At 39.8% G+C, this 128255-nt stretch overlaps 2 protein-coding genes across 5 annotated transcripts; both read right to left on the bottom strand.

Annotated features, from left to right (window-relative positions):
• Positions 1-7742: 7742 nt before the first annotated feature.
• TCAIM (T cell activation inhibitor, mitochondrial) lies at positions 7743-43563 on the bottom strand. Of its 4 annotated transcripts, XM_069560798.1 has the most exons (13): positions 42767-43154; positions 41151-41239; positions 39204-39412; positions 34187-34259; positions 28810-28945; positions 26094-26247; positions 22143-22395; positions 17397-17519; positions 15964-16061; positions 15613-15704; positions 11881-12113; positions 11159-11290; positions 7743-7995 (listed from the first exon to the last, which is right to left on the bottom strand). In XM_069560798.1, the coding sequence occupies exons 4-13, from the start codon at positions 34213-34215 to the stop codon at positions 7755-7757; spliced, it is 1491 nt and encodes a 496-aa protein (XP_069416899.1). In that variant the 5' UTR covers positions 34216-34259; positions 39204-39412; positions 41151-41239; positions 42767-43154; the 3' UTR covers positions 7743-7754. The 4 variants fall into 4 exon arrangements, with proteins under 4 accessions (XP_069416899.1, XP_069416900.1, XP_069416897.1 ...); XM_069560799.1 differs by lacking the exon at positions 41151-41239 and having other exon boundaries at positions 42767-42877; XM_069560796.1 differs by lacking the exons at positions 39204-39412; positions 41151-41239; positions 42767-43154 and adding an exon at positions 43276-43563.
• A 1938-nt stretch (positions 43564-45501) lies between these two features.
• On the bottom strand, positions 45502-108439 carry TOPAZ1 (testis and ovary specific TOPAZ 1). The gene is given in 21 exon segments (XM_069560795.1): positions 45502-45801; positions 48769-48952; positions 51098-51301; positions 52960-53124; positions 60644-60809; positions 63860-63960; positions 64676-64850; positions 65983-66049; positions 69347-69462; positions 71842-71934; positions 72138-72289; positions 78584-78647; positions 81178-81303; positions 82033-82118; positions 83661-83803; positions 85684-85748; positions 92912-93039; positions 93743-93804; positions 104589-107025; positions 108237-108378; positions 108380-108439. Coding segments are annotated over 21 exon segments (4956 nt in total). The 3' UTR covers positions 45502-45581.
• Between the last annotated feature and the right edge of the window lie 19816 nt (positions 108440-128255).

Genomic DNA, 128255 nt, shown 5'->3' with positions numbered 1-128255 from the left:
AAAATTTAAAATTTGAAAAGATAATTAAGAAACATAAGAACCTAGAAAAGTCCCTGCGGTCCAGTAGTTAGGGCTCTGTGCTTTCATTGCTAGGCAGGAGTTCAATCCTTGGTCTGGGGATTAAGATTCCATAAGACCCACTGGTACTACCAAAAAAAAAAAAGGTCCTAGAATTCACTGGAGCCGCCAGGTAGGTCTATTCTTGGTCCTGGAAAGATTTCTGAGCATTCTGGATGACAGAGGGCTAGCACAGGTGGTTTATAGAAGCCCAGGGGCTGATGGTTCCCTTTGATGCTGTAGGTGGAGCCCTCCGTCCTCAGTATGGAAGACTGAGGACCCTACTGTGTTGTCTCCATTTTCTCCTTTGTAGCTATGTCAAAGAGTCAGTTTGGACACGGGAAGAAAACTCTAGATACATTTTTCTGGATAAACGAGGTAACTGGAGAAATCACCTACCCCCAGCAGAAGACAGACGCACCCGCAGCGTCACCAGCTCCTCTCCAGAAGCCAGGAGAGGGACCCAGATCTCAGCGCGGGGCCCTGCAGGGTGCTCCTCCCAGCACCCAAGGCGCGGCCGGCACACTTGCGCAGAAGGCCGCCCCTCCACCCCCTCCTAAAGCTGCACGGAAAGACGTTGGCTCTCGAAACTCCTTCCCAGCTCCGCCGCCCTATCTCCTGGCCAAAGATGGAGCCCTGAGCCCCTCGCCGTTCTCTGCAGTTCCTGTCACCATCTCGCCGCCAGGAGGCGCTGGGCCACCGTTCAGCCCGCTTGGGCCAGCCCTTCTGCCGCAAGCCTCTGCCTTTCCTCCCAGCCCTTCAGGCCCCTGGGGCTTCACCTGCAAGCTGAAAAACATCCTTACTGGGAATAACCGATTTTCCTTTTGAGCCTGAGCAAATACGCCTGACCACGCCCTCCAAGCACCTTGCTGAACCATTGTCGCCTGGCACCAGTACTCCTTCACGCCATAAAAGACTGGCCTGCCTACCCTAGAAGCACTAAGGACCCTTGGCAGAGTTCTTATAAGAATATGCCCAGTGCTTTCAAACCCCATATAAATTTAACTTAGATTTTGACACTTTTTTTTGTTGTTGTTGTTTAAGAACTTCCTTTACCTCTCAAGACATCTTGGTATTTTAACTCTGGGATTCAAGAATTTGATTCTACTGTCAGCTGCAGAGTAATATGCCTAGTTCCCAGCCAGAGCCTGAAGGATCCCCACCTTGGTTGAGATAGGAACAAGGCAGGCTGAGTGGGACTCGAAGGCCTGGTGTCTTTGGGCACAATCTAGGGCCACCGGGGCTTTGGGGCTGCATTAAGGACTAGCCTGGACTCTGATCAGAAAGGGGTTAGAACTGGATCTGGGCGGTGGGGGGCAGCCTGGGGCCAGGCAGACTTTGGGCAAAGAGCCTCCCCAGTTAGAATAGGGGCTGAGCGATGCTCTGGTGGGAAAGTGGGCAGCCTCTGGGCCCCCGCAGGAGTGGAGTGACTCCTGCCTACTGACGTGATCATGCTGGGCAGGAGGTGCTAAGTGGAGGCTCTGAAACACCTTGTCCCAGCCTGAGGACCCCAGGAAAGCCCAGTTCTCTGGGCTGGAGAAGAAAGGCCTGGGATCCAGCCTCCATCCTCTGGCCAATGACCTTCTGACACTGCCAGGACCCCACCTCTCTTGCCCTCAGTTTCCCTCCCTGCGTGATGTGGGAGTGAGCCAGCCTGTCTGCAGGTCTGCTCAACTGCACAGTCTGCGACTGTGTCCCCAGAAACCAGGACTGGGTGAGGCCCCCAGGACACAGAGGGCCTGAAGGTCAGGTCGCAGGTGGGGTCAGCTGGTCCCAAGGGCATGGCCGAGCGCGGCAAAGGGCAGGGGCCATGAGCTCCACAGGGTTGAGGGGAATGACCAGTGTACACTCTCCAGGATCCCTGATGGATGGCCTTGACAAAGACCTCATTGTCATGGTTAGGGGTGCTGGCCTTTCAGGCAGAGTTGTTGCGGCCAGGCCCCTAGTCCTGACTTTGCAGGAGCTCCTTAGCCTCACTCTATCTAGCCCCCGAGAGTCTCAGCAAGTGTCCCAGGGATGCCCAGAGAGGTTCAAGCTCAGCTTGGGACAGGGACCAGGGCTCTGTTTATACCAGCAGAGTCCCCAGGGGAACAGTGACTATTACTAATCCTGTGGACAAACCGCCCAGAGCCCTTGGAGCATAGCATGGCTTGGTCTTTTGCCTCATGACCTGGCAGGGCCTCTTCTGCTGACCGTGTTCATGTGACAAAAGCTTGGCAGAAGTTTCTTGTCCAGGTTGGTCTGCCTGTCCATAGGGTGTCTAATCTGGAAAGTTAGCCAGCAGTGAGTGTAACCATTATCCCCGCACCTCTTCAAGCAAGGGCCCTGCAGTTAACAAGACCATATCGTTCACGCAAGGTCTGCACCATAGGCTAGTGTGTGTGTGCGCACATGCGCACACACGTACGTTAGGGGGCATGAAATGGGGGGAGGAAAAACAGAGATCTGTGGGTGGAGCGGTTCCCTGGTGACCCAGTGGTTAGGACTCCACACTTCCACAGCAGGGGATGCAGGTTTGATCCCTGGTCAGGGAACTAAGATTCAGCAACATGACCAAAAAAAAAAAAAAAGTTCTGTGGGTGGTTTTCAAGTCGGAGTGGAGTGACGATCACAGAGCTGTGAAGGCAGGGGCTTCTAGTTTCTATTTCCTTGTTACAGCGATCTGCATTTCTACTGACAGCTTAATTCCTTCAGTATTTTTATGACCTCCTTTTTTATCTCCGGGCCTCCCGAGATCGGAGAGGTCCCTTTCATCATTTGGTCTTTCAGGGAGATTCTCTCGTTCTTTTAATCAGTTTAGTTTTTAGTTTCTTCTTTTTCCTTACTTCTTGTCTCTGTGAATTTAGAAATAACAGTTACCTATTCTGGTCTCGAAGGGCTGTTTTTATGTGGGCCCATCCCTGCGTAGCCTGTGTGAGTCTAATATTTTTGGTGTGAGCGCTGTTTCAGTATGTCTGCCTGTCGCATTTTTCCTCAGTGCGTGCTAGCCATTATCCCCCGGATAGGAGGTGTGGTTGTGGTTGGTGGTACAATGACCGGAGCCTACCCTGGATGTGGAGTGGGGCCTCCTTTTTGCTTTGTGGTTGTCACGGCCCTGTCCGGGAGCAGGGTCTGCTTCCTACTTTAGGACAGAAGAAGCCTCCAGGTCTGGTTCTAAGCTGTGGTGTGAGGGAGGTGGGGCTGGAATGTTCCTGCTGGGAGTGAGTGAGTCAGTCAGTCGCTCAGTCGTGTCTGACTCTTTGCGACCCCATCATGGACTATAGCCCGCCAGGCTCCTCCGGCCATGGAATTTCCCAGGCAAGAATACTGCAGTGGGTTGCCATTCCCTTCTCCACGGATCTATCTTCCTGACCCAGGGATCGAACCCCGGTCTCCTGCACTGCAGGCAGACTCTTTAACCGTCTGAGCCTGCTGAGAGAGGAGCTGCTGAATATTCCTCTGCAGGATGTGTCCCCTGGGAAGTGTCTCCACAGTGTCGCCATCATCCGTTGTGCGCGCTCACAAAGCACACTTGTTGGCACTGCCCTCAGCCCACCTCATTCGTGGAACTGCCCATTCTCACTCACGGGAACACTGACAGTTGGCCCAGGAGTTTCTCAGGCACTGCGGTTGCAAAACTGCAGGTGCAGTTGTGTTTGAGTCTGGCACCGGGCCTGCTGGAGTCAGACACCTGGACCCACTGTGGGAGCTACGGAATAAACCCGGACCCTGCTCGCCTCTGGGTGTGCACCCGCAAAGCCTGCTGCTGCTGGTGTGGGACCCGCCCCAGCCTGGGAGCACCAGGAATGCACTCAGATGTCCCACAGCCGCTGTGCCTACAAAGACAAACAGCCCCTGGGAACTGGCTCAGATTTCAGCCCCGCCTCCATGTGTGGGCAGCCTGCTGGCTCGAGTGCTCCCAGAGTGGCTGGCAGCAGAGCTGTGTCCCCTGAGCACACGGAGCGTGAGGCTGATATGGTGGGGACGCGCCCCTCTCTTCGCACGTGTGTGAACGAGTCCGTTCTATGGCGGACTCGAGCTCTGTCCTCTGCACCCCGAACTGTGGCCCAGACCACATTCTAGTGTCAGCAGGCTGCAAACCCCAGTCCTCTCCTCCAGTCTGTCTGCTGAAGCCGGAGTTTCTGCACCTCAGCCCCCATGTGCAACAGTAGATGTGTGACTTGGGTTGGGGAGTGCAGTGAGGTGGCCAGGACTGCCTGCTGGTCGCTCTCTCTGTCCTGCCTGCCACACGCTGGCTGTTTTACCCTCCTCTAAGCCTCTGAAACTCCTTCGCAGTCCCAACTGATCTCCCTGCCAGTGAAGGGGCTTCCCAGAATGAGGGAACCTTTCCTCTTCCGCAGCTTTCTCCTAGGGGTGCAAGTCCTTCCTGTCCTTTCTTCCCCCTTCGTCCATCCTACTTGCTCTTGGAGGGGCAGATAAAGTGAGTTCCCAGGGCCGCTGTCTACATGGATGGTGTCGTGTCTCTGTCACACCTTCTGACGCCTTCCTGCTGTTCGTCCTGCTCACCCGGAAACCCTGCCTTATGCCTGCTGACATCTGGTCTAGGCCAGTGCCTGAGGTGGTGACAGAAAGAAAAACTGACCTCCTGAAGACTGAGGGTGAAATCCAATGGCTCCTTCCCATGTGGCCACGCCCTGTGCTGAGCCAGTTTCCCCAGCATGAGCTGCTGTGGTGGACTTTGGGGCAGAGGTATACAGATGTTGCTTCCAGAACACTTGCAGCCACTGGTGGGACCCAGTTCATGGCCTGGCCCAGCTACAGCAGGGACAGTGGGGGCTGCCTGAGCAGTCTGGACTGAGGGGCAAGGCCAAGGCCACTGCCAGGTCACTCAGGAGGAGCAGAGGTGCACCACCTCTGCTGGTCCTCACAATGGTCGCCCAGGGCCAGGTAAAGTCAGCCTTGACCCCCCGCTGACCTGTGTGCACCATTGTGGCCAGGACTGACACGACTGACCCCAAGGCGCTCCACCCTCATAGGACCATCGCATTGCTGGATGTGTGGTGCTGACACACACACAATGCCTGGTGCTGACCTGGGGGTGGACGCTCCCAGAGCTGGGGGTGCTCCCGCCCGCGTGGACGCCTCACAGCCCTTGGGGTGCCTGGGTTCTAATCCCACATCCCCTGCCTGCTGCAGACAGAAGGGCCTGGCGCCAAACCTTCACCTTATAGTTTCCCTGTATGAAACATGTCAGCTTAGAGAAAATAGTCCCTCAAGTGCTCTGTAACAGGACAGGGTTTGGAGTGACCAGTAGAACCAGGTTGCAGTAGCTGGGATGTAGGCGGGGAAGAGGGTCCCCTGGTGTCAACTCAGGTCTGCTTTGGGCACTGGCAGCTCCACTTCCTCCTCCTCTTCCAACTGCTGAGGAGCAAGAGGCACCTGGGCTGGTGGCCAAGGACCGTCCAAGGGAGGGCTCTTTTCCAGGGTCAGACTCACTCAGGGTGAGGAAGAGCTCCAAGAACTTGCCCTGGGCCTCCTTTCACAGATGGGGAGACTGAGGCCAAGGGTTAGCAGTTTCCAAAGGGGAGCTGGCTCCTGAAGCAGCCATGGCTCCTCTTGCCCAACTGTCCATCCCTCAAGGCCCACAGCCCTCTCGTGACTCAGGGAGGCTGCCTGGAGGAGGAGGATTAGAAAGGAGGCGGGGCCTTGGGAGACCTGTCCTGTGGACAGTCATGCCTCTGGATGAACACTTCCCTGACGGGACAGCCTGGGCAGAGGGTGCACCCCTGGATGAACTCAGGGCTCAGGTTCCTATGGAGAGCTGAGGATTCAAGGTTAGAGGGGTCTGATCCTGTCCTAGCTTTCAGTGGTGGGAGAGAAAGTTTTTCCAGAACTTTTTTGTTAGATTGGGAGAGGAAGTCAAATAGGCATAAACAGGCAACGATGTTTTTGTAAATTCCTTTATGTTGAAATAGCTGTAAACCATTAATGAATGAGAAAGTGATGATCTGGTTAACGTATTATTTATTATGTAACAGTTCTGAGACAAAGTGCAATTCAAAACATATTACTGAGGATTCTGTATTAGTTGATCTTAGAAATGGCATAATCCAAACTTATTTTTCCAATTTTTTTTTTTTTGGGGGGCATGCAGTTTGTTAGATCTTAGCTCCCCAACCAGGGATCGAACCTGTGCCCTCAGTGGTAAAAGCACTGAGTCCTAACCACTGTTCCACCACTGAAGTCCCTCCAGTAAATCTTCCTGTGTAACCTCTGAAGAATGTTTCACTCCCATTATTTGGTTCTGGAAAACTTTCACAGGCAGCAACATTTTTACATTAGAAAAAAAAATATAAGTACAGTTGTTAGGCACAGGTTAAAAGGGGTGGTATGCACAAATTATACTAAATACAAATCAATACTTATTCACACACACATTTGTACTTTAACTGTTCAAATAATCAATTTTAGATAAATTTAAAACATGCTTCTAGAATTGATTTTAACATCTGCCTTTCTAATACTCTATGGAAAATTTCCTTTATTTCTGCAGCAGTAAGAGCCTCAAAAATGGGTGTTACAGACCTGGATTCACCTTGTCCTTTTGAGAAATAAGTGGAAGAGGTTTGGGATCTGGTATTGTCCTAAGGGAAATATCTGCAGAGGAGCCCTGTGTCTACAGAGCTTGGGGCTGGGTTATAGGTTCAGCGAAGTCCACACAACTGTGGACAGGAGGTGACTCGGGCATTTCAATCTGTGCTCCAATCACTGGAAGACCAGGGTAGAGAGGGGTGACAGATCCTGAGTGGTCTGAATCATTTCAAACTGGACCCTAATTGGTAGAACTCTTTGAGAAACAAGGATTTTTCTGGGGAGTGTCTGTCCATGAAAACAAATCAATCACCTTATTCAATGATTCAAAAAAAATTCACTGTCTCTTGGTTATAGGCTGCTGACAATTACAGTATCTTAACGGGTAGGAAAACTTTATTTTTAAGAAACTTTTTATTTTGTATTGGGGTATAGCCGATTAACAATGTTGTGATAGTTTCAGAGGAACAGAGAAGGGACTCAGTCATACATATATACATGTACCTATTGAAAACTTTAAATCCCCCGTCATTGGATGTGCTTTAACAAACTGTTGCAGATGGCTTATGATAACGTCAATATCGTATGTTCATTCAGTGACTTTTTCCAATCTACTCTGTCTTTAGGCAAAATTCGGTTCATGAATTTGTGCCACCCATGTCACCTGTTTTGGACTCAAGACAGCACATAATTGGCTACAAAGTATAGGTATGTGTACTGATACCATGTGATATAACCATAAAGTTGCATGTTGAATTGCTGCATGTGGAAATGAGTTCCAAGACTTCAGAGCTATACTGAATGAGACCTGTTTATACTTACCAGTGTTCACGCATATATATAAAAAAAGAATATATATATATATATATATATATATATATATATATCTTTCATGGAGGTAGAATCCTCCATTTTCATACCACTACAAATGTGTTCTAACATCTTTTCTGCCAATCAGATAAACACTATCTGGGGAGGAATAAGAAACCATTGGCAGGTAAAACCTTTTAAAAACAAGTTTCCTAATAGAAATTAATTTAAAAAGTCTACTTCCAAAGCAGCAATTAGAAACTCTGTTCCTGTAACATGTAAATAATACTGTTATATCAAGTTGTGGATTTTAAATAAGTTTCTTATCTCTTTAAAAAATAATATAGATTTCTGTGTTATTTAATGGCTTCTCCATTCTTCCAATTCCAAGGAATACAAAGGTCTCCATCCTGCATGACAGAGTAGAAATGTGAAACACAAAGGTGCATCCCTTGTAGGTAAGGCAGCGATTGTTCTAGAAGTCTCTTACAGCAATCCACCATCTGTATACTAGAAACGCTGGGCTCCTTGTAAAACTTTTCCAGAGAGAATTTCTTCGTGGAAGCCCGCATCAATTCATCTTCAATGACCTTCAACCTGTTATGTCAAAAACAAAACATAACGATTGCTACAAGCTATAACCAAATAAAACAACATAAAATGAACATTAAAAAGAACCCATTTTTTGTATATCGGGCTGTTAGTTTCTACTCTCAACACTGAAAATGGTTCTTCCATTTTTGTTTTTTTAAAATATTTACTTATTTGACTGCACTGGGTCTCAGCTGCGGCATGTGGGATCCTGTTCCCCAACCAGGGATCGAACCTGGGCCCCCTGCATTGAGGACACACAGTCTCAGCCAGTGGACCACCAGGGAATTCCCATTTCTTAAAAAAAATCTTTGGAGTATACTTGATTTACAACGTTATATTTGCAGGAGCTATAGGGCAACTAAACTGAGTCATACATACACTTATATCTACTCTTTTTTAGATTATTTCCCCATATAGCTTATGACAAAGAGTGTCGAGTATTGTGCTCTACATTAGGTCTTTGTTGATTATATAAATTATATATATCTTAATATATATCTTAATCCTAACCACCTAAATTACCCTCTCCCTTCAGTTCAGTTCAGTCACTCAGTTGTGTCCGACTCTTTACGACCCCATGAATCGCAGCACGCCAGGCCTCCCTGTCCATCACCAACTCCCAGAGTTCACTCAGACTCACGTCCATCGAGTCCGTGATGCCATCCAGCCATCTCATCCTCTGTCGTCCCCTTCTCCTCCTGCCCCCAACCCCTCCCAGCATCAGGGTCTTTTCCAATGAGTCAACTCTTCACATGAGGTGGCCAAAGTACTGGAGTTTCAGCTTTAGCATCATTCCTTCCAAAGAAATCGCAGGACTGATCTCTTTTAGGATGGACTGGTTGGATCTCCTTGCAGTCCAAGGGACTCTCAAGAGTCTTCTCCAACACCACAGTTCAAAAGCATCAATTCTTCAGTGCTCAGCTTTCTTCACAGTCCAACTCTCACATCCATACATGACCACAGGAAAAATCATAGCCGTGACTAGATGGATCTTTGTTGGCAAAGTAATGTCTCTGCTTTTGAATATGCTATCTAGGTCGGTCATAACTTTCCTTCCAAGGAGTAAGCGTCTTTTAATTTCATGGCTGCAATCACCATCTACAGTGATTTTGGAGCCCCCCAAAAATAAAGTCTGACACTGTTTCCACTGTTTCCCCATCTATTTCCCATGAAGTGATGGGACCAGATGCCATGATCTTAGTTTTCTGAATGTTGAGCTTTAAGCCAACTTTTTCACTCCCCTCTTTCACTTTCATCAAGAGGCTTTTTAGTTCCTCTTCACTTTCTGCCATAAGGGCGGTGTCATCTACATATCTGAGGTTATTGATATTTTTCCCAGCAATCTTGATTCCAGCTTGTGCTTCTTCCAGCCTAGAGTTTCTCATGATGTACTCTGCATATAAGTTAAATAAGCAAGGTGACAACATATAGCCTTGATGTACTCCTTTTCCTTTCCCCTTTTGCCATAACTTTATATTCTAGGTCTATGAGTCTGTTTTGTAAATTACTTTATTTGTATCAATTTTTAGATTCCAGCTGTAAGTGATAGCCTGTGATACTTGTCTTTGTCTCTCTGACTTACTTCACTTTCTCTGATCATCTCTAGGTCATCCATGTTGCTGCAGATGGCACTATTTCATTGTCTTTTATGCCTGAGTAATATTCCATTGCAACATGTACTACATATTTATCCATTCCCCTATCGATGGGACATTTTGGTGCCCTCCATGTTTCGGCTATTGTAAAGAGTGCTGCAATGAACGCTGGGGTGCATTCATTCCTTTTCAAAGGATGGTTTTCTCCGGATACACGGGTTTCTTCTGGGTGATTCCGGGAGTGGCACTGTTGGATCATATGCTAGCTCTAGTTTTACTTTTTAAAGAACCTCCATACTGTTCTCCACAGCGGCTGTTACCAGTTTCCATTCCCACCAATGGTGGGTGGAGGAGGTTTCCTTTTACTCCACATTCTCTCCAGCATTTGTGGTTTGTAGATTTTTTGATGATGGCCATTCTGACAGGTGCAAGGAGATACCCTGTAGTTTTGATTTGCTTTTCTCCAGCATTTTGCAATGTTCAGCATCTTTTCATGTACTTTTTTCTTAAACAGTTTAAGATTGGCTTCTTGAAAGTCTGCCCTGTTTTGACATCTCTTTCAACTACATATTGCAGGACATTTCTTGAAGGCAGGTGTCATTTACAGCCCTGCAGGCCTTGTGAATATTAAGTGTCCATCAGCACTGGTTGGAAGCTGTTGTTATGAGAAGTGGCCACACAGGCAGCAGCATTTTTTCATGCCCAATTCTGCTTCCTCGGGCAACCAGAGCCCTAGAAGTTGTGTTTCTAGGTTCTAAATTGGAGTGGAAAGTGCCTGAACCAACACGGAAGGGCTTGTGTCCCATTACTTTTTTTCCCTTACCTATCACTCTCCGAACAAATCTTAACCCCAGGAAATCGCTGATGCTGAGGCTGCTGTTGTGTGTAGGTGGAGCGACTCTAAGGAAGGAGCTTGGAAGTGGAAACCCTACCACCAGGCAACATGGAGACAGGGTGACTTTCCAAAACTCTTCCAGCACAGAGCCGTCCAGCATTTGTGGGCAACAGTAGGCTTGGTGTGGGTGGAGGAGGGCCAGCCTGGATCTGAAGAGTGAGGTTCCATGCACTAAGGACGAGGCCCTGCGGATCCAGGGAAAGGCTCATTTGCATTCCCATCCTCACACCTCCCTCAGCCAGGAACAGTCCACCCTTGGGACCCACGCCTGCTCAGGCCCATCGGACGTGACACCAGCGTAGCCCGTTAGGATAGAGGGGTCGAGGATAGGCAGTTGTATTTTTCCTTATCATGGAATTCGTATTTTCTACTGGAGCACAGTTTATTTACAATGTGTTTCTTTCATGTCACACCAGTTGACTCAGTTTTACATACACATACACCTTATTCTTTTTTGGGTTCTTTTCCCATATACGTTATTACTGAGTGTTGAGTAGACTTCCCAATGCTGAACAGTAGGTGTGTGTTAATGATCTATTTTATATGTATACTAATGTATACGGTAACTCCAGCCCCCTAATTTATCCCTCCACCCCACCTTTCTGAATACCTAAATATTTTTAAATATTAGACTAGATTAGAATGGTAAGACAGGAAGAGGGCCAAGAGTACTCACTCTTCTTTCCTCTTCATGTTCTCTCTTGCCTGTTGGGCTTTGGTGAGAATAAACCACTGGAGGTTTGCTGGATCACAAAGGACTGGGATGTTAAAATGCCCGAGTTCATGCAAGCTTGGGGCATATCTGTCACTGTAATAAAGTATACATAAAAGGAAGAATCAGCCATCTCTCCATCCCCTAAGTTCCACCCCTGAAGGAATGGTTTTATTAGTCTGATTAATGGAAAAGGAATTCATTAGGAAAATCTACCTTAAAGGTAGAGCAAAACTGCCATGAAGTTTTGCTGTCCCCAAAGAGAAACATTTTATCAGGATGACCATATCCTTCCTGTGGCCTTCCTCATCTGTAACATGGGGGCAGAAACCCACTCCATGGTGAGGTTCTGAGAGCTAAAGAGAGACAATGCATTTAAGTTCCAAGCACAGTGCCAGAAATGCACACTGCTGATTTCACATTAGTTTAATCCTATAGTTTTCCACAGGACTGACTTGCCCTGTAAGTGGCAATGTTATTTACAGAATGTTCAAGAAACTCAATCTTTCTAATCCTCTCACGTTGACTTTTCTCATGTGTAAAAACTGTTGCCAATGGAGGTAGTAACATTCCTTTTCCTTTCTTTAACTGCTAAGAATCGCATATGGAAATACAAAACAATTTCATGCAATACATATACAACTGGTGTGAGTGAATGAATGAAAGTAACAGTTTCAGATACTAACCTGTTAAGGATCATTTGTAAACCACGCAGACTTCGAGGGTGAAAAGGTATTCGACTTTTCAAGAGTCTATTATAGAACATGTCAAGAAGAGAGTAATATTCTTCAAGTGTCAACACTGGCTGTAATTCTTCAATATAAACAACTTGGATGCCACCGAGAAGATGGCTTATTTGGTCCTCCAAATGTGCCAGCCTCCTCTGCAGGTCAAAATAACTCGGTAATCTTTCAAAAAGCTACAGTATTTAAAAAAGGAAAAGGAAGGAATATTTAGTTTTGTTACTTTAAGAGTCCAAATTTAGGACTCCAATCAATGGTATGAGAAATTCTAACAAGAAAATTTTTTTCCTATAGGGAAAGTTCAAGTAAGTGATAAGAAAAAGACTATGGAATGCTGTAAATATTAATATTCAAAACAAACCACTGTAAATCTTAGGGACTTTTAGATAGGAACTGAAGGGATTGCAAAAGAAAAGAAATACGTTCCAAATAAAAGTAAGTCCTAAGTACTAATATGTAAATATTCAGGTAGAAATCTTAGTTTACACAAATTAAATGATATAATGAAGGTATAATGAAATAAAGTCTATGTATTTCAACTCCAAGTCTATTTCTTCAGAATTTTAGTTTAACTAAATTCACTTATGAAGCATCTGTAAGTGAATTAAAGCACTAAAATGGGCCCTTGGAGTGTAGAGATTAAGAGTTTGTGCCCCTGTTTGTCAGGGGCTCATGGTCAGGGTGCAGGGAAACAAAACAGGAATCAGAATTCAGCGTAACAAATGCCTCCTCAGGGTGAAGGGACTGGAGAGTCAAGCAAAGGTTCCTAAGACATCTGATGTGACCAATAAAAGATAAAGAGGATTTAGAGAAGGTCAGATGCATTGCTAATTACTGGAGAAATGCAAATCTTAACTATTACAATGAGGTATCACCTTACACCGGTCAGATGGCCACCACCAGAAAGTCTACAAATAACAAGTGCTGGAGAGGGTGTGCAGAAAAGGGAACCCTCCTACACAGTTGGTGGGAATGTAACTTGGTGCAGCCGCTATAGAAAACATCATGGAAATTCCTTCAAAAACTATAAAAAAGACACATGTACCCCAATGTTCATAGCAGCACTATTTACGACAGCCAAGATACAGAAACAACCTAAATGTCTCCTGACAGGTGCGTGGATAAAGAAGATGTGGTGTATATATACACACAATGGGTATTACTTGGCCACAGTCAAGAATGAAATAACGCCATCTGCAGCAACAAGGATGGAGCTAGAGATGATTATACTAAGCGAAGTAAGACAAAGACAAATACCACAAATACCATATGGTATCACTTATATATGGGATCAATAATATGATGGAAATAAACTTATTTATGAAGCAGAAACAGACCCTCAGACATAGAAGACAAACTTAAGAGTCTGTCTAAGGAAAAGGAGGTGGGGGAAGATAAATTAGCAGTTTGGGGTTAGTATGAAAAACTGCTATATAAAATATCAACAAGGTCCTACTGTTTAGCACAGGGAACTAAATTCAGTATCCTGTAATAAGCCATAATGAGAAAGAATAGGAAAAAGGATACATATATGTATATATGACTGGATCACTTTCCTGTATGCCAGAAATGAACACAATATTGAAAATCAACTGTACTTCAATTAAAAAGAAAGAGCAGAGAAGGTCAGTCGCATGTGGGAAAGTTTTAGGAGAAGAAAAAAGCATGCGCAAACTTGGAAGCATCATGAGGATCCCCTCGGCTGCACTTCCATAGCTGCCAACACCTCTGCTCCCCCCACTCCTGACCCCTGGCAACCACTGATCTGTTCTTTAATTTTATTGTTTGAAGAATGTTATATAAATGGAATCATACAGCATGTAATCGTGTGAGATTGACTTTTTTCATATCGCACAATGGCCCTGAGATCCACCCAAGATCTTGACTGTATCAGCAGTTCATTCCTTATTGCTGAATGACATTCTGCTGCGTGGATGCACTGCAGTTTGTGTTTGCTATCATAAACATTTATGCACAGTTTTTGTGTGAGCATACTTTTTCATTTCTCTAGTATAAATGCCTAAGAGGAAGAGGGTAGCTGCCAAACCACATGGTAAGCATGTGTTTATTAGTATTGTAAGAAACTGCCAGACTTGTTTCCAGAGTGCCCGGGCCATTTCACATTCTCAACAGGAATGGATGAGGGATCCTGTTTCTCTGTATCCCTGCCAGCATGTGGTGGTCACTGTTTTTCACTTTGGCCATTCTGACAGGTGTACAGTGGTATCTCACTGTAGTTTTAATTTGCATTTCTATATGGTGTTTTATGAGCTTATTTGTCATCTGTACGTCCTCTTCTGTGACGTGTGCGTTCATGTCTTCGGCCCATTTTCTAACTGAATTATTTTTTATTTATTTATTTTAATCTATTGAGTTTTGAGAGTTGTTTATATATTTAGATACAAAGGGTTAGGGTTAGGATTAGACTTGGTCAGATAGGTGGTTTGCAAATATCTTCTGTCAGATATTTGATATGAACAGATATTTCACAGAGGACATATGGATGGCAGATATGTACATGAAAAGATGCTCACTGCCATCCATCATTAGAGAAATGTAAAAACACACAATGAAATAAGACTACACACCTCTTAGAATGGCTAAAAATAAAAAGATGACCATAGCAGGGACTTCCCTGCTGGTCCAGGGCCTGGGGCTCTATGCTTCTAATGTAGGGACTTCCCCAGTGGTCCAGGGACCGGGACTCCATGCTTCTATTGTAGGGGGCGTGGGTTCGATCCCTGGTCAGAGAACTAAGATCCTATGTGCCATGCAGTGAGATTAAAATAAATAAATAAATTAATTAAAAGATCACCAAAGGAAGTATTGGCAGTTTCTTGAAAAGTTAAAATACCCTAACACATCTGGCCATTCCACTTTTAGGTATTTACCCAATAGAAAAGGAAATATATGTTCATTTAAACTCTGTAGATAAATGTTTATAGCAGCTTTATTTTTAAGTAGCCAAAAGCTGACATAACCCAGTAGCCATCAATAAATGAATGGAAAAACAAACTGATATATATCCACAGGACAGAATACTTTGGGGAAATAAAAAAAATTAATTCTTGATACATGCAATAGCATGAATGAATCTCAAAATAATTATGCCGACTGAAAGAAATCAGATCCTCCCCAACATACTCTGTGATTCTACTCAGATACAAGTCTAGAAATATGAACTAATCTCTAGTGACAGAGAGCAGACCAGTGGCTGCTTTGGGAGGGCGTGGTGGGATGGAGGAGGTGTTTACACAGGGGTATGCACATGATTTGGTGGGTGATGGATGTGCTCACTCTCCTGATTATGGGGACGGTTTCACAGGTTTTTACATACGTCATATCTCAGCAGATCATACCCACCAAACATGCACAGTCTATTGTGTCAATTATACATAGTATATCTGTTGAAAAGAAAACCAAAAACCCAACAGAATGCAGGCCTTTAGGCTGTGCTTTAGAAAAGACTGTAAAATTTTCCAAATAAAAATGGACTTAAAAAATCAGTTATCTAAGAATTTAAACTACTGATTATAAAGCATCTGCTCTGCACACAGCTGAAACTATGATTCAAAGTTTTTTTTCAGTTTGCTGACATATTAGCAGTTTTCTGAAACAAAAGTATGTTGAAGACAAATCTTTTTTTGTTTGTTTTGCTCTTAAGCTTTTTCTTACTTTTGTCCAGTGGTGATGGACATCCATTGTTCCTAGCATCACATGGCCCACTGCACTCATCCCGGACCGGTCTGTAAATATTATTGTACATCCTGATGATAAAACACAAACCCTTTGGTCACTGTCCAGAGAGGCTTTATTTTTTTAGCACTGTGCAAATAATTACATTTCATGTATCAATTCAGGAGTAAACTTGGTAGAAGTTATTGTTTCATTCAAAGGAATAGACTTAACAATTCAGCTGAGATCAAGCCACATCTACACAGACTTTCAACAGTTTTCCTCTAGAATATACAGATTTGTATAGCTGTTAAGGGATATGGATTTCGAAAGCGAATGGAAATTGTTTACCTTTTGCATTTTTAAGGGTTTCCAAGTTCTGCTGGGCTAAGCGGCCTAAACTGTGTAGCTGGCTGCAGCGGTGGGCGATGCCCCAGCTCCTCTGCCACCTGGTCCAACACAGCACACAGGCCCGTTATCACCCGTGTCCCCCCAGAGGGAGGCGCATACTCACCCCCACCTGCCTGACTTCTGTGAAAGCTCCAAGTGTAAACACTTTCCTTATAAATCTGAGTTATCTTCAACAATTATGATTTAAATAAAGAAGAACATTTAAGAACTCTGCGATTCTGCAAGCACAGGATAAAGGTGCTGTTACTATATCCAAACAGTCATTTGGTTCAATATAAGAAAACAGTCCTCATAATGAAGGCTGAAAGCAAAACAGGCTGCAGCAAAACGGTCATAGAAGTTTAAGCACCAGGCCAGATGACAATACCTCAGGGAGTCCCATGGATGAATCACACCACCCGCTCCTTAGGGCTGTAGCTGTTAAACCTATTTTATAATAAACTTCAGCAAATGATTTCTAAGTTTATGAAAACTTTTTAAAAAGTCATATGGTGATTATAGTTAATAATAATACTGTCATGCATTTTGAAAATTGCTTAAAGAGTAGATCTTAAAAGTTCTCATCACAAGAAAAAAATTTTCCTAGCTATGTATGATGACAGCTGTCAACTAGAATTATTGTGATCATTTTATAATGAATATGAATAATGAATTATTATATAAAACACTTGGAAGTAGTATAATGCTATATATCAACTATATCTCAATTTAAAAAATTTTAAAAAGTCATGCTATATAACACAGAAGCAAAGAATACAACATTTTTTTTTTCTTTCCCTTTCTCTTTTTTTTTCAGTTGTTCAGTCAGATGTGTCCAACTCTTTGCGACCCTATAGACTGTAGCCCGCCAGGCCCCTCTGTCCATGGAATTCTCCAGGCAAAAATACTGAAGTGGGTTGCCATGTCCTTCTCCAGGGGATGTGCCCTCCCCAGGGACTGAACCTGCACTTCCTGTGTCTCCTACATTGCAGGTGGATTCCTTATGTGCTGAGCCATCAGTGAAGCCCTCCTTTTCTCTTTTTAAACTCAAATACCAAACTTATATGTTGGAGAAATACTGATTTTTAAAATACATTATATGCATATATGCATATGGAAAAGTATATTTTTCTTATAAGCCCATTATGTTATTATGCTAAAAAAATTATTCTGCTAAAAATATCAGTATCTAAACCTTACTTCACCTTTTTAAATAAGAAATTCATAATGGTTTTCTTAGATAAACATTTGATTAGTTTCATAAAAAGATAATTGAAAATTTAGTGAATGGAATAATTAAAGATGCAAATATTTATTTAACTATTAGAAACCTTTACCAATAGGTAACACATGTTTATTTTAATCTATAAATCAGGTTTTCTCTTCTTCATTACCTGATATCTGACAGCTGCAACTGATGAGACAGTTCATCTTTTAAACGATCGAGTTCTTTTCTAAGTGGCAAACTATTTTTCAGCTTTTTAACAGCACTTTTCCCATTGTTATCTAACCAGGATCTAGAAAGAAAGAAAAAAAAAAAGAGATGTACACTTTGCAATACTAACTCTAATGCAAACATTTCTACTATTAAAAGATGTGTTCATTACCTTAAAGCAGCCCTAATGTTAAAGCGAGTTTCCCATCAAACCTTTACCAAGTTATAAGCACTCCTGCCAAGCCTACTTTTAGAGTAAACTCCTACTTCTAAAACAGGCTTCTTGGAGAACTGCCAGCACCTGTTAATCTTGTTTTAGTTATGACAACTTCCTTAGCCTAGCAAAAAAATTGAACTTTCATTACACCAAAGCTTGTTACTAGATTTCCAGAAATGGGATTATTTTTTAAAAATCTAAGATGCTTCAAGGACTTCTCTGGTGGTCCAGGGGTTAAGACTCCATGCTTCCAAAGCAGGGGGTGCAGGTTTGATCCCTTGATGGGAACCAAGATCCTGCATGTCCCACCCCCCTTGCCCCCAAAAGGCTGAATATTTAGGAATTCCCTGGTGATCCAGTGGTTAGGACTCTGTGCTTCTGCTGCAGGGGGGCATGGGTTTGATCCTGGGTTTAAGGATTAAGATACTGCATGCCCTGCAGTGTGGCCAAAAAATAAAGAATAATAATAATTTTAAAAAGCATTAAAAATAAGTTAAAAAAAATTAAACCTCCATTATGTTTATTGCACTTTTCAGAAGGCTCTCCTAGGCCTTCACTTATATCAGTCATCTCCATGTGAGGGCAGGGCTACCCCTTCTCCAACTAGAGCAAATGATGTGGTCGTGCAGCCAGACAGCGAAAAAGTCAACTCAGAAGACGTACCGAATGGTACTGGTGTCATTTAAAAGGCACTATTTCCTGATGAAGGAACTTGCAAAGGTGACTCTATGGATTCTAACTGGGTAGATCCAGCTTCTTCCTTGGTCTTCATCTTGTCTATTAGCACCGAGTTCTCTCTGCTCACTGCAAACCCTGCCCTCCCTGCCCCGCCCACCTTTCTGTCCAAAGGCTCCCACTGCTCAGACCTTACTAGTCACTGCCCACCTCCTCCTCCCAAGTGTGTCTGCTGGCCCCTTAGTTTCTTTCCACCCAACTAAGTGGCCGGCTCTACTCTCACATCTCCCCTCCTTGATCTTTCTCCCATAACTACATCATGGGCTCAGCAGAAAGATGTTCTCTTAAATTTGCATTTCTCAGTGAAATCTTAAAGTCTGCCTAGGGATTAGAGGGGGACAGCTTTCAGAACAGAGCTGAAGGCAGCTGACGTGGCCTTGTACAGAACAGCACGCTCCACCCGCTCCCCGCTCTCAGGCTGTCTCTCCCTCAGTGTTACAGTGGCCACAGCACAGGCATGCTGGCTCTGGCTCAGGGTCTCTTTCCCGAGGGAAATCTGCACAAACAAGGCCTTGGTCGTGCCTGGGAGTGCAGGAGTGGCCGTGGTAGAATAGCAAGCAGACTCCAGGGCCAGAGGAACATTTTGGGTGGAGGTGGAGTGGGCCTTGGGTACAGCTGAGAAAGAGAAAGCTCCAGGGAGTCTGGGGGAAGATGGTCTAAAGTGCCCCACCCTCAGGACATCTGACACCCCACTGGACACCTGTCAGTGACAGTCAGGTGTTATGATAATGGTGCAGAAAGGCTCATTTGTCCATCTCAAAAATGCCTGCCAAGTAAACCTTTTTAGGGTTCTTTTTAATAGTCACTTTAAAGGTTGTAGATGTTGTGATCTACAATATTTAAAAACTAATCAAGTTGAGGGAATTCCCTGGTGGTACAGTGGTTAGGACCCCACACAGGGCACGGGTTCGATCCCTAGTTGGGGAGCTAAGGTCCTGAAAGACATGTGGTGTGGCCGAAAAAAGAAAGTCAAGTTGAAACTCCCAGAACCAGTCAAATATTTATCCTGAAGGCCTAACAGTATAAGGAAGACACATCTAGCAAGGAGGAGAGAGAGAAGCAACTGGAAGAGAATATATGAGCTTCTATGAGGACAAAGCAAGAATGAATTACTTCTGCCTGGAAGGTTCTACAGAGCAGGTTAAGTGACCTGGAACCTGAGAGATGGATCAGGTTTTCCCAGGCAGATTAGTGAGAGGGAAGGGCATGCCCACCAGGCTAGCACACAGGGAAGTGTGAGATGAACCAGATCACACAATGCCTGGGGGTGGGGTGGGGCGTGGGATGAGACTGGAGGGGGATGTGCGTGTGTGGCAGAGAGAGATCCTAAAATGTCTTGCACACTGCGATAAGGAACTGGGACCTTGCACTCTTAAGTAAAGGTGTCTTACGTTTTTTTGGCCGCTGCAAAGATCTTAGTTCCTGGACAGAGGTGAACTCAGCCCCCTGCAGTGAAAGTGCAGAGTCCTCATCACTGGACCGCCAGGGAGTCCCTACATTCCACATTTTTTTTGATTCACTAATTGTGCGCAGTTGTTAATAATTCTTCCTACTCCCCTTTTAACAATATTGGTAAAGACTTGTCATTTCTGCATGGTGTGTGAGAAATAAGAAAAATAAAAATATCTTACTTTATGTCATGATTATTAGCTATTACAATTCTTCCATTTTCCCTCATTTATTAAGTAATACATATTAATTTACTTTAAATTAGGTAAGAAAAAGGATGATTTGTAGACAAATGAATTATCAAGCAAATACCATGTTTCCTTTTGGGACCAAATGTCTTAAAATGTGAACTGAAATAGAATCTTATGATTATATATTCATGACCTGATTTTTGGAGTTCTTACATTTAATGTATAAAATTTAAGTGGCCTAGTTTAACAATTTTTGTGTTTTGCTTCTAAACCCTGAGACAAAAATGAAGATTCTACAGTTGGCATTTATCTATCTATGTAGACATTAGATCTATCTATGTGATAGTTTCAGGTGAACCATGAAGGGACTCGGCCATACATATACATGTAGTCATTCTTCCCCATTACATCAGTTTTAAGAGGACTGCAAGATCTGTTATAAACAAGGCTAAAACATGTTAAAACATGTAATACTGTATCATTAATTTCATTTGCCAAAACTAAGAAAAGCTATATAGCTAATAATGGGGTTTACTTCATTGTGTGACAAGATACATAGCAGTGGACACTGCATTTTGTCAATAAATTAGAATGTTAAATTTCCACCGACTTCAATTTCTAAAACAATGGTTTACTCAATTTATGTTATCTTCTTTGAGAGGAGACAAGTCAAAATGACATGATTTGAGCTAGTGCTGGTAATTATTGGGCTTTCCTGGTGGAGCAGACGGTAAAGAATCCATGAGATCATCAGTTTTAAAAAATGTATACCTATGGAGAAAATCAAGGATTCATAGTAACACAACTCATCTACACTCAGGAATTTTCCTTAAGATAATGTATCTCCTACTAAAACAGCAGATACTTTTATTAAGTCAACACTAGTGAAATTAACAGAGGCACTGTTCCAAAAAAAAAAAAAAAAAAAATCCCCCCCAAAAAACAGGCCCTTTACATTCACTGCTGAGTCACTTCTGCTGCTCTCTTCTGTATTAAGCTACTTTACATTTCCATATTAAACCTTGAGTTCTCCATACTGCGCCTACAGCACTCCACAGTCACACTTATTTAACAGTTCTTTAATTCAGTGTTAATAAAAATGCTAGACAGGTTTTATGAATCTGTGAAGCAGATTAGTATTAGAAAGAGAGATGATTAAAACATAGTCCCTACTCTTAAAAACTCATTATCTATTAATAGTATAATATAACCTAAGAGAGTCTTTTATTAAAGACTCAAGAATTTTACTGGATGAGCTACATACAAGGAAGGAGACTGTACTTGGCTTGGACAAGGAACCAGTGAAACAGCAGTTATCTTGGGGAACGGGCTTTTCCCAGTTCCAATCTTTTTTCATTAGTTTGCCAGCTGACTAACTCTGAGTTCAGAGTCCCTGGAACAGTCTTTTCACAATGGTTACATATTTAGCACCCCACTCCAGTACTCTTGCCTGGACAACCCCAAGGACTGAGAAGCCTAGTGGGCTACAGTCCATGGAGTCGCAGAGTCGGACACGACTGAGCGACTTCACTTCACTTCACTAAGCCTCTTGACTTAGCAGTGCAACAAATCTTATTCTTGCTCTTTTGCCCTGACTTATCCAATCCCACTTTTTTCTATACTGAAAGGTATAGGTAACACATTCCCAAGCTTTGGTTCATCTGGACACACTGTGAGGAATACCCTCTTAACGGTGTAAAGCAGAAGCATCACGGGCTGGAACCCAGTGCATGTAAGGCTGAGACATAGCTCATACTCAAAACAAAACAATTTTCAGTGTCTGGTATCAAGAGGCAAAGAAAAAAAAAATCAAATACCATTAGAAGTATTCTGGCCACTTTGAGTAGGAAGTATGAAATATCTTTTTTGGTAACGGTTACTTGGTTAACTATATTGATTGCATTACTTTTCCTGGAAAATTAAACTTTTATTTTTTCAATTTAAATTTTTTTCTTTTGGATTCACTACACAGCATACAGGATCTTAGTTTCCCAAGCAGGGACTGAATCTGTGCCCCCTGCAGTGAAAGCTCAGAGCCTTAACCACTGGATCACCAGGATCTCAGACTATAATTTTAAACATAAACAACAGGTAAGTAAAAACTCCTACATACGTTAGGGTTGTTTCCGTTCTCCAGACTTGCTCGAGGTCTTCATCAGGGTCCTTGAATCCAGTAAAGGAGTAGTAAGACTTGTCCCATTTGATGGGCCTGTCAGATGTCCTTTTGGCCTCTTTGAGAGGCTGGGAATGCACATTAGTATTCAAGCTTTGGACATGTTCAATAGATAAACTGCAGGAGTTGAGAATATATAATACTGTGCTTAGCAGATCTCTGGTGTGCAAAGTAAATTTGACTGCTCGAAATCCTAGAGAATATAATTCCCCCAAACAGTTAATACAGATGATTATTTGCTTTACTTTAAAAACATTTTTTTCATACAACATTTATAGAATCAAAATCTTTTAAAACACTCCATTACCAATTAAAATTCATCCTATTGAAAAATCATCTGTAAATGGAAAATGATGTCCCTTCTTCAGAACTGTACCATACTATCTCGATCTTTATGAACTTCTCTGTCAGCTCCCTTTTCTAGTCTGGCACCAGTGACCCCGGCCCAAGAAGAGGATTGAGAATATTTTTCAATGCTGTTCATAAATTGTATTTCTACAGTCTAAGGAATGAGAAAGTTCTATAAGCAAGTGTCCACCAAAGACAGTCTCCAGGGCTAAGGCCCAGGGGAAGGGCAGAGGCAGGGGAGGCTACCTGGGGACAGTGGTTTGTGGAGGGGGCCAATCCAGTCTCAGTGGCCACAGAAACTCATCTCAAATTTTCTCTATGATTAAAAGTGACTGTGCTTATACTCTCCTGTCCCCATCTTGTGACTCAGTATTTTCAGAAGTGACTCAAAATTCCCTAATTTTTTAAAAGTCAGCACTTCACAATCTGACTTTAATACACGTAGCCACTGTGCTCAGATTAGCAATCTAACTTGTTAAATCAGCAACAGGAAATCTACTGGGTTCTCTCGCTACTTATTGGTTATTAAACTTGGCAGTAGTTGAACGTGTATCACTTTTCAATCAACATTCGTATCGGGTACCATTATTATCTCCTTTGAAATGTGAAGAAGCACAGGCTCAAGGGGTTAAGAATAGTGAGTGAGGGTTTACATCTGAGCCGACACCAGGCCAAGCATTTTCCCCACTATAAATAACATGCTGACCCCTTTTTAAAATCTTTTAAAAATTGGTTTTAAAAATTACATATTATATAAGTACATCCATACTGTAAAATGATACATATAAAGTAAAAGTCTCCTGTTGACAGGCACACAATTTTACTAGATACAATCCTATTAACAGTCAAGTACACACTGCCTTACATGGTAGCTACTAGGCATATGTGGCTATTTAAAATTAAATTGATTAAAATGAAGTTAAATTTAAAATTCAGTTCCTGGTCACACTAGCTCCACTTCAAATGCTCAGGAGCCATATGGGGCCAGTGCCGGCTGTACCAGACATGCACACACACACACGAGTGACATCACTGCAGAAGGTTCTCTGAAACAGCACTGCTCTAGGCCTTTCCTATGTGCTTTGTATGTGTGTTACCCATGACATACACACTTAGGTCTTTGCACACACACACCCCTATGGTGTGAACTGCTCCATTTAAACATATAAACTCAGCTGTGTCCGATTCTTTGCAACCCCATAGACGGTAGCCTGGAGGTTCCTCTGTCCATGGAATTCTCTAGGCAAGAATACTGCAGTGGGTTGCCATTCCCTTCTCTAGGAGATCTTCCTGAGCCAGGGATCGAACCCAGGTCTCCTGAATTGCAGCCAGATTCTTTACTGTCTAATCTACCAGGGAAGCCCCATATAAACTACACCATTCTGCATGTATTACTTTGAACTTGCTTTTGTTATTTAACCCATATGGGGGACTCCTCCATATCTGTATGTATATGTCAACCGCTTTCGTTTTAGTAGTGCTATGCTAATCCACATAATGAATGTAGCACAATGTATTTTACACTTCTGAAACTGATGGGCATAACAATTGTTCTTCATTATTCACTGTTCCATTCAAGGCTGAAGTGTGCTTTTTTTCATGTCTTCGCCACTGACGACAGTCATCACAATCTAGATTGTTCTCAGAGATACCTATTCTGCCTGCCACACAGATTTACAGAGTCTAGAATATGCAAACTAAGAAAGAGTTTTTAGTGGAGCCATTGATGGTAATCTGAGAGAAGTGCTGGTAGAACTCTTCTAGGTGGTGAAAGAGGAAAGGAAAATCCGAATTTCTGTAGCTGAGGTTCGAAGAAATAGTTTATCCTCAGAAGAGATGAGTCAATGAATAAATCTCAATTTCTCTCCCAATTTACCAACTCCATTAATCACTTAATTCAATGTAAGAGCTACTACATAGTTTGGAATGCCTGTGCCAGACTGCACTCATCCTTTATTGGGAATATTATCTAATTAACTCAATTTGCGTTGATTACTAAGGCTAAACATTTTTACATGCTTATTGGCTACTTGTTGTTCAGTCATTTAGTTGTGTCCGACTCTTTGCAACCCCATGGACTACTGTAGCCCACAAGGCTCCTCTATCCATGGGATTTCCCAGGCAAGAATACTGGAGTGGGTTGCCATTTCCTTCACCAGGGGATCTTCCCGACCCAGGGATGGGACCCTCATCTCCTGCTTGGCAGGTGGCTTCTTTGCCACTGAGCCACTTGGGAAGACCCACTGGCTATGGGTATTATTTCTTGAAGTGGCTAGACACTGTTTGCCAATCTTTGTAACTAAGCTACTCTTCTTTCTGACACCTAAAAATTTATATTCTAATGTTATCTTTTTCTCACTTATGCTATGTTTTCTCTCATCTCTTAATTATTTTTATTTAGTAAATGGTTCAAAGTTAACCATTAACTGAAAGTAGAGGATTTTTCTCTTTACTTAGCCAAAGCTGACTACAGCTATTTGTTTTAGCATTAATTCACAGAAAACTCTTAGTAAATCTTTAAATTGTTTTAAAGTTCATTCTAAAAAAGTTATTTCCTCAAGAATGACAAAAAGGATGGATGTTTAGAGAATAATGAACCCACATTTACCCTTAGTTGTAAGTATTACTGGGGCTTCCCTGGTGGTTCAGAAGGTAAAGATTCTGCCTACAGTGCAGGAGACCTGGGTTCAATCCCTGGGTGGGGAAGATCCTCTGCAGCAGGAAATGGCAAACCACACCAGTATTCTTTCCTGGAGAATTCCATGAACAGAGGAGCCTGGTGGGCTAGAGTCCATGGGGTCGAAAAGAGTTGGACACGCAAAGCAGTGACAAAGGACCAAACAGAAAGCTGTATATTAAGACTGATCAGATTTTAAAAATAGTATGAGGCTGGGGTTAGAGAGTTCAAAGACCCTTATTCTGTCTCCATGGTCCTGGGACGTTACTAAGTTACAACTGGGCAAATACTAGGTACCTTACAGGGTGCTTTGAGGACTAGATAAGAAAAGGTAAGCTATACTTTAAAAAAGCTATAAATTGTCATATACACATTTAACACTTAAACAGCACTGAAATAGGAAGGGGACAAACAGAAACGTTTTAATTTTCTAGTCAAAAAAGTTTAAACATTCCAAGTGGCTCATCCACACTGTCATATATAAAATGGCTAGTGGGAAGCTGCGTACAGCACAGGGACTCTCAGCTCTGTGCTCAGTGATGACCTAGAGGGGTGGGATGGGGATGGGGTGGGGGGAGCTCAAAGGGGAGGGGATGTATGTCTACATAGAACTTATTCACTCTGTTGTACAGCAGAAACGAATACAACATTGTAAAGCAACTATCCTTAAGGGGAAAAAAAGAGGCTCATCAAACAGAAGTAGCCAGGAATAAAATCTAACTCCAGGAAAACCCTTGATTAAATGATATTACTTTCTACGACAAGGCTTCACTCCAAAGGTCTTCTAGCAACTTTTAGACAGATTGAACTCATACCAAATGATGCCTGCAAGGGTGCAAGGGACATATGAGAAATAAGAAATGTACCAGAAGTGCTGAAGTGTTCCTGGCCATCAGAGGGATTCTGATCTGTTTCTCTTACATAAAACACAAGCTGGGTTGGTTTCAAAGACTTGAAGCCTGGTTTCTGAAGGTTTTCTAAGTAGGCACTTAATCTCTTAAGGGAATTTTCATTGACTTCCTGGAAAAAAAAAATTGAGATATTTATGTACAAAATAGACAAGGAAACATCAGAAATTATATCCCAACCTTTTAAACACACTATTGAGTGTATTAAAGAATTTAGTATTAAAAAAGGTTGGGATTTCATAGCTCCCTGGTACAGGATAAAAGTGGATCCATACCTCACAACATGTAACTCCACAGAGCAGAGATGTAAAAAAAAAAAAAAAAATGTAGCTACAAAAGTATTAGAAGAAAACATGGCTGAGTTCCTTTATAAATGAGATGTAGAAAAAGCCTAACTATGACTAAATATCTCAATTAATAAATGATTGATAAATCTAATTACATAATAAAAACTTAATATAGTACAAGGGACTGTATTCGATATCTTGTGATAAACCATAATGAAAAAGAATATAAAACACATATATATGTATAACCGAATCATTGTGCTATATAGCAGAAATCAACACATTGTAAATCAACTCTACTTCAATTTTATTTTACTTTATTTTTTTTTATACTTCAATTTTAAAACAAGCTTAAAAAAAGAACACATAAAAAACTACACACACACACACACACACACAATTCTACAGACAAAAACCAACTCTCAGCTATATTGTGTTGGGGGTGTGATGATTTACTAACTAGAAGGATTTACAGAACTCAGAAAAGCTATTATACTCATGGTTATACTTTATTACAGCAAAAGGATACATTTAAAATCAGCAAAGGGGAAATGTGTGCAGGTGGAGTCCAGGAGGGACCAAGCTCAAGGTTCCAGCTGATCTCTCCCAGGGACGTTGTACAGACAGTGCTTAAGCTCCCGGCAAGGACATGTGACAACATCAGAAGCGCTGCCAACCACAAAAGCTCACTCAAGCCTCGGGGGCCAGGGCCTTTACTGGAGCACTATGTGCCCATGTGACCGACCTTAGTTATTTGTCTCCAGCCTCCCCAGAGGGTCTCAGACATGAGAAATTATGCATTTCACCATAACTCACATTGTTAGGATAAACTGTCTGGTGTGGCCCAAGGCTTTGGGCACACAGAAACATTCTTATCAGGCAAAGATATCCCAGGGCTCAGAGCTCATCTCCCAGGAGTGAAGAGCCAGGACTGAAGCCAGGCATTTCTTTGTAACAGAACAACCCAAGTCTGCCGAGTTCACGTTTTACGGCACATAAAAGTTTTAATTAAAAAAAAAAAAAGGGTATATTGGTAGAGGACAGAAATCATCACCTAGTATTAAGCTTAATTTTTCCACACACATTGGATTTAAAAACTGTAAATTGTGAAACATTAAATTATATTCATGTATGACATTCCCAATAATTTGTATTACTTTATTATATCTCCAAGGTAGTGGATATTTTGCTGTTGATTCAATTTACTAATTAGTTAAAAAGGATCTAATTTCTAACAACCAATATAACAACCATCATAATCAGAGTATTTTCCTAAAGCAAAGAAGTAAAACTGATTTATTTTCCATGGTAAGTAGAAAAAGGCAATACAGTAATGTTCTAATTTTCAAGAGTTTTAAATTCCTTTTCATGTTAAACCAGTCATCAGTGTAAGGAAGATAAAAGGAACCGATGAGATAATTTCAAAGCATTTGGTTCTGTAATATATTATCTAATGTTAAAAAATACTGGTGTTCCTAATTAAGTGTATCATGAGTTATTTTTCACATCAGTTTGTATTCCTTGAGCACACATGAACTGATGGTATAGGGAAGTGGACCAACAGCAGGCAACATCCAGCCACTGAAAAACCTTCCCTATGCTGCTGCTAAGTCACTTCAGTCGTGTCTGACTCTGTGTGACCCCACAGACGGCAGCCCACCAGACTCCCCCATCCCTGGGATTCTCCAGGCAAGAACACTGGAGTGGGTTACCATTTCCTTCTCCAATGCATGAAGGTGAAAAGTGAAAGTGAAGTCGCTCAGTCATGTCCAACTGTTAGAGACCCCATGGACTGCAGCCTACCAGGCTCCTCCATCCATGGGATTTGCCAGGCAAGAGTACTGGAGTGGGGTGCCATCACCTTCTCCGAACCTTCCCTATATCAACCTTAAAAAAGGGACTGATTATAGTAACAGAGGCCAGCAGTGGTACTGGTACGGAAAACATGATTACTCACACACAGAGTTTACACAGTACTTTTTTTTTAAGATTTTTTTTTAAGTGGACCATTTTTAAAGGCTTTATTCAGTCTGTTACAATATTGTTTCTACTTTTATGTTTTGGTTTCCTGGTTGTGAGGCATGTGGGATCTAAGATCCCCCACCAGGGATCAAACCCACATCGTCTGCATTAGAAGGTGAAGTCTTAACCACTGGAGCACCAGGGAAGTTCCCAAATGATATTTTTATTGCCTGCCAGAAATATGAGACTTTCATAAAAGAACAATAGCGTTAGTTTCAGTTTCCAGTGCCTACAGTTCAAAGCATTGATTATACCACTATGACAAAAACAAACCCAATTTATAGAACTTTCTGTATTACACTGTAGCAAAGGTAAGTAAACAAATGCAGACTCAACTTTAAACATAAAGAAAAATAAATATTTACCCTTTCCCTGGGGTGCTGTCCAAAGAAATCTGGATGTACAGCAAAATAAAACGGCCTCAAGGCATTGACTGCTTCAGCTCCTGATAAAGCTCTTGATAACAGAAAGCAGTATGGAAATATCTTTCCTGGACATAACCTTTTTAAAAGATATGGATTTATTACTCACTGGATCACTGACACAGACACAAATCCCCCATGAATAAAGTAACAGTATGGAAAACATCATAGAAACAATATAGAAACCAGAGTGTAAAGCTTTGTGGTTTTCTGAAATCTACAGAAGAGTAGATTTTAGTGAGTGATACATGATTTCTATAAACAGTGGTTATAAATTTCTCTGATGTAATATCATAAGATAATATTTAATAATAATAATAAAACCTCCTCTCAAAAGCCTACCTTGACATGTAAACTGGCTTCACTGCAAATGATGACAATTTTCTGTATCATTTTTCTTTTTCAGATTAAAAAAAAAACCCCAATACCCAAAATAACAATATTTATTTTAAAGTGAAAATAGTTTGAGAATTGTAATGCTTCATAAGAGATATAAAATATCTTTTAGTTCATTTCATCATTACCAGCATGCTAAAATTTTCCAGTTAGATACCTTGACATCTCACTCTCAAATTTTGGCATAACTCACCTGGGAGTGTTTTTTTAAAAAAGTTTTAAACCCAAATGAGATTATTTGCAATTTCTGGGGAGCACTTTCATGACTTCTATTTTTGAATGTAATAATTTACCTTTTTCACTCTATAATGGGCTGTGAAGTGAAGTGAAATGAAAGTCACTCAGTTGTGTCCGACTCTTTGCAACCCCAGGGACTGTAGCCTGCCAGGCTCCTCTGTCCATGGGATTTTCCAGGCAAGAATACTGGAGTGGGTTGCCATTCTCTTCTCCAGGGGATCTTCCCAACCCAGGGACTGAACTCAGGTCTCCCGCACTGCAGACGGATTCTCTCCTATCTGAGTCACTAGGGAAGTCCCAATGGGCTGTGCAGAAGTCTCTAAATGCTGTGCCTGTTTTGGTCTCCTACCTTAGGTGCACTGAGTCTTTGGGGAAGTTCTCTACTTCTACAGTGACTGAGGGACTTCTCTGGTGGTCCAGGGGCCGGGACTTGGTGCAGACCCCAGTGCAAGGGGTCCGGGTTTGCTCCCTGATCAGGGAAGTAGGTTCCACATGCACAGCTAAGATCCCGTGTGCAGCGAGGAAGGCCTGGCACAGCTAAATAAATATATATTTTCAAAAAACAAAATGATATTATAGGATCATTTCTGGAGAGTAATAGGAGGCAGGGTAAGTAAATGTTAGTAACAGCTCTTTTCCTCTGAGTTTAAGTCCCCATTGCCATATGTGTGATGGACGCTTTAGCTATCCTGCCAGCCTCTCAAATTTTAAATGTCTTAAAAAAAGGAGCCTATGTCACTACTTTTCTTCTAAACTCAGCCTGGATACAAAAAGCAAGGAAGCCGCTGGACAGCGCCATCCAGGACACATTCTTTACTTCTGTTACGGAGGTCCTCTTTTCTTCCTGTTGCCAGTGCAGAACCTCTCAGACCTACTGTTGCCTGAATTAGCTCACCAGCCCCACCTCATCTTTAGTCCTGAAGTCTTACTTCTTCTCACTTTACAGTGTCCTTTGGAACCATTCCTTCTTTCCAGCAATGGTCACCACAAAACTGGACTGCGCTGCCTCCGAATCAGTATTCTGTTTCTTTTCCCTAACCATGCTGTATACAGGTTGGAGTGAAGTGAAGTCACTCAGCCGTGTCTGACTCTGCGACCCCATGGACTGTAGCCTACCAGGCTCCATCCATGAGACTGTCTAGGTAAGAATACTAGAATGGGTATACAGGTTAATTTTTCTAAAATCCCACTATCCTTGGATTCCTTACGGAAACACCTTTGATGGTGTTTCAACTCCTGCAGAGTAAAATCCACTCCTTAGTCTGGTATTTATAACTTCCGATCTATCTTTCCAATTTGATCTTCAAACACTCCTGACAGGAACCCTCAGCTTCAGCCCCACTGGCGATCTGCCTTGTCCTTCCCTTTCTTCTCATGATTTCTAAGCTCTCAGACATCCTCTCTGTTCCCCACTTCCGTCTGTCCAAATTGTACTTACTCATTCACTAATTACTGCAGTCCTAGCGATGTGCCAGGAGGCAATGTGCCCAGTCCTCCAGAACCTTCCCTCTTGTATCCTCATTATAAAGTCTTTCCCTCTTCTAAGCTTTAATAAAACAAACTGTGTGCCCCACATACATGGAACAGAATACCTTAAAATAGAAATGATATGTATTCATCCTTCTCAACTACCATGGCATCCTTGAGGGCAGGAAAAACAGTTCACAGGTATTCACTGTTGTTCGTTATGCTAGTTTGGGTCTGCTGAGAAGCAGAAGTCAAGACAGAAGTAGATGTGTAAGAGAACGACTGGGGAAGAGAGGAAGTAGGGAGACTTCAGACCATGGTTCAGGGCAGACACCTACAGGAGAAAGGGAAGGGAGGAGCCTTGGGGAGGATGTCTGGGGCTGCTGTCCGGTCCCGAGAAGGGTTCAGTCCTGCCAGTGGGAAGTCTTCTAGCCAGTCACCCGCTGGGGGCATCCTGTGTCCCGCTGGAGTGAGCCTGACTTGGTATTCCTCTTCCCCTCAGCCACTGATGGCCTCAGGGCAAACCCTGAGGTAGACCCAGAGGGGCAGGAGAGCTCAGAGGCTCCCACCACAGGGTCTGGCTAACGTATAGTAAATGACTGTGCAGCAGGTATTTAATGCAAGGAAATAAGAGCAAGAAAAACCAGAGAAACGCTGGGCTGGAAGAAGTACAAGTTGGAATTGAGATTGCCGGGAGAAATATCAATAACCTCAGATATGCAGATGACACCACCCTTATGGCAGAAAGTGAAGAAGAACTAAAGAGCCTCTTGATGAAAGTGAAAGAGGGGAGTGAAAAAGTTGGCTTAAAGCTCAACATTCAGAAAACTAACATCATGGCATCTGGTTCCATCACTTCATGGCAAATAGATAGCAAAACAGTGGAAACAGTGGCTGACTTTATTTTTCTGGGCTCCAAAATCACTGCAGATGGTGATTGCAGCCATGAAATTAAAAGATGCTTACTCCTTGGAGGGGAAGTTATGACCAACCTAGATAGCATATTAAAAACCAGAGACAATACTTTACCAACAAAGGTCCATTTAGTCAAGGCTATGGTTTTTCCAGTAGTCATGTATGGATGTGAGAGTTGGACTATAAAGAAAGCAGAGTGCCAAAGAATTGATGCCTTTGAACTGTGAAGACTCTTAAGAGTCCCTTGGACTGCATGGAGATCCAACTAGTCCATCCTAAAGGAGATCAGTCCTGGGTGTTCATTGGAAGGACTGATGTTGAAGCTGAAACTCCAATACTTTGGCCACCTGATGTGAAGAGGTGACTCCTGATGCTGGGAAAGATTGAGGGCAGGAGGAGAAGGGGACAACAGAGGATGAGATGGCTGGATGGCATCACTGACTCAATGGAGATGAGTTTGGGTGGACTCTGGGAGTTGGTGATGGTCAGGGAGGCCTGGCGTGCTGCGGTTCATGGGGTTGCAAAGAGTGGGACACAACTGAGCAACTGAACTGAACTGAAAGCAATACTGTGTTGCTTTATTTTGTGTGTGTGTGTGCTGCTTTAGATTGAGCAAAACTGGCACATGAAACTTCTTTTGTAGAGGGCCAGAGAGGAAATATTTTAGGCTTTCAGGGCCATCTGGTTTGTGAAGCAACTGTGTAACTCCACTGCTGTAGCAGGAAAGGAGCCACAGGCAAGAAATAAAGGAAGGAGGTGGCTGGAGGCGAATGGAGCTCGAGTGCACACAGACTGTACAGTCAACTTAGTTGTGAAATCAATTTAGTAATCCATGACCAACATGAAACACACACACACACACACAAACAACCCAGAAAATATATCTCAGAACAGAAAATACTCTGGGATATTATGTGTGGCAAGGTTAACTACGGTTATGAAACTTTTATTTTTATGGGTTAAAGTTAAAATATAGTTTTCTAAAGACTGAGGTCAAAAAAGCCAGAAAACTGTGTCTCTATCCACAGCAACTAGTGCTCACTGCCATCAGTGGCATGGGGGTGAAGGAGTGGGTATCACTGAAGGAAACAGCCCAGGAAGTGTTGTAAATCCCATCCTTCCAAGCTCCTACAGCCTCTCTTTGTATCAGAGCAAGAGGACACAGCACTTTAGCCTGGGTTTCTATAGCTGAACACTACCATCAGCTACCACAACATGCAGAATGTCTCAACATCTGCCCAGCAGCTTTTGGGGATGCTGTCCAGTATCTCACAGCTTCTTTTGTTTCTCTTTTCTTCTTCTTTTAAACCATTTATGTCATAAATTCAGTGAGAGAAAGTCTCCCTTTATTGGATAATCCTCATCATAAACTCAATTGGTGGAAACAGTCTGTTCCCCCTAAAGACACTCCTTTTAACAGTGACTATTGGCTGAGACAGTCACGTATCAATGCATAATTATTTAAAAGTACTAATTAGTGCCAAATGTGTTTTAGTAATCTAAAACTTGACATGTCACTTTTTGGAGGGAGATTGTGCCCTGAGGCATGTGGGATCTTAGTTCCCTCACCAGCGATTGAACCCGTGTCTCCTGCATTTGAAATGTGGAGTCTTAACCACTGGACCACCAGAGAAGTCCCTGACATTATTTTTATGGAACAGATTCAATTTTATTTTGGTTATATACTTTGGAGCCAAATAAATTTACCTTTTTTGACTGGGCTACCAAGAAGCCAGAAATCTGATATTTGAATAATTGTCTAATCAGTTCTACTTTTTAAACAAATGATCTTTTTCCTCTAGAGGGCATCTGGTTTTCATTTTGATTAACTGTATATGTGCCTATTACTATGCCAACTAAATTTTACTGAGCTCCTTAAATTCTTTCCTGCAACAGGTAGCATTTAGACTATACATATATAAAATAGCAAATAAAACGATCAAATGATCTTATTACACAATTTCAGTATAAAGTGGTTTTCTTTATGACAGCAACAGACTTGAGGGCAACATACTAAGATCTATATTAAGGACAAACTATCTTCTTTTCCTCTTAAACTTTTCATACTGAACTATTTTGAAAGATGGTATCTATTCTTTTCACATTTTACTCTGAATAGATACTTGGGAGAAAGACATGGATGTTTACATGAATTTTCTTTTTCTTACTCCTGCCCTCCACCATAATAGAGACAAAATAGTTAGAATTTGATAAATTATAATAAATTGAAATTAAACACCTAACAGCTTCCACATACTCCCTCCACCTCCCAAATACTAATAACAGATTGAACCACAAAGCTTACCTCCTCACAGGTCTCAGGTGGCAAAACATTTCTGAATATATACGTAGGTCAAGTTCCAGGCATCCATTAATCACTTAAAAAGTTAAGCAGATACCAGTAATGAACAAATGGAATTTGAAATTAAAAGCACATTACCATTTACATTAGCAACCCCCAAAATGAAATACTTAAATTATAAATCTAACAAAATATGTAGATCTATGAGGAAAACTGTAAAACTCTGATAAAAAAAAATCTGAAATCTGAAAAAAAAAAAAAAAAAGAATGAAATGGAGAGATAGTCCATGTTCATGGACAGACAGCAAGACTCAATTTTGTCAAGATGTCAGTTTTTTCCAACTTGATTTAGAGATTCAATGCAATCCCAATCAAAATCTCAGCAAGTTATTATTTTGAAATAACACATAACAGTTTATATGTAGAATAAATAAATAGCCAACTCAACACTGAAGAAGAATAAAGTTGGAAGACTGACACTAGTGGACTTCCAGACTTACTGGAAAGTTACAGTAAGTAACTGGTGAAAGGATACACAAATAGATTAAAGGGACAATAAGACAGCCCAGGAACAGATCTCAAGAATATAGCCAACTGATCTTTGACAAAGGCACTACTATGGAGCAATGATAATCTTTTCAACAAATGGTGCTGGAACAACTGGACATCTACGTGCAAAATATTAATCCAGTCATACAATTTACCCACTTCACAAAAATTAACTCAAACTGGATCAAAGACCTAAATATAAAACACAGAACTACAAAATTCATAGACAAGTACCTAGGAAGACACCTAGATGACCTTAGGTACGTCAGTGACTTTTCAGACACAACACCAAAGGTTCAGTCTGTGAAGGAAAGAACTGATACACTGAATTTCATTGAAATCAAAATTTTTTTCTCTGTGAAAGACAATGTAGAGGGAAAGATGGAACAAACCACAGACTGGGAGAAAATATTTGCACAGGATATACATATCTGACAAAGGACTGCTATCCAACACACACCAAAAATATCTTTAAACAACAGGAAAATGGACAACCTGATTAAAACATGGGCCAAAGATTTGAACAGATACCTCATGGAAGAGGATACACAGATGGCAAGAAAGCATATGAAAATACGTTTCACATCACAGGGCTTCAGGGAAACGCACATTAAAACAATGATATACTACAACACACCTATCAGAATGGCCAAATCCAAAACACTGACAACAAATGCTGGTGAGGATGTGGAGCAACAGAATCTCTCATTCATTGCTGGCGGGAATGCAAAGTGGTACAGCCATTTTGGAAGCCAGTTTGGAAACTTCTTACAAAACTAAACAGACTCTTACCATATGATCTAGTAACCACACTCCTTAGTATTTATTCAAATGAACTGAAAACATGTCTACACACAAACCTGCACACGGATGTTTATTGCGTTTTTATTTCTAACTGCCAGATCCTGGAAGCAACCAAGATATCCTTCAGTAGGTAAGTGGAAAAACTGTACGTACATCCAGCTAATTGACTATTACTCAGTACTGAAACAAATGAGCTCTCAAGCTATGAGGAGATATGGGAGGAATTTAAATGCATATAACTAAGTGAAAGAAGCAACCTGGGAAGATTATATACCGTATGATTCCAACTATATGCCATTTTGGAAAAGGCAAAACTATGGTGATAGTAAAAAGACCAGTGGTTGGCGGGGAGGGAGAGACGAATAGGTGAAGCACATAGGATTTTTTGGGCAGTGGAAGAACTTTCTGTAGTACTATTACAACTGTCGATATGTATCATTATACATTTGCCCAAACCTATGAAATGAACAATGCTAAGAGTGAACCCTAATGTAAACTATGGACTCTGGGTGATAATCGTGTCAATATAGGCTCATCGATTGTAATAAATGTACAACTCAGGTGTGGGACACTATGTGTGTGTAGGGAGGAAGTGGGAATCTGTACTTTGCTCACTTTTGTTGTGAACCTAATATTGCTCTAAAAAACAAAGCTTTTTTTTAAGTTTAAACAGATAAAGGGGAAACATGATTTTAATCACATGAACTTTTCCAATAATTCAGAACTTCAGCAAGAATTTCAACTATACTAGAGTTCCCATGTCAACTGATCGAGTGACTTTAAAAACTCTGAGCAATCTCTTATTAAAGTCTTGAAATGACTTATTATTCACATGATAATTACCAGGTAAAAAAAAAAATCCTTTCTCCTTTCTTCCCCTGGCTTATGAAGCTCGGAGCTTTCTACACTATTCCATTCTTAATAGCCATGTGGAGCAGCATATTCCCTCAAAACAAACGACCACATGGCTCAAGTCCTATTCTGTCAAAATTTTAAGCACTAAAAATGGTTTAAAAATTTTAAGTTGATGTTTGGTAGAAACCAACACAATCCTGTAAAGCAATTATCCTTCAATTAAAAAATTATAAATTAATTTAAAATAAAAAATGCTTTCATAATGCAGTTAATATATCTGAACCAAGGCAATGTAATGAAGCATAACTGCCACTAACAGAAGACGTATTTTAAAGAAAAGTTAAGAATTACCTACTTAAAAAGTGCATTTGCAAACAACAGTGGATGCTTCCATTTATTTTCTGGTTGACTGGTGTGGCAAGACCCTCTTGGATACAGAATGTGTTTATAGGCATTCATTTAAATGTTTAAAAAGGTTTTACTTAACCATTCACCTTGCTATTTTGTTTGTAATAAATTCAGATACTAGAAATATTCCTACCATTTGGAAGATATCTGAGATTAAATGGAGACAAAATGAGGGAAGAAGAATCATTTTTATTCAAGTTTCAGTGCTGTCCATGATGGACTGAATTCTTACCACATTGTTAGAAAATTAACTCAACAGGACTTTGCTGGTGGTACAGTGGATAAGAATCTGCCTGCCAATGCAGGGGGCATAGGTTCAATCCCTAGTCTGGGAAGATGCCACAAGCCTTGGAGCAACTAAGCCTGTGTGCCACAACTACTGAGCCTGTGCTGCAACTACTGAAGTCCGCAGCTAGAGCTCATACTCCACAAGAGAAGCCACTGCAATGAGAAGCCTGTGCACAGCAAAGAAGAGTAGCCCCGCTCACCACAACTAGAAAGAGCCGTGTGCAGCAATGACGACCCAGTGCAACCAAAAGTAAATAAACCAAAGTCACTGAACAATCGCGACTTGGTTAAGAGAGAACAGGTACAGGCTTAAAGTTTGCAAAGAAGAGACCAGAAGACTATACATATCCAACCCCAAACTGGCTCTCTCTAGGTGTAGGCTAGGAAGCCCTTTACTTTTTATATTTCCTAGTTTATTTACCACGAACATGCAAAGTATGTTCTTAAAATTAAAAACAAAAACAATGCTGCTGGCATACAAAATTAAACAACAAAAATGACATGCGTGTTGTTCACTGAGTATTTAAGACAGGCCCCTGGCCCTGGGAAACCTGTCCAGTGACAGCCCTGGACTGGGGTCCCAGTGGAGTTCAAGAAGAAAAGAGTCCTTCACATTCACACATGATGGTATTTCATTTTTCATATTAAGAATATTTATGCCACTTAACTGCAAAGATGGTAAAATGAGCAAAAACTGTGGATAAGAAATGAGGAATAATACTCTAGAGGCATATGGTCACCCAAGAACACGAATGGGAAACAGATGAAAATAATAAGTAGCCACACTCTAACCACTATGCTTTTTCTTGAAAAGTCCTAAGTACTGAACAATGGAAAGCACATAGGCCTCCCATTGCAACAACGTGCCTGTTTTAACAGTCTGCGGCAGCAGTATCTTGTAAGTTCAAGAAATCACAATGCCTCCATCTGATGTGCAACATAGGGGATCCAAGTTATGCTCTGCAGCCCACTTTCCAGAGCAAGACAACAAAACAAACAAAACAAGGACTTCCCTGGGGTCCAGTGGTTATGAATATGACTTCCGGGGTAAGGCAGGGGCACAGAGAGAAAATGCCAAGTATCACATGAAGAATTTTAGATTCTGATGAGCTGCTGAAATGATAATTTATTGATTTCACTTGTTTCTATTTTTATTTTATTTTTATTTAAATTTTTATTTTTACTTTACTTTACAATACTGTATTGGTTTTGCCATACATTGACATGAATCCGCCACTGGTGTACATGAGTTCCCAATCCTGAACCCCCCTCCCACCTCCCACCCCATATCATCTCTCTGGATCATCCCCGTGCACCAGCCCCAAGCATCCTGTATCCTGTATCGAACATGATTTAAAAGCAAAACACAATCTGGTTTTAACTGTGTTTTGTGATTTACCACTAGAAAAATTTAAATTACATCTGGGGCTCATACTGTATTTTTATTGGACGGCACTGATTTAGGCCAACTCAAGGCAAATTTAAGAGACCATGATGCTGCTGGGGAAGGCAGTCTGCACGATGGTTAGGGAGGCTGGAGTCTCCAAGCACGCATGCTCAGTTACGTCCCTCTCTTTGCAGGCCCATGGACTGCAGCCTGCCAGGTTCCGTCCATGGAATTTTCCAGGCAAGAATACTGGAGTGGGGTGCTGACCTAGGGATCAAACCTGTGTCTCTTGCATTTCTCACATTGGCAGGTGGATTCTTAACCACTAGTGCCACCTGGGAAGCCCGGAGTCTCTGCAATCCATTTTCAAATCCTGACTTCATCACTGACTAGCTGTGTGAGAACGGACAAGTTGTTTCACCTCCCTGAGTCTGCTCCTCATCTAATAATTGAGACAGATGATCTAAAAGCAGTCTGTTCTGCTACCAAAAAAAAAGTTTCTTTAATGTGAATTAACATAGCTTATGTGCATCTGGTCAGCAGGGGTGAGAAGTTATATCACATGCATTTTCCCCACCATGTTAATGATTTGAGATCATCAGTGGTGGGCTTTCGCTATTACAAAGAAAGTTTTAGCTGTAAACAAAACCCTGAGAAAAAAACCCCTGAAAACCCTTCAGTAGTTCCTTCCTTTCGTTTAAGAAGCAGACGGTGAGTCGCTTCAAGTACCTTTGCATCTTCCACTTCATCAAGCAACCTGGGGAGCTGCAACAGCACAAATGGGACAGCTAGAGATTCCCACACGTCTTGTTTATTGAGAGGCGTATATTTTTTTGATGAACCTTGATTAGTATATCATCTTAAAGAATGTCTAGGTTTCCAGGAATGCGTTTATGTCATAGCAGAAACTCTTGCATAACATGCACTGTCATGTCAAACTGAAATAGGAAAACTTTTTATTAACTGAGAGAATATTGTGAGCTAACACAATATTATAGTCTGCTAGGCAGGAGTAGTTAAGTCAGAAACTTTATCTTCGTTGTAGAAAATGTCAAGTCACAGAGAAAGACAAATACCATATAATATCACTTATATGTAGAATCTAAAAAAAAAGACAAATGAACTTATTTACAAAACTGAAACAGACCCACAGACATAGAAAACAAACTTACAGTTAACCAGGGAGAAGGAGGGGGTAGAGATAAATTAGGAGTTTGGGATTAACATATACACACTACCATATATAAAACAGATACACAACAAGGACCTACTGTATGGCACAGGGAACCATACTTTGTATTTTTTAACAACTTATAAACGAAAACAATCTGAAAAAGAATCACTTTTCTGTACATCTGAAACACAACACTGTAAATCAACTACAGTTCAATTAAAAAAGTCTATTAAACGACTAAATATTTTACTGAAATTTGTCTCCCTTTTATAAAAAGGAAAAATTACAAATCTAATACTAATAAATAAAAAATAATTGTAATAAATTACAATTCTAATACTACCAATAATAAGTTTAATACAAATGAAACAATGACAAATATATGTAGCATTGTTGAGCTTTATCTGATGCTCATTAGGCTGAAGTTATCTGTGCTGGATATTTAAGAAAAAATGTTGAAAGACATATTTAAGATGCTGGAAAGCACCTGCTTAGTATAAAAATATAAGTTTCCATGTTAGTAGCATTTCTCTCTTCAAAATGCAAAGGAACTGATAGGGGTAAAGTCAAGTGTATTGTGCTGTGGCAATTGCCTTTTCAATGAATGAACATGGCTTTTTAAAGACAGTGTTTCGCAACTGGGAGGTGGAGAGGCATTGAGAGGGAATGTGACTTCTTTTCCTTTTGCCAACAATCCTTCCCTTCCCCAACGGTGGCCATTCATATTTCTACAGGAAAATGCCCATGTACATAAGAAAGATTTTTACTTAATAATTCTGATAGACACTCAACCAAACTACAATTCTAAGATGTTCATTTCCTATTTAAATCACTGGAAAAAATTATTTCCCATTAGCCCTCCTTTAAGAGCAGGCTCTGACAACTAGGTGATAGGGAAGGCGTGATCAGACCGGCACCCATTTTTTGAAAAAAACAGGAGGGATAAGAAGGGAAGAAGAGGCTTTCCTGGTGGCTCAGATGGTAAAACATCTGCCCGCCATGCAGGAGACCTGGTTCTATCCCTGGGTCAGGAAGATCCCCTGGAGAAGATAATGGCAACCCACTCCAGTATTCTTGCTTGGAAAATCCCACGGACAGAGTAGTTTATGGGGTCACAAAGAATCGGACAAGACTGAGTGGCTAACACACACAAGGGAAGAAAGAGAAGAAAAGGAAAACAGGGAATATCCTTTAGGGCAGTGGTTCTCCAAATTCAGGTTCGAGAATCACTGCCTTAAGGCATTCCATCATTTTACAGGATTGAGGGGTCTGTTAGGAAACTTTTAAGCTTTAATTCTTTAAATATACCTGTTCAGTACAATTTGAGGGAAAGATTTTTATATGGTCAATTGTATGCTCAAAATCAAATGAAGATTCTAAATTTTGCTTGACCTTGTTCTGTTTCCTGTATGGTTAACCTACTTCTTGAGATTAAAAAAAAAACAACACAACTAAGCAGAAATAAGGTTATAGGCCAGCAGGTTGGTACAAGGGCTGCTTGCCTTTTTGCGTGGCATAGATCTTGGATCAGTTCTCATCTTTTCAAGACCAAACATCCAATTTTATCACTTCAGCCAGAAATAAACAGGCCCTGGGAAAATGAAACATAAGAGGCTGATAACTCTCACGATCAACTTTTAAATTTACTATGAGAAATATAATTGCTAAGAAGACTAGAAGATTCAGATCTACAGGACCAGCGACACAGAAAATCAAATCACTATCAGCTGACTGAAGGGCAGAGCTGGGCGCTCCGAATTGCAAGTGAGAAATAAGTCCAAAAGGCGGAGGCACCCAGGTCAGCGGCAGGATTCTGGTCTTCAAATTCATACCTGGGCCGGTCTTGTCCGCATTTCACCTGGCCCACTAGTCCTCCATTTGGAAAAGGCCTCAGGCATGCTACAAAAAGACTAAAACATCCCTCTGTCTTACCACACTTGGGAGAAACTCAGGGCCTTAATTACCCAGCTCATCAACAGGTATTTACCCGAACACTTATGTACCAGGCTCTATCTAAACACTGCGAATAGAAATACCAAGATGACTCCACCACTCCAAAAAAGTTACAGTCTAGGAGAGAGGGAGGAATTGGAAAAACAGACACAAGCAGATGATTATAAAACACTGCAGTAAATGAAATGACAGAGCAATGCACAAAGTGCCAAGGGCAACTCCCAGGGACTACACTTAGAATGGCGGGGCTCTGGAAGGCTTTTCCACCGAGCCTGCACCCTCTGCATGGTGGGAGGAAGACCAGGAAAGATGCCCTTCAATTACAAACCTTAGTAATAGTGACAACACGAGCTTCTATTTCTATTTCATAAAACGAAAATTCCTGATTTTAACCCAAATTCTGTGCTCTTTAAAGTGAGGCATTAAATCTGGGCAGTTTCAAATCAAATTGGGTAGAAACAGATATCTAAATAGGTGGAAAAGTCAAATGATGGGTAGTTTAAAAACTGTTTAAATTACTTTCGACAGAAACCATGTTTGCCACATAGAGGTCTTAGTACTGATCTTTAGTCAGGTAGCATAATTTTTATTTGAAAGTCATTTCCTTTAACAGGGTTAATATCCTTAGGTTTACTCTCATTTAAACTGTGGCTTTCCTTAGTAACTATCTTCTACTGTTTTAAAAAGGAGTATGTTCTATCAAGGAGAGATAAAAGCAGGCAATTTTTCATTGCTCTTCAGTTTAATACTTCTTAGGGAAGGGAAAAAGCAAAGAAAAAGCAAAAGCAGGAAGCCTTTTAGATAAATTAATAAATTATAGCAAAATATCTAGGTTTTTAAAGCTTTCCTTTCGTATATCTTATGCTCTGAGATTTGAATCATAACATTTTTCTATGATAAGTCAAAGACTTCGGGGAAATACGATAGCGGAAACAAAATCTAAATCGTCTCAAGTTTCTCATTTCAAACAAGTTAAAACAGATGCGACGCGAGTACGCTGGCCGCTAGCACTGCCTGAGTTCAAAAGTTACCACGTCGAGCTAAGGTGACTCTGACTGCTGCTCAGCCCGCACACCCCCTCCGCCGCAGCCCCCTCTCCCCCACCTCGCTTCTGCCCTGAGCAGCCTGAAAGTACAAACGGAGTCCCTTCGGTCCTGCAGCTTACAGTTCTAGCAGGTCTCCTCCGCGAGGGCTTGCTCCGACCCGCTCCACCTCCCACTAGGTATCAGGTGGAAGGACGGTCGCTCCTCCAGGACTGTGCGGGACGCGCTGGGCCACACGGGGGCGCATGCGCACCGGGGCGCCAGCCCGCCCAAGGAGCTCGCGCCGCTCCCGCCTGCTCTCGCCCCACCTGGCGACTGGCTCTGACAGGCTCCTACCCCCGGGGCTCTGTGAGCCCCCACCCCCGAAATCTCAACTGTGCGCGTACTGCTCTGCCAGCCCGTCAGCACCCGGCGCCGAGGCTCGCCGGAGAGGAGCCCAGGCTCGGGAACAGGCCGCAGGTCGCGCTGTCATTGGCTGAAGCGCGCCAGGCCTTCCTCCCTGGGGCGCCTGCGCGCAGCCCTGGACGCGGGTTAAAACCCTAGCGGTTCTCAGCCCCGCGGTGACGTCGGCGACCCAGTGATCGCTTGCCTTCCCGCAGCGTAGAAGCCCCCAGTCCCTCCGTTTTCTTACCTCCTGGCCTGGAGGGGGCTGTGCGCATTCACCGGAAAGCTTTAGGAGGCGCGAAGGAGCGCTAACGGATATGAAGGACTAGGTGGTAGGGAGTCGGAAGGTGACTGGGCGGTAGGTAGCCAGGCTTGGCCCGAGGGTCGCCGGAGAGGGCAAGGAGGGAAGGGCGACCGAGCGCGCGCATGCGCTGGCTCTGCTCTCCGCCCCGGCCCGGGTCCCCTCAACCTGGGAGGGGAGGAGGCTGGCTTGGCGGATCAGTCCGCAGAGTGCGCGGGTCTGTCGCCCTAGGACGACTCTCACTTGACAGCTCTAGATTTAAAGGTCTTACTGAGTGTCCTTTGACTTCCTTTACACAAATACCAATGAAAACAATTTATTATCTCCGATTTGCATTTTTGACTTTGGCCCCTTCCGTATCTAGATGTTTTGAAACCTTGAGCATTGTTTGGGGTTTTTACTGTTAGCTGTATTTCGCTTCTATGGCTTTGGTTATTCCCATAAACTGCCACAGATGAAATAAAGCAAATACTATAACCGCTCTCCTCTTTCTCCTATCTTTTGGTACTGTTGACCGATGTGGGGGAAATAACCCCAAAACCCAAGACCACCCTTTGTTTTAGCCCTAAGGGTTCTTGACTACTCATTCGTTAGAAACAATCTGGTCAATCTGTGGTCCGTCCCATCCAATCCCATTTTCCCTAAAAGCTTAATTTACCATCTTCTGCATCTTCATCCTTTCAAATCCAACGTTGCCACGAGCATCAAAATGGCTTCATATTTCTTTCTTTTCTGAGTTTTAGTTACCAGCTACAAAAAAACCAAGTTTCTAACTGTCCACTTACTGTTCAGTTCAGTCGCTCAATCGTGTCCAACTCTGTGACCCCATGAATCGCAGCACGCCAGGCCTCCCTGTCCATCACCAACTCCCGGAGTTCACCCAGATTCACGTCCATCGAGTCCGTGATGCCATCCAGCCATCTCATCCCCTGTCGTTCCCTTTCTCCTCCTGCCCCCAATCCCTCCCAGTATCAGAGTCTTTTCCAATGAGTCAACTCTTAGCATGAGGTGGCCAAAGTACTGGAGTTTCAGCTTTAGCATCATTCCTTCCAAAGAAATCCCAGGGCTGATCTTCAGAATGGACTGGTTGGATCTCCTTACAGTCCAAGGGACTCTCAAGAGTCTTCTCCAACACCACAGTTCAACAGCATCAATTCTTCCGAGCTCAGCCTTCTTCACTTGTCCTCAAAGGTACTTCAAATTGATGGTAATGTCCAAACCCAATTTATTTCCTAGGTACTGAATTTCAGTGATGGCAATTAGTCACCCAGTTTGTCCATATTGGAAAACTGGGCCTCTTTATGGACATCTGCCTCACTTCCCATATAGCATTCATGAGGGTATTCATTCTACATTTTATCATAGTAAGGCATTTTGCTAAGTGCTAGGTTTTAGCTTTTTTATTCTTGTGAGGTTATAGACTTATTTCAGTAATGCTGCCATTACATATTCTGGGAACTCCTTTAAGAAATACTTTCAGTCCTCTTAGTCACCACTTAATTCTTTTTAAATCAGTCCCCTTACTCAGACATTTCTCTAAATGATTTAAATTATGGTTTGAAGTATCAAATCAAGGATTGAGGATGACTACCTTGGAGAATGACTGCTGCAGATTCTCCAGATGGCTTCAGAAAAGGAGTTTAAACTTCCTAAGGTAGTTTGAAAGGTACAATTCTTGTTTGGATATTTAAGTTCTGGCATATTTGTTTAAAATACTGTTGTCTTTAGTCATACCTAATGTACATAATTACAAATCTTCAAGAAACATTATTTTAAGATGCACTGATGGAAAATTTAAGAGAATAAAATTTTTGGTATAACTCAGAAGGTATTCTGGAATTTTAGTGTTTGAGTCATTTTCCAGTATTATTTTTACTACTCTAGAGTGCAAATGTAGAACAGGCTTTAGACACTGGACTGAGTGTTCACCAAGTTTACTTCAGACCCCTAACGGTTGTTCTGAAAGCTCCAGACACCTGCTTGCATACTTTTTCCTTTATGTCTCCCTCTTATTAAATGCTGCACCATTCCTGAGTTTACCTAAAGAGAAGTCAAGCAATTTCAAAAATCATTTGCAGTATGGCAAAACTTCTAAATTGCATACATCAATCAAAATTTTTAATGTCTGAAAACTACTGACATACTACACATCAATAAAGAGCAAAAGCTGAATATAGTGAAAACTATCTATTTTTATTGCCTTTTATTTTCAACAATGATTACTTGAACTTAAAAAAAAAAAGCCTTTATAACTAACGGTTATTGAAAAGCCAAACCTTTCCGGCCCACTTCATATTCTCTTTCAACCATTTCAGGGCAGAACAATGTTCCAAACTATAAACCTGTTCCTTATTAACATTGACGGTCATGTGCTTAATGAAAAGCTTTGGATCTGATATACGAGCAGCCATAATTAATCTTTCCACTGCAGCTTGGTAATCATCCTTGCTCCGAGATTTGTTTTCTTCAGATCTACAAAGTGAACACCTCACAAAGTCAGAAACTCTGAAAGGAAGGTATATAGTTTCTTTAAAAGACAGTAATTTACGTGTATTAATTCTAAGCTATGACAATCTTTCAGTGGCTTTCATACTTGTTTGACTAAGATGCACAGTAATAAAGACACTTTATATTGTGACCCAGTATGAACCTGCTACATAAAAACTGAAATAAAAGTTTCACAGAACAAGACTTACCCTTATGACCCTATATTCTATTCTGGTTTGTTTTTTAAAATAAAATGGTTGCAACCCCCTAAATTTATTTCACTACCCAAACAGGCTACAACCCGCAATCTGGAAACAATCATCTAGAACACAACTTATTACCTCTCTCTTTGTCATTAATAACTGTATAATTAATTATTATAATGCATGAAGTAATATTACATTTAATCAAGTTTGGAGATACTAACATTCCATGTTTTACCTTGATACAACTATTTTTAATTGTAACTATATACTTAATATGAAGCTCACATCTGGTAACAGAAATAGTTGCTGTATGCCTTTACTCAATTTCCAGTTATTTTCTTCAGTTCTGATTTAAGGTATTTCACTAACGTGCTATAATTTGCCTTTTTTTTTTTTTTAAGAATTTACTTTTAAACTAATTTTCTACCAGTCTCCAAATTAAAAACAGACTCATACATTATAGCTATTTCTCCTGTGGGATAGGGAGTAAGAAGTATATAAAATAGAGATGTAGCTTTTACTAGCATCACCTTGTCCTCTGTATTCACTGCGTCCTGCCCTGGGCACACAGAGGGTCCAGCAGCAAAGCCCAAGTGTAAGTGTACCTGCATTAGCACCAAGTGTGATCCACAGAGTGGGGGGAGTGAGGACTTCCACTTGGAACAGGAATCAGTGATCACAGGGAGCAAAGATTGGTCAGGCTGCTTCTAGTACATTCTAGCTTAGGATTAGTGTCTGAAATCTGGGCATATGCCAACTACGTGCAGTTTTTGACAGTCTGAAGATGAATTAAATTCTCTCTCAGAGGTTAATGTAACAAAGCAGGGCTCAGTATGATAATAATAATAGAGAAAACAATATTGGTTTGGACAAAAGAGAGGCTCTAGGCATGCCGCTAGTTATGGACTGGTCTCACAAGTACCACCTCCCCCCCAACCTACATTCAATAATGAATAGAGACTGCATATGTGTGGGGAATGGAAAGTTATACAAAAACCAAACCCTCATTAGGATAATGGGGAATGCAAATAACTCATGCTACTGTAGTGCACAGTCATAAATACAAGGGATGGGGAAGCCTGGTAGGCTGTCGTCTATGGGGTCGCACAGAGTCAGACACAACTGAAGCAACTTAGCAGCAGCAGCAGCAGCAGCAAAGAGCTCTAGCAAAAAAACTAATTTTAGTGAGTTTAAAATGTTTCAGGTCTCTTGCATTTCTTGAAATTTTGACAGCAGAGACTGATTATTCCCTTGTTCCAGATTTTAAGGATGTTTACTACAGTGAACAACTTTGAAAGACAAAGATAGCTTCTCCTTTGGGAGTCAAAGACAGGTTTGCTTACAGCCTTACAAGGTGGAGACGCCTTTCTACCTGAACAGCAAAGGGGCAGGCATGCTGATAATCCATTAGAAAAGATCTGGGATCCTAAGTTCAGAATTCCTCTCCTGTAATGGAACTCACTTCATGTACAGGTATCCGTCAGGGTTCGAGTATGGGACTTGGGAGCAAGAGGAAGAGATGCAAATCTGCAGATAATCCTGCTGCTTGCTGTGCCACGGGTGATCAAGTCCTGTCTCCAACCTGCAAGTCTTGTGTCTTATGCCAGGACCTGTGAAACTGCGGCAGGCTCATTGATAGCTTGCAAATAGGTGAAATGTCAGAGCCTTCACAGATCTGGTCACAAAGGTCAAAAAGGGCACTGTAGCTTCCTCCTTGTTTTCTCCTGGACCACTCACTCTGAAAGAAGTTAGCTGTCATGCCATGAAGACACTTGAGGAACTTATGGAGGGGCCCGTGTGGTGAGGAGCTGAGGCTTCCTGCTGAGAGGCATGAGTGAGCTAGCTGGGAGATGGATCCTCCCGCCTCAGTGAAATCATCAGGTGGGAGACTGCAGGTCCTGACCACATCCTGACTCCAGGATGTGAGAGACTCTGAGCCAGAACCATCTGGCTAAGGTCCCCCAACATTCCTGACCCACAGGAACTAAGATAATTTCTGCCATTTTAAGCCACTAAGTTTTGGGATAACATGCACTGTTAAGAGATAGCTAACAGAATATTCAGTCTGAAGATCTGGTTTTTAACACCAGTAAACTGAAATAAAATTCTTGATAAAATACTCTCAAACAGGAGCCCTGTGAGACCCTTATCTTACAAGTTTCCTGGATAAAGCTGACAAGAAATTGGAATGGTGTACAACTACATCCTGGGTCTTTGAACAAAATGATCGGAAAGGATGCCACTCTGGTCCAACAGCCACACAGTAATATTCATGCACTTCTTACAACATTTTAAAATATTGAAACTAGGCTGATGGCTTTATTTTCAACAGGATTCTTGATGAATCTAATAAATGATCATGTATTTCCCTTTTAGACCTGGTTCTTACATCTTTTGTGTTGACCACAAAAAATAACTTTCAGGTACCTATTTGAAAACCACCAGTAAAGGACAAAGGTCCATATCTAAAGGCGGCCCATCTCTTTGGCTATCTAATAAGATCTCTGCAACTGTTAGAGTGTTTATTGAAAGGTACTAACTTATTTAGTTTTAAATCTCAAATAGGTCAAATCCTTTCTCAATGTGTTACCAAAGTTTGTCAATACACACATGCACAAGTACATAAACACATATATATGCAAATGCTTTATATATATACACAAATAGATAAAACATTTACATCCTAGGGCAGGTGTAGGGAGTCATGACCTACTGTCAGGATGCAGTTAGAAATATTTCAACCAACCTTTTTAAAACAATCTGCAGCATCTGTGTAGAAGTTCCAGGACTCTGAATACTACTAGCATTAGATACCAGGAAGATTTCAATAGCTAAAAGCATTTCAATTTCAGACAAATAGGATGGAATCAGTAGAAGTTTTCGGTACAAATTTCCTTCCAATGGTGGGTAGCAACCCAGTGAGAGAGCACCTGAAAATCAAGTAACAGATCAAACTTTACTAACACTCCAACAGGTGAAAACACAGGCTTCCAAAATATCTATAGGTGATAATTATTTTTGTTTCAGAATAAATCTTCACATTAGAGGCAGATTTATTGCATTAAATTATATGGTAGTGAGCTTATCCTAGTATATTTGAGATCATTCTTTGTAAAATGTTTTTGAAATATTAAGTATGACATGAGAAATTTTCAGAACTGTCCACTTACTTTAAGCCATAGTCAATACAACGTAATAAAATATTTCCACTAGATGTGATTATAAAGACTGAAAGTTTTTTCAAGTGTTTGTTAACCTGTGTGTGAAGATAAATCCAAAGAGAGTTCCATCGATATTTAAAATGTCAACAGTGTTGGGAAATGTGATGCTCTGAAGACCGACCAGTGACTATAAATTACTCATTTTATTTTATAACTCAGGTACATTAGGAAAAAAAAATACTCTTTATAACCTCACTTGTATAAGTCCCTAAAGCTTCACTGCATATGAAAATCAGGCATAGGTGTGTTTACACAAGAGGAAAAGTACTAATAAGAAAGGTACTGAATTATACTCAGGCATTAATTGCTTTAATACATTGCTTAAAAAATGTCTTTAAAAATAAATTATTACCAGGGTTGAAAGAATCTGGGGGACGAGGGAGTGAATCAATGCATATGGGGTTTCTTTTTCGTTTGATAAAAATGTTCTAAAATTGATTGTGGTAATGGTTGCACAATTCTGTATATACACTAAAATTACTGAATTATACATATTTAAATGGGTAAACTGTGTGGTATTTGAATTTTATCTTAATAAAGCTATTAATTAAAAATTTTAAATGGCTAAGTTTAGCTGTTTTAATACAAAATTTCATCTTCAGCTAAAAAACATAAAGATCATAGAAATCTCAGTTAAATGATTCCAAGTTAATAATTTGTTTCTGTGGCATATATAAATGCCTTCTGATGGCATTTTCCCCAAATCAGTTATTTGGAAAAAAATAATCCCATTAACATCAATTCTAAAAACTAAAATCGAGAAGTTATAGCAAATAGTAACTTATATACTTTGTGGTGTGATTTCTACCAGTCTGCAGAGAGAGTATGAGGAGTTGAAACATAACCATAAAATTGAAATGAGGTGTTATGAATAAACAGTTCCACCCTGCCTCTAGATTTCTGATCATCCTTTAAAAAAAATTCAGTTTTCAAAACTTTTTATTGTAACTGGCAATAAGAAATACATTTTACATAATGACCTAGCACACATATAAGAATATCAAATAATACATAATCTTATTATCTGCGATGCATACTAATATTTTCTTTCACATCTCATTGGGGAAATAAAAGTTACCACTTGCTAAACTGATCCCAGTTGGCAACATGAGAAACACTTCCACTTCTAAGAGGTTTCTGTTGGCGCCGATGGAGTGGCTGGGATGTTTGACACATACGGCATAATGGTGACAAGAGTAGGTACTCAAATGTTTGTTATACAGATGGTAGTGGTAGAACTGGAAATTTATGACAAATCACTGCATGAAGGCAGAAAAGAATTCCTTTGTAGATCACAGAATTGTATTCTAATTAAAATACCTGCGAGGAGGTTGGGACTAGAGGAAGTATTCCTTTTCTAGGCTTACTTGTTAGAAAAGAACAACTGTTAACAGATGAACAAAGTCCCATTACTGACAGCCGTGCGGAAACCCATCACCTATCACGCTGCACAGTGACGACAGCCTCTGTACTTCCTGTGTGCCTGTTTTAAGATATTCTAACCAGAAAGGTCAGGGATAAGTACACATTCCTGAAACTTCATTTTACCAAGTGTTTTACTCCTATATATTTATAAAATATGCCAAATTGGTTCAAATTCTGTCATTTATTTCCTTTTCATATCCTCCAGTGGACATGCCAATATGCAAAGAAATAAAAATATAGTAATTAGAAATAAGAGACATAACAGGTTTCAAAAGAGCACAAATCTGTGTAGACCACTGTTTTTAAACATGTATAAATCGATCTTTTTATATATTTAATGTCACACTGTGAATATTATACATAGATGTCAGGTTAGAAAATCAAATTCAAAACCAATATATCAAAATTAAAGTTTAAAATGCAACTTACTTTTGTAGTGGGCTCTGGCTTTGAGCCATAAACAACTCCTTCCTAAAGAAGTAATTAATCTTCTAAGAAAGGAAAAATCAATAGGGATGCTCTTTGAAATCATGAATTCAGCTACAGAGGATGACATACCAAGGCTGTTGCTTTCTATACAGGCATCTAGAAGTTTATTAAAAAGTAGGCTATACTGTGAGACCTCCACAGTTTCTGAAAAAAAAAAAAAATTGATAAAATGAAACTGATCTACTTTCATCTCTCAAACTTTTCTTTTACTCCTTTCCCCTCTACTCTCCTTGGCCCATTCCTACCCAATGTAGGAGACAGTCACCAAAATGCAATCATCTTATACACTAAGTTAACAAAAAAAAGCATTCAACAAAAGCAAAACGGTGTGCCACTTTGTAATGGAGACTGTGAAAGGAATGTGACCATAGAGGCTGCAGTAACATCCCTGTCCATGGTTTCCCATGTGACTGCATCTCTACGGTTCTGTCTGCATTCTGTCTATAGCGTGGACCTCAGACTTATATCTCCTGTTACTAAAACTAAAATGACCACTCACAAATATTCACTCTTAAATTAAAAAACACCAAAACCGTCCTTTCTTGGGTGTGTCTATTCCTTTCTGCCTTTCATTCAGAAGAAAGTGAAGTCACTTGGAAACTTCTAACTCTTTTATTCGCTATATTCAATTAGGTGGGTCTATGACCTAGACTCTAGGTCTTTAATGGGCTTCCCTTGTGGCTCGGCTGGTAAAGAATCCGCCTGCAATGCAGGAGACCTGGGTTCAAGCCCTGGGTTGGAAGATCCCCTGGAGAAGGGTAAGCTACCCACTCCAGTATTCTGGCCTAGAGAATTCCATGGACTGTATAGTGCATAGGGTCACAAAGAGCTGGACATGACTGAGTGACTTTCACGGTCTTTATCACTTTTGCATTTTTCAGTGGTCCAGGCCTTATCAGGAAATTTATCTTCTTACCTTATACCAGAGGAACTATGTCACTCCCTGACCCCAAAACTCAGGCTACACATAGAAAAGTAAATTCTTTTAGCCTGCCATTCAGGGTCTTCCAATATCTGGCACAACTATCTGATCAATCTCACTATTATTACTTTGTTTCATTATTAAGATAACTGTATATCAAAAGCTAGTTCTACAGCAACCATTGTACCAGAGATACTAAAATAAAGAAAACCTCATTGACTTTAAGAAGCTTACTATCTAGAGGGAGAAAAGGATAAGAATGCTAATGACAATACAGAATCTCAGTGGAATACATGGGAAAATGGAGACTGACAAAGCACTGAGGGGAGGCCTTCAAGTCAATGTTTTCATTAAACATGAACCCATGCCCTGAACCCACCGCTCAGCTCATTCCTGACCCAAAGCTTCTGCTGTTTCCCTTGACATGGACGCTCTCCTGCTACTGACCTATGACCTGCAAGCATTCAGCACTACCTGCCACCGCCCACGTGGGCATCTCTTTCTTTGAACTTGCCATCTGCTGTATTTCCTCCATTTATTCCATGTTTTTCTATGTTACAATGGAGACTAAGTTCAATCTTTGTTACGTGATTAATTGACTTGTTTGCTGATGACTTACTTGACAGAGGAAGGAAAAGGGGAATGATGAAATGCTGCTTTCAGGAACTGCTGACAGACAACCCAAAGATAAGCATTTCTGCCTTTTTAAAAAAACTATCAGGAAAGCATATTCAATTTGCAGAGAACACACTTTACAAAAACAAATATCATTAAAAATATATGCTAGAATATAAAATTCAACCAAGACAGGTGGAGAACTGTTTCTTATTAAATACCAGATGGGCCAGAGATAATTAAGCTAGACTTTGACATAACATACCTTGAGAATTTTGAAAACCTGGTAGATTTTGCAAAACTTCAAATGTCTGTCTGTAAAGACTCTTCGCTAAGATTTCATGTGCGATTGTACAGAGCAGGTTATGCCGATTGAGCACATCCAGTCGATCGCAAGGCCATACTGGTGTATTAATGATCCACTCAGACTCTTACAAGAAGGAAAAGTACAAGCACTTTACGCCATGAAAATTACTTAACAGTATAATCACAACTAATGTTTTTATATATCTTTCAGAGAAAGTGGCAAAACTTTATGCATACTCAGAAAGATAACCACAGCTCAGATTTATTAGAAACAATGTATATAGTGATGATTATTAGCATCCTAAGAAGATGCAAACTAATGACCACTGTTATTTTAATCTTTTTACTAATTCTTCATTTTTCTAAATGTACTAATCAATTATTGATTCTGAAGTTAATGATTACTTTTATATGATGTTTAAGATTATAATGTGTATATGTTACACTGTAAAATATTATTTGTGTGGACAAACAGCAATTTTACAGTAAAGAATACATAATTTACTTAGTTTTGGTATTCTTGGGGAACAGTTTTTCCCCACAATATCTGCCTATTTAAAATTTTTAAAATAAAATATTTGCTATGTACAAGTTAACATCTAACATATATAAATAATAAAAGCATAATAATAAAAAGAACACTTAGGTAACCAACACATAGCTTAAAAAAAAGAGAGAGAGTATTACCTATACTGAAGTTCCTTAATTTCTGCCAATTTTCACATTGAGAAAAACAATGGCAGACTGTAGTACAGAACACCAAGGTGCTAACATGGTAGAAATGTCAGTATTTTACTGTTTACCTATTTCCCTCAATCATTATACACGTGATGGGACACATAATGAAGTGCTGTCATGTAACAGTCAAATCACATTTCTGCATTATTTTTCAACTGGACTAAGAGCAGGAGTTATGCTTTTGTGCCCTTTCCAGCATGGTAAATACAGAAAGTATTACAGAAAGATTTGGTAATTCAAGTATATAATGCCGAAATAAAGCCTTAAGTATGGAGAAGAAAATTTTAAAACAGGAGCTTGTTTTTTTTTTTAACTTTTTATTTTTACTTTACTTTATAATACTGTATTGGTTTTGCCATACATTGACACGAATCCACCATGGGTATACATGCGATCCCAAACATGAAACCCCCTCCCACCTCCCTCCCCACAACAACCCTCCGGGTCATCCCCATGCACCAGCCCCAAGCATGCTGTATCCTGCATCAGACATAGACTGGTTATTCGATTCTTACATGATAGTATACATGTTTCAATGCCATTCTAAAACAGGAGCTTGTTTTAAAATTACTAGAGCCCACTTGACTGGCAGACTTGATTTATACTACCTACGAGGCAACATTTTACAAATATTCAGTTCAGTTCAGTTCAGTTCAGTCACTCAGTCATGTCCGACTCTCTGCGATCCCATGAATCGCAGCATGCCAGGCCTCCTCGTCCATCACCAACTCTTAGAGTTTACCCAAACTCATATCCATCAAGTCAGTGATGCCATCCAGGCATCTCATCCTCTGTCATCCCCTTCTCCTCCTGCCCTCAATCCCTCCCAGCATCAGGGTCTTTTCCAATGAGTCTACTCTTTTGGCATGAGGTGGCCAAAGTATTGGAGTTTCAGCTTCAGCATCAGTCCTTCCAATGAACACCCAGGACTGATCTCCTTTAGGATGGACTGGTTGCATCTCCTTGCAGTCCAAGTGACTCTCAAGAGTCTTCTCCAACACCACAGTTCAAAAGCATCAATTCTTCAGCACTCAGCTTTCTTCACAGCCCAACTCTCACATCCATACATGACCACTGGAAAAACCATAGCTTTGACTAGATGGACCTTTGTTGGCAAAGTAATGTCTCTGCTTTTGAATATGCTATCTAGGTTGGTCATAACTTTCCTTCCAAGGAGTAAGCGAATATTAATGCTCTACAATTACTAACTAATTTACACAGATACCTTCATTAACCTACTTGTAAAGTGATTAAATCAATAATGAAGAGAAATGCTGAAGAGACTAAGAACATGAACTAGTAATTCACAAAAGAGTTAAGTATAAATGGAAACAAAAATAGTTAAATTCTGTAATAAGCAATTAAATGCAAAATAAAAGTGAATATCACTTTTATCCTATCAAACTAGCAGCAAGATAGGAAAATAATAATATTCAAAGGTGGCAAGGTTGTTTCATAACTTCAAACGCTGGTAAGATGACTATAATTTGCAAATTTCTAAAGGTGTAGAGTGCTTCTGAATTCTACTCACATATTTAAACCTAGAATGGAATATTCAGAACAGCCAGATTAGGGTTTACCTAAACTAACATGCACCAGTTTGTCAGATAACTAAACACCATGAAATTGGGCAGTAACATCCATATTGTCAATGCACACCCATGGCCCTAACAGGACAGGATGTATAGATGGTACCTATGCAATAGTTCTCTAAGGCTTTTCTCACAAAGGGAAGCTTTCTAACAAACTCAAAATAATGTGCTGCAAATCTGAATGGCACCAAGGGCAAATATGCCAACATTTACCAAAAAAGCTTTAAACTGCCCTTACCTTTGCCCAACAATTCCATCAGAATTTATCCTAAGGGCATAACAGAGATTTAGCAGGGATTACTGTTTATCACAGCAATTTAAAAACCAGCTAGTTCAAGAAAGTGGATGAATGGACATATCACAGAAAAAATGTCCAAGAAAAGACTTCTGCCTAAACAAAATGCAAGGTATAAAAGAGTTTGTATAGCAACACTATGGTGTTATTTATAACACTGGATGGGTGGCTAAATAAGAATTTCTTTTATCATCAGTTTTGCTTCAGTTCAGTAGCTCAGTCATGTCCGACTCTTTGCAACCCCATGAATCGCAGCACACCAGGCCTCCCTGTCCATCACCAACTCCCGGAGTTCACTCAGACTCACATCCATCGAATCAGTGATGCCATCCAGCCATCTCATCCTCTGTCGTCCCCTTCTCCTCCTGCCCCCAATCCCTCCCAGCATCAGAGTTTTTCCAATGAGTCAACTCTTCATATGAGGTGGCCAAAGTACTGGAGTTTCAGCTTTAGCATCATTCCTTCCAAAGAAATCCCAAGGCTGATCTCCTTCAGAATGGACTGGTTGGATCTCCTTGCAGTCCAAGGGACTCTCAAGAGTCTTCTCCAACACCACAGTTCAAAAGCATCAATTCTTCGGCACTCAGCCTTCTTCACAGTCCAACTCTCACATCCATACATGACCACAGGAAAAACCACAGCCTTGACTAGACGGACCTTAGTCAGCAAAGTAATGTCTCTGCTTTTGAATATGGTATCTAGGTTGGTCATAACTTTTTTTCCAAGGAGTAAGCGTCTTTTAATTTCATGGCTGCAGTCACCATCTGCAGTGATTTTGGAGCCCCCAAACATAAAGTCTGACACTGTTTCCACTGTTTCCCCACCTATTTCCCATGACGTGATAGGACTGGATGCCATGATCTTCGTTTTCTGAATGTTGAGCTTTAAGCCAAATTATTCACTCTCCACTTTCACTTTCATCAAGAGGCTTTTTTTTGGGAACTTCCTGATGTTCAAGCTGGTTTTAGAAAAGGCAGAGGAACCAGAGATCAAACTGCCATCATCCGCTGGATCATGGAAAAAGCAAGAGAGTTCCAGAAAAACATCTATTTCTGCTTTATTGACTATGCCAAAGCCTTTGACGGTGTGGATCACAATAAACTGTGGAAAATTCCGAAAGAGATGGGAATACCAGACCACCTGACCTACCTCTTGAGAAATCTGTATGCAGGTCAGGAAGCAACAGTTAGAATGGGACATGGAACAACAGACTGGTTTCAAATAGGAAAAGGAGTACGTCAAGGCTGTATATTGTCACCCTGCTTATTTAACTTATATGCAGAGTACATCATGAGAAATGCTGGACTGGAAGAAGCACAAGCTGGAATCCAGATTGCCGGGAGAAATATCAATAACCTCAGATATGCAGTTTTGCTTATCCATCCCTTATTATTTCTCTATAATGACTAAGTATTACTTCAGTTCAGTTCAGTTCAGTTGCTCAGTCGTGTCCAACTCTGAGACCCCATGAACTGCAGCATGCCAGGCCTCCCTGTCCATCACCAACTCATATAAAGGCAATAAAAGAAAGAAAAAGTGAAAGTGAAGTCGCTCAGTCGTGTCCGACTCTTTGTGACCCCATGGACTGTAGCCTACCAGGCTCCTCAGTCCATGGAATTCTCCAGGCAAGAGTATTGGAGTGGGTTGCCATTTCGCTCTCCAGGGGATCTTCCCAAACCAGGGATCAAACCCAGGTCTCCCGCATGGCAGGCAGACGCTTTACTGTCTGAGCCACCAGCGAAGCCCAATAAAGGCAGTAAAAGTTACTTAAAAATTTAAGAGCAGTTTCTCAACAAATAGCATAACTTTTTTTAAAACAAAAATTTGTATTCTACAATGTTAAAATATACTTATTCTTCAGCCTCCAAACCTTGATTATAAAATTGTGGTTTTAAGGGTTTTCTCCTTTTTAAAAATGCTGGTAAGGGTATAAGGCAAGGTAGGAATTTGTCACTCATTTGCCAGGAAACAAGATGCTGAGCAAGAGTTTAAAATGTGAGAGTGAAAACATGAAAAGTCAAAACAATGGAGTAATTCTCACCAAAACGTCTGCTGCACAATAAATAAAAAAGTGTAAAATATTCAACAGTTCTCAAACGAAGTTTATGTAAACCCCTTCTTTAAAAAGTTTAGTAGGTAATAACTGCACTTTTTAAAAGGAAAAAATAAGGGAAAAATATGTAAGCTAATCTGCCTCTCATCCCTGTCCTCCAAACACTCAATTCTTCTTCCCAGAAGCAACCAACATCAACAGTTTCTTATGCATCTTTCTGCAACTATCTTAAGGGTATAAAGCAAAGATGTATGTATCCATTAAAAAATTTTTTTTACACAAATGGTAGCATACTGTGTACACCATTCAGGCCATTCCTTTTTTATTTGGTAATAAATCCTGGAGATCATTCCAGTGAGTATCTGTGGCTCTAACTCATTCTACTCCATCATATGGCTATTACACAGCTTCACTAACTGTTACATCCTTAATGGACACTTAAGTTATCTGGAATTCTTTGTTATCATTGTTGATGGTAAAAAAAAAATGAGATTTCATATAACTTATAGTGCATACCTTCAAATACAGAAATAAATGTGTTTGTAGGACAAATTCCTAGAAATGGAGTTAATAGATTAAAGGAAATATGCATTACTAAATTTTGACAGATATTTTGTCAAAAAGCCCCTAAAGACAATCTGTGTGAAGGTTCATTCCTTTATACCCTCACAAAAAGCATATCACTAAACTATAATCTTTGCTGGTCTGACAGGTGCTTAGGATTTTAGTATTTATTTCTCAGTTATTACAAGCGAGATCAAGACACTTGCATTTCTTTTCTTGACAATGGCCTGTTCACTGCAGAACCCCTTGAAGAACAAAAAAGTTCTGGTGACAACTTAACATACTTCTGTGGATCCTTTTTCAGAAGAAATAAAATTTTACTTATGAAAAATGACTTTCAATTGAAAAGGTCACTGCAAAAGAAAATCTTGTGTTGATAACTGACAGAATTTAAAAAGATAATCTCAAAACTGAAACATCAAAATTGTAAACATTCTAAATCTCCATAGCCCACTCCATACCCCTCCCACAAATACTCCAGTTAGAGAAAGACTGGTTTTGCCAGAAACTTTTAGGCAGATGATCACTTATATCCATTTTTACCAACTATTTTACCCTTCCCATTTTCTTGCCACATTTTTTCTTTCTCATGGAGCTTGTGAACTCTGGCTTGCATTTTGCTACTTCCTCTTTTTATAAACACTCTATTTTGTATTTGTATATTTGTATTTTGTGTTATACCTTTCTATTTTGTTAATCTTTCTCCCAGGAAACTTCACTGGCTACATTTGTTAAGTTGAAGAAAACCTTTTCCAACAAGCTTTTGATCACAAAGTCTAATCACAACCTCTATATTCCACAAAATCTCAGCATTCGATAAATGCAGGTGTTTTATATATAGATAAATATGTACATATGCTAGTTTTGTGCATAAGTGCAAAAGCTTTCCATTTTATTTACTTATGGATTTTATTCTGTCTTCTACCTAAACTCTGAGATTCTTGAGGTTTCTTCATTCTTGTTTTTAAAACAAGAGGGTTTATTTCTCTCTCGTGTATAAGAAGTCCAAAAGCTGGCACCAGCTCTGGTGTGCACAGCACTGAGTGGTTCATCAAGGACTTCATCTGCTTCATCTCATTAGATCCTTGTAAAAACGCTTGCTTGTGACACTCATCCCAGGTGCTCTTCCTTCTAAAGCAGCAGCTTCTTTGTAGGAACTGTTTCCATTCTATGTTGCTGTTCCTGGTCACCAAACGGGCTTTTCTCCCCTCATACTGTACCTTTTCTTAACAATCCAGACCCTTATCGGCTTCATTTACATATACAGCAACTCCGAACACTGGGGAAAATACATCACAGACACAAGGTTAATATCCATAATACATGGAAGGTCCTGTGAACAAGAGCCAGGGATATCACTCTGGGACCCAGTGGGCTGCAATGAACTGGAAATTACCTCCAGTTGTCAGTCATCTTGTTATAGACTTGTGAATGGTGGCTTCCACGTTCCTGGGCCAAGAGTAGCCGTGCGTGGCAGTCATGGGTCCTTGTCATCACTCACTGGTCCTATGTTGCCACTGAATCGCACACCAGCCGCTCTCGCTTTCCTTCAGGTGGTCGCTGGCTCAGTCGCTCAGTCGTGTCCGACTCTTTGCGACCCCATGGACTGTGTAGCCCACCAGGCTCCTGTGTCCATGGAATTTTCCAGGCAAGAATACTGGAGTGGGTTGTCATTTCCTTCTCCATCTTCATTCTTATTTATCCCATTTTATCAAATAAAATCTGCTTGATGGCCTAAGTAGCCAAAGCTATATTAGATGCTGTGCTACTACTTTGCTCTCTAAATTATATTTACCTCATGCCCAACTGACCTTAGTTGCTTCTGCTGGCTTAACTGCATTGGAATTTCTGTTAGATGAATTGGCTTACTAGGGAAAACAAGCTTTATTGTCTTGGTTTGGAGCCAGCTTGTCGGCACATGCAAAGATAGGGTTTATACAGATTGCGATCAGGATTTCCCTGTCTCAGCAGCTGAAGCTTGGGCTCTGAAGCTGGGCTGTCTTGGATTAAATCTGGCCTCCACATCTTACTTGTTATGTCATTTTGGGCAAGCTGCTTATTGTTTCTAACAAGATTTTCTTATCAGTAACACGGGGATTGTAATAATTTCAAACTCATAGGGTTTCCATGAAGATTAACTGAGATAATCAGGTAAAGCATTTCTATGGTGCTGAGGTCAAAGTAACAACTAACTTTTCAACAAAGCTTCATACAGTTTCTCTTTAAAGCTAGGTTAACATTCTTCTTTCATTTTACTCAACAACCTTTCCTACCCACATGAACACTACAGGCTTAGGCCAAATTATCACCCACCATTTAATACCAACTTGAGGTAGTTACAAATCCAAGAATTTATAATAAGCTTACAAAATATTTCCTGCTGGTATGTATCAGGACTTACCCCTTAATACCCAAATGGCACCATCTAGGCTTCCACTTTTTAGAAAAATTTCTGCTGCAATATTCACAATTTGACATCTTGGTGCTAACTTCTCAGGCCCTATAAGTCCTTTTAAACTTGTAAAATGTATTTTTAATTCATATAGTTTATCTAAGACCTTCCTTCCCTAGAGTAAAAAAAAAAAAAAAAACACTGATTGTCAATCATTTAGAATATTATAGAGATACAAAGTCACTGAAGATTATATAGAAGGTAATTATGCAATTTGAATCATTTGAGACTGATGGCTATCAAACTGCTTCAAGACGCTCTCCTTAAGCCCTTTCCAGCTCAGCCATGAAAACGGAAAGGGAAGGGGAGCAAGGAGGGCTTTGCCTCATTAACCACTGGCCTCTTTTCAGTGGATCTCCCTTCATCTGTTTCAGTCAGTGAGCTTCCTTTCTAAAGACCTCATTTGGCAAAAAGATTTCATGCCTTAAAGTGGAAAACTACCCATTATATGTTCTTGCTCTTTATGCTGATCACCCTGAGACCCAGGAGGGAGAGTCAATGAAAAGAATATAATTTAATATAAAATTGAGATAAAGAATGATAGTGGGGAAAAAAAGGGGATAAAATTGTTGGCTGAAAATTGTTTTCTGAGTCAATAGGCTAATAGTTTCACATAGTCTACATAAAGACTGTCTCTAGGGCAGACATTAGAAATTGGCCATGTGTTATTATTTCTATTAGGGTCAGCAAAATTTTTCTATAAAAAGCCAGATAGTAAATGCTTTGGGCTTTGCAAGTCACATTTGGTCAGTTGCATATTCTTTTTGGTCGTTTTTAATTTTCTAAGTCTTTAAAAATGTAAGAAACATTCTTAGTTCATGAGTAGCGACTTCACTTTCACTTTTCACTTTCATGCATTGGAGAACGAAATGGCAACCCACTCCAGTATTCTTGCCTAGAGAATCCCAGGGATGGGGGAGCCTGGTGGGCTGCCGTGTATGGGGTCGCACAGAGTCAGACACGACTGAAGCGACTTAGCAGCAGCAGCAGCAGTATAAAAACAGGCTGTGGGCCAGATCTGGCTTTTAGTTTACAGACTCTTGTTTCATATTATATTATACACTATTTTGAGTCAGATCCATATTATGATGTCAAAGCACTTTCAATCTGACTGCATTAAATGAGTGCATTTTTCAAGGGATACCTTAAGTTTAATTCCAACTTTTATGTTCATAAAGGAAGCTTTATTAAAAATTTTCATTTACATTTCATTAAAAATTCAGCTAAGTAAGATAACAAATAAAATACTCATTCGAATAAGATAGTGAACATTTAAAATTAAAATATAGGCACAAATTCACCAGCCACTCATATCTTAAATAAAAACAACCAGATAAAATTAAAATATACTCTGAAATTAAAGCAAAATCAGTCTGAGTTTTAAAAAGAACTTTCCTACTAGGTAGTCCTCAAATTCTCAAGCATTAAATACCCAAGATACTAATGCTATGATAGACCTTAAGCTAGATTGTGAGAAGGGGGACAAAGTACATTTTGTCCAGTCCAAGTCTATCAGATAATAAGTGCTCTTGAAGAGCTTGGAAACTGGAGATCTTCTGTACAATGATTATTTTTAAAAGTTTTTCTTTAAAAAAATTTTGAATTTTGTTGTATATGAGTGACCATGTACACATTTAATGTCCTTAAATATTATTTCAATTGTGAAACAACCTCTTTATAAAAAAGAAGGAAGCAGGGCGGGAGATAGGAGGGAGGTTCAAAAGGGAGGGGATATATGTATGCCTATGGCTGATTCATATTGAGGTTTGATAGAACACAACAAAATTCTGTAAAGCAATTATCCTTCAATAAAAAAAAAAATTAAAAAAGAAGAGAAATGGAAAAACTAGAGAACTGGAGGGAGGAAACCACCTGCACTTGACTACATAGAAATAAACCAGTATAAGAATTTTTTAAAAAAGAAGGAATAAAAGTTATGTTTTAATAATTGATTCAATACAACCTCACTCTCAACTATCCTACTCTCCATATCTCAGCACTTCTCTCCCTACTTTGGATTTTCCTGTCCTTTACTTCACTTTATTGAATCTATCACTCTACCCGCACCTCAGGGAAGTATACCTCAGGTAGTACAATGTGGTCTAGAGTTGCTATACCGCTTCCATGATGAGCTAAATCTCAAAGGTAGACATGAAGATACCAACAGTGTTCCAGGGAATCCTAGGAAGTTATTTTAAAGTAGTTCTACTTATTGTATCTTGGGCTCATCTTAAGAGAGGTCTTCAAAAACTGTAATACTACCAATACTCAGGAGTTGGCAAAATATACTGAACTGACAGGTGCTTCAAGTAAAAATGATATTTAGCACAGCTTCTTAAGTATTCCCTATACTGAGACTCTTCACAGTAGTCAGCCTCATGCCACCTCCTTTCCACATGTTCTAATATACCACCTAGGTGAAGTGAAGTGAAAGTCGCTCAGTCATGTCTGACTCTTTGCGACCCCATGAACTATACAGTCCATAGAATTCTCCAGGCCAGAATACTGGAGTGGGTAGCCTTTCCCTTCTCCAGGGGATCTTCCCAACCCAGGGATCGAACCCAGGTCTCTCGCATTGCAGGTGGATTTTTTACCAGCTGAGCCACAGGGAAGCCCAAGAATACTGGAGAGGGTAGCCTATCCCTTCTCCAGGGGATCTTCCTGACCCAGGAATTGAACTGGGGTCTCCAGCATTGCAGGTGGATTCTTTACCAACTGCTGCTGCTGCTGCTAAATCACTTCAGTCGTGTCCAACTCTGTGTGACCCCATAGACGGCAGCCCACCAGGCTCCTCCGTTCCCGGGATTCTCCAGGCAAGAACACTGGAGCAGGTTGCCATTTCCTTCTCCAATGCATGAAAGTGAAAAGTTAAAGTGAAGTCAGTCAGTCGTGTCCAACTCTTCGCGACTCCATGGACTGCAGCCTACCAGGATTTTCCATGAAAGAGTACTGGAGTGGGGTGCCATCGCCTTCTCTGCTTTACCAACTGAGCTATCAGGAAAACCCAAAATACCACCTAGTAATTCATTTACTGTCTGAGGCTCAATTTGCCCCCTGTAGTGATAATCAGCAAAATTTTAACTTTCAAGGTTAACATATATTCTATACAAATATGTAAAACGAACACTCTACAGACCAAGCCCAAACAAAAATTTAGTGAAGTACCTTGGACCACTGCAACAGCTTGTGATAAAAATACATAGCACTGATTCCGATTCTTCCCAGCAAAGTTTTATCTACTTCACTATTCTGCAGATCTTTGCTAACTGAAACACAAAGTAGATACACAGAAGAAAATGAAACAGTCACTTTGAATGGTGGAAAAGGCAAATTTAATATGGAATTAGTGATACTACCACAAAGACCAGGTGTCGGCAAACTACAGCCCATGGGCCGAATCTGGCCCACGGCCCATTTCTGCATAGCCTGTGAGCTTCTAAGAACAGTTTTTATTTTTAAAGGGTTATTTGAAAAGAAAACTATGTGACACAGATCATATGCTGTCTGTGCAACACCTAAAATATTTACTATCTGCTCCTTTACAGAGTTTGCCAACCCTGATAGAGAATACAGCAGTGAAGGGCTCACTCACACACACACAGAAAGGCTTCAAAAACACATGAATTTTATTGACTTGCAACAGTGAAGATAGTAACAATGATCCCAAAATTCAGATTCTCCGCTATAATTTGCTAGCAATAGTTTTACCAATCTGAATGAAAAGAAAAATAAGAGCATGAAACATTTGATATACTGACCTTTTATCACTTTTTTATCATTATAATCTAAATTAATAATAAATGGAAAAATTTATAAAGAAGAAATAGTATCTAAAACCTGCAATATTAATTTATCTTCAATATGGAGACTATTAGGAGCTTTATATGTTTTGAACACTGTCCCAGTTAATCTATCAATCAGTAAGAAAGAACACTGTATCACCCTAACATGCAGTACTCTGACCAAAACAGCAACATTTACCTGTTTCAGCAAATTCACAAAATGGAACACCTGGTCGCTCTTCTTTACAGTCTTTTGTTAGTATTTCAGCAATATAAGCACAAAACCTCTGGAAATCTGCAAATTTTTCACAGCTCATTTTTATGTTAAGGTATACATTTCCCAATTTGGTCCAGTCACCTTTTTCTTTACAATGCTATTATTAAAAACAAAAGAAAAAATGTAACCTGTTATTTACGCAAACATATTACGGGGTAGGCTCATGTAGGCATTACAGAAATTAATAAGACGTGATCTCTGCAAATGTTATATAAGCTTCCTGGCAAGTGTTATAACAGCAGTAACATGTTACTGTACAATTTGCTTTTCTGACCATGGCAAAGCCTATATAAGTTCTAGATGTCAACGTACACTTGTTTTAATTATTTAGTTCCTAATGTCCTAAATGACATCATCCCCAAACCTGGAATACACAGTGGAGATAGCTTTTCAGAGAAGAGATGACTAGCAGCACGATTTGAGCTGTCTCCACAGTAATACATTATTTTATTACTGTTACAGGTTGCATTTTACGATTATTTGGCCATTTGTGATTTGGGGCCCACACACAATTTTGGGCATTACATTTCTTCTACAAAAGGACCTACAAAGTAAATTTCAGTAAACTTACTATCGTTCTATTATTTTCTATTCTAAAGTAAAAGTTTTCTATACCAACAAAATATACTGTTTGAAGGACATAAATATTAATTTAGACTAGATCAACAATTATTAGAATGCGTATAAAAATGATCTCAAAAAGTCAAGTCATCCTGAAAGCCCTCTATTTCTTGTTCACTTTAGATGCTTGGAGAGCACACAGTGACCATGGCTTTACCCCGTCAGGTCACATACTGTCCATTTAATATGCTCTCCCATGGATCATGACAAGAAGGCCAACTCACTCATGCACTGAAGGAGTCCACCTAGTTATAAGAATTAAAAGCCAAGCTATAGATTACTATAGCTTACCATACATTAATTTTAAACTGAACAACTATGTCTAGAATGATTTTTAGAATAGTTCAAACTCTAGAAATTATGTTTGCAGTTGAAAGCATTAACTTGTAAAAAATTAAACTTCTTTTCCTTCTTTTCTCTGTGAAACAGCTGCATTTGTAAACCTTTTTCTAAAATTGGGTTACTATTCATAGTTTCTTTGTTGTTACTGGTTTTCAGAGTTCCCAGCTATGTGTTTAAAAGATAAGCATCATGGCAACTCACTCCAGTATTCTTGCCGCCAACCGCCCCCCACCCCCCAAAAAATAAATAAAAGATAAGCATCGTACCTCTATTTCATTCAAGGCTGCCTCCAAGTCACATTTCCAGTTCTTTTTAAATTGCCTCATGCGTAACCTTTAACAACAGAAAAGGGTTAACTACGTTCACTCCCCCAAAGTCAATATTGCTCCTAATTCACTTGTTAACTTATACCTAAAAGACTGGAGAAAGAGAGAGTAATATGCTATAAAAATTCTTTAGTGCTGAATAAAATGGTAATTGCACAGTTACCTTACTTAAACTATTTCCTCCTGAACCACAGGCAATGAGAAGGAAAAACAATTTCATATGAAACCATACTTTCATCCCAACTTGAAGACAGAGAATGTCAAAGCTTCAAAATAATTGTGAATACAAAGAGGAAAAAAGGAATGCAAAACAAATCCTAGCACTTGCTCTCTGCTGCTCTTACTCCACCCTCATTGCTCCAGAAGTACATGAGGCAAGCAAACACTAACCACAACAAACGAAAGCAAGCAAAAAAAAGTATCTGTAGGGGAGAACCACAGAAGGAAACTAGCAGAAGGACCTAACAGTGACTAAAAATTACCATTACAAAGTCCACACAAAATTCGAAAGTGCTAAGTGAAAAAAGTGGGTAGATGAGAACATAAACCACACAGAAGGAATTTAGAAGTTTGTATGATTTGAACACATGTGAAATGCATGGATAGCTTCAGGGACAGGAAAAAAAAAATGGAAGTAGTATGCTTTGGCAACTGGGAAGAGGAGAAGAAAAGGTGCAAAGAGCAGGGTGCCAATAAACTAATAATTCTGTAGAAGAGCTGACTAGGGGGTCAATTTTGGTGATTAGTCCCAATGTTTCATAAATTATTCCAGAGCATTAAAAAGGAAGGACAAGTTGCTAATTTTTATCCATTCTGCTGCTGGTCACTTAGGTTGTTTCCGCTGTCTTGGCTATTATAAACGGTGTTGCTATGAACACTGTGCACATATCTTTTCAAATTAGAGGTTTCATCTTTTCTGGACTAATGCCCAGGGATGGGACTGCTGGATCATATGGCAACTCTGTTTTTGGCTTCTTAAGGAATCTCTATACTGTACTCCACAGTGGCTGCAACAATTTCCGTTCTCTCCAACAGCGTAGGGGGGCACCCTGCCCTTCATACCCTCTCTAGCATTTATTGTTTATAGACTTTCTGATGATGGCCACTGCGACTGGTGTGAGGTGGTACTTCACTGCAGATTTGCATTTCTCTGATAATCAGCAATGCTGGACATCTTTTCATGTGGGCCATCTATATGTCTTCTTTGGAGAAATGGCTAATTAGGTCTTCTGTCATCTATTGACAGTGTGGGGTTTTTTTTTTGGTGTTTTTTTGACATTGAGTTGTATGACCTGTTTATATATTTTGGAAAATAAGCCCTTGTTGGATGCCTCATTCTACAAATATTTTCCCCCAGTCTGTAAGTTGTCTTTCATTTTGTTCATGGTTTCCTTTGTTGTACAAAAGTTTTTAAGTTTGATTAGGTCTCATTTGTTTATTTTTGCTTTTATTTCTTTTGCCTTGAGAGACTGGTCTAAGAAAATATTGCTACATTTTACGTCAGAAAATGTTTTGCCTATGTTCTCTTCCAGGATTTTTACAGTGTCATGTCTTATACTTAGGTCTTTGAATCATTTTGAGTTTATTTTTGTACATTTTGTGAGGTAATGTTCTAACTTCACTGATTAACATGAAGCTGTCCAACTTTCCCAATACCACATGCTGAAGAGACTGTCTTTTCTCCATTGAATTTTCTTGACTCCTTTGCTGAAGATTCTTTTGTGATTCTATATAAATTTTAGGATTATTTGTTCTAGTTCTGTGAAAAGTGTCATAGTTAATTTGATTGGGAATGCATTAAATCTAGATTGCTTTGGGTAGTATGGCTATTTTAACAATATTAATTCCAATAATATTACTTTCAACAATATTAATTCCAATCCAAGATTAGTAGCATTGTTTTAAAATGCAAAATATTGGGGACAACTTAAATACCCACACATTGACTGAATAACCTGAAGTACATTCAAACAATGGAGTACTTTGCCTTTATTAAAAAACGACAAATTTCTCTCCAAACTGATCTCCAGGATATACTGTTTGAGTGAAAAAAGCAAATTTGAAAAGAGCAAATTTGAAATTCATTATATGCTACACTGTGTGTAACAAAGAAGTTGGTATAAGAAAATATATAAATATCTGCTCATTATAGAAGATAACTCCCAAAACTGAAAGATTGGTTACCTCTAGTATGTAGGTGGAAAAGGGGTGAAAAGGAGGAGGAAACAGAAATGGTAGAGTAGGAGTAAGGGGGAGCAACATTTCTCATTGCATCTGTTTATACTGATGGTTACAACCAACAGTAGTATTTCACATACTTTCCCAAATCAAACAGACTATGATGTGGGATAACTGAAAATATAATACAAACAGTAACAGATAAATCTAAATGCTCTATAAATGAATAATCACACTGAATGGGTATTGGGGAAAAATACTAATAAAACGGCACTAGAGCAAATTCACAGGGGCTCCTCAGGTAATTTTAATATTTTCACAACATCTGTCAGACACTGTCAAACTACTATTAATTTGTTTGGATCTAACCTCTTAATAAATGCTACTGTTAATGTATTTCTTTTGGCCTCTGGATACTAGTGTGGAAACTTCTGTATTACAGGATCATGAGAAATTAAATAAATGTGGAAGTGCCTCTGAAGGAACCTTCTGGGCTTTCTCAAGGAGTTTTCTAGTTGGCATCATTTGCACTTTATCAAACCTGCCTTTGTTAAAAAGTTATGGTTCATTTAAACACCTAAAATTTGCATACTTTTCTCTATGTACGTGACAGTACAAAGTCATGGCTTTCCTTTTTCTCAATACAGGTATGTTATGGTACTACTCTTGTAATTATTACAGGTTGTTTTTTTTTTAAGGGCTTCTGAGGCTCATAAGCTAAACAGAGAAAGCAAACAAGTCAGAGAAAGAATGAAGGAGAGACCTTAAAATATTTTATCTAGTTAACATGACAAGAAGTGAGTGAAAGAGAAAGAAGGATTAAAGTAATTTGAATACATGTAAGAGAGTGCATTAAGTAGAATTAAGTAAGTTGTGAAACAGAGCAAGAGAGTCTTTACATTTGATCTGCCAGGTAGCAAGACGAAATCAGGTGATGAAAAAGATTTGGTGAGGCTGGCCAGGAGGGTTAGCTAGAGACAGATGATGACAATGTGACCAGGCCATAGCCAAGAGGGAGAAGGGCTTTTGGTGGGCATATGAAGAATGATAAGTACTTTGTCTTCATCTTTTTTAAGTCCCCACCAAAATACATATATTTTAGTCCTAATTATAATGATTTTCTTACCTGGATTTCATTTCCAGAACTGCAGTTATTTCTTGCTTGGAAGCCTGTACTTGGTATAAAAGCTTAACAATATAGTTAAAGTGTTCTAGGTCAAGTACCATCCCAGCTTCAACGAGCTGTGGAAGAGGGCAAAGAGTAGTCATTCTTTTAAAAATGTGAAACCAATATGTTTGGGAAAAACTAACAGGCTGATGGAAGAAGTGAAACATGGAGACAGAATTAAAATTCATTAAAAAATCTGAAGCATATTTTTCTTAAAATATTTGAGAACCACCATAAGACACCTTACATCAAGAATTTAAAGCAAAAATGAAAATAATACTTCTGAGTTTAAACTTGAACATTAGTCCTTTTCTTCAAGTTATGTCAACTACTATATCAATTGAACTTCTTGCTTGGTACTAATTCTGTCTTTTAGTAAGTATAGCACTGTGGTTATACTGTATACCCGATGATAAAATTCCTGAGATATATCAAGTTAAGGTTTTCTACAATGACTCTAGGTGATCAGTAATTTCTTTTTTTAAAAAAAATTTATCTATCTTCAATTTTACTGAGCTATATCAATAACTGACATACAGCAACTGTGTAAGTTTAAGGTATACAGCATAATGATCTGACTTACATATATCATGAAAAGATTACAATAATTTTAGTGAACATCTATCATCTCATATATACACAAAATAAAAAAGAAAGAGAAAATTTTTTCCTTGTGTTGAAAACTCTTAGGATTTATTCTCTTACCAGCTTTCATATATAACATATAGCAGTGTTAATTACTGGTGGCTCAGTCAGTAAAGAATCTCCTTGCCATGCAGGAGAGCCCACTTTGATCCCTTGGGTTGGGAAGTTCCCCTGGAGAAGGGAATGGCAACCCTCTCCAAAATTTGTGCCTTGAGAATTCCATGGACAGAGGAACCAAGTGGGCTAGAGTCCATGGGGTCACAAAGGGTCAGACACGACTGAGTGACACACACACAGTTCTTATTTCTTTTATAACTGGAAGTTTGTACCTTTTACCACCTTCATCCAATTTCCTTACCATCTACTTCTGGTAGCCAGAAATCTTATTTCCTTTTCTGCAAGTCTGTTTTTTGAAGTATAATTAACCTATAACACCATGTTAGTTACTGGTGCACAACATGGTGATTTGACATTTCTATACATTAAAAAATGATAACCATGATAAGTTTAGTTACCATCTGTCACCATACAAAGATATCACATTATTACTAACTATACCATGCCATACACTTCATCCCTGTTACTCAATTCTTATGCAACTGAAGTTTGAGTAATTCCTGATTCAGAAAATTTCCAGGCAAGTAATTTTGTCAAGTTTTGTAATGTGAAACTAGAGGTATTCACTGAAATATTTGTTCATCTGCTAAAATGGTTCCAAAGCTGCTTCCTAAAGAGAATGGGCGGGAAGTGGGGTGTTTTCCTGCTATAGGCCTACTCTGAAATGAAACGCTGAGTAGTACCAAATACTAAGAAATATTCAACAACTATAAAAATTTTAATATACTTTAAAAAATGTAAAAATCTTTTTCTTTCTGATATATGCCAAATATAAAGTTAACTCCTTGCCACCATATTATTTGGCTTCCCTGGTGGCTCAGTGGTAAAAAATCCTCTTGCAACACAGGAGATGTGGGTTTGATTCCTGTGTCTTCAGGACCCCCTGAAGCAGGAAATGGCCACCCTCTCCAGTATTCTTACCTGGAGAATTCCATGGACAGAGGAGCCTGGTAGGCTATAGTCCATGGAGTCACAAAGAGCTGGACACGACTTAGTGACTGAACAACCACCACCACCACATTCTTATCCGTCTACCTTGTTTGCTGCTGCTGCTGCTGCTGCAGCTAAGTCGCTTCAGTCATATCCGACTCTGTGTGACCCCACAGACGGCAGCCCACCAGGCTCCCCCGTCCCTGGGATTCCCCAGGCAAGAACACTGGAGTGGGTTGCCATTTCCTTCTCCAATGCATGAAAGTGAAAAGTGAAAGTAAAGTCGCTCAGTTGTGTCCAACTCTTCGCGACCCCATGGACTGCAGCCCACCAGGCTCCTCCGTCCATGGGACTCTCCAGGCAAGAGTACTAGAGTGGGGTGCCGTCGCCTTCTCTGCCTTGTTTGCTAACACTGTCCTATTTATACACTGATTTATGTATTTATTTTTGTTATATATGACCTCAAATCTTTTTGAAAAAGAAAATTTTCTTCAATCATTCTTAAGAAGTAGAGATGAAGATGGTTCATGAATTTGTAAGAAGTCACCTGGCATGCTTAGAACTCTTCAATTAAGGGCAAGGCCTGTTAGTCACTGGAGTCTGTTTATAAATCCTACTTCAGGAGAAAAAGAACATTTCTGAAAATATAATTCTTTGGTATAAAAAATGTGAATAAAAGGCAATTTAAGAGTAAGCAGAAATCACTATTTTCTTGGTTATTCACTATTAGAGAATAAAATGTATAAAACAAAAAATCATACCTTGCAAAACATATCAATTAAAGCAGGTACAGCATTCCTTAATTTCATAGTTGCCACATACTCAAATATTTTTAGTAATATTTTCAGAGCGGGCTGGATAAAACAAAAAAATTACACTCATTTTCATGTCTTATTTTAGTATACTTTAAGTTTCTCAAATTTGTTTATGCTGAAAAACACAAGTGTTCTCTAGGAAATATTTAACAAACAAATACAACTGTTAAATTATACATATAAGAAATGTATCAGAGAAATTAACTTAAAATATTAGAAAAAATTATTTTCAGGTTACTTACCAGCATCTTAATCATTATGCAGAGGTTCATGATCTGAAATACTTCTTTCAATAAACAGTGTTTGAGTAAAGAATTTAGAAGGTCATTTAATACTTGTAAATCAAAGTGTATACCTGGAAGAAACTTTCTGTAGTACTCCATAAACATGTTTGCTGAAAATGATGAAATACATAGTAAAGTCATTTGCTACTTTTAAGATATTCATCTTTCCTAAGTCAGACAATTTTTCTATAAGGATCAAGTAGCATTAACTCAATTTCTTAAAAGATACACTTCCAGTATCAGGAATATTTGATGAAAATACATTAAAGCAAAAGTTAAATGGCAACAACATGTCAACCAGGATGTTAGGTACTACATTGGGATCTAACTGAGGTGCTATCCACAAAAAATAGGACCAAATTGCCTCATATATCATGGTTTCAATATGAACTCTGAGGGAGCCACACTCTCAGGAGGACTTCAGACAGTGGCCTGTTTAAGAGTGGAAGCAGACTATTTTGACATATACCCCTTCTTTCTGTTTTAGCCCCATCAACATGCTGACCCTGGGGATATCTTTATTCTAGTTTATGATATGAACATTCTCCTAAAAATTATGCCACTGATTAATTTCCACTGAAAAAGCATTTAAAACTTATTTTTGATAAATTATGTATCTTGGCTGTGCTGGGGCTGGGTCTTTGTTGCTGCATAGGCTTTTCTCTAGTTACGGCAAGTGGAGGTTACTGTCTAGTTGTGGTGCGTGGGCTTCTCACTGCAGTGGCGTCTCTTATTGTGGAGCACGGGTTCTAGGTACCGAGGCTTCAGCAGTTGTGAGACATGGGCTCAGAAGCTGCAGTGCCTGGGCTCTAGAGCACAGACTCAATAGTTTGGCTCGTGCGCTTAGCTACTCTGCGGCGTGTGGGATCTTCCCAGACCACGGATCCAACCTGTGTCTCCTGCATTGCCAAGTGGATTCTTTACCACTGGGCCATCAGGGAAGCTCTGAAAAGTCATTTCTTAATGGACTCTTGCATTGCCTCACATTTTAGCTACTGTGAATAACGCTGCTATAAATATGGGTGTGCAAGTATCTTTCAAGACCCTGCTATCAATTCTTTCGTGTATATATCAGGAGAAGAATTGATGGATATAAGGTAATTCTATTTTTAATTTTTTGGGCAACTGTCATACTGTTTTTCTGCAGTACTGTACAATTTTACATTCCTTCCCGTAGTGCATGAGGGCTTTAATTTCTCCACATCCTAATACTTTTTTCTTTTTTTGATAGCAGTCATTCTAATGGGTGTGAGGTGGTATCTCAATGTAGTTTTGATATACATTTCCCTTAGGTCTAGTGATGTTGAGCATCATTTTAAATGCTTATTGGCCATTTGTGTATCTTCTTTGGAGAAATGTCTCTTCAAATACTTTGCCTATTTTTGAATCAGGTTTTGTTGTTGTTGAGTTTAAGGGTTCTCCATATATTCTGGATACTATTCTTTTATCAGATATATGATTTACAAATATTTTCTCCAATTCTGTGGGTTGCAGTTTCATCTTGCTGATACTGTCTCTTAACGCACAAAATTTTCGAATTTTCATGACGTTCAATTTATCTATTTTTTCTTTGTTGCCTCTGTCTTTGGTGTCATATCCAAGAAATCATTGCCAGATCCAACGTTGTGATGTTTTTGTCCTCATGCTTTCTTCTCAGAGTTTTATTGTTGTAGGTCTTACATTAAGGTCTTCAATCCATTTTGAACTAACTTTTGTATACAGTGTTAGTTAAGGGTTCAATTCTACTGTTTTGAATTGTGGATATTTAGTTTTCCCAGCATTATTTGCGGGAAAAAGCTATCTAACTATTGCTGGTGAATGGTCTAGCATCCTTTTCAAAAACCATTTGATCATATATGTGAGGGTTTATGTCCAGGCTCTCTATTCTATTCCATTGATTTGTATGTCTGCCTTTATGCTAGCACCACACTTTTGGTTACTATAGCTCTGGAGTGTTTTCAAGTTAGGAAGTATGAGTCCTCCAGTTTTTTCAAGATTATTTCAAGACTTCTTGAGATACCACATGAGTTTTAGGATGGGTTTTTCTATTTTTGCTGAGTTACTGGCATTTTGATAGAGATTGCATTGAATCTGCAGATCTCTTGGGAAGTAATGACATTCTAATAATACTGAGTCTCCCAATCTGACACGGGTTGTTGTTGTTCAGCTGCTCAGTTGTGTCTGACTCTTTGCGAACCCATGGATGCAGCACGCCAGGCTTCCCTGTCCTTCACTTCTTCCTGGAGTTTGCTCAAACTCACATCCACTGCATTGGTGATGCCATCCAACAATCTCATCCTGTGTCATCCCCTTCTGTTCCTGCCTTCTACTTTTCCCAGCATCAAGGTCTTTTCCAATGAGCTGGCTCTTAGCATCAGGTGGCCAAAGTACTGGACTTTCAGCTTCAACATCAGTCCTTTCACTGTATATTCCGGGTTGATTTCCTTTAGGACTGACTGCTTTGATCTCCTTGCAGTCCAAGGGACTTTCAAGAGTCTTCTCCAACACCACAGTTCAAAAGCATCAATTCTTTGACATTCAGCCTTCTTCATGGTCCAACTCTCACATCCAAACATGACTACTGGAAAAACCGTAGCTTTGACTATACAGACCTTTGCTGGCAAAGCAATGTTTCTGCTTTTCAATACGGCGTCTAGGTTTTGTCATAGTTTTTCTTCCATGGAGCAAGTGTCTTTTAATTTCATGGCTGCAGTCAACCATCTGCAGTGATTTTGGAACCCAAGAAAATACAGTCTGTCAGTGTTTCCACAGTTTCCCCATCTATATGCCATAAAGTGATGGGATCGGATGCCATGATCTTAGTAATGACATTTTAATATTACAGAGTCTTCCAATCTGTGAACATGGGATGTGTGTCTTTAATTTCTCTTTCAGCAATGTTGTGTAGATTTCATTGTACAAGTCTTTCACTTTCTTGGTTAAATTAGTTTTTAAGTATTTTATTCTTTCAAGTTATTGTAAATGGAATTGTTTTTGTAATTCCCTTTCCAGGGTGCTCAATTTCAGTATATAGAAATGCAAATCATTTTTGCATGTTGACTTGGTCACTTATTAACCCTAACAGCTTTTCTCCCCTCAGAATTTTAAGTATTTTCTATATATAAGGTCATATCATCTGCACATAGGTCACTGACTTCTTCCGTTCTGAAATGGATGCCTTGTCTCATTGCTCTGGCGAGAACTTCCATCTGTGTTGAACTGAAGTGGTGAAAGCAGGCATCCTTGCCTTGTTCCTAATCTTAGGGGAAAAGCTTTCAGTTTTTTGCCACTGAGTATGGTAAAGTAATGCTCAAAATTCTCCAAGCCAGGCTTCAGCAATACATGAACCGTGAACTTCCAGATGTTCAAGCTGGTTTCAGAAAAGGCAGAGGAACCAGAGATCAAATTGCCAACATCCGCTGGATCATGGAAAATGCAAGAGAGTTCCAGAAAAACATCTATTTCTGCTTTATTGACTATGCCAAAGCCTTTGACTGTGTGGATCACAATAAGCTGTGGAAAATTCTGAAAGAGATGGGAATACCAGACCACCTGACCTGCCTCTTGAGAAACCTATATGCAGGTCAGGAAGCAACAGTTAGAACTGGACATGGAACAACAGACTGGTTTCAAATAGGAAAAGGAGTACGTCAAGGCTGTATATTGTCACCCTGCTTATTTAACTTCTATGCAGAGCACATCATGTGAAACGCTGGGCTGGAAGAAGCATAAGCTGGAATCAAGATTGCCGGGAGAAATATCAAAGACTTCAGATATGCAGATGACACCACCCTTATGGCAGAAAGTGAAGAGGAACTAAAAAGCCTCTTGATGAAAGTGAAAGAGGAGAGTGAAAAAGTTGGCTTAAAGCTCAACACTCAGAAAATGAAGATCACGGCATCTGGTCCCATCACTTCATGGGAAATAGATGGGGAAACAGTAGAAACAGTGTCAGACTTTATTTTTTGGGGCTCCAAAATCACTGCAGATGGTGATTGCAGCCATGAAATTAAAAGATGCTTACTCCTTGGAAGAAAAGTTATGACCAACCTAGATAGCATATTCAAAAGCAGAGACATTACTTTGTCAACAAAGGTCTGTCTAGTCAAGGCTATGGTTTTTCCAGTGGTTGTGTATGGATGTGAGAGTTGGACTGTGAAGAAAGCTGAGCGCTGAAGAATTGATACTTTTGAACTGTGGTGTTGGAGAAGACTCTTGAGAATCCCTTGGACTGCAAGGAGACACTACCAGTCCATTCTAAAGATCAGTCCTGGGTGTTCATTGGAAGGACTGATGTTGAAGCCGAAACTCCAATACTTTGGCCACCTCATGCGAAGAGTTGACTCATTGGAAAAGACTGATGCTGGGAGGGATTGGGGGCAGGAGGAGAAGGGGATGACAGAGGATGAGATGGCTGGATGGCATCACCGACTCGATGGACATGAGTTTGAGTGAACTCCGGGAGTTGGTGATGGACAGGGAGGCCTGGCGTGCTGTGATTCATGGGGTCGCAAAGAGTCGGACACAACCGAGCTATTGAACTGAACTGAATTCAACTCAACTGACTGATGGTGTTTACTGTGACATTTTTCAGATGTGGCTTTTTAAATGTTGAGGTAGTTTCCTTTTATTCCTTGTCTCTTGAGTGTTTCTTTTTTTTAATCAATGAAAGGGTACTGAATTTTGTCAAATGCTTTTTCTGCATCAACTGAGATGATCATGTGTTTTTTTCCACTCATTCTGTTAATGTGGTTACTTGGATTGATTTTTGTTAGTTGAACTACACTGTACTCTAAGAACAAATTTCACTTGGTTATGGTCTGATCCTTCCAATTCAGGTTGCAAGTTTTTGTTGAGGAATTTTATATCAATGTGTTCCCTCCTCTTCAATTTCTGGGAAAAGTCTGAGAATTGATATTAGTTCTTTAAATGTTTGGTACAACTCAACAGTGAAGAGTTCCTTCTGGTATATGCCAAGCAGCAGTAGTTTTACACAATGGTTTTAATCAGACAACTTCTGGCAACAGGATTTTATGTGGAAATTCAAATATCAAACAGATAAAAATGAACCTATGGTTAAATAGGGTAATGGGGAGTCCCACTTTCTCAGTACTTCCCCCTTGTGAACTTGTCAACTTGACAAATATTAAAGCTTGGTCCCTTCCTTTTGGGTCTCACAATTAGTAGGGGGAGATGGGAGCAGAGAATGGGATGAGGCTGTGGAGTCAGATAAGGGTGTAATGGAGGAGATAATCCTATTTTCTATGACTAGGCTTTGAAAGATGAATAGGTCTTTGCTATGGGGAAGTGGGATAAAAGAAAGGCATCCTGGGCAGAAGAGCAGTGCCTTTTCTATTATAGCAGAGCTTGGCCTGTTTACCATTTGAGCTACCAGGAAAGCTTCCCTGATAGCTCAGTTGGTAAAGAATCTGTCTGCAATGCAGGAGACCCTGGTTCGATTCCTGGGTAGGGAAGATCTGCTGGAGAAGGCATAGGCTACCTACTCCAGTATTCTTGGCCTTACCTTGTAGCTCAGCTGGTAAAGAATCCACCTGCAATGTGGAAGACCTGGGTTCGATCCCTGGGTTGGGAAAATCCGCTGGAGAAGGGAAGGCTACCCACTCCAGTATTCTGGACTGGAGAAATTCCACGGACTGTACAATCCATGGAGTCACAAAGAGTCAGACATGACTGAGCAACTTTCATTTTGCCCTGTTTAGGGAACTGCACAGAATGATTGATATGCATCAGCTATAAGCTGCTGCAGCTGCTAAGTCACTTCAGTCATGTCTGACTCTGTGCGACCCCACAGACAGCAGCCCACCAGGTTTCTCTGTCCCTGGGATTCTCCATCCCTGGGATTCTCCAGGCAAGAATACTGGAGTGGGTTGCCATTTCCTTCTCCAATGCATGCATGCATGCTAAGTCACTTCAGTCATGTCTGACTCTGTGCAACCCTATGAACAGCAGCCCACCAGGCTCTCTGTCCACAGGATTCTCTAGGCAAGAATACTAGAGTGGGTTGCCATTTCCTTCTCCTCAGCTACAAGGGACATGTGTAAAAGGATGAAGATGTAGGGAAGATCCAGTTTCTGACAGATCCCTTCAGAAAGATTTCAAGTTAATTAACGACATCCTTTTTTCTGTCTTATACCTGTAAATAAAATTTCTACATCATGAAAATATTAGTATGTAAGTGAATTACAATGTTACATGGATTAAAATTTATTAACCAAAATGCCACACTTAGTATTAATCCTTTCTAAGATCAACAGAACTAATCTAAGATACTCAGTTTTCATACTCAAAAGTATTAAATTTACTTTTAAACAATGAGGACAAAAGCACATTGTTTGAAACACTTGCATTTATGATTTTATAGTAATCATTCTACTATCTCATACCTGCACGTTGTAGCAAACACAGCTCACTGATACTTATATATTTCTTAAACACATCCATACAAACCTGTAGAAGTCATGAAAAATGTAAAATTACCTTTTCATATTTCACAAAAACTATACAAATTTCAGTCCTATCTTTTTGCTTATTCTATTTTTTTAAGTCAATTTAAGGCAATGGAATAAAGAAGCTGATGTTAGGTTAACTAAGATGGGAAATGCATACTGTATTTATTACAAAACCCTTATTCAGAGAAGCTGTTCAGAGAAAGAGTCAAGGAAACAAAATCAAGATTAGCAATCAATTGGAGAAGGAAGGGATTCTTTTACTGGTATACAGAAAAACACATTGACCAATGATTAGAAACTAGATCCTATAAAGAGACTCACTCATACACAATTAGCAGATTTATGACACAGTGATCCTGTAACACAGTGAGGAAAGGATGGTGTTGGGTCACCTGGAGATCCACATGGGAAAAAATATGTATCTAGACCTTCTTCTCACATCCTAAACAAAAATTAATTCTAGATAGCTTAGATTTCTAAATGTGAAAGATAAGACAAATTTTTTAAAGGAAAAACATAAAAGACCATATTCATGATCATGTTGTTGTTTATTTGTTAAGTTGTGTCTGACTCTTTTGTGACCCCATGAACTGTAGCCTTCCAGGCTCGTGTCCACTGGATTCCCAAGCAAGAATACTGGAGTGGGTTACCACTTCCTTTTCCAGGGATCTTCCCAACCCAGGGGCAGAACCTGTGTCTCCTGCATTGCAGGCAGATTCTTCACTACTGAGCCACCAGGGAAGCCCCTTCACAATCTTAGAAAATTTTTTTTCAGTAGTGTGTAAAAAGTCTTGAGTTTGAGCAAGCTCCAGGAGTTGGTGATGGATGGGGAAGTTTGGTGTGCTGTGGTTCTCAGGGTCACAAAGAGTCAGACATGACTGAGTGACTGAACTAACTGATGTAAAAAGTCAACACCATAAAAGGAAAAAAAAAATAAAAAGGATAAGACTGGACTATATAAAGATTAATAATTTTATTTACCAAAAGACACTTCTAAAAGGGTAAAATGGCTTGTTGGTGGGAATGTAAATTGGTACTATCATTATGGAGAAAAATATGGAGGTTCCTTAAAAAACTAAACCCAGAACTACCAGATGCTCCAGCAACCCACTCCTGGGCATATATCTAGAGAAAACCATCACTCTAAAAGATACATGAATCCCAACATTCACTGCAGCTTTATTTACAAGAGCTAAGACATGGAGACAACCTAAATGTCCACTGATAGAGGACTGGATAAAGAAGATGTGGTACACATATATAATGGAATATTACGCAGCCATAAAAGGATGGAATAATGTCATCTGCAGCAGGAGGTATTCACTAGAGATAACGATCATACTAAGTGAAGTAATTCAGACACAGAATGACAAATCATATTGCCAGTATGTGGAATCTGAAAAAATGGTATAAGTGAATTTATTTACAAAACAGGAAGGGGAGGAGATTGGGATTGACATATATTCACTAACTAACAAGGACCTCCTGTATAGCATAAGGAACTCTACTCAGTACTCTGTAATGACCTATATGTGAATAGAATCTAAAAAAAGAGTGGTTATAAATATATATTATTTATTTTGCTGTATACCTGAAACTAACACAATATTGCAAATCAACTATATTCCAATAAAAATTTAAAAACTAAAAGTGTGAAAAGGCAACTTGCAAAGTAGAAAAAATTACTTGCAATACACATATTCAACAAAGAGTTTGTATCTAGAATTTAGAAATTTTTTAAAATTTAAAGTTTAAAATTTAAAAAAATTTTTAAAGTATTAAAAAATTTTTAAAAATTTAAAAATATAAAGAATTTTTGAGATGGATAAGAAAAAGACATCCTCTAGAATACAGATGAAATATTTAGATACTTACAGGAAGGGGATATTCAAATACCTAACAAACATTCAGAAAGATGCTCAACTTCATCAATCATGAGGGAAAGCATCACTGCCCACCCACTAGAATGGCTTAAAATGGCTGATAACACCAAGAGCTGATGAAAATGTAAAGCACCTAGAACTCTCAGACCAAATTAAAAATGTAATTTGTTAAACCACTTTGGAAATTTATCTGGCAGTGTCTAACTAAAGTTGAACATATGCAAACCCTTTGACACAATAATTCCAGTTTCAAGTATAACCCATAAGAATGGCTATGTATGTTCACCAAAAGACATGCACAACACTGATGGCATTACTACTGTATTTACCAAATTTAGAAGCCATCCATCAAAAGTAGTATTTATCAACAAAATAAATTTTTCTATACTCTACAATGGAATAGTCAACATTATATAGTAATGAGAAAGAAACATCTACAATTAAGTAAAAAATACAGTTGAATCTCAAACATGTTGAGCAAAAGAAGCTAGAAACAAGAGCATACAGAGTGTATGATTTCATGTATATAAAGCTCAAAATCAGGCAAAGCTCTTATATTAGGATTTGATGCAAATCTGAATTAAAACCATATGACTGAAATGGTTATTAAAACAATCTCTACTTCAAAGACTTAACACATTTTACCTTTTCATCCCCTTGCTCAGGCACATGAGCAAACTTGCACTGTGATCGCTCACAGCCACGTATTGTATTAAAATGAAATTTGCAGTATCTGTGGGGTATCATCAACCCTAGTGGCTTCTGGAACACCTAGAAAATTAGGCAAATTCCCTTTCTGTATTAATTGTAAAACACTTACTGCAATCAAGTGAGAAAGCATTTGAAACAATCAGAAATAATATGTGTCCAAAAAAAGTATCAAGATAAATTGTTTGCTAACTTGATTAAAAAATAACTCCAAACAATTTATATTAAAAAAATTATGATACAATCAATTAAAGTTATTTGTCTGAATTTCTGCAATTTCATTTAGTATAAAACTTATAATCCACCAGTTACTATTGTTTCACTGCACATGGCTTTAAATGTTTCTACTTTCCCTCCTTGTCATGTGCCTGCCCTTTTTAGCTTTATAAAAAGTTACTTCTACTTTTATATATGCTTATTTCAGATGCATTTGTTAGAACTGAAAATTTCCTTAGCTTCTCTAATTAACAGAAAAAAGGTAATGAGTGAAAGTTATTTACAATAAGCTTTTCCTATCAACTGCTTTTTATTAATAGCTTTCTCCTTCACCATAGAAAACTATTCATCCTATTATTTTCTGTTTTGGATATTCCATCCCTCCCTCGCTCCCCCAGCCTTAAACGTCTTATATTGTTTGTGAACATCCTCTAAATTGCTACTCATTTTCTGTCCCTTTTCACTAAAATCAATAAAATGTCCAGAACTGCTTAAATGATAATAAGGAAATAAAACCAGAAAGCCCCAAAATATATGCTTATAAGATCATCATTATTTTTTAAGTAACGTACTTACCCCTAAATTTTTTTCCCTCTTAAATATTTCACAAATTTCAGGATTCTGCAGCTTTAGGAGAGAATGTTTCCCTGGTAATCTGAAATCTAGAAATGATTAAGAATGACATTACATTCCAATATGTTATAACATGACTTTCATAAAGTGGAACAGACTACTACTATCTGTTTTAATATTTCGCTTTGGACTTCTTTTGTTCAATTCACAGGCTGTTGCCAGTGGTATAGTTCTGTGAAATATACAATAATTTACACCTTAGGTGTTCCTTAAGGATGTCTAGATCTGAATTTAACATTTTAAATTCATTATAAGCTAAAGATACTTTCTTAAAAGCCTCACATAGCAGCATTGAGTACTATATTCAAATGATCGTTAAGTTAAACAAATATTACACATAATAAACTTTTCGTAGGGATGAAAACTACTGATAAACCTAGGTGCTATGGACTAAATTGTGTCTCTTCCAATTCATACGTTGAAGCCTTAACCCCCAATGTGCCTTTGTGGAAGTAATTAAAATTAAATGGGGTTGTAAAAATGAGGCTGTGATCTGACAGAATCAGTGTCCTTACAGAAACATCAAGAGTGAGCTTTCCTTCTCTCTTTCCAAGTACATGCACCAAGGAAAGGCCATGTGAGGACTTAGTGAAAAGGCTGCCGTCTGTAAGCCAGGAAGAGAGCCAGAAACTGAACCCTACCAGAAACTTGATCTTGGACTTCTAGCCTCCAGAACTGTGTGAAATGAGTATCTGTTGCTTAAGCCACCCAGTCTGCGGAATTTTGTTACGGCAGCCCAGGCTGACTACTATACCAGGCATCATTATTCCTTAATGTTAGTCTTTTAAAATGAGAATTATGACATTTAGAAATTATTTTTTCTAAAGATAACATAGAAATGTTTTTTATCTTAAGTCATTTCAATTTTTACTTTGGCTGCATCCAGATATAATTTGGGACAAGTTGAAGTTTTTGCTGCATAGCTTTGCAGTGCGTTTTACTGTGACACCTGTAAAGCTTTTAAAAACATGTGATAATCATGGGCTTACTGCTACAGGACACAAAAGCAGGCAGTGTGAGGGCAGAGATGGGAGGTATGGAAGAGTTACGTGTGAGCTACATACACAAGAGGATTTTACTGTTTCTAAATTAATTCTTCAATCTAGCTTATTTTGTTCACATACATCACTATGAATTATTAAAAATGACACAAAGTATAAAGTACATTTTAAATTTCTAAAACACTAAACTAAATAATGACTATTTTAGGTATAAACTGTAATCTACCTGTACTGCCACTATTGTGTAAGTACAGATATCCCAGAAGTTGTTTAATCAAAAGTACTAACTAAAGGTACACAAACCTTCTAATCTTAACATATCCTATGCTTGTTTCCATTTTCTTTTTTTTTCTTCTTTTTTTGGCCCCACCCTGCAGCTTGCAGGATCTTACTTCCCTGATCAGGGATAAAACCTGTGCCCCCTACAGTGGAAGCACAGAGTCCTAACCACTGGACCATTAGGGAGTTCCCTCAATTATTTTCCTTAACCTTTTTGTTTTGGGTGGAAAAATCTCCTGTATCATTTCTATATTGTCAAAAGTCAATAGAATTTTATTAAGAAAATTGTACCATTCATCCAAGGATTCAGTAATGTGTCTTCCTGATGAGTACTAAGATTCAAAGGCGGCAATGGCACTGGTAAGCACAGAGGTTTGGAGACTAGTGCTGCTAAGTGACATTCACCAACCATAATCTCTGTATTTTTAGAATCGCTGTTGTGTGAGCAGAAAAACCAAAATCAGAACTTAAATTTATTCTAAAAACAATAAAGTAATGAGAAACAAATAAGTAGAAACACATCCTAATGAAATATATGTTCTACATACTATGCTATATACTACTATTATATACTATGATTCTTCAGTATTTTCAATAGGTTGTTCCTGCCTTAACTAGAAAACCAATACTTTTTAAATGGCTAGGGTATGGGGAGAAGTAGGGTGGTGGGGTTGAAACTAGAGCAAAATATTTTTGATCACGCCAGCCAAAAGGTTAGAGGAGGAACTATATCAATGCCCAGATCCAGAAAAGACCATTCAATGATTCTAGGGACAGTGCAATGAAACAAATGAATTACAAGTTATTCTTCAGGACAAGTATATATGATAAACTTATACATGTACTTGAGATCTACCTTTGAGAAGAAGGTATAAGAAATGTGTAGTTTGAGGCTTCTGATTTAAACAGCTTTGATTATATTCTAATTAGTGAGATCCTATATAACCAATTTAAAAAACCACTCTAATCTTGAGGTCACTTACCTAGAAAAATAAGTAACTAAAGCAGGCGGAAGGGTGCAAAGTACCTCAGAGCTAATAGATATAAATGCATCTACTTTCTCAGAGAAAGATTCATGTCCTTATTCAGATACTAAAACATTTTACTTTAAATACAATTCTAATAAGCCATAGGTGAGTCAAAATAGTAAGAAGAGGGGATAATGCTTATAATAGTTGAAACTTAGACGCACTGATGGAGTTTAATCATTTCACACAAAATAAAAATTTCTGCTTCTCTCCCCAACTAGGGATAGCCCTGATATCTGCCATCATCATAACTCTCCTCCAAATTAAACAAAATGAACCAGGTAACATAAAAAAAAGAAATATGAATTATGGAATTTTATAGATGGAAAAGATTTTCTAGTAAACTTCTTTTATTTTGATTAGATGATGAAATCCAGGGTAAGGTGGTGACTCGCCCAATATCACACTCCTGGTCCTTACGGCAGAGCCAAGGTGATGACAAAACTCTGCAGGCTGCAACTATTTAGCTTGTAAACATAACGTTTTTTATAGGAAAAAAAGTTAACCTTGTCACATTTTCTTTTTAAGATCTTCAAGCGGTAATGAATCATACTGTGCCAACCTAATTCTTAACTAGGCTTTTCTTTAACATAAAGGTTCTCAGACTTGAGCATGTATCAGGGTTAGCTGGTGATCTTGTTGAAACACAGATTGATGGGCCCTATTTCTGGAGTTTCTGATTCAGTAGGTCAGGGATGGGAACAAGTAATTTGCATTTCTGGCAAGTTCCCACAACATGCTGCTACTCTAAGGCTCACAACTGGAAAAACACTGTCTTAACATAAAAGAACTTGAACAGATTTGTCACCTGACCTGACTGCACCTTGCCTCATAGCAAAGTGGGAGTGAGAGGTGAATCAAATGATCTCCCAGGTACCCGCCAATCCTAAATTTGGTATCTGTAGTATGTCCCAGTGAGTGTACTGTAGCTCTCAGTACTAATCACTGCAGACATGGAAGATACCCGCAAGCTGCAATGCTCATCTGATTTCAGCTATTCTTACCTTCATAACAATCACATCCACATCTTTTTCTTTCTTTTATTGTATCACCATTCCTCATTCCTTTCTCAAAAAATAATTTATGGCTGAAACAGTTAGTGACAGCTTTAAAGTAACTTATAATATCCTTGACTCTGTATATACCTGACACGTTAAATAATACCCGCATACTGTTTATGACATAGCAGCCCAACTACATACAAGAGAGAATGAAAAACATGCTCAAGACACAAATTACACAGATGACTATTTTAACATTATGTAATTAAAAATTATGTTACAAACCTTCTGAAAACTTCAGAAATAGTTTCTTTTTCTTCTCGAATAGCTACCTTGTCTGAAAATCTACACTGTGGAGAGATTATGGTTAAAAAATGTAAGTGAATATCTCTACATTCCATATTAGGCTACGAGGCTTACCAGATCAGAATGGATTAGATATTAATTAAACAACTAGCTTATGGCCAAGCCAGGAAGTAATTCTACTCTACATTCTTTAAAACACTGAACACTGACTTCAAAATTTCCAGTGTTCAGAAAAACATAAATCAACACATTTTCCCTAGTTTTTGATATCACCTTTAATTATGCAAACTACCATTTCTAATTATTTTGAACAATTACAGCCATGTTTCCTTTTATTTAGAAAGAACAGCTTTGAGTGATTTTTATTTATAGGTGGTATTTATGAACATAAATGTATTTTTCATTAGGAATATTTATATCTATTTAAAATGTTGGTATACTTAAAGCTCTTTACAATTACTATCTTGGGAACTGTGATTCTCTAGTTACGAGAAAGTTATACATGCTTAAATACTAGGCTTTTGAAAAACAGACACCAAAATAAACCCCTCAAATCATTCATCATTTGGGTAGCCAGAGTTAACCACTTAATATCTTACTTTATATCTTTCTAGTCTTTCTAAACTTATACAAGAATATTTTATAATAACAGTACACATTATATACACTATTATAACCTTTAGGAAGAACACTATAAAAATCAACTGAGAAACATGAAATATTAGGATATAACACGTTCCTGGATGAGAATGTTAAATGTAAAAAATGCTAATTCCCTCCAAACTTATTTATACATTTAAAAAATCACAACATGAGTTTAAAAGAAAAGAAAATCATATATATTTCTTTCTTAGAAAAAAAGAATATAAGAACAGCCAAAAATATTTTAGATTTATAAAATATTTTGGTATCTTTTAAAGCAAGCCTTCCTTACTGTCTTTATTTTTCAAGTAATTGAGAGTATGGAATTGGTACAGATCTGAGCAATTAATGAAATAAAAGAGAAGGAGTCATTCTATACATAAAAACTGAAAATATTTAAGATGGCACTTGAAATTTGTGAGGAAATGATTCAATAAATAGTAACAGAACAACTAATGGGTAGTTAGTTGGATGGAAAATAAGCTTGGCACCAATTCACCATATTCCAAAATACATTCAATAAATATTTTAATATAAAAAATACTGAAAGTATTGAAAATAAAAGATGAGTAGTTATGTAATTTGGAAGGTAGAGAAAGCCTAAGATAACACCAAAGGCAGAAACCATGAATTATGGATCAATAGGTCTGGATAACAACATTTAAAGTATTTTCATATGCTAAGATGACAAAATCAACTGTCAAAATAAGAACAGAAAGGTTACATTGTTTCTACATTCTTTCTTCCAAAATAAAATTTAGATTTATATTGATAAATTTAAATATAATAAATAACACCAAAAAATACTAGAAAAAGATACAGGTGAAAAATTTTAACTCCAAAACAGCGAAGTCTTTCTCTAAATACAACTTACAACTCAAATATCATAAAATAAAACTGATACATTGGACTAAATAAAAATAAAAAGCTCCTTCAAGGTAAAAAGTTCCTACACTAAGTTGAATACAAATGAAAAATAGGAAAAATGAGGGCAACATATGACAGAGAACCAATATGTTTAATATATGAAAAGTTCTTACAAATAAAAAAAGATCAAAATCTGAAAAGAAAAATGGGCAAAGGACATAAAAAAGAAGTTCACAGAAGAAAATGTAAATGACTTTTACACATACTAAAAGATGCTTAACTAGACTCATAAGAGGAAAGCAAATGAAAAGTCATTTGTAAAAATACACAGATGGACAAAAATAAAAAAAATTTTAATACTGAGTTGGTGAGTGTATGGGGGAGAAAACTGTCATTCCCATACAATGTTGATGGAAGCATAAATCAAAGCAATCTTTATGTAGGGCAATCTGAAAATTCTACTTCTAAGAATCAATCCAAAAATGCTTGCACATATGCAAAATGCCTTATGCTCAAGGATGCATAATGCAACAATGTTAAAATAGCAAAAAAATGGGAACAAACCAAGTGCCCATCAATAGTGGAACTTGTTGAGCAGAGTATATCCATATAGTGGATAATTATATAATTGTAAAGAGAAAGCATCCTTACATATATGGAAAGGAAACACTCTCTGTTATATAGTAAGTTTAAAAAAGATAAAGAATGGTATGCTATCGTTTGCATAAAATTAAAAAGAATACACAATAGGTCCAGTTTGAGAAACGGCAAGTATCTCTTACTGGACTAATCCTTCTTCAGGTAACAACTATAAACCCTAGACAAGATATTAAAAAAAAACTGGATGCAGCCTAGATGGGATTGGGGGAGAATGGATACATGTGTATATATGGCCGAGTCCCTTAGCTGTTCACCTGAAACTACCACAACATTGTTAATGGGCTATACCCCAAAATAATATAAAAAGTTTAACGTTTGAAACAAAAAATAAAGTTTGAAACAAAAAATAAAAAGAATACACAATAGGTCCAGTTTAAGAAATGGCAAGTAAGTATCTCTTACTGGGCTAATCCTTCTTTAAGTAACAACTATAAACCCTAGACAAAATACAAAAACAAACTAACTGCCTGAAGACACCAGAGAGATACGAAAAGCAGGCACAGTCTGGAGGGAAAGAGGGAATGACACCGGGTAACAGTCCTGTTTTTATGACACTGGGTAACAGTCTTGTTTTTATGAATTTATTCTTAAAGGGAGAACTCAGTTGTAACCACTTGGAAGGCTAAAAATTTGCCCTCCTGAATGAAACAAAGAACCAGAAGACAGAGTTGAGGCAAAGTCAGAAACTGGGATGTGAGGTTGGGGACCCTGGAAAGGAGAGAGCCTAAGAGAGGAAGTCCCTAAATGTGCTTTAAACTTGGTCCAAACCTCCAGCTGACCCTTGAGCTATACCTTTGTAAGGCAGACTCCAAACAACCCAGGTGACACTAAAAGAACTGAAGAAACATTTCAACTGCCTACTACCCCGGGAAATAACCTGGAGGATGAACCCACCAAAGTTACTGAAGAAACCTAACCATGCCATTACCAGAGGGCCCAGCAAGTGCAAACCTGGGCGCTTCTTTCAAAATACCAAATTATAGAGACAGAAAACATATTAATGGTTGCTAAGCTTACAGATGTTAGGGGTAGGGAGGCAGGTGTGATGAAGAGGTAGTATTAGGAGGGTCTTTGTAATGATGTAATTATCATCTTGATTGCACTACAGGCTACAAAAAATCTGCACACTTGATAAAATACACAGAACTGTACACCCTCATTATACTAACACCAAATTTCTGTTTCTGATACTGGGCGTTAAGATGAAATCATGGGGGGAAACTACTTTTGCAACTTTTTGTGAATTTACAATTGTTTCCAAATAAAAATTAAGGACACCAGCGTTTTGACTATCTGGGGCTCAAAACTAGAATCACTAAGCAATTACCACCATAGTAAACCTAAAAACTGTTGTATATGGATTCTGAGTATAACTGATACATAAAAGCAAGAAAAAACAAGGCCTATAGGTGGAAAAGACAGAAATATATACAGATATATAAGATCAATAAGGAAGCATTTCTAAAAATTCACAGAAAACCATACATAAAAGCAGAAAAAATGGCAGTCTAGACCTATGCCCTATAAATCAACATATTTACCCTCTGAAATTCCAAAATGTAAGGTGCTGGATAGTTAAAATTTGTTAATTCCCAAATCTGGGGGCCAGATATCTTAAAGACAAATATTATTGACAGGGTCATGTATTTTCTAAAGAGTTGATACTTTGACGTTTACCATGGTATTAGAAGGATAAAAGTATCATTTCTCTTCTCTTAAACAAATCCAAAAAATAGCATCACTCTAGGAAGCAGCTAAATGTTTTTGTGGATTATTTTTAAAAGAGCTAATATTGAAAACAGTCTACATCTTTAAAATATTTAGCGTTAAGAACTCAGTGAATTCTGGCAAACATCTCTTAAAATCTATCCTTGCAGAAAAGAATGCATTAAGTTTTCTCTCTGCTTTAAGTAGAACAGGATACAAACTGTTTATTTTTTAATGTTTTAGAGCAAAGGTTGGCAAGCAATAGCCTGCAGGCTGCCTGTTTTTGTAAATAAAGATTTATTTGAACGCAGCAATTGACATTTGTTTTCATACTGTCTATGGCTTCTTTCTCGTTATAGCGACAGAGTTAAGTAGCTGTGACAACAACCATAGGGATCACAGAGCCAGAGAAGTGTTACTATTTAGTCTTTTAAAGTAAAGGTTTTCTGACCCCTGCTACAGAGTCAAGGGACTCTACTGTGTGACCCTGGATAAGATACTAAGTCTCAGTGTTTTCATCTGTGAAGGGAAATAACAGTACACATTTCATGTACAGTAAGGAGATCCAACCAGTCCATTCTGAAGGAGATCAACCCTGGGATTTCTTTGGAAGAAATGATGCTGAAGCTGAAGCTCCAGTACTTTGGCCACCTCATGCGAAGAGTTGACTCATTGGAAAAGACTCTGATGCTGGGAGGGATTGGGGGCAGGAGAAGAAGGGGACGACAGAGGATGAGATGGCTGGATGGCATCACTGACTCGATGGACGTGAGTCTGAGTGAACTCCGGGAGTTGGTGATGGACAGGGAGGCCTGGCGTGCTGCGATTTATGGGGTCGCAAAGAGTCGGACACAACTGGGCGACTGAACTGAACTGAAGGTATTAACTCAGTAAATCTGGGTTGTCCATATGTTATCTGTTAAAGGCTTGGCCCATGACCTGCCATGCCAGGTGGCCAAAACAAACAAAAACACATACAAGAAACAGAAACCTACAATCATTTGTATTATTATTCTCTATCAGCCACTGCTCTAGGTGTGAAAGTTCATTTATGAACAAAATGGACAAAAATATTTGCCTTTATGGAGTTTCATTCTAGCAGGAGGAGACAGAGATAAACATAAATAAGTAAATGTAAAGGATGTTATATTATGACAAGTACAAAAGAGGGGGATATGAAATGTTGACAGCAAGGAAAATATTGCAATTTTAGACTGCATGGCCAGGGGAGGTCTCTCTGAGAACATGAAATCTGAGTAAAGATGTGAAGGAAATAAGAAAGTCAGCTATATAGTTGTTGTTTTTTTTTTAGGAGATAAAATGCCAAAATCAAAGGCCCTGAAGTGGGAAAAAGCCTGGTTTGTTCCAAGAACAGCAGGAGGCTAAGGTGGTCAGAGTGCAAGAGCTAAGGAGAGTAGTCAGATCAGAGAGGAACCAAAGCTGGGGAGGAGGAGGAAGGGGACAGATAAAGGGTCAAGTAGGTCATAGTAAGGACTGTGGCTTTGAGCCTGAATATTAAAAGCCACTGGAGAATTTGAAGGGGAAGAATAACATGGTCTAACCTATGCTGTGTTGACAATAAACTATAAGATAATAATATTAGAAGCTGGAGAAATGTTAAGAGGCCCCTGCAGTAATTCAGGCAGGAGATGATACAGGCTGGGCCTGGGTGTGATGTGGTGTGGGTGGGAGTGAAGAAAAGAGGACAATTTCCAGACATCATCTGAAGCTGAGGCCAGCAGGATTTCCTTACAGTCTGCATATGGAGTGAGAAAAAAAGAAAGGAAGGGAAATCCAAGGTTTCAAGCCTAAGTGATTTATCAAGGATGGGGTTGCCATTAATAGTAAAGGGGAAAAATGACAGGAAAGGCTGGTATGTGGCAGGGGAGGGGACATATAACAGGAGTTCAGTTTGGAACACGTTAAGTTTGGGAAGCCCAATTGGAGATCCCAGTGGAAAAGTCAAGCAGGCAACTAGATACAAAGCTCTGCAGCTCAGAGAAGAAGTTCAAGTTGGAGATGTGAATTTGAGAGTCTTAGCACACAGGTGGCATTCAGTGCAATGAGGGTGCATGAGATCATCTAAGGAGCAAATCTAGACAGAAAAAAGAACAGATTCCTGGTCTAGGTGCTGGGTTGCTCCAACACATAGAGGTCAGGGAGATCAGGAGAGACCAGCAAAACCAACTGGGAAGTTGCAGACAGAAATGACACCAAAGTCATGTAAAAAAAATGTTTCAACAAAACTGCTAAATACTAGTGACAGTGTCAGTAAGATTAAGACTGAACTATGTCCATTAGATTCACCAACGAGGAGTTGGCTGGGGAGTGTAAGAAGGGTAGTTTCGGTGGAGATGAAGGCGAGTATCTTTGGAACTGGAGGAAAACGACTGGAGATGGTGGGTCTAAAAAGCTTTTGGAGAAACAGGATGACTGCTGAAAAGGAAAACAGAACCTTGAAAGTGCTTTTTTTGTGGTTTTGTTTGAAGATGGGAGAAAAGAATGCTGATGTCAAACAGAATGATCCAGTAATGAAAGAATTGCTGCAGCATATTTTAAGAGAGAGAAGAGGTGGATTTTAGCACACAGGTGGAAGGATAGCCTTGGCCTGTTCACCCACTATAACAGGAAAAACCGGAGTTTTGGGAACAGATGCAGGTAGGTGGTCTAACATATTGGTGGGAACTTAAGTTCCTTTCCAATTATTTCAATTTTGTTGGTGAAGCAGGAAATAAAGTCGCTAGCTGTGAGGACAAATCAGGAGGAATAAGGAGAAAGAAGAAACCATGAAATAGTTGTTGAGGTGTCAATTAAATTATTCAACAGGTTAAGACAATCATACACTTTATCTGGCAGATAACTGATACCCTGTTTTCCCCATATCATACACCAGTGGTGTGTTTCAACATTAAATTAGGTTTTTATTCAATTCCTAGGCCTTCTGCATCTGTGGTTGAATAACTGATGCTTGCATTCATAGCACTCAGGCACTGTGATATTCTAAAATTTCAAAGACTATCAAATGATATTCAGTACTTTGTGTTTAATGAGGCAGGAAGATATGTAACAATTTTGAAAGATTCATATAGGTTTGAGAAGAACCTTAAAAGCTAAATATGTAATTAAACAGTACACCCCATTTTCTCAGACAAGTGAGAGTCTGTTAATACTGTGCTTATGCCAAGTACCAAACTATATAGTCCATGGCCAGAATGATGTGACTTTTATTCAACAAAAAGGCATTATCCTTGTTGCGTGAGTGTACGGCTAAGATGAACTTCTATATTTACCACCATCTGGAAATAAGGAAATGCAAAAGATTCTCTAGTACCTTTTCGTCCAAGTCTGAACTTTTTGTCTGTTCACTTAGGCCTCCCGGTTTTTCATTTGAAGAAGTTTCATGAGTAACTTCTCCTAAGGAAATGTTTGCATCTTTGGAATCATGTTTTATCTCACTTGCTGAAAAGAAATAATATTCAACTGTAGAAACTTTAAATGGCAAAATAACCAAGTCATTTAGAGATTGTTCTAAAAGTGAGTTAGAATTCAGAGACTCTTTTAAAGTCCAATGTGACAAATATGAAGTAGCATTTTCAGCAAATTATACATTTATTCCTCCCTCTCTATCAAAATAACTCCATTACATGGTATAAAAAGATATGGCAGTAACACAAAATTAAGACATAAAGATAAATTTAAGAATCTTTCTTGATCATGTCCAGTTATTTTCAATGCATTTTTAAAACCTGAAAGTTTCTGAAATTAACTTTCCAATTAAATTATTTCCTGCAAAGATTTGGTTATTTAAACTTATGATTAACTGTTAATTATAAAAAATATTAAAAAGGACTCATTTAAAATATGATTAAGCTTAAATACATATTTCGGTTTCAAAATAAGACTACAAAAATTGCTGAGTTCAATTATCTTTTATAGATAAAGCCTAACAAAGTTATTTATTAAATAATCAAATGGAAAATTTCTCAAAATCTGATCTGCCAACCAGGCAGTTAAACTGAGAAAAACTGACAAAGTGTGTACAACAGGGTTGACAGACTTTGAAAGGAAAAGCTTCCTTTTTAAATAAATTCATTCTGACTGTGCCTAAAGAGAGATACAAAAACACTTCAATGTTATACATTATGAAAATGTCAAGTTTTACCTGCTGACAAGGAAGCACAGATCTCTGACTTCACTGATCCGGGATCCGGTACAGGCAGTTCTCTATCACAAAGCAAACAGAGCTTAAACATTATCACATATTCTTGCAGAACTATCCACTTCTCTAAACATTATATAACACTAGCTTTAGCAGCTGGTGAACATCAGCTCAAGTCCTCCAAGGTCACAGTACTATTCGGGGACACACACCTAAATCAATTCTGAATTTGATTCTCTAATCACATTCGCCACAATGGTTAGGAAGTGCTGCCATTCAAACTTTGTTACTCAGAGAGAACTGAGAACATACACCAAGCATTTGAAACATTTTTTAAAGTATTACACCAATGCAAGATAATGACTAACTCCTACTCTCAAGCAAGCATATGTGTGTCTTACTGTCAATGTAAATGGATGAGTTTGAGAGCAGTTTGAGTCTTTTTTTTGGTAGTCCCTGAAGACAACCTAAGATTTAATAGTAACAGCTATGGCTTAACTGTCGTTAAGCCAACCTGGGTTCGAATATTGTTCTGCCACTTACTATGTCAATTGTGGCAAAATTATTAAACTTCTTTGAGTCTAACCACATTTATAAAATGAGAATACTACCTACCCATGAGGTTACTGTGAGGATTAAATGACATAAAATGTTCTTAAAGCCAATGGCATAGGCTCAACAAATGAAAACTACATTTACAGGAGCCACTCAAAAAATGGCTTAATATTATTCCTCTTTTAAAAACTTAAGACAAAAAATAAATAAAAGTACACCAAACACAATATAATAAACACCCATGACCTCACTATTTATTCCTTTAATAAATGAGTTTTATTAAACTTATCCTACAGTTCTATGACTGCGCACTGGTTCAGGGATACTTCCTAGCCAAGAAAGAAGAAAACACAACATTTTACATACACCATTCTTTGAAGGCTTTGGAAAACATGAAGTAATTTTCCCCCCAACATAAATACTAGAAACAGAAGTTGTCAGAGGAGGTAACTGCTGGCCGACCTGTGAGCTGGACCCAGGCATCTGGGACTCCTCATTCCTTCATGCATCCTTGGAATGTGTGTTCTGCTTGCCTTCCCCACACTGGAAGGTGCCCAAGGACACTGCCGTGGGATGGTAGGTGCTGTTGAGACCATCTGGATGCTATATGTGACTGAACTCAGTTAAGGTTTCTATGTAATCTTAAAATATTCTGGGGGGTCTTCCCTGGTGGCTCAGTGGTAAAGAATCTGCCAATGCAGGAGGCAGGGGTTTGATCCCCGATCCAGAAAGATCCCACATGTCGTGCAGCAATTAAGCCCATGCACCACAACTATAGAGCCTGCACTCTAAAGCTTGAGAACTGCAACTAATGAGACCACGAGCCACAACTACTGAAGCCGGTGTGCTCTAGAGCCTGTGCTCCACAAGAGAAGACACCACTACAAGAAGCCCACGCACCACGGCCAATGAATAGCCCCTGCTCATTGCAACTAGAGAAAAGCCCGCACAAGCAACAAAGACCCAGCACAGTCCAGAGAAGAAAAGGTTCTGGTGGACTGGAGTGAAGATCTGCTCATCATGCGGCTTCCCAAGACAAGCCTCGAAAGTAACTTCCTTTGCTTATTAAACCTGTTACCTATTAATCTGGAGTGATTTGTCTCTTTCTCTGGTTTCCCTCTGCCTTGTGTGTGTGTGTGTGTGTGTGCGTGTGTGTGTTGTGGGGACAGTTTTAGATTACACCTAGAAAACTCATGAGGCTGCAAATTATAAGTATACAGGTTAAAGAAAGGAAAAATAAAATGACAAGACAGAAACATATACAAATCTCCCCCACCCCATCTTGACTCATGTCTATTTACTAGAGTATCTCCATTTCAGTATTTCAAAGGTCTCTTCAACTCAACATGTCTAAATTTGAGCTCATAACCAGCACCATTCCACAGTCCTGACTGTTCTGATCACGGAATTGTAAATGCCCTTCTTTGAAACAAGAGAAACCAGGTATCATCCCTAACTCCTACCTTGGACCTTGCTACCATTTGATGAATAGATCTGCACTTCCTAAAATCTCTCTTAAATCCACCCCCACTTCTGGCTGAAGTCACCATGTGCTTTGATCTAGTTATTACAACAGCTCCTTGCCAATTTATTTTCCACACCAAAGTTATTATGATTTTTAAACTGTAAATCTGATCAAAATTTCTACTTAAGAAGTACTTCAGTGAATCCTGGTATGTTCTTAGGATAAAGTTCAAACTCACCATGGATTCTAGTTTATCTAGGATGATTTGTGTATGCCTCTTAACCTGGTGTATTAATTATTAATACCTCCCCATGTCCCTCTCAAAATTTTTGCAACTCAAAAGGTCAATTCTACTGTCATCCTATTTACAAAGCCCCACACAACTGAGCTTTCTGCATATTCTGTAGCTTCCTTTCCTACCACCTGAACACTGTCATGGCATGTTATTGCTGTCTCTCAGTTGTAACATGCTCTTCCCTGTGGGCCTGACGATAGACTCTTGCTTCCCTCTCACTTTTCTACTCACTTTTCTTTGCCTATTGCCTGCTGCTACTAAGTTGCTTCAGTCGTGTCCAACTCTGTGCGACCCCATAGATAGCAGCCCATGTTCATCTTAAATGTCACGAGGACCAGGAAGCCTTCAACATCTTGTATTTTTCCTGTCATATTTTATTGTATTTGTTTAATCATTTGCAACCCTTGACAGACTAAACACTCTATGAAAACAAGGTCCATAGACATCTAGTTGCTCTCCATACACTCAGACCCTAACATCTTCCTGGCCAGACATGCTGCTGCTACTGCTAAGTCACTTCAGTCGTGTCCGACTCTGTGTGACCCCACAGACCGCAGCCCACCAGGCTCCCCCGTCCCTGGGATTCTCTAGGCAAGAACACTGGAGTGGGTTGCCATTTCCTTCTCCAATGCATGAAAGTGAAAAGTGAAAGGGAAGTCGCTCAGTCGTGTCCGACTCTTCGCGACCCCATGGACCGCAGCCTACCAGGCTCCTCTGTCCATGGGATTTTCCAGGCAAGAGTACTGGAGTGGGGTGCCATCAGCCAGACATGAGGGAGACTCAAATGAATATTCCTGTTTAGGAACTTCCCATATAGGACGAGGCACACATACACAATATCCTGAGATATGGGCCAAGAGAACTATTGCAACAAATCCCTAGAATAACATCTCAGATGTGATTTAAAGGACAACACTGAAAAGAAAGGAATCTGCAGATAAAGAAACATATGTAAAAGGATTCAAATATCTGACATTGTGGAAACAGGGAGCTGCCTGCTCTGCTCATCTTTTATTAGCCTCTCCTTGCACTTTCCCCCTCAACAGCCCCATAGCTGCCAAAGAGAGAATGGATGCAGATCCACCAAAGAGCCATAAAAAGCCATGCCAAGCAATTTAGACTCTGACCTTAGGTGGCTGAAAGCCACTGGAGCATTGCCAGCAGTCACTGGAAGATCAATTTCTCTTTCCGAAAATTACTGCAGAGGAGGATATACTAAAAGAGCTCAGGAAGATTAACTAGGAGCTAATTGTAATAATATAGAAAAAATATGAATAAAATAATAGCAGTGAGAATTGAGAGAAAGGAAAAACCATGAGAGATATTTAAGGTAAAAGCATGAAAAAGATGAACTGACTCAATAAATAAGAGAATGAAGGATGTTTCAAATTATCCTGCAAGTTATATTCACAAAGAGATATGGATCCAGACAAATAAGAGATTATGCCTTAAAAAAAAATCCATACCCAAAAAGGTAAATAGGTATAGCAAGTGTACTGCTTTAATATCAAAGTATTACAAGAGTACTTTTAATACTGCTGGTATAGCTCATAAGGGTGAGAAACTTTTCACTATGAATAACTAACTTACAAGGAAGGTAAGATTGCACATGCCAGTCTTGTTAGAAGTAATTTTGTTTCGAATTTGTGAGACACAAAGAGACATAAAATTTTTAAATTTACCTAGAGTAGAAAAAATATGACTGTAACCCCCATAAATATATTACAACTTTGTGTCAGTGGAGCAAAGGAAGAAAAACGAAAGGCAGGAGGAGAAAAGCAGAGAAGCAGACTTGGTTGAGGCTACAGAATACAGGGAAGCAAAAGAGAAGATCTGAGTGAAAAGGAGACTTAGGGAAGCTTCTGAAGAGCAACACAGATTACATGAAGTTTATCCTCTAACAGAGCATTTTTCAAGGGAGTGATGAAATTTAATGGGTTCCAACCAGGAGTTTTAAGTAAATCAGAATAAAATAAAAATATGATACTACACCACTTGTAGTAAGGAAAATATTATTTTTATAAATCTAGTGTCTTACATATTCATAAGTATGTACCAGATTGTAATGTAAAATGTATCTTTAGTATGGGTAACTGACAAAAAGGTTTGGAGATGACAGCTCTAGAATAATTATTAACAGAAAAAACTTGAAAACTATTGCCCAAGAAAAATTCAGAATGTTATTGCTTCCTTTTGAGGTGCTAACTATAGCTGAATGCAGTCGATGTTCACTTATTTATATATTCACATACTGACTGTGAAAAAGACTACCCTAAACTTACTGGGGCAATTATTCTGTAGATAGTAGTGGCCAAAAGCAGAGAAATACTACAATATCCAATTCACTGGGCCAGAGGTTCCCAAGCCTGATGCCATGATGTGCAGTGCTCGGTTTCCTGACATTACAAATAATAACTCCATCAAGAACAATACTATTTATTCTAGCAAAAACAAACAATGGTTTATGTGGTCCAAAAGACAAAAAAGTAAACATTAGAATGATGCTTCTTTATACCTGATCCTGTAAAGAGGAAGATGAGATGAGAGAGGAAAGGGGCCAAAAGAAAACAATGTTTGCTGGCAGTCTATAGAGTAATGGATTTGAAGCCACAGAAAGAGCCAAAATGCCACTCTTCCAGCATGCTGTTTTTGGGGAGGGAAGACAGATTTTGGAGCAGGTGGGCCTGGGTCCAGATCTCAGCTCTGATACTGACTGAGCTGAGCGTTCTTTGGAAAGTTAGTGACTTTGACTCAGTTTTAAAGATAGGGCCAGTTTCAATCTCTGAATGGTTCCACTTGCTGAAATAATATATGTAGCTAGCATAGGACAGACACGAAATGTCAGTTCTTACAATTAAGTGTAAAATTGTGTACTAGAATTAGAGTTCCTCAGACACTCAGTGAAAAGGGAGAATGGACCAAGGAGAACTTCTTGAAAGACAGGCCAAGGAGTCTATATACAATACATGAGGGAGAGAAAGAGAATGACCTTTACTTTTTCTGGAAACTGGTTTTTCCTTTTTTTTTTTTTTTTTTTCAGGAATTTGGCATGGTAAACCTGGTGACAGAAGGCCAATCCCTTGGGGGGAAAAACTAATTTTCTAAGATTCTGGGGAAGTAAGTGGAGTGGGTTTCTTGAGATGATATAGTTTACCCAGGGTACATTCATGCTAGGCATGGGTCTAATGGGACTCAAACTTTTTCCCTTTGTTAATCTAAATCAATCCAATTGCTAAGGAGCAGTACAAATTTTGGTTTTTCTCAACCTTCTTATCTGGGTTTCCCAGATGGTAAAGAATCCACCTGCCAATGCAGGAGATGTAAGAGATGTGGGTTCAACTGAGCATCAAACATACAAGAGCATACACAACCCTCTTTCCTAAACTAATTAAAAGACGCTTACTCCTTGGAAGGAAAGTTATGATCAACCTAGATAGCATATTCAAAAGCAGAGACATTACTTTGCCGACAAAGGTCCATCTAGTCAAAGCTATGGTTTTTCCAGTAGTCATGTATGGATGTAAGAGTTGGACTATAAAGAAAGCTGAGTGCAGAAGAATTGATGCTTTTGAACTGTGATGTTGGAGAAGACTCTTGAGAGTCCCTTGGACTGCAAGGAGACCCAACCAGTCAGTTCTGAAGGGAATCAGTCCTGAATATTCATTGGAAGGACTGATGCTGAAGCTGAAACTCCAATATTTTGGCCACCTGAAGCGAAGAGCTGACTCATTTGAAAAGACCCTGATACTGGGAAAGATTGAGGGAAGGAAGAGAAGGGGACGACAGAAGATGAAATGGTTGAATGGCACCAGTGACTCAATGGACATGAGTTTGGGTAGGCTCTGGGAGTTGGTGTTGGACAGGGAGGCCTGGCATGCTGCAGCTCATGGGGTCACAATGAGTCGGACATGACTGAGTGACTGAACTGAACTGAGTGTTCTTGTACCTCAGTTTACATATTTTCATTTCAAACACTTTAGTTCCCAATTCCCTAGTTATAGTTGTTGCGTAGTCACTAATTCACATCTGACCCTTTGTGATTTGATGGACTGCAGCCCACCAGGATCCTCTGTTCATGGGATTTCCCAGGCAAGAATACTGGAGTGACTTGCCATTTCCTTCTCCAGGGGATCTTTCTGACCCATGGATCAAACTTGTGTCTCCTGCATTGGCAGGCAGATTCTTCACTACTGAGCCACCAGGGAAGCCCCAGCTATATGTTAATAGTAATTCCCTTGAATATTTGGCAGATTTTTAAAATCTCAATGATCCATTGTATAATATCACTCAACTGAAATTTTAGTATATAATTAAGTTGTGACTGAAGATAATGCTGTGTCCTAGTACAGATTAACAGCATTGACTATTACAGACATTTTCAGATCTCTAACTAAACTCACAGGCTAACTCAAAAGTTTTACCAATTTTACTCATTATCCATTTCTAAGTTTATCAGTTCAAGTCTTTAGGAATGAGTTCTAACATGCTAATGCTTTGAAATTTAATATGGACTTCCAACACTGTGGAGATCAACAGTGAATAAATATTCTAACATAACTGAAATACCTTACAAATTCTTCTTACAAGGTCTGAGAGTACTTCTCCCAACCATTAAATTAACTCAGGTTCATCAACCTATTTTACCAAGAGGAGATAGTCTAGAGCTTCTGAAAATTTCCAGGCTTAGCCATCTTCAATTTCTATTTCTGTAAAACAGGAACTCTTCATTTTCTGCCATTAGAGTGGTATCATCCACATATCAGAAGTTGTTGATGTTTCTCCCATCACTCTAATGGCAGAAAGTGAAGAGGAATTAAAAAGCCTCTTGATGAGGGTGAAGGAGAGTGAAAGAGCTGCTTAAAACTAAAATATTAAAAAAAACTAAGATCATGGCATCTGGCCCCATTCAGTTCAGTTCAGTCACTCAGTCGTGTCCGACTCTTTGCGACCCCATGGACTGTAGCACGCCAGGCCTCCCTGTCCATCACCAACTTTCGGAGTTCACTCAAACTCATGTCCATTGAGTCAGTGCCCCATTACTTCACAGCAAATAGAGGGGGAAAAGGTGGAAGTAGACAGAGTTCCTCTTATTGGGCTCTAAAATCACTGCAGATGGTGACTGAAGCCATGAAATCAGAAGACGCTTGCTTCTTGGCAGGAAAGCTATGACAAACTTAGACAGTGTGCTTAAAAGCAGAGACACTACTGTGCCGACAAAGGTCTGTATAGTCAAAGCTATGGTCCTCCCAGTGGTCATATATGATTGTGAGATCTGGACTGTAAAAAAGAGTGAGGAAGAATTGATGCCTTCAAACTATGGTGTTGGAGAAGACTCCTGAGAGTCCTATGGACATCAAGGAGATCCAACCAGTCAATCTTAAGGGAAATCAACCCTGAATACTTGTTGGAAGGACTGATGCTGAAGCTATAGCTCCAATACTTTGGCCACCTGATGCGAAGAGCTGACTCTATAGAAAAGACCCTGATGCTGGGAAAGACTGAAGACAGGAGGAGAGCGGGGAGACAGAGAATAAGATGGCTGGATGGCATCACTGATGCAATGGACATGAACTTGGACAAACTTCAGGAGATGGTGAGGGACAGAGAGGCCTGGAGTGCTCCAGCCTATGGGGTCACAAAGAATCGGACAGGACTGGGAAACAGAACAAAAACAAAACAGAAACTCAGAATCTAACAGGTATCAAACTCTTAGCGTCACAGAGTGAGGAAAAAAGAATGTATTAGTTAGCAACTGGTTGGTAAAAGGGAGAGAGCTGACGTTAGAAATTATATTTTAAGCTTCATCTAGTTCTAGAACAATTCATTAACAATTTTCTGTACAACTATTAGACCCTCTGGTGATCAGGCCTCCATTTTTTCCTGCTAAAGTTTATTCTAGCACTGTGGATAACTGTAAAACTGGTATTTCCAATGGAGAAAAAGGAAAATACTAAAATAACTACTAAGGAAATTTTCAAGTTTATTTAAAAATCCAAACTTCAGAAGCAGAAATGAAAGAAAAAGAAGAGCTAATATAAGTATCATTGGTGTTTCTGCCATGAAATAAAATGAAGTTAAAATAACAGAATAACTATCTGAAGTAAATTTGATACTGCAAACCAAAGTGGTTCAGCTTGGGCAGGAAAATCTGATACATAATTTGATACAATACATAATCCTAAAATAGAAAGCAAGAAGTGAAAAAAAAGTTTAGAAGTTTAGAGACAGGCAGTGGAGAATTAGTTTGGCCTCAGACTTTTCCACTATAACACTCAAAGCCAGAAAGCTGGGATGAATAACTATATAGTTGTGAGAAGAAAAAATATAAACTAAGAATTTTTTACCCAATTTGTTCGGAGACAATAGGCATTCTTATGTGCCCAAGATCTTAGGAAACACAGCAATGAAGAACCATTGAAAAAAATTGCTCTGAAATCTAGTCAAATAAGAAATGAATCAAAATAGTCAAGATTAAAGGAGAGTAAAAAGAACTGATGGTAAAGACCGAATCAACTTAAATATAGAATGAAGAGTCTTTGGAAATTCAGATTATTGATGAGAATGTAAACGGCACATGCCTTAAAAAGAAAAAACAAAAAATTTTAAGAAAAATGTAAGGGGCAAGATTCGGGAGAAAAAGTGAATATGTTCGTCTTTTATCAGGAAAGCAAATGTTACTGTCTGAAGTTAGAACACAATTTTTAAAAGTCACGATTACAAAACTCAAGCTTTAAAATAATCTTTCTTATTAGCTTGGGACCGACTGTTAGGAACTAATTTCTTGTGGTAAAGAGGTTTTTGTTTCAGCAATTCCTTTAGTTTCACTTCAGTCTCTCCTTCCCCAAGTTAAGTGTAAGTAAAATTAGATGTTTTTACTAAAAAGTGGCATGATCTAATTTTTCTGAAATTATATCCACATACATGCCTAGACAGAAGTCTGGAATGACGCACACAAATTTTAGTAATTAATTTGTTATTTTGGGTGGTGGGATTCCCTCCCTTTTACACTTCTATTGTAATGAACATGTGTCATTTTAATGCAATCAGCCATTATTCTAAGAAAGGAAAAAAACTATAAAAAAACAAACTTCATGCCCACTTCATAACACTTCTCTCTCCCTTCAATTGCAGTTCACTGTCAACATCCTGTTAACAGATGTTTGCTTTTGAATGCCAGATTTGCTCCGATTTCTCTTTGCATTCCTCAAAGGAAGCATGGTAGAGGAAGAGTTAAAAGCATCTTTAATAACTACCCTTTACTGAGCTCTCACTATTCACCCAGTGTCAAACTAATACCTGTCCCATCCATTCACTGATTTAATTCTTACAATCCTGAGGCAAGTACCTCCCCTTCTAACAGATAAGGTAAAATAATTTGCCTAAAAGGTCACAGAGCTATTAGGGCAAGGAGAAGACTCAGAAACCTAGGTTAGACTATAAAGGTTAAGTCCTTGACCATTAATTTTAAAGTAAGATAGTTCAAGTTCAGATTCTGTTACTAGTGGTGTCAACCTGGACAAGTGACAACTTGTCACCCTCATTTGTTCCACTTCAAAATGGACAGATTACCATCCTCATTACATGGTTTTTAAAACAGTAGATAATTATTATCATCTAAAGATAATAGAGCTATTGTTTCTTCCTTTGGGATAGAAAGCACTCTATTGGGTGATAGGTTACAAGTTCTTGTAACACTAAGAACATCAAGAAGAATGTAGTATCACTAAATTTATAAATACCAGAGAATTTTAAGTCATGTACCACTGAATCTTAGTGGAATGTGTTTTCTTATTTTGACTCTGTTCACAAAACATTCTAATATTCAAGTATTGTAACATACAAATTAGAGCTTCAAAATTATGAAACTTAATAAAATATAATATTAAATAAAATTCGAGCCAATCAGATAGATCAAGTTCCTGAACATGAAGGTTATTACTTGGCTCTGTTTAAAGTTGATTCAGGCAAACTCACCCTCTTTGGGGACTAAGCTATCATTTAAAACCATCTCCCTAAAAATAAAACCATGAAAAAAAAAGTTAAGCTTTTTCCCTCTGAAAATTAGTTTAACTTTTGATTTACTTTTAAGTTTTAATTCAAATAAACCTTTCCAAGGCTTCTCTGACAACTGAAAAATAAATTTTTTATCTAAAAAGGAAGCCACAGAAAATGTGTTAAAATATATATACAGCACTTTTCTTAATAAGTAACTTGATTGAAATGAACGTATATCTGTATATTTACAATGATTAAAAAACATGGAGATCAATTTAAGTGACTTTTGAAAGAAGCAAGCTCAGTAATTTAAAAAGCCACTTTATAAACCACATTATTTCAAGTCTAAGTTTCAGGATAATGACACTTCCAGGTCTTAGCAATAATACACTATATTACATTTAATAAATAACTGGGTTGAAAAAATAATGGAGCGTCAATATGATCACTGAATAAATTAGTGACACCTAATGACCAGAAAGCGCTTTTGAAACCTGCAACAATAATCTGCACCAAAAGGCATATTTGAACACGCATACCTCAAGTGATCGCTTGGTTCTTTTTTTTCTGGAAGTTCCATGTGCTTGGAGTCTGCCGATTGATGCTCTTCAGCAACATTGGGCTCCTGGCTTATCATGGGAACCTCTGAAGGAAATGAGAGTTCCCCTTCACTGGAGACTCCAAAGAGGTCTGGGTCATCTTGAATTACATCAATTAAGAGGACATCATCTTCATATGCTTTCAGAATATCTGGAAACCCCACTTTAATTTCTGAAAAGTTCTTAGACATTTTTCTACCACTAACTTCAGAGGAAACTGCTTTGAACGGTTCTTGTTCATTGGAATAGAAGGTGGGATTTTTCTCTATACATCCAGGATCACAAGAAAATGTATTATTTTCAACTGTGAGAGAACCAGCTGCCTTATTAGAAATGATATGGCCTGATGCAGAGATGTGGCTAGATGGTTTATTATTATTACCTTGCTTTAAAAAGCTTGGAGCAATAATACAGGAATTCTTACTGCAGAATGAGTCAGAACTAGCTTGCACTGGAATTACACTATGCTGTATACTCAAAGATTGAGGTCCTGAAGTTACTGTGACAGTATTTTCTTTAGTCCTACTCTGCCTTACCTCTGCTCCAGATAAACTGTCAAGAAGTTCTAGGGGACTATATACTTCTCTCTCTGATGACTTGGCATTAATTTCTTTTCTTTTTTCTGTTTTGTTCTTTAGTAAAGGAATTTTAAAATTAGTCAGCCGTCCTGTGTTCAGTATCTTAACTAGGTCTGGAACAACCAGTGCTTGCTTAGTAATGCATGCTTTTCGATGAACAGTTTTGCCTGTAGAGTTACTTGCTTCCTGGCCATCCTGGGAAGCCACCATCAAATTCAGTTTTGTTAAATTCCCTCTATCTTTTTTTTTACTTCCTGTTGAGTTGTGAGTCACATTAGTCAATGGAGTATCTTCAGTAATATTAGAAACTACCTCTGATGCACTTCTGCTTAGTTCCTCTGACTTCATTTTTTCATCATCGACTATAGGTTCCTTTATAACCACTGAAGTAGGTTCCACTGTAGAGACTGAAGGTAAACAATTTAAATTAGAATCCAATTTTTCTATACTTGAAGATGCACTGTTTGTTTCTGTTACAGAACTTTGTAGCATTAGTTTGGAGTCACTTAAGTGAGTTTGATTCATTTGATGTCTAAGAAAATCATCTTGCCTAGAACTTTGTGGCAAGGAAGCTTTTTTCCAACACTGGGCAGATATTCTAGCACATGAATAACAAGGCCAAGTTCTTTTGCCAGTCATTGGTATTGTTCTGTGACAGCTATATTTAGATTCTTCAGCTTCATTCTTCAAGCCTTCCCTAGAAGACCTCTTTTCAATAGGGAAGCAATCACTAAGTGACTTCACTAATGAGTTTTTCATTGACTTAAAATAATCTTCTGGTGGATCCATGCTGGTACATCCTAAAGGCTGTGAAACATTCTTTGTTTCTTCTTTTGAAAGTTGCTCAAGGGCTTTCTGAAACACAGCATTTGCATAATGTTCAGGACTTGTTTTTTTCCCTGTTTCTGGAAGACTTAATAAAGGATCCATCGGTGACAGTGTATTATTATTTACTTTTCTCAAAACTTTCAAAGAACTTTTTTTAGCTTCTAAAGTCTCTGTTTCTTTACCTTCAGCACCTGTTTGGTTTCCTTGTAACATCAGCTCAGATTTGTTACACATATTAGAAAACTTCATCTCAATAACCATTCCATTTCCTTTTTCAGACACCTTCATCCTTTTTCTGGATTTTCTCCCAATACTGCTCTCCTCTATTGAATGTTTATTTTTTTCACTTTGAAGGCAGGAAAACATGCCATTATTTTTACTTAGGTATGAATCATTTTCTTCAAGCAATAACTGACTTACTCGCATTAAGTTTTCTTCAGTTTGTAAAAGCTGAGGAATATTGCTTGGATCAGTCTTATCTATAAGACTCCTAGGGTTTTCTTTCTTTGACTTTGAGGAATTTTCTGGTACATGCATACATCCTCCATCAGGTTTATATGCAAGGTTATTTTCATCATTACAATCCTTGGAATGGGAAAGACAACTGCAATCATGTAATTTTAAAGTGGAATTATTTTCTACTCCAGGTGACAAGCTGTTACAAGAATATTTCAGAGTATTCTTGTACAGTTCATCTTGGAATTCAACCTTACTATTTTGTGTAGCCTTATTTTCAGTCATTTTGAGAGCTGGGCTTTCTAAGCTTTTAAATTTTTTTATTCGAATTCTTCTTTTAATACCTTCTACCAACCTTTCCTTACCCAAAGACTGCAAGAAAGCCATACTTTGAAATTCACTGCATTCCACTGTTGGGAAAGATTCCGAACTGGTTAATGATTCCTTTCTTACCAGGTCAATCCCTGGCTGTGGATCATCACTTGAGGCTTCAGTAACTTTTCTTTTTTCCTTGGCTGATCAAAACAACAAAAAATACCAGAGAAGATTTTATATTGAGGGGGAAAAAGCAATACAAATTAAAAAAAAAAAAGTGAAGTCATCCATTTTTATTTCCCTGAATAGCTCTAGGAAAACATAGGTTTGTTTTCAAAATCAAAGACCTAATTTCTATTAAAGAACTACATACAAACCTGTATAAATTCTAAGGCAGCTGAATAACCTCTAGCATGATCACTCCACACTAGCCAAAGTGGCTCACTAGTAGGAGTCCTTTTTATAGTGCTGTGCTGTGCTCTGCTTAGTTGCTCAGCTGTATCTGACTCTTTGCGACCCTATTGACTGTAGCCCGCCAGGCTCCTCTGTCCATGGGGATTATCTAGGCAAGAATACTTGAGTGGGTTGCCATGCCCTTCTCCAGGGGATCCTTCCAACCCAAGTCTCCTGTATTGCAGGCGGATTCTTTACTGTCTGAGCCACCAGGCTGCTGCTAAGTCGCTTCAGTCATGTCCGACTCTGTGCGACCCCCCATAGACGGCAGCCCACCAGGCTCCCCAATCCCTGGGATTTTCCAGGCAAGAACACTGGAGTGGGTTGCCATTTTCTTCTCCAATGCATGAAAGTGAAGTCGCTCAGTCGTGTCCGACTCTTAGCAACCCCATGGACTGCAGCCTACCAGGCTCTTCCGTCCATGGGATTTTCTAGGCAAGAGTACTGGAGTGGGGTGCCATTGCCTTCTCCAAAGCCACCAGGGAAACCCAACAATTCTAGAGTGGGTAGCCTATCCCTTCTCCAGGAGATCTTCCCCACCCAGGAATGGAACTGGGGTCTCGTGTATTGCAGGAGGATTCTTTACCAGGGGAGCTACCAGGGAAGCCCTCCTTTTATAGTACTTCTGACCAAGACACCCTAACGGAATAAATATCTTTTAAATGAGTTCCTGTGTTTTTCCTCTTTCTGGTCAACTGTGCGCATCAGTAAACCCCGTGTAGATTCAAGTGAAAAGCTACTGATAAAACACGCGTGAAGGAGAATGGGTGCAAAGGCTAGAAAGGGAGTGACCCCTAAGTGCTCTCTTACTGCGTCCTCCCGCTTGCAATGGGAGCTCCGCCTCCTTCGCTGCTTCTGAAGTGGGCCAGTGAGATGGGCCTGAAAGGCCCCCATGTCCTCCCAGCCCCTCCACACGCCGCCTCGCTAAGTAAGGCCTTCCCAGTCCCGGATGCCTCACCTGACTTGTCACTTTCCACCTCTTTCCCAGACGCCTGAGCCACCATCCTCCTCTTTTGCCTGCTTTCCTCGCGCCCCCTCGCCTCAGGGCCGCAGCCTCCCGCCTCGCCTGGCCCTGGCCGCCGGCTTCTCTTCCTCAGGCCTCCGAGCGTCGCCTTCACGCCCTGGGGCCGCCGTGGGGCCCGAGGGTGGAGGCCGCCACATCCGCCCGGGGCTGCCAGTCTCCCCGCCGAGGCAAGCCCCGCCTGCTCGCAGGAGCCCACCAGCCGCCCGAAGGCAGCTCCTTCCGCCAGGTGCCTGAGGCTCCGCCCCGCGTTGCTCGCCGCCAAGACCCCGGGACCGGAAGCGGAAGTGGAGCCCGCGCGGCCCGGCCATGGCAAATGCGACGAGGCTCAACCGGCGGAGGGACCGCGAGCCTCAGTGCCTCTGGCCTCTGGAGTTCGCTGGGCGACCGTGAAGTCTCCACGTCGGTCGGGTCGAACCTTCCACTAGGCTGGACTCTCCTGGGACCATTCGGGGTCCCTCTCTCACCTGCCGCCTCTCTTGCCTGGTTGCTTTGAAAGACCGAGTGGCTTCTAACTCTACCCCTGACCTCTTGGGGTCCCGTTCCATCTGCCTTCCCGACGTTGTGTAGGCACCTCAGCCTCCGGTTATGCAAAACTGAACTTATTTTTCCTCACTGAGTTGCTCCTTTTGTACTGGTGGATGCGCCACTGTCTACCCAGCTGTCTGAGTAAGGAACGTGGAAGCTGTCAGAAATACCCTTCTTTCGACTTGATCCCTCACATCCGCATTCAGGACATCTGCTGGATTCAACTGCCTGTGTTTGTCAGCCACTCACCTTGGCTCCAGCTTGCAGACTCTGACTGACCTACTTCATCAGCCTACTGGATGTTACTCGTGCTTCCATCCTTGTGCTTTTTCAGTCAGCTTCCACCTGCCACCAGGCCATGCCCTTCCAATGAAAGGGTATCTTGGCATTTCCCACCTTGGCCTTTCTTGAACCTCCTTTGCTCAAAGACTGAAGCTAACAGAAAGTGTGTTATTTGCGCTTTCAGGTATGGCCCCTGAATATTTGACTTTTGTTTCTCACTGCCACTGTGGGGGAGAAGGTGTGCTTCATTGGAAATCTATGCACAGGAGTTACCTTTCTGCATTACCTGATTCTAATTCTGTGGGAGCTATTTTACAACTGTAAGTTGTAAATGAGTGGTAGCAGTGCAAAATGATGATCTGCTGCTGCTGCTGCTACTAAGTCGCTTCAGTTGTGTCCGACTCTGTGCGACCCCATAGATGGCAGCAAACACAAATTCTCTCCTACTGAAGTTCAATCGACTTTTGCACTCCCTGTGAAAGAAGACGGTTTTGCCTCCATTTATTTCAATATTTCTGGTCTATAATGTGTCTATTCTTTGGTCTTGTCCTTTGAGCAGATGGTTATAAAATCTGCCTGATATGAGAAACAAAATCTTTAACACGTTCATTTTTATATCTATATGACAGTCATAATTTTGAAACTGAGCAGGACTCAGAGAGTTTGGGTCTTTTGAGCATGAACTGCCAGTACTGCTTATTTGGTGCCCTGCAGATAATTACTGTGCCTTCCTTCACAACTGGTGATAGTAAATTGTCTTTCTTGTGCTGTGGGCAAAAGGACTCAAGTTCAGTTGGGTAAGAATTTTATCTTTTTGAGGGGTGGAGGGTGGCTGTTTGTTAACACCACAGATACCCTTGCCTGCATTTACCTTACATTGGGCTACTGCTGAAGTTCCCTAGATTCCATGTGATCCAGCATGCTGATAGAAATAGAGTAGGGCAGTTACACAAATAATTTTAGAAATCCCACTAGGGGATTATGTCTAGAGAATTAACTTTGGGAGACCATTGTACATTAATGATTGCTCAAGAAAGGAATCAGAACATCATGAAACAAAACAGGCCTGCTTAACAATGTACCCATGCAATAAAAGCACAAGATATCCTCCAGGTCATTAGGTAAAAAAAATGAGACCTGTCTGCCTCATGCTGGCTGAGGTCAGCAAGATAATGATCCTTAAGACAAGGACCTCTGCACACCAAGTACAGGACATAGGGCAAAGATGACATTCCAAAGTAGAGACCCTCAAACTGAAATCTGAGATGATTTAACATAGTGTATGTTACCACTTCTCTGCTGATTTGAATAGCACTACGGCTGGAAGAAGCACAAGCTGGAATCAAGATTGCCGGCAGAAATATCAATAACCTCAGATATGCAGATGACACTACCCTTATGGCAGAAAGTGAAGAGGAACTGAAAAGGCTCTTGATGAAAGTGAAAGTGGAGAGTGAAAAAGTTGGCTTAAAGCTCAACATTCAGAAAACAAAGATCATGGCATCTGGTCCCATCACTTCATGGGAAATAGATAGGGAAACTGGAAACAGTGTCAGACTTTCTTTTGGGGGGCTCCAAAATCACTGCAGATGGTGACTGCAGCCATGAAATTAAAAGACACTTACTCCTTGGAAGAAAAGTTATGACCAACCTAGATAGCACATTGAAAAGCAGAGACATTACTTTGCCAACAAAGGTCCGTCTAGGCTATGGTTTTTCCTGTGGTCATGTATGGATATGAGAGTTGGACTGTGAAGAAAGCTGAGCACCGAAGAATTGATGCTTTTGAACTGCAGTGTTGGAGAAGACTCTTGAGAGTCCCTTGGACTGCAAGGAGATCCAACCAGTCCATTCTAAAGGAAATCAGCCCTGGGATTTCTTTGGAAGGAATGATGCTAAAGCTGAAAGTCCGGTACTTTGGCCACCTCATGCAAAGAGTTGACTCATTGGAAAAGACTCTGATGCTGGGAGGGATTAGGGGCAGGAGGAGAAGAGGACGACAGAGGATGAGATGGCTGGATGGCATCCCTGACTTGATGGACGTGAGTCTGAGTGAACTCCAGGAGTTGGTGATGGACAGGGAGGCCTGGTGTGCTGCGATTCATGGGGTCACAAAGAATTGGACACGACTGAGCGACTGAACTGAACTGAACTGAACTGATGACATTCCTAGTTTAACCATATAGGGTCAATAACCTGCCATGAAGGAGGAGCTAATGATATAAGCCTACTCTACTCAAAAAATGAGGAGGAAGGCGGTCTTCTCCTCCTCCCCACTTTTCCATTAATTACAAAAATGAAGCCCTTTTAGTTCTCAGGGAAGAGCTATCTTGACTGCCCTCTTATATCCTTCACAAGCATCCTATACTAATAAACCCACTTTTTACTTACCACTTTGTCCCTCAATGAATTCCTTCTGTGCTGAGACACAAAGAACCTGAGCTTCATTAATTCCTGAGAAAGTTGTTCAATACCTGTGCTGGTTCAATATATGCTGGTCCTGGAAATTCTTTTGCTTGTCTGCTTGATGAAGTATAAATTTCCCTTCAAGATTCAGTAAGGATCACCCCTCAAGGATGCTTCCCAGATACCTTTCTCCTTATACTTGGAGGAGTGAGATGTTCCTGCCTGTCAACACATCATTTTCAGCTGTTTACTGGTACAATAAGTCCCCTACGTACAAACCTTCAAGTTGTGAACTTTCAAAGATAAGACTACATGTTTGCCTGTCCATTTAGGTAGTAAGTTAGTTCACATGTCTGGTGTACATTGTCACGTGCGTGCATCCTCTACAGGTGGTTGTGCTTTTGTGTACTGTACTGAATAGCACTATTTTTTTTTATGTATTATTTGTGTGAAAAGTATAAAACTGTAGAGTGCTATGTACTAATCAGCTACATACAGTACTATGTAGCTGATTGTGTTAGTTGGGTATCTAGGCTAACTTTGTTAGACTTATAAACAAACTGGGGTTATGAATATGCTCTTAGAATGGAACTTATTCATATGTAGGGGAGTTCCTGTATGCCTCCCTCTGGGCAGGTACTTTCTTTTTTTAAAATTAATTTTGTAGTATAGTTAATTTACAATGTTGTGTTTCTGCTGTACAACAAAGTGGATCAGCTATACATTGGCATGTATCCACTCTTGTTTAGATTCTTTTCCAGGTATCTTCTTTTTATCTTTGCACGTTTGTTTGTTTTATCTTTGTATGTTAAAAGAGGAGATTGATTTTGAACACAATGTATATTACACATTAAAAAATAGTAGGTTTGGTTTAGAGTACTGTGGCATTTTGGATGAGTGAAATATCCTTAGGAGCTTCTAGAAAATAGAACTTAGGTAAAGGAGGTGTAAAGGACCTAGAAATTTTTTTTTTCCTGCTTGGAAATATCCCCAGTGAAAGGAAAACCAGTTGAAGAATAGCAGAATTTAGAAAAAGTAATTTTAAGGATTTCAGGCTACATGCTTATTCCAAGTTCACTTTGTGCACCAGTTTCCTTATCTGTGAAATGAAATAAGAGCACATCCTGAAGGAAACCAGAATCTGTCATCCCAAAATATGTCTCTTTGACATAAACATTTTTTTGAGCTGAAGGCAATTAAACAGCAGGAAATGTAGGGAAAACTCTCTACCCTCCCCCATTTCTGCCTAGAGGCAAGATATAAATTCTCCTTTACTGGAGAAGACTCTCAACTCTCTGCAGCTGAGAAATGGTACTAGAGGAAATCTGCAAATAAAATTTCCTCAATTAGTGTCTTCCCATATATTTACCTTCCTGCAGTTTGCCACTCTTAGAAACCTAAAGATACTTTCCCTTGTCCTGTAATTTTTGTGTGGGTTTATTGTTCCTTGTTGAAGGTGCTAGAGAAGGTGAATTCTAAAGAGTTCTCATGAGAATGAAATTTGCTAATATTTATAAAACGCTTAGAACAATGCCTAGCAAATTGTAAACACTAGGATCTGTTAAATAAAAACCTCTATATTGAAAGATAAATCCTATATAATTCTAATATTTACTACCTTCAAAATAAACATTGCTACCAAGATCTTATTAAAATAAAGATAAAAATTCAAGAATCCAGCTTCCTTGGTCTGAATAAAAACAGATGGTCTTAAACTCGGCTATAGGCCCAGGAATTTAAAGACGTATGCTCATAACTGTTGAAATGCATGAAAGAGAAATGGGAAGAGCTTAGTAGCATAGGAAATTGCAAAATCAAGCTCACTGAACGTTCTGCATTAAAAAAAAAAAATTATAATCTTTATTACAGGTTTTTAATTCCTCATACCAAACTGCTTTCATGGAAAACTTGAGGAGATTAGATATGTTTATACAAGTTTTCTTCTGTTCTCTTCTGTGAAATGATTATCATAATCCTACTATTGTGCTTTGCAGTGTTTGGAAAGGGCAGGCACAGTTGTTTACCAGAGAACTTAATTTTTCTGGTGGCAGATCTCACATACTTGGTAGTTCAGAAGATTGAGCAGAATGTTTACCCAATATTTACCCTTACCTATTGAACCACATCTCGGTCCACAGACTCAGCCCTTTGTGGGTACCTGGGGGGCTCTTCTCTTCTAGTTCCTTTGTGGAATCTGGAGTCGCAAAACATACCTTGGAGGACCCTTAAGACAGTGGAGTACAGTTTATTATGCCAGTGGATCCAAGGGGAAACAGTTCCCAACAAGAACCCTGATGTTTCTGAGAGGCCCAGTTTTATACCCCATACTATGTGACTGGTTACATGTTAACAACATCTTTGTTGTATATGATTGAGTTTTACAACAAGTAGATGCAAGGAGAATAAACAATTAAGGTTAAAGGTGGGGAACAATGATTATACATCAGGGGGGGATGTCTCCATGCTTAATCTAACAGGGGCAGCCTGACCTCAACTACAATCTCTGTTTGTCATCTGTAGGGAGGGAAGTCTCCAGGAGACCTGGTTTTCACTAGCAATGGTTTCCTCACTCTTGGGCAGGGTTCAGGCCCAGTTTGCATCCTGTCTTTAAGATGGATGACAGGCTTCAAGATGGAGTCTCTCCTGCTTTCCTCACACTGGCCCCAACAGTTCCCCTCCCCACTTTTTATTTTCTACACTTTCCCCCTTGTCTCTGAATCCTGATGGACACTACTGCTTAGCCCTTGGAGTCAATTTTGGGGTCACTGCTTCACCCATGTCCTTTGTGCATGGCAAGTCCTAGGTTTATGCTGGAAAGATGACAGCAAAGTTACATTCTCTGTATTCTCCAACTAAAGTTGTAGATGACTAATGCACAGGACTGGCTACACAATTTGTGGGGCTCAGTACAAAATGCAAATGTACTTTCTGGAGACCTTTTGATGAAGATTAAGGATTTTGAGACACAGCAGAGCATTAAACCAAGTGTGGGGCCCTGTGTAACCACACAGATTGTGTGCCCGTGAAACTGGCCCTATAGAAACATGGTCTAACCCTTAAAAAAAAAAAAAAGTCAATGAACCTATTATATCTCTAGGGAGAAAAAAAAAATCAAAGATTTCAAAATTGGCCTGTGGTCCCAAATATTTTGCTTCCAATATTAGAGTCCAGACTAGGAAACTCAATTAACTTTTTAAAAAAATTTAAATCAATTTATTTTAATTGGAGGCTAATTACTTTACAATATTGTAGTGGTTTTTGCCATCCATTGACATGAATCAGCCATGGGTGTACATGTGTCCCCCATCCTGAATCCCCCTCCCACCTCCCTCCCCATCCCATCCCTCAGGGTCATCCCAGTGTACCAGCCCTGAGCGCCCTGTCTCATGCATTGAACCTGTACTAGCAATCTATTTCACATATGGTAATATACATGTTTTAATGCTATTCTCCCAAATCATCCCACCCTCACCTTCTCCCACAGAGTCTAAAAGTCTGCTCTTTACATCTGTGTCTCTTTTGCTGTCTCACATATAGGGTCATCGTTACCATCTTTCTAAATTCCATATATATGTGTTAATATACTTATTGGTGTTTTTCTTTCTGACTTACTTCGCTCTAGTTTCATCCACCTCATTAGAACTGATTCAAATGCATTCTTTTTAATAGCTGAGTAATGTTCCATTGTGTATATGTACCATAGCTTTCTTATCCATTCGTCTGCCGATGGACATCTAGGTTGCTTCCATGTCCTAGCTATTGTAAACAGTGCTGCGATGAACACCGGGGTCCATGTGTCTCTTTCAATTCGAAACTCGATTAACTTTTTATCTACTAGGGGACCCTAGATCCAGAGCATCCAAGGATGAGGCACCATTCTTTTATCCGACTTCAGGAACTCTCTGCTCTTTAACCTGAGAGCCTTTGATTGTGTCATGGAATCAGATGAAGCCTATTACTCAACGGAATAAGTTCAAAATGAAGCACGATGGGAATTTGTCAGCAGAACAGGACCTCAGAAATCATCCAGTCTAACCTCTTCATTTTACTACTGTGAGGCACAAGAAGCTAAGTAATTTAGAAGTGCTGTGAATCAGTCATTTCCTGTTTCCTCCATTTGCTGCTGAGTTGCCCACACTTCCAAGTAGCCATTCATCAGGAGACAATCACCTCTGGTCTGAGAGAAAGAGTGAAGCAAGCACAAATTTATTCCGCTTCTGCATGTGGCTGCACACCTGTCTAAGGATGTCTGTGGTGCATATACCCATGTTCTGGCATCTCTGTAAAGGACCTTGTATTTATGCCTCTCTAATTTTCCAGTTGAATTAGCACCAGCATTGTTGTCTATTATATCCTTGGTGGAGGAGGGAGTTCCCTTTTCACTTTCCATTGTGGGAAAACCTCAGAGAGGAGGGGGCTATGCCTGTGCTATGGTGTCAAGATCAATTTTACCAATGGATAGAGTGGGTAGTTGTCTAAATGGTTTGATTTGAAGTGTTAGAGGGAAAATTTCCTTCTATTTAGTCTTTTTACCCACTCAAGAGAACGTGTTATGTTTGTATATGCACTGATGACTTTGTATCTCCAGCCCAGTGTCCTGCTTTGTAGTCCCTTGTCCATGCCTTGGATCCAAATGGCTGGGATAAACAGTTCCTTGAAGACTTGGACTCATTTAGCAGAGAGCAGTCACCAAGAGTTTTGCTTTCCGGCTTTGAGGATTCCTCCAGTGCCCCAAGCAGACATCTGGCTTCATCCAGGGAGTGGGCAGCTAGATAGTGCAGTGTTGTTAGCATGCCTGGAGAAACCCTCAACCAGCAGGGGTAGGGAGCTAGTGGATAAATCCTCCTGCCTCCTGTCTTTCAGACAGACAATCCTGGAGGCCTTTGGTATATTTTCTTAGGCGTCTCTGAATATTTGAGCCCTCATTGCTCATGGCAGCAATCTTCTTAATATCACGCTTTATTTTTCAGATTAATTTTTGTTGGCATATAGTTGACTTACAATGCTGTGTTAGTGTCTGATGTATATATAGCAAAGTGAATCAATTATACATATACATGTATCCACTCTGTTTCAGATTCTTTTCCCATATAGGTCATTACAGAATATTGAGTAGTGTTTCTTGTGCTCTACAGTAGATTCTTATTCATTATCTATTTTATGTATAGTAGTGGATAGCACGGAGAAGGCAATGGCACCACACTCTAGTACTCTTGCCTGGAAAATCCCATGGATGGAGGAGCCTGGTAGGCTGCAGTCCATGGGGTCGATGAGGGTTGGACACGACTGAGCGACTTCACATTCCCTTTTCACTTTTCACTTTCATGCATTGGAGAAGGCAATGGCAACCCACTCCAGTGTTCTTGCCTGGAGGATCCCAGGGATGGGGGAGCCTGGTGGGCTGCCGTCTATGGAGTCACACAGAGTCGGACACGACTGAAGTGACTTAGCAGCAGTAGCAGCAGAAGTGGATAGCATACCTTTTTATTGGTCTCACTGTCCCCATCCTTACCACTGGCCCCTCTAAGTTACTTACACATTGGTGCTTGCCTTGGGCTCTGTCCCAGCTGAGATAGTATCTGTTTGACATTTTAAATTCCCATGCCCCAAATATGACTGTTGATTTCCCCATTTATCCCATAGCTTCATCAGCTCAACTCAGTAAACAATAACTCTATAATTCTAGTTACTTAGATTCATTCTGGAATCCTCTCTCTCACTAGCCCACATCTCTGCCCCCATCCAATCATCAGTAAACTTGGCGTGCTTTCCTTATAAACATCCCCAATGTCCTCATTTCTTATCATCTCCACCACTTACGTCCATTAGTCAGGCTACCATCTTTCTTATCAAACTACTCATTCCTCTATTTCTAATTTTGTCCCACTATTCTTTACCTGATAGTCAAGTTGAGTCAGTAAAATCCAAGTTGTCCCTGTCTCTGAACCCTCCAGTGGATACCCACCCTATTTAAAATAAAATCCCAAGGCCTTCTGAAGTTTCACAGGCTCTACATAATGATGTCTCTGGCTTCCCTTTGCCCTAATTAGATCACATTCTTCTTCCTTGTGGGGTTTTAACCCAGTAGTCTTCTCATTATCACTTGAATATGCTAAGTGTGTTCTCTTCTTGGGGCTTTTGCATTTGTTCCTCCCCTGTCTAGAATGTCTCTTCTCATCAGCATCTATTAGTATATGCTCCATGCCCTGACTTCCCTCAAGTCTGTGCTGAAAAGTTTCTGTAGAAAGAGACTCTCCCTGACCAAGCCAAAGAAAAAACAACTCTGGACCTAGCAAGGGGAGACTTCTGTTCAAAAGGATTATTGCAAGGGGGTGGGGGTGGGAAGACAACTGCAGGGGAGAAAACACTTTGACCATAACATCTACAAGTGCCTCCAGAGTTAGGCAAAAAGTTTTTTTTTAAGTTTATTTTTTAAGATTGAAGTATAGAAGGCAAAGGTTCATAGTTTTGCCAAGAGAACACACTGATTATAGCAAACACCCTCTTCCAAAAACACAAGAGAAGATTCTACACATGGATATCACCAGATGGTCAACACCAAAATCAGATTGATTATATTCTTTGCAGCCAAAGATGGAGAAGCTCCATACAGTCAGCAAAAACAAGACCAGGAGCTGACTGTGGCTCAGATCATGAACTCTTTATTGCCAAATTCAGACTTAAATTGAAGAAAGTAGGGAAAACCAATAGACTGTGGCTCAGAACATAAACTCCTTATTGCCAAATTCAGACTTAAATTGAAGAAAGTAGGGAAAACCAATAGACCATTCAGGTATGACCCAAATCAAATCCCTTAGATTATACAATGGAAGTGGGAAATAGATTTAAGGGACTAGATCTGATAGAGTACCTGATGAACTATGGATGGAGGTTTGTGACATTGTACAGGAGACAGGGATCAAACCATCCCTAAGAAAAAGAAATGTAGAAAAGCAAAATGGCTGTCTGAGGAGGCCTTACAAATGGCTGTGAAAAGAAGAGAAGCCAAAAGCAAAGGAGAAAAGTAAAGATAAACTCATTTGAATGCAGAGTTCCAAAGAATAGCAAGGAGAGATAAGAAAGCCTTCCTCAGTGATCAGTGCAAAGAAATAGAGGAAAACAACAGAATGGGAAAGACTAGAGATCTCTTCAAGAAAATTAGAGATACCAAGGGAACATTTCATGCAAAGATGGGCTCGATAAAGGACAGAAATGGTCTGGACCTAACAGAAGCAGAAGACATTAAGAGGAGATGGCAAGAATACACATAAGAACTGTACAAAAAAGAACTGTACACAACCCAGATAATCACGATGGTGTGATCATTCATCTAGAGCCAGACATCCTGGAATGTGAAGTCAAGTGGGCTTTAGGAAGCATCACTGTGAACAAAGCTAGTGGAGGTGATGGAATTCCAGTTGAGCTATTTCAAATCCTAAAAGATGATGCTATGAAAGTGCTGCACTCAATATGCCAGCAAATTTGGAAAACTCAGCAGTGGCCACAGGACTAGAAAAGGTCAGTTTTCATTCCAATCCCAAAGAAAGGCAATGCCAAAGAATGCTTAAACTATCACAATTGCACTCATCTCACACGCTGGTAAAGTAATGCTCAAAATTCTCCAAGCCAGGCTTCAAGAGTACGTGAACCGTGGACTTCCAGATGTTCAAGCTGGTTTTAGAAAAGGCAGAGGAACCAGAAATCAAATTGCCAACATCTGCTGGATCATGGAAAAAGCAAGAGAGCTCCAGAAAAATATCTCTTTCTGCTTTATTGACTATGCCAAAGCCTTTGACTGTGTGGATCACAATAAACTGTGGAAAATTCTGAAAGAGATGGGAATACCAGACCACCTAACCTGCCTCTTGAGAAATCTGTATGCAGGTCAGGAAGCAAGAGTTAGAACTGGATATGGAACAACAGACTGGTTCCAAATAGGAAAAGGAGTACATCAAGGCTGTATATTGTCACCCTGCTTATTTAACTTCTATGCAGAGTACATCATGAGAAACACTGGGCTGGATGGAGCACAAGCTGGAATCAAGATTGCCGGGAGAAATATCAATAACCTCAGATAGGCAGATGACACCACCCTTATGGCAGAAAGTGAAGAAGAATTAAAGAGCCTCTTGATGAAAGTGAAAGAGGAGAGTGAAAACATTGGCTTAAAGCTCTACATTCAGAAAACGAAGATCATGGCATCTGGTCCCATCACTTCATGGGAAATAGATGAGCAAACAGTGGAAACAGTGGCAGACCTTATTTTGGGGGGCTCCAAAATCTCTGCAGATGGTGACTGCAGCTATGAAATTAAAAGACGCTTGTTCCTTGGAAGGAAAGTTATGACCAACCTAGATAGCATATTCAAAAGCAGAGACATTACTTTGCTAACAAAGGTCCGACTAGTCAAGGCTATGGTTTTTCCAGTAGTCATGTATGGATGTGAGAGTTGGACTGTGAAGAAAGCTGAGCACTGAAGAACTGATGCTTTTGAACTGTGGTATTGGAGAAGACTCTTGAGAGTTCCTTGGACTACAAGGAGATCCAACCAGTCCATTCTAAAGGAGATCAGCCCTGGGATTTCTTTGGAAGGAATGATGCTAAAGCTGAAACTCCAGTACTTTGGCCACCTCATGCGAAGAGTTGACTCATTGGAAAGGACTCTGATGCTGGGTTGGATTAGGGGCAGGAGGAGAAGGGGACGACAGAGGATGAGATGGCTGGATGGCATCACTGACTCAATGGACGTGGGTTTGAGTGAACTCCAGGAGTTGATGATGGACTGGGAGGCCTGGCTTGCTGTGATTCATGGGGTCACAAAGAGTCAGACATGACTGAGCGACTGAACTGAACTGAACTGATAGTTAATAGTATTGTTATTCTGTCAACTACAAATTGGCACTTACAAAGGGCAATGCCAACGACTGAACAACAAAGGCATTTGCCATCTGCCTCTATGGAGACTGAACCCTGTGCTGCTATAACTGTTGACCTTCAACAACTCCTGAGGGAGTTCAGGGTGGAATGAGCACTCTATGCTCCAGGGAATCTTTACATAGTTGGATGTCTTATAGGAACAGATTTTATGATCTCAATCCTTGTATCTCCTCATATCTAGAGAAGCCGTAAATCCCTTCATGGTGACATCAGATCCTCATGACTAACAAAAACCTTTTGTAAAATGAGTGCTTAATGGTATTGAACTCCCCCTTCACCAAAACCTTATATATTGACCTTCCCCCACTGCCGCTTTGGAGCAGTCTGTCAGAGCTATCTGAGATGCTGCCTTCTGAGCTGCAGTCCTCATTTTGCCCCAAATAAAACTTAACTTGTAGCTCTCAAGTTGTGCATCTTTTTTAGTCAACATCTCCTTTTCACAGATGAGAAAATAATACTAAAAGCCGATGAATGCCAAAACACAGTTAACATCAAAGGGAGAGGAAACCACAGTATTTACAATGTATATGCACAGTACCATTATTTATATACACAGTTCAAAGATGAATTATCTGAATCACCAAAAATGTTTAATATGGGCAGATGCTATGCAGTATGTTTAAATATTTCAATCTAAATGACCTCTCATTCAATATTTAAAGGACCAAAATTCAGTTTTTCTAAAAAATGCTCTTGTCTCAAAATTGTACTTCTGGCCACATGTAACTCTTGAACAGTTGAAAGGTAAGGTGTACAACTGAGAAAATGAGCTTTTAATTTTATTTATTTTAATTATAGTTTACTATTTTTTTATTGAAGTACAGTTGGTTTACAATGTTGTGTCAGTTTTAGGTGAACAGCAAAGTGATTCAGTTATATATTTATCTATATATTCTTTTTCAGGTTCTTTTCCAATATAGATTATTACAAAATATTGAATATAGTTCCGTGTGCTATGTATTATGACATTGTTGATTATCTAATTTATATTTATTAGTGTGTATATGTTTATCCCAAACTCCTAATTTACCCCTCCTCTCTTTCCCCTTTGGTAACCATAAGTTTATTTTCTATGTCTATAGAACTTTTGGTTTTCTATGTCTATTTTGAACTTTTGGTTTCCTATTATCTTCATTAATATAATTTAAATTTTAAAACCGGAAACTGTCTTTGTAGGACACTGTCTCACTTTAACCTTTGTGTAGAATAAAGTAGGAGTATAGTTCACAAACTGGCAAAGTACATCTTTCCAGCTATACACATTAACACATCACTGATCTAGTTGGTGTTAATGGGTTGATTCAGAGAATTTATTTATAAAGAAGAGTATATAAAGCTAGAAGGAAATATTGAGTAGTGGAATGACAGTGTGGCGTTGATAGTAGATCAAAAGATGTGTGACCTTGAGGCCAGCCTGTTTTCTGGAGGTGGGAGTGTGGTATGCTGGCTCAGGGTGATTTGAAGGTAGGCCAAAGTTCAGGAACCTGGAGGGAGGAGAGAAGCTTAACCAAAGTCTGATAAACAAGCATTTTTTTCCAGTTGATCAGTGGGGACAAACTTTGGCTAATCATTTACAAGGCAAAGAAAGGGAATTTTGAGGGTAGATAGTCTTATCTGAGTTATGGGAGAAAAGGTAGCTCTTTGCAGTAGCAGTTGTCTAGAACACAAAGGGCAGCGGGGGTGGGGGCGTGGGATGGGGGGTGGGGGAGTGGAGAGGGGGGCATTCCTTAACCTTCCCTGTTTTGCAGGATCACAGGACCCAGGTAGCTTTAACATGGCCACCACTGGAAGATGTGATAATCCTCCACTGCACTTTCCTGGTCTTGTTAGGGGAAGCAAACCACCCACCCTGGCCAGGCACCACAGTAACCATATGCATGAGTTGTTTCATGACAGGAGGTCCTGGTAAGGAACATGGAACTAATAAGCCGCCACCAACCAGAAGAGTTCGGGAAAGGTCAAAAAGAGACACCACATGTCTGACCACTTCCCAGAATCCTTCTCGCTGGCATTCATCTCGGCTGAACAAGGCATGCACCACCAGGAAGGACTCTGAGTCAGAATGATTGGCTAAAGACAATCTGGAAACCAATCCCATCACCATAAAACCCTGAGACTATGAGCCACATGGCAGAGCAGTTCTCCTGGGTTCCCTTATCCTACTGCTCTCCACCTGGGCACCTTTTCCCAATAAAATCTCTTGCTTTGTCAGCACATGTATCTCCTCAGACAATTCATTTCCAAGTGTTAGACAACAGCCCACTTTCAGGCCCTGGAAGGGGTCCCCCTTCCTGCAACAGTCTCATTTTCCTCCTCGTGCTTCTGCCATGTGCCATATGGTGCACTTGTTCCTTGTGAGTCTGCCCCAGCCCCCAGCTGGAGCAGAGTCTTTCTCTATGCTTTGATGTATCCTTCCTTCTGAGAACAGTTCCTGACCCAGAGTACACGTTTGTTGGATGCATGGAGCCTGAAATCTTCTTTTTGAGCAGTTGGTAGAATCTTAGGACTGTCAGAGCCGAGACATAAACTAGGACCCTCTCCATAGTCAGAGTGAAACACTAGAAAAGCAATTGGCAAGTTTAAGAGACCCTGCGGAAGAATAATTCCCCTTTGAGAACCAAGACAGTATCTTATTCATCTCTCTTCTCCCAGCACCCAGCATTATGCCTGGCCATGGGTCAATCCTTAGAAGTAACAGTCAGTTAACATTCATGGTAGATCCATGGATATCCAAGGGAGAGAGCTGCCACTCTGTTCAACCCTTTTCCTTTGTGAGAAGCAGATGTTTTCTGGCAAAAGCCTAGCAAGGGTGGCTTCCAGGAAACCACTTGGAGAGTTTAATTTGGACTCCATCCAGTTTGGAACCCCAGAACTGGGACCTGGCCCAAGCTTCACAAACCTAAGGTGAACTACAAATGGAGCCTGATGCCCTGCTACCCCAGAAAATGCAGAGTGGGCAAGAGCTGACTCTGCCTTGTTAGTGGAGCCAGCAGGCTGGCCAGCTGGGGATGGGGCTGCACTCCTGGACTCATCTGGGCAGGAGACTGGACAGCGTCCACCATGCACCCAAGGTAGACCTTAGAGGGGAGAGCTGATATGAAAGAGTCTCCATCATGTCCGGTAGGGCAAACTCGTGGGATGGGGTGTCATTAGGAAGAGGAGGCTAGGTGCCCAGAGGCTAAGAGTTTCAAGGACCACCTGGAAAATGGATGTACCTGCTCAGGTTAAGGGATGAGAGGAGTCTCTGCGAGCCCATGAGAGAAAACTATGACTAGTGCTTCTCCCTGAGACAACCAGTAAGGTAGGACAACAAAGTGCAGGACAGGAAAAACAGTGAGCTGGAAAAGAGGGGCAAGAAGAAAAGAGACCCCTATTCCCACTGGAGACTTCCCTGTGGGAGCAGGAGTCAGCGGAGAGGGGAGACACTGCCAAGCCAACCGACAATCACGGTTGTCAACCAAGACCATTGCATGGGGCTAGACACTTGAATTTCTGTTACTGAGACTATCTATGGCTAAAGGCAATGGAGGACTGTCTGTGAGTGATCAGAAGATTCTCATCCTGCCCATGTCTTCATCCAGGCTCAGGAGAATATTATTTACTACTCACTGTAGAAAGTGAAGGGATAGAGGAAGACAAAAGTAAAGTTTAGTTGTGATTCCACAACTAAATGCTTGTTCAATGTACAGGTCATACGTTTGTTGAAAAAAAAAAGTGAAAGTTGCTCAATCATGTCCAACTCTTTTGGACCCTATGGACTATACAGTTCATGGAATTCTCCAGGCCAGAATCTGGAGTGAGTAGCCATTCCCTTTTCCAGGGCATCTTCCCAACCCAGGGACTGAACCCAGGTCTCCCGCATTGCAGATGGATTCTTTACCAGCTGAGCCACCAGGGAAGCACAATTTGGCGACTTTCCTGGTGATGCAGTGGCTAAGACACCATGCCCCTAGTGCAGGGGCTGAGATTTGATCCCTAGTTGGGAAACTAGATCCTGTGTGCTGCAACTCAGAACAGACTGAAGAGAATAAAGAATCATGATTTGAAGTTCATGGGGTTCTCAAGGCAAAAATACTGAAGTGGTATGCCATTCCCTTCTCCAGTGGACCACATTTTGTCAGAAATTTCCACCATGATCCGTCTGTCTTGGATGGCCCTACATGGCATGGCTCTTAGTTTCACTGAGTTAGACAAGGATGTGATCCATGTGATCAATTTAGTTAGTTTTCTGTGATGTGGTTTTCATTCTGTCTGCCTGGATAAGGACAGGCTTGTGGAAGCTTCTGATGGGAGAGACTGACTGTGCCAGAATCTGGGTCTTGTCCTGATGGGCGGGGCATGCTCAGTAAATCTTTAATCCAATTTACTATTGATGGGCAGGGCTGTATTCCCTGAGGCCAAACTTATTGTAGGGATAATGCTGGTAATGGTGAGCTCCTTCAAAAGGACTTATGCTTGCACTGTTGTATTTAGTGCCCCTGACCCTGCAGCAGGCCACTGTCGACCCACACCTCTGCCGGAGACTCCTGGACATTCACAGGCAAGTCTGGCTCAGTTTCTTGTGAGGACACTGTTCCTTTCTCCTAGCTCCTGGTGCGCACAAGATTTTGTGCCCTCCGAGAGTCTGTTTCCCTAGTCCTGTGTAAGTTCTGCAATCAAATCCCACTGGCTTCCAAAGTCAAATTCCCTGGGAGTTCTACGTCCCTTCACTGGATCCCCAGGTTGGGAAATCTGCTGTGGGTCCTAGAGCTTTCTTAACAGTGTGAGAATTTCCTAACAGTGCAAGAAAGTTCCAGAAAAACATCTACTTCTGCTTTATTGACTACACCAAAGCCTTTGATTGTGTGGATCACAACAAACTGTGGAAAATTCTTCAAGAGATGGGAATTACCAGACCACCTTACCTGCTTCCTGAGAAATCTGTATATAGGTCAAGAAGCAACAGTTAGAACTGGACATGAAACAATGGACTGATTTCAAATTGGGAAAGGAGAGTACATCAAGGCTATACATTGCCACTCTGCTTATTTAACTTATATGTAGAGTACATCATGCAAAATGCTGGGCTGGATTAAGCACAAGCTGGAATCAAGATTGCCGGGGGAAATATCAATAGCTTCATTTATGCAGATGACACCACCCTTATGGCAGAACGTAAAGAAGAACTAAAGAGCCTCTTGATGATAGTGAAAGAGGAGAGTGGAAAAGTAGGCTTAAAACTCAACTTTCAAAAAATGAAGATCATGGTATCTGCTCCCATCACTTCATGGCAAATAGATGGGGAAACAATGGAAACAGTGACAGACTATTTTCTTGGGCTCCAGAATCACTGCAGATGGTGACTGCAGCCATGAAATTAAAAGCACTTTCTCTTTGGAAGGAAAGCTATGACTAATCTAGACAGCATATTAAAAAGCAGAGACATTACTTTGCCAACAACGGTCTGTCTAATCAAAGCTATGGTTTTTCCAGTAGTCATGTGTGGATGTGAGAGTTGGACTATAAAGAAAGTTGAATGCTGAAGAATTGATGCTTTTGAACTGTGGTGTTGGAGAAGACTCTTGAGAGTCCCTTGGACTGCAAGGAGATCAAACCAGTCAATCCTAAAGGAAATTAGTCCTGAATATTCTTTGGAAGTACTGATGCTGAAGCTGAAAGTCCAATACTTTGGCCACCTGATGTGAAGAGCCAGCTCATTGGAAAATACCCTGATGCTGGGAAAGATTGAAGGCAGGAGGAGAATGGGATGACAGAGGATAAGATGGTTGGATGGCATCACTGATCTGATGCACGTGAGTTTGAGCAAACTCTGGGAGCTGGTGGTGGACAGAGGAGCCTGGCGAGCTACAGTCCTTGGGGTCACAGAGAGTCAGACACAACTGAGGGACTGAAATGAACTGAACTGAACTATGTGGGACATGGCATTTGGGCTGGTTGCCACTGCAGGATCCTTGATCAGGCAGTGAGGCTCGGAGGTGTGTCCTCTCCCTGGGTTGGAGCAGGGCAGAACTTCATGCCTGCATTGCCCAGTAAATTTATCATTGAATCACAAAGCCTCCCTTGAATGTATTTCTCTAGTGCTTCCTGGGGCTGAAACCAACAGCAACATTTTATCTTTATGGTCATGCCATGAAGTGGGTCAGTAGGTGGTGACAGGCCTAGTTTCACAATAGGGAAATAATTTGGAGAGAATCAGGCTTGCTCCGTGACCAGGTTGTGGATTCGTGCTCTTTGCTAGGCCTTCTGCATCCCTCAAGGATGCCTTTCAGAGACTAACTTTGCTGTACCTTCAAAGTTAGGCTTTGAGAAAATTTTATATTCACTTGAACTTTTTTAAAAATTGGGAAATGCAGCACACATACAGAAAAATATTTAGAAATGCAACATATCAAACTGTCTTGGTGGTCCAGTGGTTATAAGACTGTCTTTTAAAGCAGGGGACGTAGATTTGATTCCTGGTTGAGAAACTAAAGTCCTACATGCCATGGGATATGGCCAAAAATTAAAGAAAATTTTAATTATATAAACTTGCAATTAATTATATTTCTCGGAAAGACTCATCACTAGTCTTTACACACATGGAAATCAGTAGACACTACAAATCAGGGTTTTCCTTCCAAAGAGCTGACTCTTAAAACATTTAGCAGCCCTCACTGGATGTGTATCCTCAAACTTATCAAATAATTCCAAACTATTTTCGAAGCACTTGTACCAGTTTACATTCCCATCGGCAATTTCAGAGTCCCTGTACATCTCTGCCAGCACTGAAAATATATTCTGGTGGGCATGCAGCAGTATCTAATTGTTGTAATTTGTATTCCACTTTAGCAGTTTTGTTTATTGGCTATTTGGATTTTCTCTTTCTGTGAAGTGCTTCTTCAAGTCTTCTACTAATTTTTCTATTATGTTGACTGTCTTTTTCCTACTAGAAGTCTTTTTCTTTGACAAATGATATGAACCCCATTGGTCACATGTATCTCTTTCTCCCACTACTTTTTTTTTTTTTTTGTAAAACGAGCAGAAAACCCACATAAAATATAACTTCATAAATTATAAAACAAATAACCTTGCAACCATTACCCAGGTCAAGAAATAGACCTCTGCCATCTATTTTGGCAGCACCTTAGTGTCCTGTGCAATCACAGTTCTTCCTTGCTTTTCTTTACAGTTTTTTTTTTTTTTTTTTTTTTGGCCACATGGAACAGCATGCAGGATCTTTGTTCCCCAACCAGAGATTGTACCCGTGTCTCCTGCTTTGGGAGCACAGTGTCCCAAACATTGGAAACCCCCCTCCCCCCACCCAACCAAGGAAATCTCTTCTTTATGTTTTTAACCCCCAAATGTGCATCCTTATATGCAATAATTTGGCTTTGCTTCTAAAAAAATAAATGGCTTTGAAATCTTTTATCTACAGTTTTCCCCCATCTCCCTTTTTTCATTTGCATAATAGTTTGAAGAAATTGAATTATTTGTCTTCTAAACTTTCCCATAGACTGGATTTTGGTGATTGCATCCTTGTAATGTAACTGAACTGAACTGAATGTAACTTGTCACTTTCTTCTGTCCTCTGAATCTTGAGACTTGATTCTATTCAGATTTCTTTTTTTCCAAGATAATTTCATAGGTGGCAGTGTGTTTTTGCATTGGGAAGCACATAATGTCTGGTCATTTCTCCTTCTATGGTATTATTAGCCTTCAATGCTACTTACATTAATTTACTGGAGAGTGTAAAATGGTAACATTCTAAATATATTATTCTTTCATGTATTATCTGGGGAGCTAGCTCCATAGAGAGAAAATTCT

The sequence above is a fragment of the Ovis canadensis genome, chromosome 19 (genome assembly GCF_042477335.2).
Source record: "Ovis canadensis isolate MfBH-ARS-UI-01 breed Bighorn chromosome 19, ARS-UI_OviCan_v2, whole genome shotgun sequence".
NCBI classification, from domain to species: Eukaryota; Metazoa; Chordata; class Mammalia; order Artiodactyla; family Bovidae; genus Ovis; species Ovis canadensis.
The sequence above is the reverse complement of the archived record's forward strand: the minus strand, read 5'-3'. Positions and strand labels throughout refer to the sequence as shown.

What these genes read in the sequence shown, in the direction of transcription:
- TCAIM (XM_069560796.1), bottom strand. Translation starts at nt 43,303, where the DNA reads ATGCGCACAGCCCCCTCCAGGCCAGGAG. An exon ending in GACAGCACCCCAGGGAAAGG is followed by an intron (nt 26,248 to 28,809) that starts GTAAATATTTAT and finishes TTTTTTTTCCAG; the next exon opens with GAAGTCAATGAAAATTCCCT. An exon ending in AACCCTTAAAAATGCAAAAG is followed by an intron (nt 15,705 to 15,963) that starts GTAAACAATTTC and finishes TTTTATCATCAG; the next exon opens with GATGTACAATAATATTTACA.